The sequence below is a fragment of the Carassius carassius genome, chromosome 36 (assembly GCF_963082965.1).
Source record: "Carassius carassius chromosome 36, fCarCar2.1, whole genome shotgun sequence".
Classification (NCBI taxonomy): Eukaryota; Metazoa; Chordata; class Actinopteri; order Cypriniformes; family Cyprinidae; genus Carassius; species Carassius carassius.
The window spans coordinates 12740901-12885079 of NC_081790.1; the positions used below are offsets into that span (position 1 = coordinate 12740901).

Sequence of the window (144179 nt, forward strand, 5' to 3'; positions counted from 1 at the left end):
TAGCAATGCAACTAAATATTGTGTGTCTTCTGGTGAAAAAATCTTAAACCAGGTTTGCTGGCCTAGAAACTGGTCCAAGCTAAGCTGGTCTCCCAGTCTGACCAGCTGAAAGTGCACAAAACCCTTCTAAAACTGTCGACAGATCAGTTGTGGCCGGGCTGGGAGACTAGCAGATCAGCCTAGGCTGACTGAAGGTGTTTTTCAGCTGGGTTGACATCTTTTATAAATGGCGTTTCAGTTTCGCGGGGATGTCTTATGATGTTAAATAATAATCTTATAAATAATTAATGTTACACATTATGTACATGGGTACTTATTATTTAGATTTCCTTCTTCGAAGCACAACATCATTCATTCTGTACCCGCATCTGCTTTCTCCAATCATAACCGTTAGCATAAATGCATTTGAGGATGAACGAGAGTCCTGACCTGTTTTTATACAGTCTATGGTCCTGACAGAAAATATGCTCGCAATAGCTTGAACGTCATTGCCCCCATGCGATCAAACGCTGAATAACACGTATTTTTGTTTGTGGCGGTTTTATTTAGGATTACAATAAGGATTAATTTTATGATTTTAGTTTTCAATATAGTAATTTTATGATGTGATTTAGTCATTATTATTATTATAAATAGTTCTGTATAGCTTTATTTTTTATTTCAGTTTATGTTTTATCATTGCGTTATTTTATTTATTCGTGGATTGGTGTTAAATGGGACACTGACTAATGTGGGACACCTAAGCTTCAGTGCGTTTATCTCTTCTTTTACAACATTAAAGTGAACATGAACGGTGTTGAATTCAAGCAGGGGTGTCCAGTTATTGAAATCACAAAATTTTTCAGGAAATTATGGCATAAATGTGGCAATGAAATTAATCAAACAGGAAGTACCTCTTGTGAAGTTCACTCAAAGTTCAGTGACAAGGAAACCTAAGGTTAAGGATATATTTATTATACAGCATGTTTTGACTGGAGTCAATTATGTGTTATTCAAATGATAAAATGTGTATTAAGAAAGTTAAATGCCATACATGTATTTTTGTAAAATGTTTAGGCTTATAATGCACAAATATTGTTAGTTTTAAGATCCAGAATAGATTAGAGACTAGAGGACAATGGGTTCCTGGACCACGATGTGTCCATATTCCCCTTTAAGTTAAATTTTGGCAAAATTTCTTCTGATTTAATAAGGGAATATCTTGGTGGGGGGGGGGGGGGGGGGTAGTTATTGTTTTGGTTCTATTTGGAAATGACAAGTCAAAATTGCAAAAAGTGTCCCACATTACCCTTTTGGCAAATGTAAAAGGTTTTCTATAAATTTTAGTTATTTAAAATGAAACCAGGACATTTAACATGCAGAACATATCCATTATTTGTACAAACTTTCTGTTTAAAGCCTGTTTACCTAGAATCCTAAGATTCCATTACATTTTAAAATTATGGCAAGCCTAAATGCTTTTCATTTAATGCAGCCTTTTACTCGGAGGTTTGATGATTTATAAAGCCCCCCAGAACAATGATTTCATTTCCTGATAAATCAAAGCATCCTATATAATTTTTGTGGGAAAAAGTATTTATGCATGTGAAAAAGAATACAAAAAACCCTACAAATACATAAACATTCAGCCATGCATAATGATGAGCTTTAATAATGTTTCCATGTATTCCACCTCTAAGGCTTTATGTACAGCAAGTGCTTCTGTCTCATCTGTAAAAGTGCTGCAATGAGAAATATATGACACTTTTTATACATTTAAAAATTATGTGGAAACACAGTTCAACCAATAGCTATTAAAAAGAAGCTGCTTAACACTGCCAATAGCATAGACATTCATTGCACCGATTAACAACATTAAAATTAAGTGACATTCTGATAACACAATTCTTTTGCAGGCAAAACCTAAATCATCATGCAAACCCTGTGACCGTCCATCATGTTAAAGGGTTAATGGACAAACTTAAACAAAAGAGCAACATGCATTTGTAATGTTACACAGATGTAAAAGTTAAAATGCAGAAGAGACCAAAGAAAGCCTGAAATACTCACACTGAGGGCAAAACTTCAGTTATACATTAATTATCCTTAATAATACAATAGAGGCACCACTTGTGCAAAAGAAAACAAGACTGTTCTACTAACTGTTCTAAACGTCACTTATTGCTTTGGTGCTAGAACAGAAAAATGGAACATTCCATCTTTTTGTTTGTTTTGTTTACATCAACACTAATACATTAGTAAAACAATCATGTGCTCTGCATGGTAACATTCACAAAGCACACATTATCCTACCAGATTTGGCAAGTGAATATTTGATTTAAGCTCTGCCTCTGTGCAACATGAAGTCTACAGTATGCACTGTACGTATGTGATAGAAGAATGAGATTCAGAATATGAGAGTGACAATAATGGTTATGAAATTATGAATGAATAATCATCTGTAATTACAGCAAGCTGAAATCATTTCCATTTTATGGATTGTTCTGGGCCAATAATGTTATAAAAACACAGAAACGATTAATATTTTTACACACTAAAATTATACATTTGCATCTTCGTATGGTTACAGCATTGACGTATTTGAATATTTAAAAGTTGGCCTCATTTCCTTCCACTGTAGATGTCACTGTAAGCCAGATTTCTTTTTTTTAAGAATATTTTTGTCGCAATTAAATTATACCAAAAGTATTGTTGATTGAGCTTAACTTGTACTGAATCTTGAATATTCCTTTAAATGATTTACAATAATTAAACAAAGGTTATCTTTAATATAGCAGCTTTGAAAGTGTATGATAGCGTATACAAACAATGGCCACCTGTTTCTAAGTGTGCCTGGTATCAGCGCAGCCAACTGTGGTGGATGTGGGTAGAAACTCTCGTGCGCCTGAAGCTCAGTGTCTTTTACCCAATAAGCACCAACAGCTCGACCTACTGGTGGATAGGGAGCTTTGTCCTATCGGGAGAGATCTTTCTCCCATCCACATTCAGATAGCTGGAAATAACACAATCAGTGGGGCACTGTTGCCATGCACACATACAATCAACATGGTCTACAGCAGTGCTGGTGATCTTCAGTAACGTCTGGTCGGATGGGCTGAAGGAGACATTGGTGTGAGAATGTGTGAGAAAGAGACCGGCTGAGCAGTTGGCAGTAATGAGACATGGGTTTTAAGGATGAGAAGGTGAAAGGTCATGAGAGTTGAGATGAATGAGAAGCTACAGGTTGACCAGGTGAAGGTCAGTGGCGGTGAAGTGAGGACACAGTGCCATGTCAGGGTTCTTCAGCTGCTTTAGGACGCGCTTGTGGAACTTGTTGCGCACACGATTGAACTCCATGATGTCACATGGATCTTCCTCCATCCAGAACCTGTGGAACTCCTGCATCAGATAACCTAAGAAAAGTAAATAATAATTAATACATACAAAACAATAAATAAATAATAATAAACTGCATATATATGTGTTTTAATTGTAAATAATAATTTATAATTTATGTACAATATTTGTATAATTTAAAATCAATTATATTTTGATTATATAAATTTATATAAAGTTATTAATAAATAAAAATGTATGTATGCATACAAATACAGATAGATAGGAAATTCTTTATATAATATATGTATTTATTTTTAATATTATTTTTTTTACAATAGTTGTATAATTTAAACCAATCATTTGAATTGTATAAACTGTATAATTTGTCCACAGATGTGTAATAATAATTATAAGTAGTAGTAGTAGTAATAGTTAGTATTAGTAGTAGGAGTATCTAAAATATATATATATATATATATATAATTTTTTATTATTTTATTATTTTTATGTATTTATTTTAAATCTATATAATTTTCACAAAAATTACACATTTCATAAAACAAATATGACAATAACAACAATAATAATAAATTATTTTTATTATTGTTATCTGTCCCCTTTTAGAGAAATTAATTTTATGTAAATTATATAAAGATATTAATATCTAAAAAATATTTTATGTATACAGATAACCTGATAACTAGAAAATACTAAAATATTTTTAATTTTAGTATTTTTTACAATAACTTTATAATTTAAAACCAATAATTTAAATAACATAACTTGTATAATTTGTCAGAAAATATATAATGAAAACCATTATTATCATTATTATTATTATAATCTTTTACTGTAGCTTTATTAATAATTGTCCTTACATAATTTACATGAATATATAATTATATAATGTGTGTATTATTTAATAAATTGTCTAGAAGAGTTGTTTTCACAAAGACAACAATGGCAACATTCTACCACTCACAGAAGGTCTGTTGGAAGTGCACTAGACTTGGCATCTCTGGTGCCACATTGTACAGATGAGTCTTCAGAGCCCCGCTCACCAGCAGGGAATATGCCAGGTCAGTGATGTTTATGCCAACTATGGCGAAGGAGTATCTGCGCCACAAAAGATTTGGGTCAGCACAAAACACAATGTAAAAGAAATCCTTGTTTAGTGTAAATAAGCATTATTAAAAGCACTGCCAGTGTTTGTCTGTGTGATTCCATCTGTGTCTGTGTGCGCACATGTCAGCAGCGCAGTGATTGAACAGGCTTCGTGCTACACATCAGAGCTAATGCTTCCTGAAAGCTCATGACAAGCAGAAGTGCCTGATTAAAATCCTCACACAAAGCATCAGGGTTTAGGCGCTCGGCTACTAATAACTACTGCACACAGCACAATTATTTTTAACATTCACAGATTTAAGAAATGTTTTTTTTTTGGTTGCTTACTGACACAAAAGAAAAGAGTTTATGCAATAGCTTGCAATATTCTGGACTCACCCAATCGCTTTGTCAAATTTCTTCTTGTCCCACTCAGCTTTGCTCATCTTGCTGTGTGAAAACCCAAAATGTTAGAGTGTATCCACCCAGTCCTGAGCTAATAGTTCTTAAACAGTCAACTATAAACGATGACAATTACACACGTGAGATTCACTGGAGAAAAGAGAAAGCATTCACGGTTACAAACCAACGTTATAATGGAGCATTATGCCTTGTGTTTAGAGTGAGGTGAGGTTGGACATTTTGAGATTAAACAACAACAACATAATACAGCCATTAGATTGAAGCAAAATGATCAAATTAATTTCTTAATGAGAGAGAAAAGATTGAATACCTGGCTTCCACTTTGGAAACGTTCCTGCACATGACAGTGATGGGAATAAAAAAGAAGCAGGAACAGAAAAAAAAGAATGTGTGTGTGCATGATGTGCATGATGGTGACAGAGCATGCTGAAGGTAAGATCGACTGCACGGCATGAAAAAAATCACCTGTTAAAATAAACATGGTATGCACACACAGCATAAAACAATGCACTGATAAGAGCTTTCTAGGGAACTACACCTTAACTGACATCCTGTGGCAAGATCCTGGTGCTGTGTGTTTGCTAATGTGGGTTTAAGGCTTAAATGTGCCTTAAAGCCCATCAGATATTTTTTTTATATAAATAACTGAGTACATACACAGTAGGAACCACTCGAGAGGACTATCTGAAGGATCTGACCTGTGTTTGGGCTGCAGGGAGTCATGAAGAACTTGGAGAGCGGTGGCTTTGTCATGCTCTGCAAAATACCTGCAAATAAAAGAGGGAAAATTAGCCATTAAATTGTTCTTTTCAAAAACCTAGTGAGCTGCCTATGTAGACAGCATTTTGCTACCTGAGCAAATGCTATGGCACTACAACAAGCTAAATGAAAAATCTAAGGCAAACTAAATTATAAAAAAAATGCATTTATTTCACTCATTAGTAAAAAGAAGTGATAAAAACTAGTCTGAATTAATAAAAATATTTTACCTAATGTATGATATGTAGCCTTTTTAAATATGGTGTATTTACTGATAACTCATAAAACTATTTTAGTGTAATTTAAAAACTTATTTTTCAAATGCATGCTATGTACATGTATTTAATGTTTAATAGAATATGTTGTGGCTAGCTTAGCAAAATACTAACATCAAAATCTTTTGCTAACTGACAGAAACTAGTTCAGTGTAATTCAAAAACTTATCTTACCCAAAGTTGTTTTTATTGCTTAATAGAGTATGGAGTATTAGCAATATGCTAATGTAAAGTATATTGCTAAATAATAAATGCTAATTAATTTAAAAACTTATTTTAATCAATGTACAGTATGTTATGTTTTTATAGAGTATGGTGTTTTCAGCTTAGCAAAATGCTAATGTCAAGTCTATGGTATGGTCAAAGTCCTTTTAAGGCAAGTCATGTCACTTGGAGGCCATCTTTGAAACACCTCTTGGGCATGCAAGTGCAGCTCCTATCTCTTTGCATGGGGAAACATAAAATTCTCCAAAACCGTTCGCCAAGCTTAAAGGGATACTCCACCCCAAACTGAAAATGTTGTCATTAATCACTTGTGTTCTGAAGATGAATAGAGATTTTACAGGTTTGGAACGACATGGGAGTAAGTGATTAATGATAACATTTTCATTTTGGGGTAGAGTATCCCTTTAAATTAAACAACAGTCTCATAAATGTTTTTTTTCTTTTGCTCAAATAGCGATAAAAAAAAGGTATTCTTCAGGCTAGATCAGCCAGTGAGCATGCACAGTCCTGAGTGCACGTCTCAGAACACTGACTGTCTCTATAGCAACCGGGACTTCTGACGGCAGCTGCAGTGACACGCTGACTTTACAGATCAACGAATTACTCCGTAGGCGGGGCTTCGTTCAATAGAGCGGCCATATTGAGCGTTGCATTTTTCCCCATTCAAAAATAAATGAGTGACACGTCTTGGGTATTGCATAATCTTTGGTATGGTGTTTTAATAGCTTAGCAATATGCTAGTGTCAAAACCTATTGCTAACTGATAAAAACCAAGTCAGTGTAATTTAAGAATTATTCTACACAGTGTAATTAATCTATGTAGGCTATATAATGTTTAACCAATAATGGCATTGTGTCATTGGCTTTGCAACATGCTAATATCAAAATCTATTGCTATTATAATAGCACAAGCCAACAATATGTATTAGAGCATTTCAGATTGGTCTTTTATGAGTCTCCATTATGGTTAGGATGTTTCCAGAAGGCCTGTGTAGTAACTGTACAGCAAAGACATGCTATGAACAGAGATAAGATCTGGTATGATGTAGATAACAAAATTTCACTCAAGTACATATATTTAAATGACTATAACGATCTAATGTTTTTGTCCTGATTTCAGTTCAGCAGATTCTCTACTCACAGTAGGTTGTGCAATCCCAGGAGACCCATGCCCCTGAAATCAGTCTTGGGGTCGTTTCCTTGGAAACCAATCTCACACCATTGCTTTGAGATGCGTCCAGAGAGAGGAGAATCAGGACGGAGTTCCTTCCACAGCTGGTGAGTGAAAAGATATTTGAGAAAGACAGCACTATTAGAGACAATTCTGTTATGGCAGAGAGGCTGTGCTACATCGTGAATGGTAGCCACCTATATTTATTGGAAACAGTAATCAAAAGGCTGATAACCACTAATAGTAATTTACTGTTAATACCTTCATGAGCATCTCTTCATGTGCTTGGTTTTCACAATCATATGGCTCTCTACGCAGCTTCTCCACCTCCACTACCAGGTTTCGGTAACCCACGATCTGGTGTAGGCAAGCCTGGAGAGAGATGCCAAGCCTTGAAGAAGAAAAAGAAACACAGCATTTGTGCTCAAAAAGTAAGTTATCTGTAAATACATATACTGTATCAGGGAATGATGGGATCCTTACTGTGGGTTAGTGTCAAGGTTGATCTTTTTCCGGGACATTATATCATCGATAGTCTTCTCCACAGAATCTGGGTGAGCGTTGATGGCAGACTGCAAAAGCTATGGACGTATAGTAATTAATTATAATCTATTATTAGCTCATATAAAAATAACAGCATAATACAGTATGTAAAATATTTAGCCTTGTAGTTTGAGATGGACCTTAAATCAGCTTAAAATTGAAATTGAATTTTGATGCCTTTGCAAGCAACTGAAATAAACTTAAGTACTAAAATGAGTAAAACTAAATTGAGACTCAGGAGTAAAACAAATTAAATAAAGCTAAAGCTAAGCTAAATAAAAATGTGTAAAATATGCAAAAATGCCATCAAATGAAAACTGAAAATATATTATAAAATAAAAACTATTATAAGCAAAATATCAATAGATAATAGTAGTTAAATAATACTACAACCCGAATTCCGGAAAAGTTGGGACGTTTTTTAAATTTGAATAAAATGAAAACTAAAAGACTTTCAAATCACATGAGCCAATATTTTATTCACAATAGAACATAGATAACATAGCAAATGTTTAAACTGAGAAAGTTTACAATTTTATGCACAAAATGAGCTCATTTCAATGTTGATTTCTGCTACAGGTCTCAAAATAGTTGGGACGGGGCATGTTTACCATGGTGTAGCATCTCCTTTTCTTTTCAAAACAGTTTGAAGACGTCTGGGCATTGAGGCTATGAGTTGCTGGAGTTTTGCTGTTGGAATTTGGTCCCATTCTTGCGTTATATAGATTTCCAGCTGCTGAAGAGTTCGTGGTCGTCTTTGACGTATTTTTCGTTTAATGATGCGCCAAATGTTCTCTATAGGTGAAAGATCTGGACTGCAGGCAGGCCAGGTTAGCACCCGGACTCTTCTACGACGAAGCCATGCTGTTGTTATAGCTGCAGTATGTGGTTTTGACCCATGTGGTTTTGAAATAAACAAGGCCTTCCCTGAAATAGACGTTGTTTGGAGGGAAGCATATGTTGCTCTAAAACCTTTATATACATTTCAGCATTCACAGAGCCTTCCAAAACATGCAAGCTGCCCATACCGTATGCACTTATGCACCCCCATACCATCAGAGATGCTGGCTTTTGAACTGAACGCTGATAACATGCTGGAAGGTCTCCCTCCTCTGTAGCCCGGAGGACACGGCGTCCGTGATTTCCAACAAGAATGTCAAATTTGGACTCGTCTGACCATAAAACACTATTCCACTTTGAAATAGTCCATTTTAAATGAGCCTTGGCCCACAGGACACGACGGCGCTTCTGGACCATGTTCACATATGGCTTCCTTTTTGCATGATAGAGCTTTAGTTGGCATCTGCTGATGGCACGGCGGATTGTGTTTACCGACAGTGGTTTCTGAAAGTATTCCTGGGCCCATTTAGTAATGTCATTGACACAATCATGCCGATGAGTGATGCAGTGTCGTCTGAGAGCCCGAAGACCACGGGCATCCAATAAAGGTCTCCGGCCTTGTCCCTTACGCACAGAGATTTCTCCAGTTTCTCTGAATCTTTTGATGATGTTATGCACTGTAGATGATGAGATTTGCAAAGCCTTTGCAATTTGACGTTGAGGAACATTGTTTTTAAAGTTTTCCACAATTTTTTTACACAGTCTTTCACAGATTGGAGAGCCTCTGCCCATCTTTACTTCTGAGAGACTCTGATTCTCTAAGACAAAGCTTTTAAAGCTAATCATGTTACAGACCTGATATCAATTAACTTAATTAATCACTAGATGTTCTCCCAGCTGAATCTTTTCAAAACCGCTTGCTTTTTTAGCCATTTGTTTCCCCCGTGCCAACTTTTTTGAGACCTGTAGCAGGCATTAAATTTTAAATGAGCTAATTAAGTGGATAAAAGTGTAAAATTTCTCAGTTTAAACATTTGCTACGTTATCTATGTTCTATTGTGAATAAAATATTGGCTCATGTGATTTGAAATTCCTTTAGTTTTCATTTTATTAAAATTTAAAAAATGTCCCAACTTTTCCGGAATTCGGGTTGTAGTAAATCTACATAATATTACAAAACAAATACCATTTAATATTATTATCAAATATATAAATACATGTGATACAATAAATACATTAAAAAAAATACATTTAAATTAAATTTTACTTCATAAACCTCATGACTTACCTCATGTTTAGAGCATTTGAGTGATGATTCTGTGAAATGAAAAGAAACATAAAATAATATAATAATTTTCCCACATACAGCCAGGTTACAGATTTGCTGTAGATGTACTGCTAAAACTACTGATAGTATTTACCGATCTTGAGTGTCCTTCGAGCACCGGGTTTGTTATTGTAACAGATGCGTTGAAGCTCACATCGTCCAGTTAACTTCCTGATGACAAACTTCAGGCCCCGCCACAAACACTTACAGTACAGGAACACCAGTAACTGGGTCAGTACCCTAGAAGATTCAGAGAAATAAAGAGGCCTGAATAAAACGACACAAGTCCAATACTGATGATAGGCCTAATACACCTGTGTATTCTGTCCCAGAATAAAGCCTACTCACTGAGGTATTTTGAAAGCACATTATATTTGAGTCCTCTAAACCTGAAATGAATAACCATCAGATGTGTTTCCCATGAACACTGCTCGAGCTGTTCAAATGCACATTATTTTTCTCCGATAATGCTCTGATGTCTACAAAAGCTAGGCCTAATCCCCTTTGTAAAAATTTGAGACGGAGATAAGTGGGCCACGTGGATGAAATGGGTCACAGTTCTACAAAAATCTGCGTGATGAAAGCTAAACATAATTTTGAAAGTATTATTCTTTATTATTATTCTTCATGCATGTACCAAGCAGTATTTGTAAACCAAAGGACTTGCTGACATCTACTATGCATCTGTTTTCAACCAATGCATGGATTAATCCATCCATCTATATTATAAACTAATCTAATTGCAGGCTAATTCACTACAGAAAACGCATTGGACTAGGAATAAACCTGTTTGAATCCGGTTGCTGATTACGTTGAGAGTTACTGCTCACAGGATAGACTCGCCTCCTCATCGGCATGAAATGAATTTGCGGTCAAACCTGTGTTTTGTAAAAAAGGTTATTGTCTATCAAAGCTGTTGAACAGAAGTGACGTGTCCCGAAGGTAATTTCCTTTTAAAGGACTTTAATAAAAGCCAGTTATGATATTGCATTATAGGGGTCTCTACCTCTAAATGTCCAGGTGAAATACAAATCTATACGGGTACATTCGGAGCAACCTCTTATTAAGTTTAGTGCCTTTCAACATCATTTGTTGTAAACAATATAATTAAGAGTAGTGGCTGATAGAAAAGCACCTAAAGGAACTGTTTATTTAAAAAAAGTTATTTATCAGGTTTTTTTACATTTTCATAATCAGTATTTTTGCATTTATTTTATATAATAAAATAAATAATTAAAGATAATAACACCAATAAGTTTGTTTATTAATATTTCATAATCAGGTTATTTTAACAATAATACAAAATACTATAATTAAATAATAATAAACATTTGTGTATATATATATATATATATATATATATATATATATATATATATATAGACATACATACATAATACGTTATTATTGTGCAATAATGCATGTAATTTAAACTCATATTATTATTCTGATGACGATGATATTAATTATAATACCTAATAATAATAGGCTACCTGATAAGAATAGTTAATATGTATTTGGTTTCTGTTTTTGTTTCAACATCCATTACATAATTGGGCCATACTACAAAGCATACGATAAAAAAAAACATATAACGGTAAATTTAATGTCCATCTTTAAAAATGGAAAATGACAACGATGATATTTCAGCTTCTAAGCAATAAGAAGCGATCTATCCCCGTTAAGCACTAAGGAAGTAGGCTACTTACCTCAGAAAATGCTTCATCGCGATTGTCTGCTTTGCTACAACAGTATAACTCACATTCGCCAATGGTCTGACCACCTGCACAAAATAGAATTCAAAATGAAAACTACAGTGTATCTTTATTTAATCGTTGTATTTCACTGAACCGTCGTGGATACAAATAGCGACTATATGTCTCGAGGTCGTCAGTGTGGCGTTAGACGGATTAAGACGTCGCCGTGGACAGCTGCTTGAACAACCAACCCACGGTCTACACATCCACGTTCACATAATGTCTGGTGCGTTATTTCATGACAAATGAGCCGTTTATAATACATTCAGATAGCATGGGTTATATAATACTGGCAATCGGAGTCATTTACCGTCGAGACTATTTCATCTTGCAATAGGTCTTCCTCTATTCTGCACCACACATGGTCTTCTGAAAACAGCGTATCGAATAATACATCAGTGTATCTGATAAAAGATAAATAAATGACAAGAACATACGTTTCGAGATGTCTCTGGGAATGGGAATAGCCTGTCCTCCTCTCTCTGTAAAGCAGGTACCTGTTATTCCTCCATGATGAGCATGAGAATTAGGGAGGGCGGGCGCTTCTGAGCATCGCAATGCAGCGCTGCTGCGCCGCGCGGAAAAGTAAACCCCCAGAAGACCTCTCACTCCTCTACATACAGACACTCATAGATATTCAACAGAATTGTTTTTCCATAATTTGGAATTTACATGTACGTGTTTGCTCTTCTAGAAAAAAAATATAATAATATTTGAGAACCACTGCTCCAGTGGGACCACAGATAAAACCTATACACTTAACTATATAAATTATATTCTTGGAATTTTATAACTATTAGACGTATCCAAAAGTTTCTAACTTCATATTTTTTTTTAAAACTCTTCTGATCGCAGCTACTGGGCTGGCTGAGAGTCTAGGTGAAGCGTTTGTGAGTCTGTTCAAATCTGTTCTATAACCATGAATGTTAGAATGTAAAACCAGGTTAGCATATTTGACAGACACCACTATAATAGATTAATTATGAAGAATAAAACCACTTTAATTGTCACAAATAATGATTTTCAAATGTGGACACAAACAAAATAATTATATAAAAGCAGCTGCAATACTAATAATACATGTAACAAGTCGAACATATAAAAAGCTGAATACATCCGTCATTTCATCTAAAGTCATTTCAAAACTCAAATAAACAAAGAACACACAAGTGTTAAAGAATGTAACAAAGGTAAAGAATGTTAATATAAGTAATCATAACAGACGCAGCATCTCAATGAAATTGAGATGTTAGCACCTCTTAAAGCAATATGGTCCAGATCATTATAGTGCATGATGACAACTTTCTGCATTTTATTTTATGTATCTGAACTTCAGTCTCAGCAGATTTAAATAACATTTATATGCAAATTGGTTTAAATAAAAAAGAAAAAATAGACTCAAGGCACACTGATGTGGATTTAAAATCCATAAAAAAAACTGATTAAACACTGCCTTTGGCAAAAATATCGACCCTTCTAAAGTAAATCGGTAAAATTCAATACTGTACTCTACATTGGAGAGCTTTATATCTGAGAACAGAATCCGTTGCAATGTGCTCTGTGACTGGATCCTATACTGTCCTCATTCTCTTGTCCTTCCTTTTGCAGCCAGTCTCCTACAATGTCTGCATCTTGCTGGACATCCGCAGATGAAGCCAGATGATATGCCCTGTCATTAGTGGAATAAGACTGATCTGCTGGGTAGGTCGGTACGATGTTGAACATGATGAAACCAAGTGTGATCACCACAAAAGATACAATATACAGGGCGGAGAACTGGGGGAAAAAAGGACATTTTTTTTAATAAACTTTTACGAAACTGAAAAATCAATGTGAACAAGACATTAACAAAGTAAATATTTTGATTTTAATTTTAATTAATTAAAAGATTTATCATATAAAGCAAGTTTCCAAATATCATGAATCAGTGCTACCACTCAAAATGTCAACACCCCTGGCCATTTATCAAGAGGACTGTTTTGAAGATAGTGGAAAATGTTTTAATCGTTTCTTTTGTCCTGGCATTTTTATTGATTTGCTGAAAATGTAATATTTCCACTCACATTGTAGTGAAAAAGGAACATGCCACAGAAGAGACTGAAGAGGTCAGCAGTCAGCAGTGAGAGGTTCACAGCTGTGGCACTGGTCAGATTTACCACTACAGGCATGAAACTGTACAGCCCATACATGCACAGAGTATATGCAACAAAGAGCAGGCCTACAGAATAAACATACAGGTATTTAGAGTATTTATCAAATAAACAAGGGAACTGGAGTTACTCAAATTTCCATTAAACTTACCACATATATTTATTAGGGTTTCCATGTACCGTATTTTCTGGACTATAAGTCGCACTTTTTTTCATAGTTTGGCTCGTCCTGTGTTTGTCTTTTGTTTTTTTGTTTTTTTCAATGAAATACTCTTACCTGTATACTTGTAAGGGTAGTGAACTGGTATGCCTTCACAACTGAAGGCATACCATTTATTAGGGTTTCCATGTACCATATTTTCCGGACTATAAGTCGCACTTTTTTTCATAGTTTGGCTCGTCCTGCGACTTATAGTCAGGTGCGACTTATTTATCAAAATTAATTTGACATGAACCGAGAGAAATGAACCAAGAGAAAACATTACCGTCTACAGCCGCGAGAGGGCGCTCTATGCTGCCAGAGATGCTGCTCAGTGCTCCTGTAGTCTACCACTGAGCAGCATAGAGCGCCCTCTCGCGGCTGTAGACGGTAATGTTTTCTCTTGGTTCTAAATGAGTGCGACTTATATATGTTTTTTTTCCTCCTCATGGCGTATTTTTGGACTGATGCGACTTATACTCAGGTGCGACTTATAGTCCGAAAAATACGGTAAATGATGACTAGATCATTTTATTATAAGCAAATGTCAATGAAAAAGAAACATTTAACTAGAGTTACTCACATATTGTCCAGTTCCAGCTGATGACAGGTATAGTTCTGGATTCAAGTATAGCCCTTTAAAATATAAAGCATATATACATTTTAAAATGTAATTAATTCCTGTGATGATAAGGTTGAATTTTCAGCAGTCATTACTCCAGCTTAGTGTCACATGATCCTTCAGAAATCATTTTTATATGCCCATTTGTTGCTCAAGTCACATTTCCCTATTATTATCAGTGTTTAAAAAAAATGTGGTGCTAAACATTTTTGTAGATACCATAGTTTTTTTTCAGTTCAGATCATAAGACAATACTTTACTTGAAATAGAAATCTTTTGCAACAGTATAAAAGTCTTTACTGTTACAGTATATCAACTGAATGCATCCTTCCTGAATAAAAGTAGTAATTTCCTGTGCAAAAAGAAAATCCTAGTCACCACAAATGTTTGAATGGTAGTGTAAATAAAGACTTGCTTTTAAAAATGAGAGTCTCATGGTGGGGGCTTTTCACTTAGAAAATATAATGGTGGACATAAAACTTACATCTGCACACCACTGATGAGTGTCCCAAAGAGCCCCATCATGCCCAAAAACTCCACCCTGCTCAGGTTTTTCACTGTGTATTCCTGACAGACGTTAGACACTGCGTACAGAGCAGCACTGACCAGCACGAGTCCATCCCCCAACAACACATGATTACCTGCAGTGACAGACCCACAAAAAGCCCAAAACCACAGAGATCAACTATTTTTGTGCAAGTTGATGACGTTTCAAGCAACAAAAACACAGTCTATGATAAATTCTTAATGTAGCTTCTTTAGTTGTCTTCTTTTTATTTAATCGTATCTTTTGTAACAGGAGTAAAATACCCTTGGGTTTTGGCAAATGGTTCATGAGAAGCAAAACAAAAGAATATCTATTAAGCATAATCAAGGTGTAATTAGATTATGCCCCTTATTATAAAGTACTTACTTGAGCCTTGGTCTCTCCCTGCCAGCAGATCTGCTCCCACCATCGCACCGACTCCAAGCAAACACACAGCCACTGCTATAAAATGCAACGGTCTGTAGCGAGTTTTCAAGAAGATCCATGAGAGCACCATCAGAACCGGGATCACAAAGCAGTCCAGCAGCTACAACACGTAAGTTATTATATTAATTATTATTTTATTAATGTGTGTGTTTGTCTTTTGTTTTTGTTTTTTTGTTTTTTTTTTCAATTAAATACTCTTACCTGTATACTTGTAAGGGTAGTGAACTGGTATGCCTTCACAACTGTGTAGTTGGCTTCCACATCCGTGAGAGCCATCAGAAAATATTTCCACCACTTTGTTTTTAGAATTTGAACAATATTATTTTCACCTAAATTATATAAAATAAAAAAAATGTATAAAAATATAAGCCATATATTTTGTACTACTGTAGCTTGCATTTCTGGAAGAAAACTACCTAACCAGGTTTTTATGAGTAGGACATTTTAATTTTGCATGTTGAGGAGAATCAATAAATAAATATTTTAAGACTTTAATCCACAAGATAAGCCATGCAGGCATCCTGAGATAATTAAGTTCATTTAAAATCAGGAGTAATGATAAGCATGGTCATGGAAATTATATTCTGTCCTTTTAATCATCTGATAAAAGCAGTGAGTGATTCCATGCAGAGAAGGTGTGCTGCAAAGTACCTCTCCTGAAGGCTAAGACTAAAGTATAGGTGAGCAGAAGCAAGGTGTAATTGAGGAAGCTTTGCATCATTGGCGTCTCCACCCCGGCATCTACCAAATACTGACATGTAACTGCCGTCCCACATATCAGCATCGACAGGGCTTGACCCATTGCAATAGTTTTGCAGAGCTGCCTGTAGGAACAATTCTTAAGTTACCATCAAAACTTCAAAACATGAAACATTTTCAAACAGAAAGATCTTTAACAACATACATTACCATGTAAACACATCCTTAAACTTGAGATTCCCAGGACCACAAAGAAATCTCCGCCAGTGGCTGAGAGCTCCCAATCTTCCATGTTCAAAAGAGTTCTCTCCCACTTCACCATCCATATTTCACACAGAGACATCCAGAGAAAATCCAGAGCAAATGAAAAGAACTTTAGTGAAAGTGACAGGCTTTGATGTTGGAAAACATCTAGTGATTAATGGTGGAAATAATCTTAATCTTTTTAGGAATTTATGCACAATAATGCTGACCTCACGTGGGCCTCCTTAATTAAAAAACTAAATAAATCAAATGCCCTTGCTTAATGACACTTAAAGGATAATAAAATCAAAAGGAACTTAGCTCTATTTTTAATAATCACCAATGAAAGTGTATAATATTATAAAAAGAAAACAAATACTGACTCGATAAAGACATATAAAATACTCTATACACACACACATACACATACACACACACAACGACTTAAAATACTATAAATAAAGACTTTAGAGCCTGATATAAATTGTGGTAGCCTTTAAAAAATAAAATAGGTTCAAGTCTGAGTGAATAACATGTACGTTTATGAATAAAATGAGTGTTTTGTTTACATATTTAAACTAGTGTTTCGGTGACCAATGAATGCGGAACATCTATTGGTTGTAGTGCGGCAGTTCTCAGAGCACGTGGCGACCTGTCAGGAACTTTGGACAATGTAGGACACCTCAAACTGTTTCTTGATCGCAAAGATCAAAATAGGATAAACTCAGTGATAGTAAAGAATTAATAATTTAATTAATTTAGCGTTTCTGGCTAAAATCTGTGTAGCTTCGTAGCAAAAAGCTAACCTTTTTACATTCTTAAGAGTTAGCCATGCTGTTAGCAAGGCTTAAAAAAAAAAAAAAAAAACACAACGTCACGTGCTAAGTTAAAGAATAAAACCAAGCGTCTGTTAAATACCTTGATCCGTCATGTCCGTAGTTACCGAATTATCCGCTAAAATCCGGCCACAGTATCATCTTTCAATGAAAGCGAAGGATTCATACATGCATTCGGACAATTTAAAGCCCCGCCCGTTTTCAGCTACGGTCAGGCCAGACGCGTCTGGAAAATACACGGTCAAGGCAAGCCTCCCGCACTTTTTTACCCTTTCTTTTTTGCTGCGCGTCTAATCGCGCATTCACGGTATGGGTGCTGGGAGCAGTCAAAAGAAGCTGTCATAACTGCGTCATGAGAGTATTTCCCAGCAATTTAGTCCAATATATATAAAATAAGAGTCAGTTTCATATGTTAATGAGCATTGGTACGTTTGCACAATAATTCCTTCAAAAAATTTTTTTACATTTTTATGGGTGTTTGAAAATGGGTAATGGTGCAACTGGTAGAAAGCACTTTTTGCTGATATTTTCAATAGATTGCTGTTCACGGTGACCCAAAATATGTCTGCATAAAACATAATTTAACTCTAAAAAGACCATACATTTCAGGATTGTTTTATTTTTATTAATTGAATTGAATTAATGTTTGTGAATAAAAAAAGTGTACATGAACATTTGTATTGTACACTTATTAATATGCATATTTTATCAATGTTTTCAATTGATTCCTGTTCATAGTGACCCTAACTATACTGTATTTATTTTCAAGTCTTTTTACGGTATAGGTTTGGAGAGTATTAAAGCCAAATTGTGCATCCTTTTACTTGACATTATTACCAATTTTCAAACCCTCATAAACAACTTTTCTTTATAGGTTTGCACGTTCATTCAATTGATTCCCGTTCACAGTGTCCCAGACTATTACTGTATTCATTTTCATGTATTTTTACTGTATTATTTTGGAAAAGAATTACAAGCAAATTCACCCCAAGCATCTAAGTGCATAAGCACTTTTACATCGCATCCCATTTTCTAACCCTAATAAAACTCTTTCCTTTATAGGTTTGCTCGTATTTTCAGTTGATTCCTGTTCACAGTCACCATGACTATTACTGTAGTAATTTTCAAATAATAATTAATAAGTAATTAAGAGCACAAAAACAAGTTCTATTTGATGACATCTAAATTACGATACGGCCAAAGTAATTTAGCTCTTGCATCCAATTTAAATGACCTAGTTTGGAACATATACATATAAAATAAATAAATGTATAATATACATATTGCATGTATTTATATAAAATGTGATCAGTGTCTTATCTGGATTCTGGATCATTGTAAAATGCATCTTACAATTGTAATTGATCAGTTACAGGTAAGGAGAAACAAGAAATTGCAGCTTAGCAGACTTATTCAACAGACTGATGATTACGTTAAGCAAACACAGCAAAACAAATAATAGCTTTGCAGGCATAATCACCATAAATACAACAAGCTCTGGGCGATAAAAGCAAAGACATAAGACATTTAACTAAGGTTAGAAATTAGTAACCATGGACACAAACAAGGACTGCTCAAAGGGGTGATGAACATAATCAGTTCCTATGGTTAAGATTTTAACTTAATTAAATGTGACACTAACAATTAAGTGTATACATGGCGTCATGAGAGTATTTCCCAGCAATTTAGTCCAATATATATAAAAAAAGAGTCAGTTTCATATGTTAATAAGCATTGGTACGTTTGCACAATAATTCCTTCAAAAAACATTTTTAACATTTTTATGGGTGTTTGAAAATGGGTAATGGTGCAACTGGTAGAAAGCACTTCGTTTTTGTCACGTACGGTGATACAAGAAACAAGGGAGAGATCCAAATGCAGGTACGAGGTTTATTGAGGGGCAATCCAAAAGAGGTAAACAGTCCAGGTAGGGTCAAAACCAGAATATCCAATAACATACAAGAACATAAAGACAGAGCAGACTCAGGGAAGTATCACGCAAACGACATGCAGCAAGGACTCCGTGACAAAGACTCAGACAGACCAGGTATAAATACACAAAAGGATAATGGGGAAACAGGAGACAGGTGGGGAACAATCAATTAACTAAACAAGGAGGAAGGTGACCAAATAAGGAGACAGGAAGTGATAATATGATAAACACAGTGGAAAAGGAGGACACCTAGTGGAAACCCAGGGAACACAACCCAGACACTGTGACAGTACCCCCCCCCCCTCTACGGAGCGGCTCCCAGACGCTCCAAGACAGACACAAAACAGAGACCAGGAGGGAGGCGGACAGGTGGAGGCTCAGGGGGAGGGACGGAGGGCCAGGAAAAAAAAAACATGGGGAACAGGCACCAGAATGTAAACACAAAATAGGAAGACCAGGAGGGAGGAGGACCGGAGGAGGTTCAGGGGGAGGGACGGTGGGCCAGACTAACAGAAAGGAACAGGGACAGAAACTAACACAAAAACAAAAGGAAAAAACAACATGAAGCCCCCCAGGGCGGAGCAGAAGACCACCACACCCTTGTGGTCAAGGCCAGAGTCCTACAGGGTGGAGCGGAAGACCACCACAACCGTGTAGTCAGGGCAAGCGCCCCCCAGGGCGGAGCAGAAGACCACCGCGTCCGTGTGGTCAGAGCGGAAGCCCCCCAGGGTGGAGCAGAGGACCACCATGTCCGCGTGGTCAGAGCGGAAGCCCCCCAGGGCGGAGCAGAGGACCACCACGTCCTTGTGGTCGACGCCAGAGTCCCCCAGGGCGGAGCAGATGACCACCACGCCCCTGTGGTCGATGCCGGAGTCCAACAGGGCGGAGCAGAAGGCCACCCAGTGACTTGACCTGACTCAGAAAGGTCCACGATGACTAGCCTTGTCTCTGGAAAGTCCATGGTACCTAGCCCTGGCTCTGGAAGGTCATCAGTGACTGGCCCTGACTCTGGAAGGTCAGCGGTGAGCCATTTCCTCCTGAGGAACCGGGTCATTCAGCCCGCTGTTAAAGTAATCCTTTAAGGCCGCGTCATTATATCCCATGCCCTCAGCCAAGGACCAGAACACCTGTGCCATGGCCCCCACCTCATTGCCCTCTTGGCGGAGAGCGGTCAGCTTCAAATATTTCGCTCTCCGATCCATCATCCGGGCTGGGGAGCGGGAAACATCAACTGACATACCGCTGGATCTCGTGTGTGACGGAGTCCTTCTGTCACGTACGGTGATACAAGAAACAAGGGAGAGATTCAAATGCAGGTACGAGGTTTATTGAGGGGCAATCCAAAAGAGGTAAACAGTCCAGGCAGGGTCAAAACCAGAATATCCAGTAACATACAAGAACATAAAGACAGAGCAGACTCAGGGAAGTATCACGCAAACGACATACAACAAGGACTCCGTGACAAAGACTCAGATAGACCAGGTATAAATACACAAAAGGATAATGGGGAAACAGGAGACAGGTGGGGAACAATCAATTAACTAAACAAGGAGGAAGGTGACCAAATAAGGAGACAGGAAGTGATAATATGATAAACACTGTGGAAAAGGAGGACACCTAGTGGAAACCCAGGGAACACAACCCAGACACTGTGACAGTTTTTGGGAGTGATTTTGTCATTAATTTTCTCCAAAACTAAACAGTAAAATGACTTGAAATTGATACAGTAGTAGACATGTTGACTGTGAACTTGAATCAACTGGAAGAACAAACCTGTTAAGGAAAGCTTTTTACAAGTAAGTGCTTTTTATGAGAAAGTATGAGAATGCACATTGAGTTTTGGAGTGATATGCCTTTCATTTGTACAGAAGTTATACACTAGATTAACTTGAAAATTTATACAGTAATGGGGTCACTGTAAACAAGTATCAGTTTATAGGTGTGTATACACAAACACACACACACACACACACACTCTTCTTCGGTTGTCCATCGAAATCCGATGATGACGTCCACACCTATAACGGTGAGATATTTGATGGCTGAACAGTCCTATCCTGGACCCACAAGCTCTTTTTAAGGTGGGACATATGTATGTGATGGTGGTGGTGGTCACCGTGGCAGCTATAGCTGCATTTCTCCTGGCTCACTCTTGCTGTCTTCTAGTTGTCCTTTCCATCTCTAGTGTACGAACCCCATCTCCACATAGCTGTCGCCAGATGGTGCGGTCAGCAGCAACATCTTCCAGATCCTCAGGTCTGACCTTACACTTTCTCAAGGCGTTCTTCATCTGATCTTTACAGCGTTTCTTCGGACCCCCAGCTGAGTGACGACCATGATGTAACTGGCCATATAGTACTCTGCGGGGCAGCCGACATGGGGGCATCCTTATCACATGCCCGAACCACTGCAGTTGACGCTGGGTAATAATGGCCTCAATACTTCTGCAGTTAGTCTTTTTAAGTATTTCAGTATGAGGCACATGATTACGCCAGGTATCAAGTATCTAACCCTCTAGTATCTAACCCTCGCAGGAAACTTTGTGCATTTTTACTTTCTCAAAAAAACAAAAACTCATTCTGTATGGTTTATAAGCATTTTGAAAAATGGGGACATGGGTTATGTCCTCATAAGCCACCCTCTCCTTGTAATACCTGTGTCATACCCATGTCATTATACAGAGTTATGTCCTGATATGTCACAAAAACAAGAGCACGCGCACACATACACACACACACACACACACACACACACATATATATATATATATATATATATATATATATATAAACATTGATAAACACTGATAAATAGATAAACTATGTACATTAATAAATGTAAAATACAAATGTTAATGTACAAAAAAATTATGTATTCACAAACGTTAATTCAATGTTAAATCTTTTTTTTTTTATCCTGAAATTGTATTATTTATGTCATGATATAAAATAGCAATAAATAAATATATACATATATATGGTATATATATATATTTGGTCACCGTGAACAGCAATCTATTGAAAATATCAGCAAAAGTATAAAGGAAACGCAGTTATGACCGCTTCTTTACATCCATTTTGACCGCTCCCAGCACCCTTACCGTAAGAGCGCGATTAGACGCGCAGAAAAAAAGAGTGGCTCTGGCTTGACCGTGTAGCTTCAAGACGCGTCTGGCTTGGCTGCAGTCATTTACACAAACAACCAATGTACGTCCTCTTTATTATTGTGGCCAACGGCAGAGACGCATGCTGTTGACGACTACACGGAAGTTGTGTGCACTGAACAGTATTTGGTCACTTACAATTACATCGATGAGAAATTTAATTCATTATAAAGAATAAGAGTTTTTAAATTCCCATATTTAACAGCCGTCAAACTTATTTCTAGCAATGATTAATGAGAACTGAGATATCGAGACGAGTATTTCTGAAGCTTCAGTTGCTCTCGGCCTTCGGATTGTTTGTTTTGGGAAAGATCCTGTCGTGTCCTTGGACAGGGAACTGGTTATCACTATCCACACAGTAGTTATGATATATGTTACTCCTTAATATAATCTATCTGTGTGAGAACTAATTTCTCAACGACATGACATTTCGTATGCCACTGCTCGATTAAATGTGAATGTGTATTATTTATTAAATATGTGTCACACACACTGGCAGTACCTAATGACGTGATTATAAAAGCAAACCTGCATACATCAATCAAAAATTAATTTAGTATGCGCAGAATAACGTTAGAAATCTATGCAGATGCATTAATTGGCTGTTCCTTTCATTTAAATTGTGTATTATCATTCTTTCTTTTATTCCACCTTTCTTTCTATAAAATATAAATACACGTATGAATAAATAGCAGTACCAGTGCTGCTGATGCAGTCCGTCTCAATGCTCCCTAGCAACCAAACATCATCAAACATCGCGAGACTGCACGGGGACTGAAGAAACATGGCGACGTCTAATTTATTGAAGGTAGGAAAGAGGTCCCTGAATGTGAGAATATTTTGCATCGTTTGCGTCTTCCGTTATGTTATGACAGCGATGCCATGACCCTGTCTCTGTCCTGTAGTAATTGCATCGCTAAACATGACGTGGTGACTCAAAACCACATTGTTCGAATTGCTGATTGTATGTAACGTTAGTGGGGTTTTGTACTATTATTATAATGTTTAGGGATGATAACGTATTTAAGGATGCCTTTTCTCACAAAACTTACAGCTATCTATCACAAGGCTGCATATAAATAATGAGAAAATATAAATACATGCGTATTTTTTTTCCTGAACAAAGTTGCAACATTGCAGATTATTTAAATGCTACATTTATTCAGCCTGTGTATATTTATGTCAAGCCTGAAACTCACCTGATGCCTCTCGTTTCTAATCCCAACAGCTTTAATACTCTATATCTACATGTGTTAAATTGAAGTTTACCTTCTGTTACTGTTTTGTTGAATACTTGACAGGAAGTAAAATAATCAAAATTCTTTTTTTTATAAATGCATAAAGCCTATAATAATTTTAAAGAAATGTTTATTGTTCTTGTTCTACTTTCTCAGAATAAAGGCTCCCTGCAGTTTGAAGACAAATGGGATTTGATGCGGCCCATTGTTTTGAAGTTACTACGTCAGGAGTCAGTTACTAAGCAGCAGTGGTTCGATTTGTTCTCGTAAGTTGTCTTCGATGTGAGATAGTCTGAGGTGACAGAAAAATCAAGATGTCAAAGTATACTGGACTGTATTTATTTTTTTATTTTTTTATTAAACTGATGGCCCTGTTTGGGTCTGATGGTCAATAACATCAGTCATGACTAACAAGAAGTTTTAAACAATAGTTTAGATTGCTTAAACATTACACAACGAATACTGCCAGATTTAAGACTGTCTCTTAATACTATGTTTGATTTGCAGAGACGTTCATGCGGTGTGTTTATGGGATGACAAAGGCCCGGCAAAGATTCACCAGGCGCTGAAAGAAGACATCCTAGATTTCATCAAGCAAGCACAGGCAGTACGTACTGTATACCATTTTTGCACATACAATAATATCAAGTAAGTTCATTTTTTTCTGTCTTATTCCAGTAATCCCAAATTTTTCAATGCATATTGTTTCTATTCTTACTCTTTCTGATGTACTTCAGAGAGTACTCACTCATCAGGATGACACTGCTCTGCTTAAAGCTTACATTGTGGAGTGGAGGAAGTTCTTCACACAGTGTGATATTCTACCTAAGCCCTTCTGCAAGTTGGAAATCACTCTGCTGGGCAACCAGGGGAGCAATAAGAAGTCCAATATTGAAGACAGTATTGTTAGAAAGGTGGATTCTCTTTCTGCATTTTGACCGTATACTTCACATCAATTTATATTATACTGCCTTATCATTTAAATGCAAATATTATTGTAACAACTGATGCATAACATCATCAGTATACACATTTATCCTAATCATTTGTTGTTTTATTTTATAATTTTTTTTGCTTAAGCTTATGCTGGATACGTGGAACGAGTCTATATTCTGTAATATAAAGAACCGGCTCCAGGACAGTGCCATGAAACTGGTCCATGCTGAGAGATTAGGAGAAGCGTTCGACTCGCAGCTTGTCATTGGAGTGCGAGAGTCATATGGTAAAGCTCTCATAAAACTAAGCCACTCGGGTTCTGTCTAGATGGACCTCTCCTGATGGACGCTCCTGTCCTCTGTCTTACAGTGAACTTGTGTTCCAACGCTGATGACAAGCTCCAGATCTATAGAGAGAATTTTGAGAAGGCATATCAAGATTCCACTGAGAGGTTCTACAAGACACAAGCACCTTCCTATCTGCAACAGAACGGCGTTCAGAATTATATGAAATATGTGAGTTTGTTTTCAAACTGCTGTATTGCCAAAACTAGAAAAATATTATTGACACTAGTGCAAGTCATTACTACTGTAGTGTTAAAGCTGTCAAGTAAAAATTTGAATATAATAATTATTTATGAATTAACTTGTTATATATATTTTTTATTTAATAGTGCAGTTGTATTACAATGAAATTACAATTCTGTCTTAGAAACAATATTATTGTTATTAATTTATTATTGTATAATCACATTCAGTTAATTCCTTTCAGTTATAAAATTAGTAGTGCTGTCAAATGATTAATCGCATTCAAAATAAACTTTTTTATTTACATAATGTATGTGTGTGTACTATATATATTTATTATGCATATAAAAATACACAGTATATATTTTTTAAGTATTTACACGTATTTACATGTATATATATACAGTGACAGCACACACACACATATATTATGTAAACAAAAATTTTTATTTTGGATGCGATTAATTGCGATTAACCGTTTGACAGCACTGAAAATTAGTAAAGTATATTTACATACTGGTCAAGTTTTATGCGTATAATCTTGTGGCAGTTCTTTCCTGTAGAATCAAAAATGGTATGGAATAGCAATATTTTTCAAGGTATTATATTGAAGTTTAAAAATGAGTATCCCAACAAATATCATGACAAGACTTCAGATTTCTAACAAGCTTTTATGTGGATGAATGGTAAATCTCAGCACATATCTCGAAGTGTCACAGTATTTGAGAGTTGTTCATCCCAGGTGGCACTTTTGATTGACAGGCAGATGGCAAGTTAAGAGAAGAGGAGAAGCGAGCACTTCGATATCTGGAAACCAGACGTGAATGTAACTCCGTCCAGGCAGTGAGTGTTCCCTGCTCCGAAACAAGACCCTGTGGTGCCGCATTATTAAATAATGCTCAGTGTGTAGTTTGCATTTTTCTTTCTCACTTACTAACATTGGGTGCTCGGTTTGTGTCTTTTGCGTTCTTCAAGCTAATGGAGTGTTGTGTGAATGCGCTGGTGACGTCATTTAAAGAAACAATCCTGGCTGAGTGTCCGGGAATGATCAAGCGGAATGAGACAGAGAGTGAGTACGGCAGGAGCTCAGGCACCAAAGGCTCAGCGAGTTCAGGTTGGCAATAGGATACAGTTCCCATCTATATCTTGGCAAAACCTCCCCACCAATCCCACCATCTGTGTGCTTGTGTGCTGATCATTGAGTCCACCAACCCATTTCAGCTGTAAACAAACGCAACAGTATACAACTATCGTATGTAAAGGGAAGGAAATGCCAAATGTTTGCATCAGTAATACCTAGTTGAACTAATTTGTCTTTTTTGCTTTAGAGCTTCTTATATAGGATCATGATAACAGAATTTTTAATGTTACTTAAATGTGTTTGTTCTGCCATTGGTGTGTTACTGCAGAGCTGCACCTCATGTTCTCGCTGATGGACAAAGTGCCCAGTGGTATTGAGCCTATGCTGAAAAACCTGGAGGATCATATCATGAGCGCAGGTCTGGCTGATATGTTGGCCTCAGCGGAAACCATTACCACAGTGAGTTGAGACAGTAGCTGCTTTTTGTTATCAGACAGATGCATCATGGATATATGCGTGCAGTTTTTGAACGATCTAGATAATATATGATATGTTACTGACATTTGTTTTAATTTCGCAGGACTCTGAAAAATATGTTGAGCAGCTCCTAACATTGTTTAACCGCTTTAGTAAATTAGTTAAGGACGCATTCCAAGATGATCCACGTTTCCTAACAGCCAGGGATAAAGTAAGTCTCAAAAGAATTTATCCTTTAGTCCAAACCATTCACTGTAAAAGAAAAAATATATATATTTATAAATATGATTATATTTATTGTATAAAATATTATTGCAGTCTAATCATATAAACTACATAAATATAATGTACATTACCGTTCAAAAGGTGGGGGCAGTACGTTTTTTTTTATATTTTTAAAAGTTGTTTTTTAATTAAAAATGGATGCATTAAATTGATTAAAACGTACAGTTTTAATTGCAGTACACTTATAATGTTACAAAAGATTTCAGTTTTAAATAAATCATGTTCTTTTTAAATTTCTTTTAATCAAACAATCCTTAAGATATATGAACTGTTTTCAACACTGACATTAACAAATGTGTATTGAGCACCATCATTTCTGAAGGATCATGTGACACTGAAAACTGGAGTAATGGCTGCTGAAAATTCGGCTTTACAATCACAAGAATCAATTACATTTTAAAACATATTAAAATAGATAAGTAATTTATTTTAATAATATTTTATAGTATTACAGTATATGCAATATACTGTAAATGCACCCAAACTTTTTAACAATAATGTACCGTTAAAGTGGAGAAGTGGTCTCCATTTGTCCTTTCTTATTTTATTATTTTGTATTTGTGTTTACGCAGGCATACAAAGCAGTAGTGAATGACGCTACAATATTTAAACTAGAGCTCCCTTTAAAACAGAAAGGGTAAGGGGTCTTTATATATACATATTTATCTTCTAAAAAATAGTTTTTGTATCTTTTCGTTCTAAGAATATATTTTAAATATAGCCACACATGGTTTGGGTTCCATTATTTTTTCTTTGTTTGCAGTGTGAGTCTGAAAACACAACCAGAGTCAAAATGTCCAGAGCTGCTGGCCAACTACTGCGATATGCTCCTTAGAAAGACCCCACTGAGCAAGAAACTCACCTCAGAGGAAATAGAGGCCAAGCTGAAGGAAGTGGTGAGTGAGTGGGTGGAGTAACCAATAATTAGTTTTTTTATTGTGGCAGTGTTTTCGCAAATGTTACTCACACCTCTGTTTGCAGTTGTCGGATCAGATGCAGTGTTTTAGTTGTTTCTTTTTATGTACTGATTACAGCTCTTGGTTCTAAAGTATGTTCAGAACAAAGACGTCTTCATGAGGTACCACAAAGCGCACTTGACCCGCAGGCTAATTCTTGACATTTCTGCAGACAGTGAGATTGAAGAGAACATGGTGGAGTGGCTCAGGGTAAGAGGGCTTGAAAGCACGCTTATGATGGATGAAAGACTTTTTAGTCAATCTCTTTAAGTGACTTTTGTGTTTGTGTACAGGAGGTTGGGATGCCAGCCGATTATGTGAACAAGCTCGCCAGAATGTTCCAGGACATCAAAGTATCAGAAGATTTAAATCAGTCCTTTAAAGAAATGCACAAACACAACAAGCTTGCATTACCAGGTCAGATATGCCACTTATGAACTGATGCTTCTGAACTATTCTATTGTAACTTTGAACTAATTATTATTTATGTCTCGACACTACAGCTGACTCAGTCAATATAAAGATCTTGAATGCAGGAGCTTGGTCTCGGAGTTCAGAGAAAGTGTTTGTATCCCTGCCCACCGAACTAGAAGATCTCATTCCTGAAGTTGAGGAGTTTTACAAGAGAAATCACAGTGGCAGAAAATTACACTGGCACCATTTGATGTCCAATGGCATTGTGAGTAGCAGCTTTAGCCCTTTGTATAACAGCATGCTCGCTCTACTTCCTTGGAAAATAGGGGACACCCAAAAGCAGCCTCTTCCCATTGAGACTAATTTGTGTGCTTTGTACTGTCACCAGTAAAAAGCACTGAACCTTTGATGCTTGCAAGCTCTACTACTGTGAATTGTGTTGATGCAAACTTAAATGTCAGTATTGTTTCTGCTACACTGGAGATTCTGCCTTGACTTTGGCATTTTATAGGGGTTTGTTGTGTCAAGGGAACAGATTAAGATTGGTTTCATCTCCTCTCTCGCTAGATCACATTCAAGAATGAAGTTGGGCAGTATGATTTAGAAGTCACGACATTCCAGTTAGCTGTGCTGTTTGCCTGGAACCAAAGGCCCAGAGAGAGGATCAGCTTTGAGAATCTGAAACTGGCCACAGAGCTTCCAGACGCTGAGCTGCGCCGGACTCTCTGGGTAATGGAGTCTTTATTTTGCTGACATTTCCACAACTGTGTTTAAATAGGAAGGACATGATCATGTGGAATGCGAATGAAAGGATCTCATGTGACATTGACTTTAATAAATCCTTTGTTTTTGTTTGTTTTTTGTTTTAAACGTATAGTCTCTTATAGCTTTCCCCAAACTAAAGCGTCAAGTGCTGTCGTATGAACCTGTGGTGGGCTCTCCTAAAGACTTTGCAGAAGGCACTGTATTTTACATCAATCAAGAGTTTTCTTTAATGTAAGCACAATCATTACACACTAGCTGCATTTGATGAAAAATGATGAAGAATTTAAAGAAAACTTGTTAGTATAAAACATAAGTCATGGACATATTTTCATCACTTTCCATGCACTACTGTTCAAAAGTTAGGGGTTGGAATGATTTTTACAATTACTCAACAAGGATGTTTACGTTTGTTAAATATATAGTAAATGTGAAATATTTTTACAATTTAATGTTACTTTTTCTACTTCAGTGTATTTTAAAATGTAATTTATTACATTTAATTATCATGTGGTGGCAACGATTAATTTTTTATATCCATTAGTGTCACGTGATAATGATCAGAAATCATTCCATTATGCTGATTGTGTGCTTAAGAAACATTTTTTTTATGGCATTCCTAAAGTTTTTGGAAATTGATGTCATTTAGATCAATTGAAAGCATCTTTGTTTAAAATAATTTTAAGTTTCTTTAAAAAAAAATCTTATTAAACCCAAACTTTTGAGTAGGTAATCAAATCTGTATGCACACACAATTATCTATAAGTAAGTATTATAATACATATCACAGCAGATACATTGCTGGACTATTAGATTATATTATGAATTATTGCATGTTTTAACTAACCACAGTTTAAATTAAAAATCTCTTCTGCACAGAAAAAACTCAAAGGTCCAAAAAAGAGGGAAGATCAATTTGATTGGTCGATTACAACTCACCACAGAGAGAATGCGTGAAGAAGAAAATGTGGGCATAGTGCAACTTAGGATATTACGCACACAGGTAATGAAATCACATTCACATGGTCTTAATGATTGAAATATGTGTTTGTGTATTTAAATATATATCCCCATTTTTGATCAATGCTCAGGAAATTAAACTATAAATTAATTCAAAGTTTGAATTAGTAGTGATTTTATGAGGTGCATGATGGGATGCGTTTCAAACAGTGTTGAAGGAGTTCCCATGTAAGCTGGGCACCTGTTGGTTGCTTTTCCTTCACCATCTGGTCCAACTCATCCATTCTTATTTTTTTCTGTGAAATTGCTAGTTTTTTAAACATATTCATATGCAGGCATTTTAAATACAGTTAACATTTGTCTTCTATACTAAATTCAAACATTCAAGCATAAATGCTTATATCAAAACTATGAGAAACATTTCAGACCAAACATTTCCCTGATACTCTGATGTAAACATCAGTTGTCACCAAACTATTCTTCCTCACTCTGTACAGGAAGCTATCATTCAGATCATGAAGATGAGGAAGAGGATCAGCAACGCCCAGCTTCAGACGGAGCTGGTGGAGATCCTTAAGAACATGTTTCTGCCCCAGAAAAAGATGATCAAAGAGCAGATTGAGTGGCTAATAGAACACAAATACATCAAACGGGACGAGACAGACATTAACACATTTATCTACATGGCGTAGCCGACCACGCCCAGTGCACTCTGGGATGTTTTTGTTAGACACTAGGCCTCCTTTGGAGGATACCATATCTGATTTCAGCCCATTGCCCAGCCTGGCCTGCTGGGTGATTGACTAGATTTATCTCAAGGCACATCACGTTGAGAAATTGCTGACAAATCCCTGCCTTACTTCACAAATCTATGAAATTAATAAAACAAACTTTGGAAGAAATAGAAGAGTAAAAAAATGAGCAGAATCTGTGTGGCTAATTTATATATGTCTTGTGCTATCTTCTAATTATGTTTCACCGCCTTCAACGTCAACGCACCAGGTGAAAATATTGCTTTATGTCCTAAAAAAAAAAAAGGCTTAAAAAGCCATCCAGCTGTGTTCATTTTGAGTTCACTGCTGGCTTTTCAAATTAACCTAGCTCTAAACATCCAATGACACACATGCAAACAACACATTTCTTTATTGCCTTTAACGGTCAATAAAGACGGACCTTTAAACTTAAAGGTCAGGCCAGTGGTGTTTTTAACATCAAATTATCCTCATGATTCACGGCATTGTATGTTATTGCACAGAACTGCAGGCCTCAGGCGGTTTTTCCTCCTCAGTTGTTTTATCCATCAGCTCACAGTCTCTGCTTAGCGTGTCCCTATTTGTCTCCCTAGTGGCAAGTTAGCGATGTACACTGCCGCTGTCCATGGTGCTGATGCGATGGGCACTTGCTTCTGACTAATACTGGGAGAATAGTATTATATTGGGTCACACGCTAATGCTCTTGAATATTGCACTCATACTGACAAAAACGACAGAATGCATCATTTATTTATTGTTACAATCACAGTGTCACTGTCAGCGTGTGTGCGTGGGTATACATTGGTGTCTACCCCGCCGCACATGCTCAGACTAGGAGAACCCCTCCGCTCGTAGGCCCCTCCCAGACACGCGTGAGAGTGATCCGGAGCTCGGAGAAGAGCCTCAGTTGCACGGGACCGCAAGAACGTCGCTGGATCCCGGGAGGAACGGAGAGAGAAAGACGCTATCGTGGGACTGGAGTTGTGCTCAGGTACTAGCTTATTTCTCTGGCAGTGAGGCCGTGCGGGTCTGTTAAACAAGCGCTGTGTGTCATTTGATCGAATTTTACATGCGAGACTGTTATTATCCGAACAAACGAGATGAGCGCGCTGATTTATGTTGTTCGCCTTGCGTTTTAAGCGCGAGAGATAAAGCTTGCCACTTGACGGGACTCGTGCAGAGGCGATAAAATAATATTCCGATTGTATTAGATGTAGATTCGTAGCATAAATGGTCATGTATTTAAAGCTAGTGTGGTGACTGTAAGCCTACTGCATCTCTGCTGTGCATTTGGGCAAAGTACAAGTAGAGCCCAATTGTTCTTGAACACGAAAGGAAATCACTTTCCTTCGTATGACGTTAATTAGTTGTCCCCACGTTTCGCGTTTCTTATTAAAATAAGTTTGACCACCAGGCTGACAGGAGTGGACAGTCCCTCGGTCCTTTACGGGAACCTTACTAACGTTAACCTAGAACGCAACAATCATCTGATGACATGTTTTTGATAATTGTTAAATAATTCATCGGAAGGGAGACCCAGTATATCGCTGTGTAAAGCAATTTATGCAATTCAAGAAATATACCCCCAAATTATGCATACATTAGTTAATAACACATTATAAAATCCAGTCTGTACCCATGTTTCAGAACATGCTACCTGTGGTGCCTAGCTAGTCTAAGATTGATGGTTGACCAGACACCGTATTCTAAAGACAGCTTGACCACCTTAAACTGATCAATTTGTAGCTGGTTTGCTGCTAATCCAAGTTGCTTTACCAGAATGAAAATCAGGCTGGAAACCAGCTACCATCTAAAGATTGATTTTACAGGCTAGTTGACTTGATTTTACTACTCTGTCGAGTTCATTAAGTCTGTTCTAGCTTGTCTAAATTTGTCCAATCTGGTCAATAGCTGATTGACTAGACATTGACTGTGTGTCTTAAACTGGTATGAACAACTGGTAGGTGGTTTATTTATTTCTAAGTTGGTTTACCAGCTAATGACCATCTCTGACTTGCTAGAAACCAGCTATCATCTTAAGATTGATTTTCCATTCAACTTGACTAGTTTACTACTCTAACTAGTTCACTAGTTCTGTTATAGCTGGTCTAAGACGGTCTTTAGCTTGTTAACCAGTCAGCATGTTCTAAAAGCTAACTTGACCATCTTAAATTGGTGTGACCAGTTGCTAGCTGGTGTGTTTACCAGCTAATGACCATTTGAATTCAGTTTGTTAGATGGCTTACCAGCTAATGACAATCTTAGACTTGATGGAAACCAGCTACCATGTCTCAAAATAAAGCTACCATCTAAAGCTTGATTCTCCATCTGGGCTAAAGGACTTCACTAATCTAACCAGTTCTATTCTTAGCTTATTATCTGGATGACCAGCCACCATGTTTCATAAACCAGCTTGACCACCAAAAATGTATTGACTAACTAGTAGCTGATTTGTTAGTGGTCCAAGTTTGTTTACCATCGAATGGGGATCATCTAAGACTAGCTAGAATCCAGCCACCATCTTCTAGCATGAACAGTAAACATTATCAGTTTACTAATCAAGCTAGTCCACAATTGTTAATTGAAATGGGTGTTAATCAGTACAAAATTCGTAATAAGTGGACAATAAGTGATATGAGGTTGATGATGAGATGGTCCAATGAAGATTATTCTTTGTAAGACTAAAGAAAAGAAAGTGTTGAGATTACATTACCTGAAGTGTAATATAAAATATTATGTTATTGATAACCACGGTAGTCATGCGATCTGTAGACTGAATTTCAGCAGTAACCCATCCAAAACTGACTGCAGTACATTTTAAATTTAGCATATTTTGAAATAGTGATGGATGTTTTGAGTGTTCGTTGTAAGTCATAGAGTGTGACTGGTAATTCTAGGCATACCGTAAGGTTTTTGCGATGACTTACTACATGTATTCATGAGGTGGCTGCAGTGACGCAGCTGGGATACCCTGAAATGGTGATTGTCAGAAAGGGGAGGAGGTTTTCATCAAGCTCTTTGGTGCACTCTCTCTGCCTGCTTCCACTCTAGCACTCCTTCTACTAACACAGCACGAGTTTCTATAAATGTATGTGGGATTCATCAATCCGTGGGATTAATACAGTGCATTTTCTTCAGGAACTAAATTTTCTGGGTCTCACTCTTTTTTTTCACATTAAGCGTAATGCTTAATAGTGCTAATAATAATGCTTAAAACCACATCAGTCCACTAACGCGCTTGTAAACTTTCAAGAGCTAGCAGTATATAAGTTGGGTGTGAGAGAGATTCAAAAGACCTTTATCTGTCTGTCAACTGGCACATTACATTTGTCATTAGGCATTGCACATTTATAAAGCCTTATGAACAGATGCAAATGGTAATCACATAATATTCTTGCTGCTTCGATCCCTCTGTTCTACTCTTTGGTTTCCTGACATGTGAATTCCACTTGCCAGCCTCAGCACTTCCTACCTGCTTCCTCCCATCAGGAGGTAGAGGAGAGACCGTTTGCTTGTGTGGTGGTCTCACTGATGTCACGAATCAGTCACGAGTTGAGGCCAGGCACCATCTGCCATGCTGGCTGTCCATCTGCAGTGTTTTCATTTCCCCAGGTGCTCCAATCAAGTGTACTGCACAATCAACTTAAACGTGTTTTCAGTACCAAACCAGTCCATAGTCGTGTACAAACACATTCTCTCTGTTTTAAAAAGTGAGATGTAATAAAGCAGGGAAAATTACAGGCAAGTTAAGCTAAGTGAAATGCATTTGTGCAGTGATGTTGATTACCACAAAAATTTATTTCTGCTTTTATTGGGGAAAAACAAACAAAAACCTGGTTTAAAATGAGGTATACTTCCAATGAAAGTGAATGATGGCAAATTGTGAACTTTAAATTCCTCACTATAGTCTTGATTTGTAATTAAAACACCTGTAAAAATTATCATTTAAACAGCTTTACAGCTCAAATAATGTTTTAACAACAAATAATATAAATACTGTTATATAATGAATTATATATTTCACATTTATGCTTTTAAATCCTCCACAATTTGTCCCAGTTCACTTGCAGGTAAGTGTCTCACAATAACATAGAATTTAGCTTTTCTTTAAAAATGTTTTAAAAAAAAAAAATAAAAAATAAATTACTTTTTTGAGGTAATCAGGTTTTTTAAATTATTATTATTATTATTATTATTTATATACTATTGTAGTATGTAACTTTTTTTTTAGTAAGCAAGTTTTGGTTAAAAGTAACAACACTGTTGGTAAAAGCTTACAACCTTTCAAGCTTACATAACTTATATCCAATCCAGAATATTTTAACATGCATGCATAATATTGTTATTATTGTTATTAGAATCGCCAATAAGATGAGAAACAAGCTTCATCCCACATTTGATGACTTGATTATTGCTTGATCATTTAATGATGAAGCTGTTATTATGTAAGACTCCAGTCTTTACATGTTCTCTGCAGAGCTGGCCGTAGAATGACATATGCTAAAGTTTTCTGTCATTAGTGCAGAGAGAATGGACAGAAAGCTGAAGACATAATTAATCTTCCTGAAGCTCTGGGAGTGGAGATGAATAATTCACCGCAGCTCGGCTTGCTCAGCTCCCGAAACTAGCCTCTGAGAGAGCTGTGATTGACAGACTGCCCATGCATTTCAGACAACACATCGGAAAATCTGCAGAGAAATGGACAGAAAAGATCCTTTTCTGTAGATCTGGGCAGATATGGCGTGTTGGGAGTGGCGTCTCTGGGTAAGATGTTCTCAAGTTTCACTCATCTGAACTACTTTCAAACTCTTGAATAGCTCTTATAGACTCATTCGGTCAAAAAAAGGTATTCCCCAGTCAATGGAAAAGGGGTGCTTAACTGACACACTCATCCCAGTAGGCAGACTCTGAGCAGTCTCTAATACAACCCTGTAATGATACGTTCCGGTTCAACCTGGATTTGAAGCAAAGTGCCCCAGCAGCGCCAAGCCACAGTGACATAGTTGTTCTACAGGTACACTTCTTGCCAAGCAGAGTAAATGTGTGCTGTAGATTATCAGTACTAGACGGACTGGTTCATTTCCATATCTAAAAGAAAGCAGTTGTACTGCGATTGTATATCTTTTGTTTGTCTATTCTAATTGCGGTTTTAGACTCACTTTCTCATGGAGTCTGGCCAGGTGCACACTTTTGACTTTATTTGGTCCACTTTGCAGCTTACTCTGACCAGAAAATGCCCACTTAGAAAGGAAAAACAACATCTGAGCAATATGCAAAGTGACCAGCTAGAGATTTATTTTATTTGCCATTAGGGTATATGTTTTTTTTTTTTTAAGAATGTTCTCACTAAGGCTGTAGTTTGATTAAAAAAAAATGCAGTAAAAACTATAATATTGTGAAAAAGAATTGTTTTAATATAGTATAAATGTAATTTATTCTTGTGATGGCAAATCATAGCCATTCCTTTAGTCTTCAGTGTCACATGATCCTTTAGAAATCATTCTAATATACTGATTTAGTGAGAAATTGAATAATAATAACAAACAAAAAATGAGAAAATATTATATATATTATTAAAATATTATTTTTTAATAAGAGTGCATTACATTTTAAAATGCTCATAATCAGATTACAGTTACTTTTTATGGATTACATGATTACCTAACCCTCACAGGAATCTGTGCACCTTTTTACTTTCTCAAAAAAACTAATTCTGTATGGTTTATAAGCCTTTTGAAAAATGAGGACATGGGTTATGTCCTCATAAGTCACCCTCTCCTTGTAAAACCTGTGTCATATCCATGTCATTATAAAAAGTTGTGTCCTGATATGTCACAAAAACATGCACACACACACACACACACAAATATTCCTGTTGAATAAGCTGATGAGATCTTTACCTGAGCTGACAGTGTACTGTGTCTGCACTGCATCTGTTTCACATTGCCAAATCTCTCTCTCTCTCTCTCTCTCTCTCTCTCTCTCTCTCTCTCTCTCTCTCTCTCTCTCTCTCTCTCTCTCTCTCTCTCTCGTGTTGTCCCTATGTAGGCTGAAAGATGTTCTCCTCTGTGAAGGCCTATGAGGGGCAGCAGTACTCCACCCTCAAGAGGCAGTGTCTACTGAGTGGACGTCTGTTTGAGGACCCACTGTTCCCGGCCGTGGATGACTCCCTCTTCTACCTGGGTAACAGGATCGGCCGTGTGCACTGGAAAAGACCCGGGGTCAGTGCTCAGAACTAAAGTCTTATGGTTCTTCATTTAGCAGATGGCATAGAGAATGGGATATGCAGGTGGCCTGCATGGCTTGTGGTTCCCAGGAGGTTCTTAAACAGATTCCAGGTTGAAAAGATTTTGCTTTGTTAGAACAGAACCTTAAATAATATGTTCAGTTTCTTTTGATGTTTATCTATTTACATTTAAAGTTAAACCAGTTGTGTTTGTAAACGCTTTTCACAATACATTTTGTTTCACAGCAGCTTTACAGAAAATCATGATGTTAATGTTTAGAATATTTTAGTGTCTTCATCAAGAATGCATTAAACTGAACAAAAGTGACAGTAAAGACATAATGCTGAAAAATACAGTTTACACAAATATTAGTTTTTAACATTGATAATGACAAGAAATTATTTTTGAGCAGCAAAATCAGCATATCCAAATGATTTCTGAAGGATCATGTGACATTGAAGACAGGATATCAGAAGCTTTGATATCACAGGAATAAATTGCATTTTAAATATTATAAAATAGAAAACTGTTTAAAATATCTCATATTTCTGTTTTTACTATATTTTGATCAAATAAATGCAACCTTGGTCTACATAAAATACTTGATTCAAAAACATTAAACAATCTTCCAATCCCAAACGTTTGACTTGTAGTATACTGTATGTAAGACAAAAAAGTTGACAAATGTTCGTTAGTACTGCTTGAACATTGCTTAAATGACTAATCATTTCGGTAACACTTTAGTATAGGGACTAACTCACACTATTAATGTAACAATTAACCAGTTGCTTATTTGAATATATTGTTAACATATTGGCTGTTTATTAGCACATATTCTGTGTGACCATTTTCTACATCCCTAATCCTCCCCAAAACCTAAACGTAACAACCACCTTACTATTAATAAGCAGCAGATTAGGAGATTATTGAGGCAAACGTCATAGTTAATGGTTTGTTTATAGCGAGAATTGGACCTAAAAATAAATTGGACCTTTAAAAATAAAGTGTGACTATAATTACTTCTAAACGACCATGCATAAACAAATATAAGCCATAGTCTTTGTCTTATAGCCTAGATGCTCAGCAAATTTTAAAACGTACTATATGTACTATATGTACTATGAATAGGATACTGCTTATCATCAGTCAATATATACGTTGATCAGTAACATACAGTTGGTAATTCATCATCAGTCTAATCAATGATTATTGTTACTGTCAAGCCAAGGCAGAAGGAAAGGTCAGTCTGAAGCATTCATCCGTAATGGAGGTATGTCATCCATCACCGGATGACACGACACAGAAATTCCAAAACCAATTTATCGTTTTTGTTTGGTTTCTGACTTTGTTTTTCTAAAAGTCATTGGACAGGGTTTTCCGCATACATTTTTGACCATATAATGTCAATGTTATTTCACAAGGACACATTAGATTTGTAAGACCTCATTAGCTGAGGGGACATCAACAGGTTTCTTGAAGCACCATGATGGTTTCCTGCACTTCATTGCTCTTTTCTGAGTTAATGATACATTGCATCTTCCTAAAAACTATCTGTAACAATTCGAACCCCAGGGATGCTGTGAGATACTTTCCCCCTCTGTGTCCGTCTCACCCAGGGGCATATTAAGTGTCAAGCCTGTCCAAGTCAATTATCCCTTTCTCTCAGTCACTCACTCCTGGAATGATGCCCGACCCAGAATCTCATTCGCACACACTCGTTCAAACACACCAGTGAAGTGTTCCCATCCAGGTCGTCTGAATTGCACCCACAGCAGCTCCTGTCGTCATTAATTCAGGTTATAATTGAGGGGGACACTACAATTGGTTCTGTCTGTACTGCAGTTCAACACTGCAAAGCTAAAATCTCCACCTTCTTAATGCTCACAGGAGCAGCACGGGAAAGTTGGGAATATAGGGATCAAGTGCAGACAGTGCTAATACACATTCATTGTGTTGTAGTGATAATTAAGACTATAGAGACCGAATAATGATGCTCAGAATGTCTCTTCTATCTGATTTCATGCTTTTTTAGGTTGCTTAATGGGATTGTGAAGAATATTTTGGACTTTTAAGATTGTATGAGCTTGTTTTTATGTGTATAACTGAACTTACAGTCTATGATTTTTTTAATTCATTATCATCCTCTGGATTTTAACGTCAACATGAATCACTGCAGAACAAGATTTTCTTCCTTAGTATTCTTGACTTATTTTTTCTAGTACAAATATCTAAATACTATTGAATCAGGATCCATTTTCTTGAAAAGCAAAACGACTTAAGATATTAAGTCTTGTTCTCTGTAAAGTTCATAGAAATTTTGTAAGGTTTTTTGCTTAAAACAAGAAAAATATCTGCCAGTGGGGTAAGAAAAATAATCTTAAAGTCAAACGGAAAATAAGATTTATTTATTCATTTAGCCTTTTTGGCGGAAGTTTTTCTTAGTTTGAGCAAAAAGTAACAAAGTTTTGATATTTTTTTCAGTGAACAGGTCTTAATGTCTTAAGTCTTGCTTTTAAAGAAAATGTATCTTGATTTAAGTCCACATGTGCTTTGTGGATTTGGAGAAGGCATTCGACTGTGTCCCTCGCGGCGGCCTGTGGAGGGTGCTCCGGGAGTATGGGGTCCGGGGCCCTTTGCTAAGGGCTATCCGGTCCCTGTACGACCGGAGCAGGAGCTTGGTTCGTATTGCCAGCAGTAAGTCAGACTTGTTCCCGGTGCGTGTTGGACTCCGGCAGGGCTGCCCTTTGTCGCCGGTTCTGTTCATGATTTTTATGGACAGAATTTCTAGGCGCAGCCAGGGGCCGGAGGGGGTCAGGTTTGGTGACAACACGATTTCGTCTCTGCTCTTTGTGGATGATGTTGTCGTGTTGGCTTCATCAAGCCAGGACCTTCAGCATGCACTGGGACGGTTTGCAGCCGAGTGTGAAGCGGCTGGGATGAGAATCAGCACCTCCAAATCCGAGGCCATGGTCCTCAGTCGGAAAAGGGTGGCTTGCCCACTTCAGGTTGGTGGAGAGTTCCTGCCTCAAGTGGAGGAGTTTAAGTATCTTGGGGTCTTGTTCACGAGTGAGGGAAGGATGGAACGGGAGATTGACAGACGGATCGGTGCAGCTTCTGCAGTAATGCGGTCGATGTACCGGTCTGTCGTGGTGAAGAAAGAGCTGAGCCGCAAGGCGAAGCTCTCGATTTACCGGTCAATCTACGTTCCTACTCTCACCTATGGTCATGAGCTTTGGGTCATGACCGAAAGGACAAGATCCCAGATACAGGCGGCCGAAATGAGCTTTCTCCGCAGGGTGGCTGGGCGATCCCTTAGAGATAGGGTGAGAAGCTCAGTCACCCGGGAGGAGCTCAGAGTAGAGCCGCTGCTCCTCCACATCGAGAGGGGTCAGCTGAGGTGGCTCGGGCATCTGTTCCGGATGCCTCCTGGATGCCTTCCCAGGAAGGTGTTCCGGGCACGTCCCACTGGGAGGAGACCCCGGGGAAGACCTAGGACACGCTGGAGAGACTATGTCTCCCGGCTGGCCTGGGAACGCCTCGGTGTCCCCCCAGAAGAGCTGGAGGAAGTGTCTAGGGAGAGGGAATTCTGGGGTTCTCTGCTTAGACTGCTGCCCTCGCGACCCGGCCCCTGGATAAGCGGAAGAAGATGGATGGATGGATGGTATCTTGATTTAAGAAGTTTTAGATATTTGTAATGCAAAACAAGACAAACATACTAAGTAAAAAATAATTCTGCAGTGTAATGTGATGTACTGTTTTTCAGAGTTTATATGCTATTTAATACTGTCACCTTTAATAAATTAATGTTAGCAAACATCAAATTGCTGGGTCACACTTTATTTTAAGGTCCAATTCTCACTATTCACAAACCATTAACTATGACATTTGCCTCAATAAACTCCTAATTTGTTGCTTATTAATAATTAATAAGGTAGTTGATAAGTTTAGGTATTGAATATGATTAAAGATTAAATTTAATGATTAAATACGTAGAATATAGTCATACAGAATGTATGCTTTATAAGTACAAATAAACAGCCAATATATTAGGCATGCTAATAAGCAATTAGTTAATAGTGAGAATTGGTAAATATATCAAAGTCTTACCAATTATTGCATAAAATATACTACCATTCAAAAGTTTGGGTTCAGTAAAATTGTGTAATATTTTTGAAAGAATACTTATTTTACCACATGCAGTAAAATATGTGATATTGTGAAATAATGCAATAAAAAAAAATGTTTTCTATTTTAAATGTAATGTATTCCTTTAATGCAAAGCTGAATATCCAGCAGACATTACTCCAGTTTTAATGTGTTGATTTGCAGTTCAAGAAACATTTCTTATTACCAATGTTCAAAACATTTGTGTTGCCTGATATTTATGTGGGAACTATAATCATAATATTTTTTCAGGATTCTTTGATAGAATGTTCAAAAGAGTAGCATATTTTTAAAAATAAAAATCTGCTGTAATGTATTTGCTATCACATTTGATCAATGAAATGCATCTTTTATTAATAAGAGTATCTAAAAAATTATATTGACCTAAACGATAAAAATACTTCATAGCTATTTGACTAAACTAATACTCTGCATGGCCTACGTGTAATAAATTGGTTCCACAGAGGGGGTTGTTACATTTTGATAAAAGATTATAAAAAAATTGCATTATTTTTCTTTGGAAAAACATGCGCTGATGAATCAACAGAAACATGTATTAAGAAAGTAAATGGGGCCCATTTTGATTCATTGCTGACTTCAATATCAAGGAGGATCCTAATGAGTTGGCACATTGACATGTTGCTTGTTGTCCCTGAACTGTAAAAATGAAATGCTCCTGACTCCATCCATGTTTGACGGGAATGAAGACATTGCCACAAATCACTCTGACTGAGTGAATGCCATTATGGTGTTTAATGCAGTTCACCACAGCTGCTCCATATTTCTCTGTCTTTTCCCCTCTTGGGTCTTGGTCGTGCTTTTTTAACCACTTACCATCCCTCACTCCCACCCACTTCCTTCCATTTCTTGCCACCTCTGCTCTCCAAAGAGAAGAAAGACTTTGTTTTATGTGTTGAAGCTGGTGGAAAGTGTGATAGATGGTCATTTATCCAGTGGGCTCACTGGTGTCTGGACTGAGCTGAGTTTGTGTTCAATGATTCTGTGATTGGTCTGGTGGTCTGATCTGTCTTATCTGTCAAAGCTGGCCAAAATAGACTCATATTAGTCTGTGAACCCTCTATACATGAGATAATGTGCAAGAAACGCACACACATGGAATCTTCTAGCCCCAGGAGAGGGTTGCCCCCTTGGATGCCATTTTGGGCTGTGATTAAAAAGTGTGTGTGTTCGCAGAGGTGGCTGGAGTGCTGAGCTATAACACAATGACCTTGCTCTCTAATCAGTCAGCTCGCCCATCCTCTTAACACTCACACACCCACACACCCACACACACACACACACACACACACAATAGCCACCAACCCACAGACATAGCACTGAAAATTCTCCACTGAAGAGAGCATTCACACACAAACAATGTATTTTTTTTATCTCTGTCATCGTTTTTGTCTCAGCGTCCTTTGTTCCATGAGCGAACAGGGTAGACAATGGACTTGTGAAGGATGTTAAGATATTATGTCCACTTTCAGTCTTTCTAGCTGTGAAAGTAATCGCAAAAACCCCAGAGACAAAATGCTCTTCAAATAAAGGTTGATGTATTGCACGCTGGAGACAAATGGTGGTGTTTTTTCAGCCCCTGAGACAAGGGGAGCCTATTAAGGTTCTTTATAGTATAGTCTGATTGGAAGTAGTCTATGAGCTGCCTATGTGGGAATAATTTAAAGGCTTCATACACTGTTGGGGGAAAAAAACTCAGGATTTAGCTAAAAAAAACGGTAAGCATGATTAATCAGTCTAACTAAAATGTGTCATTTTTTTATCCAGTATTTGTGTATTTCATGTATTTTTATGCCTTTTATAAAGCCTGTGGTGGCGTTAACTTAGCAACATGCTAATGCCAGAGTGAACAGCTGTATTTGTATGTAAACAGACTAAATATGTCATATCTTGTTTTATGAGGTTTATTTTAGTTTGCATGTTGCCTTAGAAAATAGTAGAGAGCAAATCAGCTCATTTGCAGCTGTATATATTTGTGCTCATGCTTTTTGTTTATATGTCTCTTTCTTTATAGTTTTTTCAATCCCTCAAATGTACACACACATGACATCTGTTCAGACAAGTGTTTTATTGATTAATGTGAAGTCAGAGCACTTTTGAAGCTTTTAAATAGATTTGCTAGATTCGTTGCTGCTCACGTGTCAATCAGAAATCAGAATCCTAAAGAACTGTCAGAAATGAGAAGGCAGCAATGAATCACATTACCGTGGATTTGATATTTAATCTGATCAATGAAACCCAAAATGACCTGGCATTGCTCTTAGAGGGACGACGGTGCCTTCAGCCAACTCACCACACCGAACCAAATTTGTATTCCTGTCTGTTTGAGTCAAACTTTGACTGAATAACACTGTGTAATGAATCACAGAGTGGTAATATCAAAGGGTCTGATGGAAAATCAGTCATGCACTGTGATTGTATCAAGCTTTATGTGCAGATCACAAACAAAAACAGAGTTGCAGTGTCTCCATCTGGGTTTCATGGCTCTGGCATAGAGAAGTGTGTTTACCGTATGCTGTGTGTATGTGTGTTTCACCTCGTGAATTTGACATCATTGCACTCTGTTCTCACACACTGTGTGGGGGCATGATGAAATATCTCATCTCTAGTGGTTTGTGTGAGTTGTTGAAGGGGTGAGAGAAGCCCAGCGCTGAAAGAATGAAACGTGAGTGCAGAGCTGGATTTGTGCCGGATAGTGAGGAGAGTCCTCGCCTGTTGGGCCTTGGAAATGATTCCGGAGAGCACAATGTGAAAGACAAATGAGTGTTGTAAGAGAGAGTACATTTGGACTGTGAGAACATGTATTTTATACCTCCAGAGACTAGCCGTCCCAGGGGTGTCATGCTCATATGGTTTCTGGGGGGATCCTGGCTCAATTTGTACCTTAGATGAGATAAGACATGACCATGAAAAAAAGACTTTTTAACAACTTACAAATTCTCAAAATAAGTGAAATTAGACTAGCAGTTATGTCTGGATTAAAATGTAGATTTCATGTACATTCTTAATTTTGATTCTTTAAATCTGAGACCAAAATAAATTTTCATGTTTCTGAATTGCATGCAAAAAAAAAAAAAGTGTATACTGCAAAATAATGACAAGAAAACAAGTCTTTCTATTAAGCATACAGCATTACTAGTGTAGTCAAATCAATCTTATCAACAGTGGAACCAGTGTAGTCCGATTCATGACCAAATGAATCTGATGAACATTTAAGTGAATCAAAACCATACAGTGCAACAAGTGTAGTCTGATCATGGACAAATGATTCTTATGAACTGGTTCTTTTTGTAAATCAGATCTGTTATTGTATCTGTTATTAACACTTATAAAACACATAATCTACATCCCTAATCCTACCGAATACCTGAATTTAATAACTACCTTAATATTAATAAGCAGCCAATTAAGAGTTTATAGGGATAAAAGTCATAGTTAATGTTTTTTTTAATAGTGAGAACTGGCCCTTAAAATAAAGTGTGACCAGTGAGTCTTATGAACTAGTTAATTGTAGTGAATCAAAAAACCATACAGATGCTACCAGTGTATTCTGCTTCATGGACAAATGATTCTTAAGAAATACACTTTATTATTACTCCCAGTGATATATATTTTAGTATAGTAAAGCATGAGAAGTTATGTTATTTTTCCAGCCATGAGTTGTCATCATAAGAATCACCACTAAGCTTTTACAAGGCATTATGGGTTTGTTAGGTGCTTATTAAATTTATTTAATAAGTCTTTTTCCAGGGCTCATTTGTGGTGACTCCTCTGAGAGATTGTCAACACAGAAGCAAAATGAGCTATAGCCTGTGAGTCGCTACATTCCCCTCAGCTTCTGTCATTGTGCCCAGTGTATGTCGGCTGTTTAAATAGACCCCAACCTTTATGTTTAGATCATGCAAAATCTCTGGGCTCTGTGTCCCAGTGGCTGTGATGAGGTCGGTGTAGAGGTGTGCTAGATGCTGTCAGAGCAAAGGAGAGTCATTTGATTTATAACCGTTTTCAGAACTGTACTGCTTCATCTATATTCATAACTATTATTAAATTAATTAAAGAGCCTGTGCAATGCTTCTGTCTCCAACAGTTTTTCAAGTACTTTTTGTGTTTTTCTCTTCCTTTCATTAATGAGAATAAAGCTAAATGTACTAGGCCTATATGTTTTTGAACAAACTACTTAGTTTTTGGCCATGCTTGATGCAGTCTTTCTTAAAAGATACATTTGTGCATCTTTGCTATTAACACTGTGAATTTTATTTATTTTACTTCTCACTAATTACTCACTCTTATTCCTCTCTCTCTCTCTCTCTCTCTCTCTCTCTCTTTCTGTCTGTCTCTCCATCAGGAACTGTGTGATGATCCTCACTTGTTTGTGGATGGGATCAGTGCCCATGACCTGCACCAAGGGCAGCTGGGAAACTGCTGGTTTGTGGCGGCCTGCACCAGCCTGGCTTCCCGAGAGTCACTGTGGCAGAAAGTAAGTCAGTACAGCGTGTAAACATGCGTCTATGCTGCATATAATGTTCCCTATGAGCTTCAGTGTGACTGCCGCTCAGTTAGAATACCAGATACCAAAGTATTCAGGAAAAATCTAGAGATTTCTTTAAATGAGAATTTCAAATGCTTTCAGAATTGTTTTGAATGAAGTCCATCTTAATGTGCACTGATGTTCATTATAAAAGTGCAGTTGTGAGAAGATTTATACGCAAATCCCCAGCACTGATTAATCTGCGAGATAATGAGAGCATTGTAGAATTTGGAGGCCATTATTATTATGATCTTGTGACCTTGATAAAAAAAGAAAAATAAATGGCGTGGGACATCAATCAATATATCAATATCAATATTATTTTTGTATTATAATATAACTATATTTATGATATTATTATAATAATATAACAATGTTATATTGATAGATGATATACCAATATAACATTATTGTATGTTTTACTATATATTATTGTATCATATATTTCATTTAATTAATATTTGATTAACTGTACAAAATAAATCTGTATGTAATTTATTTTATTTTTATTTAGATCAACAACTAAAATTTGTTCATACTGTATATGTGACATAATTCATGTCATGTCAAACTAATAATGATTTAAATTAATTAACTAATTTACTTTTGAATATTATATTTTATCAAATACAATAATCATATTTAGATTTGGTTTAAAATGAATTGTGCCTTGATATTATTAATTATACTTGATCAAATATTGATTTATGTATTTTATAACATTTACATTTATTTACATTTTGTACATATTGTTCAGTGTTAGTTTTATTTTTTTTATCGTTGGTTCAAAATTCATAAATATATACAGTACTACATAATTCTGGTAACACTTTAATATAGAGACCAATTCTCACTATTAACTAGTTGCTTATTTGCATGCCTATTATTAACATATTGGCTGTTTATTAGTATTTATAAAAGAACATTCTGACCTTATTCTACCTAATCCAACCCAATACCTAAACTTAACAACTACTTTACTAATTATTAATAAGCAGCTAATTAGAAATTTATTGAGTCAAAAGTTGTAGTTAATGGTTTGTTAATAGTGAGAATTGGACCTTAAAATAAAGTGTCACCATAATTATAGTATATACAATTATAGAATAATGTATGGAATTACAGAGCTCATTAAATAATATAAAATATCACTTTATGGCTGAATGGTTTCCCCAATAAAAATTGGTTTTGCTCAGAAAGATAGTTGAGTTAGAAAAAATAGTTAAGTTTTCCTTACATTTATTACTTTTACTTGCAGATTCTTGCAGAGGTTTCCTATAAGACCTGCGCTGTGGGATTTAAACATGCATATTCTTGCATATTTTGTCAGAATATCTTTTTGTTACCTTATTTAAAGAGTGTGTTAAGCAGCAAGGAGGAGCAAAACAGTCTCTCTGAGCTCTATTAGCAGCTGTAAGAGGCAGCCTGCCATAGGATCTGTGTGCTCTATTAGGAACCATTACCTGATGATGGTTAAACAGGGGAGAGATCCACTCACCTGTGGCTTCATGAATGCACACACACACACATATACTGGTGTCCCAACTGGTGTAAACTATATTTCAGTTTCTTTTATATCTTTGTTGGTGGTAGACAGGTAAAGGGTTTTAATGGTTAATGATTTCTGAGCTGTTATTTAGCTTAAATGTTAAGCTTCGGTCCCCCCGCATCCTCCCCAGTGCGTGAAGTGTTTTCCCCTGCCTAGGGAAACATTTCCTCTCCCCTAGAAACACACATCATCATGAAGGGGTTGACTTATAGGGCTTTCCCATGTGACTCCTCTCCCTCGTCCTGTCATTTGTTTTCCTGACAGAGTCGGGCATTGATAAATGAAGGTGTGTGTGCAGCTATCTTTGTCCCGTGTCTTTGCAGCAACCTTTTATCACACCCAATCACATGCACCCAGCATGGATACATACTCAAGGGCAGTGGTTATCTCAAAATGACTTAAAATAAGACCAAGCAAGAATTCATATAAGCTAAAACAGCTAACAACCCTTTGAAGAACTAGGATTCCTACAGTTTAGAAAGACATGGATATATGATGTAGTCTGATTTTAAAAATGTGATTTCCAGACCTGGAAAGTGATGAAAATTTATAAAATGTTATTACTCTCCCATGGACATTTGTATATATATTTTTATTAATATACATTTTTGTGTTTATATCAAGCTCAAAAATATTTGATCAGGTAGAAATTGTGAGTAAAACTCCTTTTTTTAATCCAGAAAAAAACTGGAATAGTCATGGGCTTTGAATATTATCGTGGACAGTAAGAAGCCTTGGGGTCTAACAGATTGAGAACCACTGCTCAAGGGCATTGCCATTACACCCCAGTACATTAATTATTTAAAGAACTACAACCACTAAAAGCACAAGTTTTGCTTTATTCATGAATTATTTTGATCTTCTTGAATTATTAGTGCGATTTATCTTGAGTTAAAGTCTCATCACACAGCTAAACATGAACAATCAGACAGATAAAGCTTAAGATCTGGTCATAAAATCAAATTTTATAGGTCTTTAGGAAATTCATTTTAAACTACTTAGTCTGGGTTAAGTAGAATCAACAGAAAGCCGCCATATGCTTAAAGTTCTCTCACTTCTGGAACTCAATGGAGCACTCGATGTTCTCTGGACTCAAGCCGTCTTCAAAGGCGAACAGAAAATACATCACCTTGCGAACCTTGGCCAGCTCGGCTATCCTCTCACCGAATTCCTGAGCGTCAGCCTCGTAGCATTGGATGGGATCTTCATCTGCGCTTTTCCAGAAGAGGCCGGTCGGTTCAAGGAGCTGACGGGTCATGAGGTAGGTCAGGTCGGGCGTCCAGAGCTGGGAGGTGGCGATGATGTTGAGGCGGCCGGGTGTGGACATGCAGATGTTCCAGCGGGTGAAATCCAGGGTCTGTTCAGAGAAGTCCAGACGGTAGACATACTCGTTGGACTTCAGTAGACGCTCTCCGTCTGGGCGTTTCTGACCTCGCTGCTGCAGAGACTGCACTCGCAGACGCATCATCTCCGTCAGCTGTATATCTGGGTTGAACGTCAGCTCAAGAGACATGTTCCCAGTGAAGATGTTTTGAAAGCTGACAGCTTAGGGCTTCTTCTTTCTCTTGTCTGTCCGGATTAGGCTTGTTATCCGCCGTATGACCTCCTCCTCGCTTGGCTGATGTCTTCTGCGGTATGAGTGCCAGGGTGAGACTTGTGCTATGAAACCAACTTATTTCACAGTGGAGGTTTCTGTTTAGCTGTTTGTTGCTCTTGGTAACAGCAGTGCTGGGCTCTCCAAGAGGGAATTTGAGACATCTGTGTTTGCTACGTGTGTTTGTTTCAAATTCACTGTCGACAACTGAACAGAATTCACATGCAGTCAGCATCACAATGTGTACCTGAGCCCAGATAATGGACCTGCTTCTCTTGGAACAATTACCACAGAGGTGTACTTGAAATCTAATCTCTGTTCTGTCCCAGAGGACTCGCTCAGGATGAAAGAGGGTTGTTCTATACAGCATCCAAATCACCCTGGTGTTAATATTCAGGAAAATGCAGCTTTTTTTGATCGGCATCTGTCTGTATTTATGAACTTTTAAATTGATAAGCAATGTTATGAACCTGACTCAGAAAATTGTACACATTATTGGAAATGCATCTAGTTTAGTGCTCTTTAGTGTTTTTGTCTATATATTTTTTCTTTTGAAGAAAATATCCTGTAAATGTAGACAATATTTTGTCATGTCATTAATTTTAGTTCTTTGACTAAAATGACAAATGACAAGAAATAACATAAAAGTGGATTACTGTATGTGATAAAATATTATTTGTCAACAAAACTAATATGTGACCCAGGACCACAAAACCAGTCATAATGTTAAATTTCTTTTTTTAATTTAGATGTATAAATCATCTGAATAAATAGGCTTTCCATTGATGTATGGTTTGTTATGATAGGACAATATTTGGATGAGATACAATGATTTGAAAATTTGGATTCTGAGATTGCAAAAAATTAATTTCTTAGCAATGTATATTACAAATAAAAAATTGGGTTTTGATATATTTAACCAAGTAAATTTAGAAAATGTCTTCATGGAACATGATTTTTTTCTTAATATCCTAATGATTTTTTGCATTAAAAAAAATCTATAATTTTAATCCATACAGTATATTTTTCACTATTGCTACAAATGTACCCATGCTACTTAAGACTGGTGTTGTGGTCCAGGGTCACATAATTAGTTGTCAGTAATGTGAAAAAAAAAAATATTAATAATAATTCTAAACATTAGCACACAATTTTGTTCCTCAGTCCTTATCTTATTTTCCTATTTTTAGGTTATCCCAGACTGGAAGGAGCAGGAATGGGATCCAGAGAAGGCAGACTCTTATGCAGGAATATTCCACTTCCGCTTCTGGCGGTTTGGGGATTGGGTGGACGTGGTGATCGATGACCGTCTCCCCACAGTGGATAACCAGCTGGTGTACTGCCATTCAAATGATAGCAATGAGTTCTGGAGTGCCCTTGTGGAAAAAGCCTATGCCAAGTAAGCAGTTCAGGAAGCAGACAAATTCAAAAGGTCTATACAGAGATTAACATTGAAGTAGTGCGATAACATAGTGATGCTAGAAGTTCTTTCTCTCTACCAATCAAGAGTTTATGGCTGCTATGAGGCCCTGGATGGTGGAAACACAGCTGATGCCCTGGTGGACTTTACTGGCGGTGTGTCAGAACCAATGGACCTTCTGGAGGGCCAGTTTGCTCAGGATGAAGTCGCCAGAAACCAACTCTTTGAGAGAGTGCTCAAGGTCCATAATCGAGATGGCCTTATCAGCTGCTCTATCAGGGTGAGAAGGACACTCTTACTTCATTTCAGTATATTTTACTACAGTATACAGTATATATAATTTTTATATTTATTCATATGTTTATACACAACATAAACACATATAGTGTATATTACTGATGAGCATTTGTCTCACGTCTGTCAAGATTTGTATTCAGACACTCAACCATCTATTAATCCAGCCATCCATAATTTTTTTCTGCCTCCATTTATTTTCTTTCATAAGACTGTACCTTGCCAGACTCAAAGCAATCTTTGATTGTGTGTGACTTGATTATCAATGGTCTGTGAAACCTTTCATCCATAGTGGGAAAAAAAACGTCTCGGTTACGTATGGTAACCCTTGAAGAAGGGAACGGAGACGCCACGTCGGTGACCGACGAATATGGGATATTGCTTTGATAGACCAATCTACTTCGAGTGTAAACTAAACGAGCCAATGCACATTGGCATGCAATTATTGCATCCAGCTGCCGCTGATCACTGCATGAGTATAAGAAGGCAGCAGGTGCAATGCATTCCAGTTTTTCGCTGAGGAGCCGAGCCGGGGACCCCGCAGCTCAGCGGTGGTACAGCAACCATGGCGATGGGACGTGGCATCTCCGTTCCCTCCTTCAGGGAGCGGGGGTTACCATACGTAACCGAGACGTTCCCTTTCAGTCGGTCACTCTCGACGCCACGTCGGTGACCGACGAATATGGGATCCCTATCAAAGCACCATGGGTGCTGCCCCTTTCAGTGCCCTGTGCGAGCCGCCTGCGCCCCTATTAGGTGTAGGCCGGGGCTCAGAACAAGTAGCTTCACTCACCGTTGTCAAAGCACTACCTCACTGGGTGAGATTGGATAACACTGGGAAAACGTACCCGGTCCGCTTGGAACCGGGACGCTAGGGAAGCCCCATCCTTCCGGAAGGAGGTCTCGGAGGCAAATACACATATAGGATACATTTAGGAGTATACAGAAAAATTTGAGGTGATTAAAAACCCTCTTGGGAAGGCAGAAGTCTGCCGGGGAAACACGGGCTCTAAGGCTATACCGTGGACTATACACATACGAGTACCGCTTAGGTCTCAATATGGAACCCACCCCTCCATGGTTCTCACGGATACATCATGAAGGCCTGGTGCCGGACGTTCCGCCGCGTCCAGCTGCTTAGGGTGATGGAGGATCTCAACAGGGTCTACAGTACGGACACTCTGGAGCAGTTTAAGCAAGCCGACACTAACCGGGGCCTCTCAGTGCCACTACCCGTTTGAGGTGAGAACACAGGAGGATACCGGCTCTACACGAAGGCTATAGAACCTAGCGAACGTGTTAGGGGTCGCCCAGCCCGGAGCTCTACAAATATTTGTCAGCGAGGCACCACGAGCCAGCGCCCAGGAGGATGCAACACTTCTAGTTGAGTGAGCTCGCAACCTGAACGGGCAGGGCACATCCTGAGTCTGATAAGCCACGGTTATGGCATCCACAATCCAGTGGGCCATCCTCTGCTTAGAGACGGCACTCCCCTTCTGCCGGCCTCCGTAACAGACAAAGAGCTGGTCTGAGGTCCTGAAGCTTTGTGTCTGGTCTACGTAGCAATAGCAATAGCAGCAACCTGGACTTTGAGGGTGGAGGGAGACAGCCTTCGCTCCAGCCCTTGCTGCAGAAAGGACAGCACGACCGCAATCGGACATCTTCGGGGGTCTTCTCGGCGAGAAGAACACCACTCGACGAACAGGTTCCACTTCAAGGCATTAGCGTGTCTCATTAGACGGTGCTCTTGCCGAAGTGATGGTGTTCGCTACCTCTTGGGGTAGGTCACCTAGAACCTCCGCGTCCTGTCCAGGGACCAGACATGGAGTTTCCAAAGGTCTGGACGCGGGTGCCAAATGGTGCCCCATCTCTGAGTCAGTAGATCCTTCATCAGAGGAACTGGCAAAGGAGGGGCTGTAGCAAGGAGCACTAGTTCGGGGAACCAGGTCCGTGTGGGCCAATACGGCGCTACTAGCAAGACTTGCTCCTCGTCCTCCCGGACTTTGCACAGTGTCTGTGCGAGAAGGCTCACTGGGGGAAACGCATACTTGCGTAGGTCCCGCGGCCAGCTGTGTGCCTGTACGTCCGTGCCGAGAGTTCCCTCGGTAAAGGAGTAGAACAACTGGCAGTGAGAGGTCTCTGGAGAAGCAAACAGGTCTACCTGAGCGGCTCCGAACCGCCTCCAAATCAGCTGGACCGTCAGGGGATGGAGTCGCCATTCTCCCGGGAGCATTGCTCGAGACAGCTCGTCGGCTGTACGACTGAGCAGGCCTGGAATGTGAACGGCACGAAGTGACCTCAGAACCTTCTGACTCCAAAGGAGGAGGTGGCGGGCGAGTTGCGACATGCGACGAGAGCGCAGACCACCTTGTCAGTTGATGTATGCAACCGTCGCAGTATTGTCCATTCGGACCAGCACATGTAAACCAAAGCATGCCTGGTGATCTGCTCTAGGGGCACCCCTGCCCAGAGAAATGCAAGATCTGACCACGGAGTGAGGGTTTGGCGACAGGCCGGTGTAACTTGGACCCAGTGTGTGCCGCGCTTCCACGCCCACCTCGGGACTCTGCCATAAAGCCAGTGCTGGAGCGGTCTAATATGTAATAGGCCGAGCAGTGTAAGTGCCGCCGCGGCCGCCATATGCCCCGGGAGCCTCTGAAAGAGTTTCAGTGGGACCGCTGTCCTGCTCTTGAACGTACTCAAGCAGGCTAGCACCCGACCGTGCACGTTCCTCTGTGAGGCGTGCTGTCTGTTCGACCAAATCCAACTCCATATCGAGAAAAGAGATCCTCTGCCAGGGCGAGAGTTTGCTCTTTTCCCAGCTGACCTGAAGACCCTCAGGTGCCGGAGCACCACATCCCTGTGCTCGCACAACTGATCTCGAGACTGTGCTAGTATCAGCCATCGTCTAAGTAGTTGAGAATGCGAACACCCTGCTCTCTGAGAGGAACGAGAGCTGCAAACCAATCTTGGGGACAGACGCACCCGAAAATGCGTTACTGTGTCAACATTTTGAACGGTAGCCAATGGAGGGCCCGATTCAAAACTCACAGATCCAAGATCGGTCGTAACCCACCGCCTTTCTTGGGTACAAGGAAGTATGGGCTGTAAAACCCCGTCCTCATATCGGCTGGAGGGACCAGCTCTATCGCTTCCTTCGCCAGTAGGACTGAATTGAATTGAATTGAATTGAATTGAAATTTATTTGACAAGTTTATAAAATTGTACAAAATACAAGTATTCCATACACTTTAGAAAAAACTGTCGAGGATAAAAACACAATAAAGCCATTGGCTTGTTTCCATTGCGGCCCTCGATGTTAAGTATAAAGGTTATGTGTACGTGCAGAATAGACAGACCATACAGTATCTCCTAATCATAATTTATCACATCAATAAAAATCTACTTTTAAACTATATAGTAGAGATAATTCACCAAACATACAAATCACAACTGACACTAAACATCCCACTAAATGACACAATTTACAATAAAATCACCACAAAACACACTAACTACCCTCACCAAACAGCCATCTTTTTACCATTCTTTTAAAACTCAAAAAATCTTTTACTCCCTTTATTGAAACTGGTAATTTATTCCATGCTATAGCACTAGTATATAAAAAGGAATTTTTCCCTACCAAACTCTTAAATTTACATTGACAAATATTAAAATCCCTACCCCTAGTTTTATATGAATGCTGCTGACTCACCATATAAAAATAATTTTCTAAATACCTTGGAACCACATTATTGACAATCCTATGTGTCAGACCCATTTTTAAAAATATCACCCTTTTTTCCACCGTCAATATCCCCAACTCCTTAAAACTTTCACTATGTAATTGCGCCCTAGAATGCACCTTTAAAATTATCCGAACTAATCTATTTTGAGCCTTTTGCAATTTATTCTTCAAAACTTGGGAACAACCATTATACCAAAAGGAGGAAGCATAATCAAAATGAGGTTGAATCAAGGCACCTGCTAATAATTTTAAAGATTGAATGTCTAATAGACCGGCTTGCCTCGCTAAAAACTTAATTTTACCACATATTTTTATAAATGCCTTTCTAGCCATCAAATCACCCGTTAATTTATTATCTATTAAGCAGCCCAAATAGTTTACCACAGATTTTACCTCTATTGCCTTACCATTTAACTTAATTACGAAGGTATCATCCTTATTTAATTTCATTTTAGATGCAAACAGAATGGCCTCAGTCTTTCCTGCATGTAGGGATAGTTTATTATCTAAAAACTATTTAGACATCGCCTCTAGCTGAAAAGTCATCTTTTCTTCAATGACCCCCTTATCCTGATGAGATATTAAAACCGCTGCATCATCTGCGTACAGAACAAGTTCCTCTGAGCATGCTGCTTTAAGATCATTTATGTATAAAAGAAAAAATAAGGGACCTAAAATACTCCCTTGAGGAACTCCAGAGTTAATAAATAAAGGACTAGACAAAATACCTTTAATGTCTACCCTCTGGCATCTATCATCAAGGTAGGACTGAACCCACCTAAGAGAATTCTCATCAAAACCAACTGCCTTTAACTTGTACAGTAAAATTGTGTGGTCTACAGTATCGAATGCTTTCTGTAGGTCCAACATAACCATTCCACAGAATTTACCATTGTCAACCGCTTTCCTTATTTTATCAGACATATATAATATACAAGTCTCAGTTGAATGTAACTGTCTAAAACCAGACTGTAAATCATATAAAATATTGTTTTTACTAATATATTTTCCAATTTGGTCATAGACAACTCTTTCCAATATCTTAGACATTGCACCCAAAACAGAGACAGGCCTGTAATTAGCCATATTTAACTTACAACCTTTCTTATATAGTGGTATAACTCTAGCACTCTTAAACTCCTTTGGTATTACTCCTTGTTCAACTGATAAATTTAAGATATATGATACATATGGAGCAATTACTCTAGCGGAGTCCCTAAAAATTTTTGCAGGAATATTATCAATCCCAGAAGCTTTATTTGTTTTTATTTCATTTAAACATTTAAAAACCTCACTTTCAGTTACTGGTATCAACTTAAAAGAATCTTGAATAATTCCATGCTTCCCATAAAAAGATTTCACTTGTGTCTTGTTATAAACATCAGGCCTCTCTGGAAGTTGGTTATATAATTTTTTAGCTAATGATATGAAATAATGATTAAAAGTTTCAGCAACCTCCTTTGGATTAGAAATTAATACCTCCTCCACCTTTAGGTTGATATTTAGAGACTTTTCCTTAGAAGCATTTGAATAACTTAAATTCTTTAGCACACCCCATAGCTTTTTTGGCTCATGTCGATTTTCATTTATCTTATTTTTAAAATAATTTCTTTTTACTTCTCTTATCAAACCCCTAACTTCATTTCTTCTTAATTTATAAATCTCAAATCTCCTAACTTCCAAATCATTTTTTAACTTTTTAAAACTATCATTCCTTAATTTAATCCTCTGTAATATATCATCATTAATCCAAGGTTCTGATCGCTGTTTAATTCTTACATTTTTATACGGAGCTACCCTGTCTAGTACCTTACTAAATACTTCCTTAAAACCCACCCAAGCTTTATCAACATCTTTACAATTCAATACACAAGACCAATCAACTTTTCCCAGTAAGTCACAAAATAACTCTGGACAATAATATTTCATAGATCTCACGGATATTGTATTATGACCATACAATTTCGTCTTCTTCACTTTTCTATATATATATATTAAACAATGATCACTTATACAACAATCCATGACACCACTACAGCCTATTTTTTTGTGTCAGATACTAATATCACATCAATAACAGACTGAGTTTTTGGCGTAATTCTAGTTGGCACCGTAATAATTTGTTTCAAAGCAAAAAAATCTCAAAAATTTTTTAAAGACTTATACATTACAGAGTCACTTTTTAACATATCTGTATTTAAATCCCCACAAATTATAACTTCGGAATCATGGTGTTTCACACAATCATTTAAGACCCCCTCCAACAATTCATAAAAATCCCTCTGATCCGGAGGACGATAAAGAGACCCAACTAAAATGGACTTACACTTCGGTAATAAAATGTCCACCCACATGGCCTCAATAGAAGCACTGACCAAATCCATTCTATCATTAAACATCAAATCCGATCTGACAAATACACAAACACCACCACCTTTACGATTTCTATCTCTTCTTATCAAATTGTAATTTGCTATTTCAATTTCAGAATCCAGAATCGAACCGTCCATCCAAGTTTCACTACACCCTAGTACCGACAAATTAAACTGCGAACATAACAGTCTTATCTCAGAGATCTTTGGAAGTATGCTCCTAACATTTAAATGAGCAATAATTAGACCATTTGTGGTCTTCCTTAAGTCAATACCACAAGCAACATCCTCCCGAAATGAGCTAACTGGCTCATCCCGATGCTTGTGCTGCTTTAACAAAACCTGTTCACGCAGCTGGTGGTCCTCGTGCTCCGGGCCAACCAACCTGGAGCAGGTCTCAGTTCCAGCAACCTGATGAATCACCTCCTGCCGTGACACATCTCTAGAATCCTCATGCAGAGAAGTAAAATTATCCCAATGTTCAGCAATATAATTCCAACCCGCTGTAGCACCAGATCGTCGATCCTCCTGGCCGGACGCACTCAGCACATCCAAATAAGACTTCGAGTCGGCAAGGCTTCGCTGTTGATTATCTCTCGAGATGGGACCGGGAAATTGATGTATATCACCGGACAGAAGTAAACACAGGAATATAATAGTCCCCTTATATCTCCGATTTCTATGTTTCTATGTATAAACAATGTTTGAGCCGAAACCGAAAAACTTTTTTACGTTTCCACTTTCTTGCATCCAACATTTAAAATGCCCTTCAGTAGATTCCTTCTCACGATAAAATAAGATTAAAAAAACACTGACAAGTAGGAGAACTATTTGCACATAACATCTGCTTGCCGCCATCTTGCCTCTGCGATCTCTTCCCGCAAGACAGGGGCAACGGACGCTTTCACTGTAGTGAAGCGGACACCGCAGAGCTTGGGGGGATGCCGGGCGATCTGAATCGCATAGCCAAGGCTGATGGTTCGCAGAAGCCAGCAAGACAGGCTGGGTAGCGCTGACCAGGTGCTTAAAAACCGTACAAGCGGGACCAGCGGAACCACAGCCGTACCCGCAGTGGGGCAGCGAGGTGGAACACAGGGACCCAACTCGGGCGGCTTGTGAGCAGGCCGGAGTGTGATGCGAGTGTGGGTTGCAGGGCTCACCTGGTTCCACGGGTTGGCAGCGAACCGCCCGCTGCTGCCATCAGAACGAGTCCCAGATCGCGGCTGCGGCAACGGGACTCCGGCCCCCTGAAGGTAGCGGAGCCTGGTTCGCAGCTTCGAGATGGTCATATTCCCGCAGTGAGAACATGACTCATCCACGAAAGCCACCTCAGCGTGCTCGACACCCAGACACATGAGGCAGCGATCGTGACCACCACCCGTTGCCAGGTAACGACTGCACCCAGAAACACACGGGTGAAACGGCATCCTTATAAGGACGATCCGTCGTCTTTAAAAAAACGCACCCGTGAAGCTCTTTTAGATAAATTTGCTCTTTAAGAAATGCTCTTTTAGTGCAGAGGCGCACAGGGGAATTGGCTGCTTGCAACACGACAGGGTAGTGCTGCCTGAAGTGTGCAATCCACTTGACACAGGAACGACCGCCGCTGAAGCGCCGTCTCGCCAACACACGAAGCTTCCGAGAGCGTGCTGAACTCGTAGTTCACAGCAGACACAGTTGAGCAGAGCGATACTAATACTTGGCTCTGAAGCGAAAAGCTGGAATGCATTGCACCTGCTGCCTTCTTATACTCACGCAGTGATCAGCGGCAGCTGGATGCAATAATTGCATGCCAATGTGCATTGGCTCGTTTAGTTTACACTCGAAGTAGATTGGTCTATCGAAGCGATATCCCATATTCGTCGGTCACCGACGTGGCGTCGAGAGTGACCGACTGAAAGGGAACTATGTTTTTGAATATCTTTATAGCTGGAAGTTGTTTATCTTTACTAGAATATCAAATAAAATGCCTCTCAGTCCAGAGAGAACTCCATTGAGTGTTCAGCAATATTTAGAAATACATTTGAACAACAAGTAAGCAGGTAATCTGGGGTTAAAAACGGAAACAATTTTATCAAGTTTTACCACAATTTAAGAGATTTTGATCAAATGTTGAGGAGAAAATGTAACTGTTTGCATTGATTTATAAATGTTCTGTTAGATACTTAACAAAGTCCTTTCATGTCCAAGTTCAGTCACTCTCTGTCCATCCTTACAACTTAGTCTTGATTATGTCGACACAATTATTCATGTCACAGAGCCTACACGTCTATGCATATTGTCAGTTTCATTTGCACAGCAAGCCCTCTGCTCATTGGAGTGTGAATAAATGGGCGTGGCTTGTCTCCTACTGATTAACATCACCATATTTCACTGTACCATGAAATAACGGTCCATGTTTTCATAATCGATAATTCACAGAGAGTAAATGTGCTTGCATTCTAATCAGGGATAAAGATTATTATGCTTTTGAATAGACTTGAAATTGGTGTTCAGAAAACTAACTGAAATTTATCTTTGGTGTACAGGCAACCACAATAGAGGACATGGAGGCGAGACTGGACTGTGGGTTAGTGAAAGGTCATGCCTATGCGGTGACCGATGTCCGCAAGGTCCGTCTGGGACATGGCCTCCTGGCGTATTTCAAGTCAGAAAAGCTACACATGATTCGCATGAGGAACCCCTGGGGTGAAAAGGAGTGGAGTGGGCCGTGGAGCGATAGGTGAGACTTTCCCCTCTTGGACTGGAGGTAATACAGACTCAGCAGGGGTATACAATCCTGTGGATTTTAGTTCCAACACACTCACCTAGAAGTTTCTAATGAGTCTGAAGAGCTTGATTAGTTGGTTCAGGTGTGTTTAATTAGGGTTGGAGCTAAACTCTGCAGGATAGTGGCCATTCCATGGAACCAATAATCTAAATTAGAGAACTATGAATATGTAGATGTGTTCTTAAAGTATTGAAATATTAATTGAAAATTTAATGGGGTATTTCAGTAAACATATTAAATAATTTAAAAAATGTGCCTGTCAAAAGTTTTGGGAATAATTAGAAAGAAACTGAATTATTTTTAAAGGTTATATAACATACACAGTTTCACCTAATCTCATCTTAATCTTGAGTGCCTATAGAGTGGTACTGCATCCTTCATATATCCAAAAAGTCTTTAGTTTTATCATATTTATAAATGAAAAATACAGCTTTCCGATTCTTTCAGGAAAAAGCCAAGCTCCTGGAGGCGTGCAGTGGGCGGAGCTATAATACTGAGGTTTCGTGTTGTTTCCATTAACGTATATTCACTTATGTGCTGATTTCCAACAAAAGACAGAAATCTGATGCAATTGTACTACATGAATGGGGTCTTTTATCACTAGGATCGCTCCATGTTTCGACTTGGGCCTCGTTTATAAAACATTCATCACTGAAATGACGAGAACACACGAAGGCACTACACTCCGTTGCACGTACACATCCATTTGGAATCTGATTATATTTAGCAGGTGTAAACCGCAAAAAAATAAATAAATACAATTTCATTAAAGGGATAGTTCACCCAAAAATGAAAATTATGTCATTAATTACTCACCCTCATGTCGTTCCAAACACATAAGACCTTCATTCATCTTCAGAACACAGATTAAGTTATTTTTTATGAAATCAGAGAGCTTTCTGACCCTCCATAGACAGCAAGGGAACTACCATTTTAAGTTTCAGTTCCATTGAATTGACTTTATTCAACAGTTTCTCCCCTTCCAGATCAGTTTCCACCATCATTCACAAGAGTAACAATGAATGGTGGCGAGGACTGACACGGAAAAGAAAACAATTATTGAATTAAGTAAATGTTTTTTGTTTCTTTGCACACAAAAAGCATTCGCGTAGCTTCATAACATTACAATTGAAGCACCGAACTATTTTAATGATGTCCTTACTATCTTACTGGGCCTTGAACGTGGTAGTTGTGTTGCTGTCTATGCAGAGTCAGAGTCTCTCGGATTTCATTAAAAATATCTTAATTTGTGTTCCAAAGATGAATGAAGGTCTTATGGGTTTGAAACAACATGAGGGTGAGTGATTAATGACAGAATTTTCATTTTTGGGTGAACTGTACGATTTCGACCTGCACTTCCCAAAAGCACATTGTTTCTGCACCAACTGCCAACATGTTTTCTACAACAATGTCTGACATTTTTACATTTTAAGTGGCAACAAAAAAAAAAGTTAGAGCGGTCAGACTGAATCAGATTTTCAGAAATGTCATTTGAATCAGTGTTTGCAGAAACAAGGTTGTATTGTTGTGAAGTGCAGGTCGAGATAAAAATAACAATATACTATAAAGGTAAATCAGTAGCAAAACTCGAGAGGTTGAAGATCTGATTGTGAGAACTTGTCATATTAATATTTGTATTTGTAAGTTAAAATTTACACTCACAGCTCTGATGTGAAAAGCTGAATCTTTCAATTTGCACACACAGACAATGATCAAAACACTCGTGTTTTGAATTGGAAGTTGTAGATAAATAGTCACAAATGTGTAGAATGACATTCACACAAAGAAAATGACATACACACATTTTTACGACATATTTACTTTTGCACTTTACTTCAGTTTCGCTGCACAACGTCAAGTCGGCACTTACAACCTCTCAGATCTGGAAGTACAAGTTCAAATCCTAGCGCTCTGACTTTTGCTACTCTTTTTGCGGTATTCTGTTGCAGAACTCACTTGTGCACTTGTATATGCAGATGTGAGAGAGCAGAGCTGGGGGCGGGGCTTTGGTGTGAATGAAGACATTTTATTGGTCGATGCCCGACCAATGAACAACGCCAATTGTTTTCACTGAATAACCTTAGCTTTGACAGGATTTTAAGACACTGCATTCATTTTGCCATTCAGGTATTATCTAGTAGACAAATAATGCAACATATTTTATATGTATATCCCACTGCATATTGCAGAGTAAACTCGCTTTGATCTCACCGCCACGCGGTCACGTGGTTCATGGAGCTATCAATAGTACTAAACTACACATTTTGTCAATATGCTTGAAATGTACTAATAGGGACAGACTGCAGTTTCATTATATTTGCAGCGATTTCCAGTAATTTGTAACACTTAAAATGCATTGCTTATGCATGGTTAACTACGTTGAATAATGACTATGCCTTAAAATAGCATTTTATACTGGAAAATGGAACAGCATTATGTTCTCATACTCCTCCTTGGCAGTTAAATGTGACTAAACAATTAAGTGTAACTTTTAACCAATAAAATAACTGTACTACATGTTAACTCAGTCCTGTTTAGTTAATTTGAAGAGATCATGGTACTAAATAATATGCGCAAAAATTATGATCCATGAATGACCATTTGAAATATAACATTTTCTAATATGGTTATTATTTATACTACAATAACTGCAGTATTTAGGTTTAAATTCCTGTGCAAAGAGGCACGCTTTAAATTAGAGGCATTTGGTGGCCAGAAAGATTATATATATATGCAATTCCATTGCTTAAACATTAGATGGCCTTGTTGATGTTTAATAAATACATGTATTTAGCTCTACTAGTTGCTCAAAACAGTATTTCTGGTCATAAGTGCTTATTTTTTAGGTTTTGCTGTTTAATGTACATTTAGACATTATTAAACACTCGATTTTTATTAAAAAAATAATAATAGTAATGTTGCATTTAAAAAGGTTCATTACTGACAAGCAAATTGGGAATTTAACCCAAAGAAGAAGTTAAAATTATTTTTACAAAACATAAAAATAATAAAAACAGCATTATATTGCAACTCTGGTAGAGTGATATGCAGTGGGATATACATATAAAATATGTTGCATTATTTGTCTACTAGATAATACCTGAATGGCAAAATGAATGCAGTGTCTTAAAATCCTGTCAAAGCTAAGGATATTCAGTGAAAACAATTGGCATTGTTGATTGGTCGGGCATCGACCAATAAAATGTCTTCATTCGCACCAAAGCCCGGCCCAGCTCTGCTCTCTCACATCTGCATATACAAGTGCACAAGTGAGTTTTGCAACAGAATACCGCAAAAAGAGTAGCAAAAGTCAGAGCGCTAGGATTTGAACTTGTACTTCCAGATCTGAGAGGTTGTAAGTGCCGACTTGACGTTGTGCAGCGAAACTGAAGTAAAGTGCAAAAGTAAATATGTCGTAAACATGTGTGTATGTAATTTTCTTTGTGTGAATGTCATTCTACACATTTGTGACTATTAATCTACAACTTCCAATTTAAAAAACACGAGTGTTTTGATCATTGTCTGTGTGTGCAAATTGAAAGATTCAGCTTTTCACATCAGAGCTGTGAGTGTAAATTTTAACTTACAAATACAAATATTAATATGACAAGTTCTCACATTCAGATCTTCAACCTCTCGAGTTTAGCTACTGATTTACCTCCATAATATACTGCTAGTCAGCACAGTTTAGACTCCTCTTTAAATTTTGAGACTGGTGGAGATGGCACAGCATGGCACAGCATGCTACATCATAGCACAGCAACATCATTGACACAGAAAACAATGCAGATATTCCAGAAAACAAAAGAGGGACAAACCCAATCAGATCTGAACCATTGCTATACACAGTGTGGACAGCCTGTCATTAAGAATCTGATACACAGTAATCAGATTTGGACTGACAGTTTGAAATTAAGCCCTGGTTGCAAGCCAGACTTAAACCCAGATTTCCAAATGATCACCAAAATTCAACTTTTTGCAACACTCAATTCTTTATAATCTTTCCAAAACAGAGTGAAAGCACATACAGAAATGATTTGCCCTTTTGCCTTCTCTAGCTTCCTGCAGTGTAGCACTATACATCCTCAGAGACTAGAGAAAACCATTTCTCTCCTTCCTCTTGAGATGATTTCAGTATAAATAACACATAGCCAAAGTGTCTATTCTTATCGCTGACTGGTGTGAAATTGAGATATCAAGTCAGGCAGGCTGGTATAAAATAAGAAGCTGCTGTGATTGAAACGAAGAGGTCTGGGGGTGTTAAGACATCCACCTCCTTTCATTTAAATAACTGTGCTCTTGTTTGATGACACCTACCCTAAATATCCACCACTGCAGGGAGCAAACATAATATTAAAATGGGGCTGTGTAATTGCAGAGAGGAAAATCTTGACAATCCTTCTTATCAGTCTTTGTTTAAGTGCTGCAACAGACAGGGTTATATTGGCCTCTGAATTATTTACTGTCTAGCCAGAAGGCTCTTACTGAGGTGAAAGCAATCTTTCTTCATATTTCTGCTTGATGAATTATTTATTCTGGGCTTGATTAGAAATATTATACTTGGTGAAGTGCTCTATTTCTTTCACAAAATTCTAGGAAATCTTAGTTGATGGTTATGGACGCAGGCTGTTGTCAGTGAGTATAGTCGTGTGTGTCGTGTGTGAATGTTTATTTCTCTCAGTCTGGTGTACGATGAGTAATCACTGCTCTGTTTTGTAGCTCAGAAGAGTGGAAAAAAGTGAGCAAGAGTGAAAGAGAGAAACTGGGCGTCACTGTTCAGGATGATGGAGAGTTTTGGTGAGGCTCGCTGTACTCTTATCTTCTAGATTAATCTAGATCATAGTGTATTATCACAGATGGGTTCCAAAAGTCTAAGAATAGTGAAAATGCTTTTGTTTTGCATACAGTATATTATGTCTGTATGTGTGTGTGTGTGTCTGTATGTGTGTGTGTGTGTGTGTGTGTGTGTGTGTGTGTGTATATATATATATATATATATATATATATATATATATATATATATATATATATATATATATATGTATACAGTACAGACCAAAAGTTGGTAAACATTTACTATTTTTAATGTTTTTTGAAAGAAGTTTCTTCTGCTCATCAAGCCTGCATTTATTTGATCAAAAATACAGAAAAAAATGTAATATTGTTATATATTATTACAATTTAAAATAATTGTTTTTAAATTTATTATACTTTATTTAAATTATCATTTATTTCTGTGATGCAAAGCTGAATTTTTAGGATCATTATCACATGATCCTTTAGAAATTATTCTAATATGATGATTCATTATCAAAGTTGGAAACAGTTCTGCTGCTTAATATATTTTCAGAGCATGTGATACTTTTTTAGGATACTTTGATGAATAAAAAGTAAAAAAAAAAAGAAGCTATGTTTTTAAAATATAAATATTTTGTAATAACAATATACACTACTGGTCAGTAATTTGGGGTCAGTAATTTTTTCTTTCTTTCTTTTTTTTTTTAAATAAAATCAATACTTTTATTCAGCAAGGATAAAAAGTGATAGTAAAGAAAATTCATTATTAGAATATATATTATTATAAACTTTTTTTATTTTGAATAAATGCAGTTATTTTTAACCTTTTATTCATCAAATATCTTAGACAGCAGAACTGTTTCCAACACTCATAATAAATCAGAATATTAGAATGATTTCTAAATGATCATGTGATAGACTGGATGTTACATGTGACACTGAAGGCTGGAGTAATGATGCTGAAAATTCAGCTTTGCATCACAGGAATAAATTATTTTTTTAAAGTATATTCAAATAGAAATCTATTATTTTAAGTTGTAATAATATTTCACAATATTACTGTTTTTTTCTGTATTTTGGATCAAATAAATGCAGGCTTGATGAGCAGAAGAAACTTCTTTCAAAAACATTTAATATAGTAATGTTTCCAAACTTTTGGTCTGTACTGTATATATACACACACACACACACATAGTTGGTTTTTTTTTTTTTCATTATAATGAAAATAACTAATATATGCAATAAACTAAACTTTTTTTTTTAATTGCTTGGAGTATTGGTTAAAGCATAAACAATTTATATACAATTTATTAATCTAGGTAATTTATCAATATATTGTTTATTCATTATATACTATTATATTATATTATATTATATTATATTATATTATATTATATTATATTATATTATATTATATTATATTATATTATATTATATTATATTATATTATATTATATTATATTATATTATATTATATTATATTATATATTAAACACTTAGCAGTTGATTTGCAATTTGCATTAATCTAAAACATTAAAAAAAAATCATCAACATTAGTTACTCCATATGATGGACTAACAATGAACAATTATTTGCATTTATTAATCTAGGTTAATGTTAATTTATTTGTAAATCTATGTTAATGTCAATTAAGAAGCATACTATTGTAAATGAATGTTTGCATATGATACAGTCATGTTAATTAAAATATCTTGTAATGATAGTAATGTATTAGTATATATGGAAATATATATAAAGAAAGCTATTTTAAAACAGAAAATACTGTAAAGAATACTTCTCATTGGTAGTTCATGATATAATGCAATGACTGATGTTAACAAATTGAACAGTGTTGTAAAGTATTACTTTCAAGGGTTAAATCGTTAAAAAATAAAAATAAAAAGCAGATCAAGTGAACAAAAATAATTTAGAATATCTTAGTGTTTGTTGTTACCCTGTTTTGCTTCAAAACCTTTTTTTCTGTTTAAATCCTATTTATCCCAGATTTAAATCAGATTTTATCCTGAAATACCAATTTTTATACTATTGTACCCCAATGCATCTGATAAACACCTTAATTCACCATTTATCATTGACTTCTGTTGCCCAACTGGCTGTAAACTGCTTCACCAGGATGAACTTTGAGGATTTCTGTCACTACTTCACCGACCTGATCCTGTGTCGACTGATAAACACATCTTACTTGAGCATTCATAAGACCTGGGAAGAGGAGGTGATGAGGGGATCCTGGATCCACAGAGATGACCCACTCCGCAACCGCGCAGGAGGATGCATTAACCATAAAACCACATTTCTGCAAAACCCACAGGTCAGTGTGCCTGTGTGCATCTACCTTTTTAAAATGTTTTTCTTGTCCTGGAGGCATTTGAAGCTCTGGGTCTTTATTGGACTGAATTTAATGTATGTTTCTGCCCACAGTATGTTTTTGATGTGAGAAAAGTGGAAGATGAGGTGCTGATCTGCCTGCAGCAAAAGGAACGCAGAGCTACTCCAAAGGAGGGCAAAGGCGAGAACCTGGCCATTGGATTTGACATCCATAGGGTACAAAATGACATTCCAACACAATACAAACCTTAACATCTGCCTGCAGATAAAGCCAGTGATATAAGAACAAAAAACACTGTATGGTATCCTGTCAGTCAATGTTCCTGTCTTGATCAAGCAACTTTTCTAACACCAGGTGGAGTTGAACAGGAAATACAGAATGCACTCGGCTCAGCAGAAGGTCGCAGGGTCAATCTACATCAACTCTCGCTGCGTCTTTCTGAGGAAAGAGTTAAAGGAGGGTCGTTACGTCATCATCCCCACAACCTTTGACCCAGGACAAAAAGGAGAGTTCCTACTCCGAGTCTTCACTGATGTGCCTTCAGACTGCAAGTAAAGTAGCTTCCAAAAAAAAGTATAGACCACACTTGTTGCTTATTAGCATGCATATTGCTAGCATATTGGCTGATTATTCTTGCACATATTAATGTTTTATTCTACATGACTATATTCTAGATCCTGTAACCCTACCCCATACCTAAACATAACTTCTCAGTCACGTATGGTAACCCTCGTACTCTGATGGAAGGAACGGAGACAAGTTTTGTGTCAAGTGTCAAGAGTCACTCTTGGGAGCCCAAACATCTCTGACATCTTTGAGAAAAGGCCATTAAAATTGGGTGTGCAGAATTTGCATAGCTGGCCATGCCCTGGACATCTGGGTATAAATATAAATATAAATAAATATAAATACTTATGGAATGAAGGACACAACATTTCCGTTCCCTCCATCATCTTCACTCCCAGTGGGCTAGGTGATAGGTCGTTAGGTTCACATCCCCAATCCAGTAGGTGATCCTTTGTCTGGAGATAGCATTCGACTTCTGCTGTCCTCCACCCTCTTGACAGAAGTGAGTGCAGTCAGGAGGGCCGTCTTCATAAAGAGGGCACTTAACTCAACTGACTGAAGGGGCTCAAAAAGGTCTCTGTGTAAGGCCTGGAAGACCACAGTGAGATCACAAGAAGGAATGAGACATGGCCTAGGAAGGTTCAACCTCCAGGCGCCTCTGAGGAGCATGATAACTAGATTGTGCTTCCCCACGACCTGCCTGCCACGGTGACGTGGTTAGCCGCAATCACGACCAGTGTTTGGAATAACGGCGTTTAAAAGAACGGCGTTAGGTAACGACGTTATTTTTTCAGTAACGGGGTAATCTAACTAATTACTTTTCCTGTCGTTACAACGCCGTTAACGTTACTGAACGTTAAATGCGGTGCGTTACTATGCATTGATTTAATATGCAATCCGAACGCACCCCTGGCCCACACAGCGAGTGAGCAGGTGGGTTAATAACGCGATTATGATTGGCTAAGGCAGAGTCATGTGTTTCATGGTAGCCAATCAGAGCCAGTGTTTTTACACACACGCGCCAGCGGCGCCAAACACACACGCAACAGCTACACAGAGATTCGCAGCAGCAGGAGAAATGGCGAGTCAGGAGCAATCCGATGAATCCGATGAAAATGAAGTTGGCATTTTCAAGGTGGAGATATAAGCACTACTTTAAATTCATTGTAGTCAAAGGCAAGAACGTGCATGTAATGTGTGACACACGCATCTACAAAGCTAGTGGCCAAAAACACTTTTCTTATAAAGAGTGCAGGATAAAACTCTTGCTGTCTGTTGACGTGCAATAAATCTCTAAAGTTATGTACGAACACCTGTCTGTTCTACTTATTTCAACTGACTTGTGAAAACTGCTAAAAAAAAAAACAAATACTTTGACATATAGCAACTTTTTTTTTTTTTTTTTTTTACAGTAACGCAAATAGTTACTTCCCCTGGTAACGAGTTACTTTTATTATAGAGTAATTCAGTTACTAACTCAGTTACTTTTTGGAACAAGTAGTGAGTAACTATAACTAATTACTTTTTTAAAGTAACGTTCCCAACACTGATCATGACCACTTACACCTTAAGTGTAGAAACAGACAGTTGACTGTCCAGGTCTCCTTGGAGGCAGGAGAGCACAGTTCTAATGCCACATCTCAGAGGGTCTGTCCCCTAGGAAGAACACCAATTCACGAAATTAAACAGGTCCATCTGTGCCTGGCCGAAACGACTCCAACTCAGATGAACTCTCCCCTGAGCGAGACCTGTCGCAAGTGGAGATCCACTACACAATTGAGGTTGGCCAGGATGTGAGTGGCATGCAGAGACCTGAGTCTTGTCTGGCTCCAAAGTAAGAGATTACTGGCAATAGGAGTGAACATCACCCTGGTGGTTGATTTATGCAACTCTTGCTGTGTTGTCCATCCAGACCAACATGTGCTTGCCTTGGATCAAGGGTCAAAACCACCTCAAGGCCACTCCTGCACATAGAAAATAGATGTCCTCCCAAAAACTGAATGTATGGTGATACAATGGTGTGATGTTCACACGGTGTGAGCCGTGACGACATGCCCATCTTGGGACTCAGGTACGAAGCCAGTGCTGAAGCAGTCTCATATGCATCAGTCCCAGTGGCGTGAATGCAGCTAAGGACACCATATGCCCCAGGAGCCTCTGAAAGTTTTTAAGAAGGAATGCTGTTCTCTGCTTGAGTGCCGTCAAGCATTTCAGCTCCAACTGAGCACAAACCTGGCCTGCAGTCATCGTAATCGGGTCCAATTCTAAAACGAGAAAAGAGATGCTCTGCACTGGGGAGAGTTTGCTCTTTTCCCAGTTGACCCAAAGTCACAATCGGGATAGGTGGTCAAAGATCCCAGAGCTAACCCACACCGATGCAGGAAGTTGATGGCCTCCATTTGCTTCTTCACTGTGGAGAACTGCTGTGCAAATTCTTCCACGGTGTCGCCAAAGAGACCAACCGGTGAAATGGGGGAGTCAAGAAAGCATATACTTTCTCGGCTTCCCACATCTCAGCCAGGTTGAGCCATAGGTGGCGTTCCTGGACCACTAAAGTGGCATTCCTGCAGTACCTCTGGGTTGGGACCACCCTCATGCAGCTCTTTCAATGCTTTGGCCTGGTGGACTTGCAGGATGGCCATAGCATGCAGGGTGGACGCAGCTTGTCCAGAATGTGCTGATGGGAAGTGCCTCGCTAGCAGGGCACAAACCATCCACATGTGCTACCCAAACACTGAATACAATTGAAAAAAGGAAGCAAATTAGGATTAATTATTGATGGAAAAATGTCCTAATTAATAATGCATACTCTGTTTATGTGGTAAGTAAAATTTTAAGAACTGTAATGTAATAGGCAACTGTTAGCAATTGTTGTTTGTTATCCATGCCTTTCTGAATACTGATTCCCACTTCGGGCACACCCCCACCCCCTGAAAAATAACTGCATTTACTATGTACAGATTATTACAATGGTAATATGTATTGCGTCTATTAAAAAAATTCAGAAATTCAGAAGGTACTGTAAATACGCATTGCTGTCAGTTTTATTAGTTATTTATGAATAAATTTATGTATTACAAAATATGAAGCACTTTTTCTTCATCGTCGTCTTGTCTGATGCACTAAACCAAGCATTCTAACCATGACATTCATGAAATTCATATTTGCCATGACAGGAATGAATTAAAAAAAAATTAATAAAATCAAATAGAAACGTTATTTTAAATTGCAATATTTCACAAGAATACTGTTTTTATTGAATTTTTTGACCAAATAAATACATCCATGGTGAGCATAGGAGACTTCTTTCAAAAACTTAGGAAAATCTTAACAACCCCAAACTTTTAAACAATAATGCCTTCTTATAGTCTTTTCACAAATAATAGTCTTGTTTTGCTATGCAATTTTGCTTCTCAAATAAAAATATTTTTTATACTAGATACTTTCTGATTAAGAACATATTGTGTACAGTGTGTTTGTTGTCAAGTCAATATAAATTGTCGTTTTTAAGTTTTTCATCTAATGTTACTATTAAATTTATATATTTTAGATTTATTTTTGGTTTAAAATCAACAAAATAGATTTTTAGTTGTTTTAGATTAAAATTTTGTTAACATGAACAACACTGGTACCTTGCTGATATCATTCCTGCATGTGTTTCCTTAGAGAATTAACTCTGGACGAGCCTCCACAGACATGCTGGACTGGGATGTGCGGTTACCCTCAGCTGGTCACCCAGGTGCATGTGTTAAGTGCCGAAGGCCTGCAGGGCCAAGATGCCAATGGAGGTATGTCTAGTATTTCTATATACAGTATAACAGATATATTGCAGTGTGTTTTTAGAGGGACAAAATCCAATAGCTGAAGATCAGCACTTTTTTATTTACCTTGATAAAGGTTTCATTTATAATTTATCCTTGTAAAAAATATATTCTTCCTTCTGGATGTGATTATACTTATAACAATGTGCAGTTGATTTCTCCTCATGGGCCCTGAAATCAGGGCTCTATAATCTGCAGTCATATGCATTTTTAAAAGGTAGTTAACACAAAAATGCATTTATTTTTATTTATTTTTTTGTCATCATTCAGTGCAGTAAATGACTTTTGGTGAATTATTCCTTTAAGCCATTATAGATTCAGACACATATGCTGCTTAATAAGTCTGGAGTTTTTACATACAGAAATCTCTTTTGGCCACACACAGAGCTACAGTGCTTGATCTCCCACAAGACACTCTGACTTCTGCACTTGAGGTACTGACTTTTAGCTGCTGTTTAGCATCTAAATGTATCTCCCTCCCCTTATAGAAATGTGATCAGATTAATCTGAATTCTGAAATGTCTCAAAATCGGCCACACTGTATCTTGCTCATTTGTAGGACTGAACAGTAAAAGTCTAGAATTCATTATTATTATTTTTTAAAATACATATTTTTGGTGTGACTAGCTTTACTTAATGCTCCAGTGTCTTTAATTCTCTAGTGTCATTTTGTTTCCTTTGTTACACCTCAGAACTCTGGTTTTAGATTTGTGTTTGTTAATGACACTTTCTTACCAAAGTAAACTATGATAAAGCATACAAATCACAAATAACGAAACATGCAAAGACAGTCTACCCAGATAAAATCCACAACAATTCCAGAGATATGACAGTGAGTCTCTTATAACATGTTAAGTGAAAGAATGAATGAATGCAGGGAGTTATATGGAGGTTAGTTTTTTTTTTTTTTTTTTTTATGATGATGATGAATGAAAGGTTAGAGTTGAGTTTGTTTGGTTGTTCTGAGAAAACTGGTGTTTTCTCCACCTGAGTACAGTCGTGGCCAAAAGATTTGAGAATTACATAAATATTGGAAATTGGAAAAGTTGCTGCTTAAGTTTTTATAATAGCAATTTGCATATACTCCAGAATGTTATGAAGAGTGATCAGATGAATTGCATAGTCCTTCTTTGCCATGAAAATTAACTTAATCCCAAAAAAACCTTTCCACTGCATTTCATTGCTGTCATTAAAGGACCTGCTGAGATCATTTCAGTAATCGTCTTGTTAACTCAGGTGAGAATGTTGATGAGCACAAGGCGGCTGGAGATCATTATGTCAGGCTGATTGGGTTAGAATGGCAGACTTGACATGTTAAAAGGAGGGTGATGCTTGAAATCATTGTTCTTCCATTGTTAACCATGGTGACCTGCAAAGAAACGCGTGCAGCGTGCATAAAAATGGCTTCACAGGCAAGGATATTGTGGCTACTAAGATTGCACCTAAATCAACAATTTATAGGATCATCAAGAACTTCAAGGAAAGAGGTTCAATTCTTGTAAAGAAGGCTTCAGGGCGACCAAGAAAGTCCAGCAAGCGCCAGGATCGTCTCCTAAAGAGGATTCAGCTGCGGGATCGGAGTGCCACCAGTGCAGAGCTTGCTCAGGAATGGCAGCAGGCAGGTGTGAGCGCATCTGCACGCACAGTGAGGCCAAGACTTTTGGAAGATGGCCTGGTGTCAAGAAGGGCAGCAAAGAAGCCACTTCTCTTCAAAAAAAACATCAGGGACAGATTGATCTTCTGCAGAAAGTATAATGAATGGACTGCTGAGGACTGGGGCAAAGTCATATTCTCCGATGAAGCCCCTTTCCGATTGTTTGGGGCATCTGAAAAAAGGCTTGTCCGGAGAAGAAAAGGTGAGCGCTACCATCAGTCCTGTGTCATGCCAACAGTAAAGCATCCTGACACCATTCATGTGTGGGGTTGCTTCTCATCCAAGGGAGTGGGCTCACTCACAATTCTGCCCAAAAACACAGCCATGAATAAAGAATGGTACCAAAACAGCCTCCAACAGCAACTTCTTCCAACAATCCAACAACAGTTTGGTGAAGAACAATGGATTTTCCAGCACGATGGAGCACTGTGCCATAAGGCAAAAGTGATAACTAAGTGGCTCGGGGACCAGAATGTTGAAATTTTGGGTCCATGGCCTGGAAACTCCCCAGATCTTAATCCCATTGAGAACTTGTGGTCAATCCTCAAGAGGCGGGTGGACAAACAAAAACCCACTAATTCTGACAAACTCCAAGAAGTGATTATGAAATAAAGGGTTGCTATCAGTCAGGATTTGGCCCAGAAGTTGATTGAGAGCATGCCCAGTCGAATTGCAGAGGTCCTGAAAAAGAAGGGCCAACACTGCAAATACTGACTCTTTTCATAAATGTCATGTAATTGTCGATAAAAGCCTTTGAAACGTATGAAGTGCTTGTAATTATATTTCAGTACATCACAGAAACAACTGAAACAAAGATCTAAAAGCAGTTTGGACGCAAACTTTTTGAAAACTAATATTTATGTAATTCTCAAAACTTTTGGCCACGACTGTAGTTACTTAGCTACAGTGGTAAACAGGTAGTATTCACAGTGGTGATGTAAACATACAGTAATGATGGGAGAACAGGGGGAAACTGAGCTATTTTTTATTCCACTTTGACAGTTTTTAGTGCATTTGCATTGTTTTTGTTTTTTTATGTGCACTACAAAAATAATTTTTGTAATGTATCATCTGTAGAACAAGACATTTATTCTAGATTTGTTTTCAGTGAATATATATCAAATATAAATATATATATACACTACTCTTCTGTAAGAGGTCTGTAAGTCTGTAAGACTTTTTTATTCAGCAAGGTTGCATTATTGATTAAAAGTAATTATGGCAGTAATTATATTTATAATGTTACAAAAGATTTAATTTAACTGCTGTTTTTATTTTTAGTAATGCCTGCCTGCTGAAAATTCATTTTTAGTAATATGTAACAATATTACTGTTTTACAGTGTTTTTGGTCAAATAAATGCAGACTTGGTTAACATAAGAATAAAGAATAACACTTAAATCAAACAGAAATATCTTGTTAAAAGTTGTTTAAATATTTTTTTATTAGATAACAAAATGACTGATTCCGGAAGTATTTTTGCAGTGTGTCATTGGTAGAGATAGCATATCCATGCTTTGAACGCTGTGATATAAAGTGTGATATAATGTGTTGCTGGCTCATGTCTTTTTTCTTTAGCCTCTGACCCATATGTGATCATCACCTGTGAGGGGGAGAAGGTTCGCTCCCCTGTGCACAAAGACACACGCTGCCCCAGTTTTGACGTTAAAGGAATATTCTACCGGAAAAAGCCAAAGGAAGGCATTCACATCGAGGTGAGTTGGAAGTATGTAATTACATCTCTTCCTCTTTCAGTCTTTTCCACAAACTGCTACAGATCTCCTTCCCTGTACTGGTATGTACACTGATCTGTTCCTCTCACCTTATTTCTGTTTATCTTCTCTATTTCTCCTGCTTAACCCTCCTGACTGCTCCATGATGAACTCAGATCTACAATAAGAATGTGATTGTTGACACCTTCCTGGGTCAGGTGACCCTCTTTAGTGACCCTAACGACCGCCAAGAGCAGCACACGGTCTACCTTAAAGACAAGGGTAGTCGTCAAGACAACAACCTTCCAGGAACACTGACTGTTCGCCTGATCACCTGCACCACTTTAAACAACATCTGATCATGCATCCTTCCACTTCACTCTCTCAGCTTGTGTTCCTCGTTCACCCACAATGCCTTTAGCCCTCATCATTTTCTACAGATTTTTTTTAAATTAACTGTTAGTTCAAAATGTAACTCTGTCACCATATCATGTAATTTCAAACCTTTTGCTGTTATTTTTTCAGTGGAGCAAAGAGGCATACGTTTAATAAATCTTATTGACCACATCGATAATGCCCTTAAAGGTATAGTTCACCCAAAAATGAACATTCTGTCATCATTTACTGAAGCTGATTATACCTGGGGCTACTTTTTGAGCAATTTTGCCTGGCAACTTTTTTTGAGCAATGTTACTCGGGTTCTTTCCCACTGAGAATGGGTTAACAACTTTCTATCTGGATATCTTAGATTGGTTGTGGGCCTTGTGTCTCTCCTGGTTGCCCGCTGATGGGAACATTGTTCAAAAAGTTGCCCCATGTATCATCAGCCTAATCCTCAAGTTGTATGAGGATAATGTAGCCTAATCCTCAAACCCGTATGAGGTACTTTTCTTCTGTTTAACACAAAAGAAGATATTCTGAAGAATGTTCACAACCAAAGAGTTGACGGTAACCATTGACTTCCATAGTATTTTTTCCATGGTATGGAAGTCAGTGGCTACCATTGACTGTTTGGTTAACAACATTCTTCAGAATATCTTCTTTTGAGTTCAACAGATGAAAGAAGTTTGTACAGATTTGGAAAAACTTGAGGGTGTGTAATCGGTGAACTATACCTTTAAAAGCATAATTAAAATAGTCAATATGGTATTTTTTAAATCTTTTGAAGCCATGTGAGGCATAGACCTTAGTCAGAGTAGCACTACATTAAATCTTTGACATGAATGAAAGAATGAAAGGTTGTGAGGGATAGAGGTACAGTGTGTTACTGTTGTTTAACATACCGATGACAAAACGTCTTTCTCAAAATATTTCAGTAGACAAAAACTCCATAAAACTGTTTTAGGCTTGTGAAGATGATTATGAACATGTATACATGCCATTGTATAGACTATGTACCTCACAGCCTCATTTTCATCCATGTTAAATTCAGTATGGTGTCTAGTCTGACTAATGTCTATAGAATGAAATGTAAGTCATTATTCAGTGATAATCTTCCACTCCAGTGAGCTTTTATCTTGAGAACTACTGTGACTGAATTGAATCAGCGAGTTGAACTTGTTCAGTTTAATATATGAACAAATCGTTCATCTTTTGAACCTGTTCTTTTTAGTGAACCGTTTAATCTGATTCACAAATCAGTTCTTGAGTTCTAACTGAATGACTACAGATCCATGAATCATTCATTCACCTTCCCATGGTTCTCGATTTAACGGTTCAATGGAGTGGAAGATTATAGGTGAATAACGAAATGATTTCAATTTCGCTCGATATGGCTATCGTTTCAATTCAGAAGATATCAAATAAGTTATATGGACCACTTTATGATGTTTGGAGCTTGACAGACTGTTGTATGAAAAAATAGCTGCATTAAGCTTCCAAAATTATTCTTTCATGTTCCAAGTGTGCAACATGACGATGAGTAAATCATGACACATTTTTAATTTTTGGATAAACTATTATTTTAATTCCACCCAGTCGTGATCTGATAATGTAATAAAGGGCTATGCATTGTGTTTGCATGAGCAGTTGAAGTGGTCTAAGGTAGAAGTAGGTCCTTTAGGAGTACTAGTCACATGATCAACCACGTCCCGTCTGCCAGAGAACTGAATGCAGCCCAGACCTGAGAAATTATTCAAATTCGATTTTTACCTTGTCTGTCTTCCTATCCCTTCTCTCCTCCACACATTCAGTCAGCACATATTCAGTCAGTGTCAACATGTGTGTCCGTTCTCAGTGACATGGAGGTCCACCTGATTACAGAGACCTTGACTTTAGCAAGACCTGATCAGCTCTCATTTAGCTGAAAGATTTCAGTGACCTGTGGGCCGCAGCGGGCTCCTCTTTGGATTCTCCGGGTCGTGTCGCTTAGCAACAGGAGTCTGGAATAGAGCCTGCTGGAGCGTGAAGACTCCAGTGGACTCACAATACCAAAAGCCCACCCGGACTATCTGCCATGCCATTCTTTGCCTGAATACATTGATGGGCATTATAAAAATGCCTGGAAGTTTGTGTGTGTGTGTGTGTGTGTGTGTGTGTGTGTGTGTTTGGGTGACCAGATAGTCCTATATCTCGACAAAATTATAAGATGAAATTTTTATTAATATTAGCTTTAGTTAAAAGGCTGTTATTATTAGAAACAAGCAGCACTATTTTGGTTTTTAGTCATATTTTCAAGTAGCATTTAGCCTCATTTTAATTTCAGTTTAAGTAATTTTGTTATTTGCTTTTTCATTTTTTATCTTATCATTTGAATATATTTCTGTTTATGTTCTAGTTCAATTTGAACGTTTTATTTCAATTAATAACAAAGCAACATTTTTCATTTTCTCTCAAATTCTTTAGTTAAAAAAAAATAAATAAATAAAGATGACAAATTAGAAGTATATGCTAGTATTTTATTGGCTGCCACTTTTACAAGTCATTGTAAAACATGAAATGGAGAAATCTTAAGCTAAAAATATTTAAAGTTTTAGAGTTAACGTTTAAGTTTGAATCATTGTAGTGTGACCAAAAGGTCAAATATATCCAAGCCTTTTTATATAACAGTGTTTATTAAATTTACATCTGTTTTTAGACCTCTTTGAGTTAAAAACAAGTATCAAATCAGGCCAAATTGTGCTTATACTGTATTCACGAACATGTATCCCTATATTGTTTTTGTAGTTGTCTGGTCACCCTAGTGTGTATGAGTGTGTGTGATCCACACTCAAAGTAACCTAAGGACCATTAAAGGTTATGCATGTTTAAATAAAGGGAAAACTCTTTCAGCGCTAGAGGTGCTCAAAGGATGAAGAGCAGGCCTTTGGACCCACAAATATCTCTGGGTTTACCTAACTCTTGCTCTGAGGAACGCGAGACTGCCGAGAAACAAGGATTTGTCTGTGTCTTAATGACTTTCTAGTCAGATTCCTGCCAAACAGCATGTGCCATTGTTTGAGATACGCAACAACTGCTGCACGATTGCATCAACAGATATTCTTAAGAGAAGATCCCTCATTTTTTTTCTCTCAACTTCTCTTGACGATGAAGAACTACACTTTAACTACAGACACATGGTGACTATCTTCACCAGCTCTGTGTCCTTTCCAATGGCTAGTTGTGCTGTTCCACAAGAGACTGCTACAGAACACTTTGTGCGTCTGAATTATTATTTTTGTTAGCTTGTGAAAGGTTTCTTTAATAATCTGTCTGAAACAAATGTGAAGGCCAAATTGTAAAGGCCTTTTTAACATTTTGTGTCAAAAATGTAGCATAAGAATCTCAAACATTAGGTTATAATAACTAATGTTTTTAAAGTTTGTAATGTTTATAAAGTTGAGCCACTGATCCAAATGAGTATTGACACTCAAACCTAGTTGAGCAAGAACAGATTAGGAAGTAGGAAGAAGAGCAACATAAAGAGGCCACGCAGTGTTATATACCGGATTTGTACAAATGTGTGCCAATCAGAGTAACAATGTTGGATGTAAAGACCACGCTCAAACCCCATGAATTAGCCTTTGGCAAAATGTAGTACATCGGAGACAGACTGATTTTATTCAAGGATAAATGAAGCTTTTTCTTTAGCTCCATTTCATTTCAGTTTTTATAAAACCAGGTTCAATTGGAAATCCACAGCAATGGTCGTTGTTTTACATCATGTGTACCTCCACAGGCCAGATTATGATGGGTAAACGGGATTTATCATGAAAAATTTATTGTCTTTAAATAGATTTTACTTCTCTCCATTTTGATCTTTAAGGCTGACTGATTCAGATAATAGAAAGTAATTTGGACTGAGAAGAGAGGTGTTATATTGATAGTATAAATTCAAACAGCAGAGAATTCAAATGAAGTATAAGACAGCAATTTTGCTCAAATGTGTTTTTTTTTCTCATATATTTATTCCCTTGAAGTCTAACACTGTGGCTCTATCAAAACATTGCTCTGTTTGTTTGAGCAATCTGACCAGCAACACTGGCTTAACCAATGGGGCGAGTGTGGGGCGGGGCTGTCTATTTATCTGACCAATAGCAGATTAGGGTCTTATTCTGGAATTTGTGCAATTCTTTTAAGTAATGTGTGCAGAAATTACACACCTTATACCTTTTAATCTGACTAAACAAACTAAAATATGTCTCTTTAGCTGTTAAAGAAAACAAAGCTTTCATTCTTCGTTCTCTTTGTTTCATACAAAGCTTCAATTTATAGATTTTGTTGTTGTTGTTGTTGGTTTTTTTTTGGATGAGAGTGCTGTGAAAGATGCCAGTGTGCCAGTACAGTTGGAGCCATATGCATTGCCTGTGAATGTTTTATTTTTTTGCCAAATAACATTAGTGGCCAATGGCATATAATAAGAACTGTTGAAGTTTAAAAACCTTTTAATGTAAAAAATGTTCGAAATTTAATGTATTTTTTTTCTCTTCTTCTAATGTATTTTGATTGTTCACGTTTTCTTTAATTATTATTGACACAAGTTTAATTTTCTTCGGCCCCAGCCATATGACAGAACAACAGCGTTTAAATTAGAAGGTCCTGGTTCACTCAGATTGTAGTGCATGCTTCAGATCAAATAGAGGAACCTTTGCCATGTCGTGTCAAGTTGATCTTGATGCTGATTCCATGTGCAAGTGTAATTTTACAATGCATGTGGGTTTGTGTTTGTTTAAAAACAGGATTTATACGCAGTATGAATTTATACGGTAACTTATACACTGTTTGCGCAGCTAATGCAAAGTATGTACAATATGAAGGAAACATAAACATATTAGCAGAGATTGTCTAGTTTCACTCTCTTGCATAATTTCTTCATAATTTGAACATGTATTATGTCTGTAGAGACTTTTAACTACTTGTAATCACGAGGCAAGTTCGAGTCACTGGCATTTTTTTTCATGTGAATGACGTTCCCGAGTGTCTCTGCTGGCCGTTATTTGCTCTCTGTGATGTTACTGGCTCTTTGGCCTTGACTGCTGCATGTACTTTGGCTGAGTGAACCTCTTTTCTTCAACACACGTCCTCACCAGTCCTATCATGCCATGTTGGACTTTCTCTAGGCATCTTGATAGAGTACAGCCTTAATAACCAGTGAATGCTTGTGGAGCGAGTGAATCCTATCGCTCTTTGTCATTTTTTGACATGGGTCAAACATCCAGAGAATGAGCTTGTGATACTCTTGTATTTTTTCTGCTGATGTTGAACCTGAAACTGATGTATGTATACATAAACAGAAATATAGAAAATATCTTGCATGGTATAATTCTATGAAATGTAGCTGATATTATCTTTATAACAAGTATCTTTTATCAGCATTTTATACTCTTTTGTTTACTGTTTTATATCTAGCCATTGAATCTTGTGTTCTAAAAAACAGACAGAAAGACACATACATATATCTTTACTGATTGTAGGTTTTCTGTATCTTATCTCTGTTTAAATGTGTTTTATTTTGTGTTTAAGTCTCTCCTGGGTTACACTGTGGTTATTTGATATACTTAATTGAAGTACTTATTTTTTCGTTTTGTATTTTGTCAACTTGTGGCATGACTTTGAAATAAAAGATAAAAAATAGTAATGCAGTATTTCCTTGAGTTGTTCCACGCATCGGGATGTTTGATGTGAAACATTTTCCCCAACTCACCAATGCTCCACTATTCTAGTTACCTTGGTCAAATTACATAATATTTTATTAATTTATGTAGTGTTTTATTTGTAGTGTTTGTGTTTTTTTTAATTAAAATAACCATAACTCTGTTTAATTATTTTAACTTTTTTGCTTTGCTTTTGTTTTGTTTTGTTTTGCTTTGTTTTTTGCTTTGCTTTGCTTTGCTTTGACATTGCAACATAAAGACGAGTAATGAATGTTTTTATGTATTGAGTCCAAGAAATCAATGATGTGTGAAAAAAGTGATAAGATTATTTCAAATTTAATTCAAAGTTCAAATTTAACCTCCTAATTTTACTTCAGATTCTTTTAAAATGTTTCGGATGTTATTTCTATTTCATTAGAATAATATCAGAAAAAAATTGAAATACTACTTTAATATTAAATATTTTTTTTCCAAACTATTGAAATAGCCTTGACTATGAGGCATTTTACCGCATTATTTACTGTATCACTTTGACTGGTTATTTATGGAGGTTGTATACTTTGGATTCAAGCCATAGTCATTTAAATTTGACATTCATTGAATCAGACACACCCAGCATCCATTTATAGATACAAAAGCTTGACCTTTTCATGTTCAGTTTGCAGAAGAGCTTGAGGCATGAAAGAGTAAGCGGAAACTTTAGATGAAGTGACCAGCAGATCTGTGTGTCAAGCCCTTCCCTCCCCCACAGTGACCGCCCGCTGCTAACCCCGCCTCCCTCTAAGCTGGGTCAGGAGTGCCATTGAAGGCGACGCTGAATGCTGCCACTGCTCTCCTGCTGCATTACCCAGCATCCCACAGCAATAGGTAGCCCACAGTAGGAAATACATAAGAGGACAACTGCAATGACATAGAAAGAGTGTACTTTATCGTCTGACATAATTTGCACCTGTTGATCACCTGACAGCAGACCATCTCTTGAACCTGGACTTGTGGACATAGAGGTGCAGAGATAAAAGAAGGAGAAGAAGAAGAAGAAGGGAAAGCAGGGTGCAAGACAAACACTTGAGTCACTGTGAGGTGAGTAAGTGTTCATACTCAGGGCTTAGCCGTCCAGCACCTCATACTCTTTTGAGGCTTTACAGAAAGCTACTTACTGCTGACTCTTTTCTGCTCTGCCGTGCTCAGTACCAGGCCTCAGGAGAAACCATTTATACCTTGCTATAACATAACATAATAATTTAACATCTTTTTCTTAGTGTTTTTGTCTTTTTTTCCCAGTAAAAATATCTAAACATCTTTCAAATTAGATTAATTTACCGCAGAAGTGAAATTGAGTAATAATTATAAGACGTGAGACACAGAGTAAGACACAGAGGATGTGACTGTGTTAATCTGCCTCTGGCACTCACTGAGGTGCTGGATTAGGCAGTTAAGAGTTTAGAGGGGCACAAGATTTAAGACATTTAGTGAGTCTTGGCCCAGGGCGCTTATGAAACAAGCCAAATAAACATTTGACCTATAAGTCTAGAAAAGCATGAACAATAGGAAACACGTTCATTGGTTATTCAACATTTCACTGTTAAGTTATTCAGTGATTTCAGGAGCATTAATTAGAGTATTAATTCTAAGCATCCTATGTCCACGATGTTCTTTGTAACAGTCACAAGTGCATTGTGGAATGTAATTATTAGCAGAGTGCTCCTCAAAGTTTCTGGCATTAAACTGATCCCAAAAAGTGTGAGATTAGATTTAGTTAGGCGAGAAAAGCCAGACAATTTAAGATCTATAATCTCTTTTTATGCTCTAGAACAATATAGCGATAACAAAATTTTGCTTGTAAAACTTTAACAATTAGTATCCTCAGTTCCCAAACAATAAAACATTGTAATTAAAAGGAAAGTTGATGTGACACAGTTCTAAACGTGCCTCTGTTCCTTTTGTGGGGTGCGTTGCATCCATCACAATCTAAATTTGTTCATATTTACAAAATACATTTACGCTGGTCAGTGAAAACTTTGGAAGTCTTTTCTTTGTACTTTTGCCAATCAAATAAAAGATAAAGAGAATGAACAAATCACAGATTCTTGATTTAATTGCATTTTAGAAAATGTCCCAACGTCTCTGGAATTGGGGTTGTAGTTTAATTACTTAAAAGTGTGGATACCCTGGATCCCTTGACCAAAACTCAATAGGATTTTTCCATTGGCTTTTCATTCCACTTTTGTTACCAACAAAAGTTTATGATTCTCACACGTTTTGTTCAGCATGATAATCGTCACAAATACATTTCTTCTCAGACTTTTATGAGTTTTGTGGCCAAAATACAGTCTTCAGTTGTCCAGTCTCCAAGAGCTAAACGTAGGATATAAACGATTCACAAAATAAACATATATATATAAACCTGTTAGGTTTTGATTATCATGTCTATCATGATAAATTCATGTGTTTTGAAGCCATATCATTTTAAACTTCTGATATAGGGTTTTCTGACTGCACACATCTGAAGCACGTGCACAGAAAGAGACTGTCACTCTTCATGTGAGAACTAAACTAAGTTCTCTTTCATGTCTTATTGCGCCTAAACTGTCAAATACACACATTTATGTGAAAAACGCATAAGTTACAGAAACACAGTGGGTTATGTCTGTAAATGTAAACATCTGGGAAAGAAATTAGATCTGTGTATTAAGTGACAGAAGCATAATATACTGTCTATGTTGTTAATATAATATAATAAAATAAAAACAGAAAATAACTCACTGCTCTGGACTGAATAACATCTATAGCTTTAATAAGAAGAGATTTCTTACTTGAATGTGGATTTTAAATGCTTAAGCGTGAAGATAAACATTGTGGATTGTGTGTGGCTCACACAGGACGGGATCTATGCTAATACTGCAGTGTCCATCAACAGTTGTGGGTGGGGCTTTTATGGATGACATCACATTTTACGGATTCTTAGAATGGCTTGTTCTCAGACACTGCTTATGATTTATGGGGATTAAAAAAGGAGCATGTGGATTTTAGCGTTATAGGGTGGTTGTGTGCTAAAATGCAGAACTGTATATAAGCAGCTAGAAATGGACACATGATTTGTGAAATCATTTCTCAGAGTATCCTGTGTGCATTTCAGTTTAGAAGACAATGCTGTGAGCAGGTCTGTGTTTGTGATGTGACACACCGACATACTGTAAGTCCTCAATGTTTGAAAACTCAAATTAGCAAAACCCAAGTGCAACTCCTGACATATCTGTACCAAAACATTAATTCATTTAGGCATTGTACCACTTCTCTGATTTTGATATTTCATTAACAAATATTCTTATTGAGTGTGCCATGAGGACAGAACATGAGGAAACACATGCCTCAGTCTCACTCCCCAAACTACATTCTCACATCTTACCTGATAATAGTGACATGGACATCATATTCTAAAAATAGATCTGTGAGGCAGCAAAACCAGGTATTGTTTATGATGTCTGCTCATGACGCAGGTGAAGTACTGTAGTAATCAGTTATGCAGTGTTGAAAGACAAAGTTACGCATAAGGAAATGGTTCAGCTGGAATATTCAAATTATAGTTTGCTTAGTGACGAGCTTATCCAGAGGAATCTGTGTAAGCTAAAGACTCCCGCTGCTCACCTGACCTGCTCTGGGCCACGTGGGTGCTGCTCCACTTAACCCTGTGGAGTCTGGAGCATTGAATCAGTTATTTTATTATGTAATATATCTGCCATGTTGATGTGTCGACTCAGTACAATATAACTGTTTCTTATGTGAGCTAAAAATGGGGTCAAATAGAACAGGTTGAAAATCTGAGAACAAAACCTCTTATTTCAAGTTATTTCAAATTAATATTTAACTGTAACGAACCTGGTTTGTAGCCTTCTGTCCATTCGCCACCAGAATTTGCCTGTGCTTTACATTGACTCTTGCACCACTTAGACTGTAACATCACAGATCACCCTGGAGTACAGTTCCCACAATACATCTCACTGATTGCACGCACATCTGAGTCCAATCACACACTCTACAAAAGGCTCTCTCTCTTGCTCATCCGGGCAGAGTGTTGTTATCATTTAGGGTTCGAGAGCGTTAGCTACTTTGCAGAGCCTTTTGCCTGTCTGAGTTTCATTCTGTGTCTTAGCCAACCATTCTAGTTCTCTGCCTTAGAACTTAGCTCCTAGTCTTAGTTCAAATCCTAGTCATTTCGTGTCTTAGCTTTAGTTTAATCATTCTAGTTTCATCCCGTGCCTCAGCCTTCTGCCTTGGTTTACCTCTCTTGTCTTGCCCCTGTTGGACATTGTCTACCCCTTGCTTGATCATCGCCTGGATACGGATGACCCCATTGGACTACCCTATTGGATATTGTTCGCAGATCGCAGATCCGTGCCCGCCTATGCATCACTCTTCGTCTTGTCTCCTCTGTTCCTGTTTGCTGCTGTCTGATCTTAGTCTGTCTTACCATGTGGTCTAATAAAGCTTTGCATTTGGATTTGTACATTTCCTGTTCTGTCGACTCCGTAGCGGTAACAAAGCTAAACATACATTACATATATTTGTTTTTAGTTTTTTTTTTTACAGGCCAACGTAGTTCTATTAACATGAACAATTAACAAACATACCAAAAACCAAGCAAACTTAAATAAACAAAGTGTTTTTATACAGTAGTGGCCAAAATTAGAACACTAGTATTTTCACCAGCTAAAAATTGTTTAGTTCTTAGTAGTTTGTAGCTGTAGTTTGTCAGTAGGAAATATCAGTATATATATGTGTGTGTGTGTGTGTGTGTGTGTGTGTGTGTGTGTGTGTGTGTGTGTGTGTGTGTGTGTGTGTGTGTGTGTGTGTGTGTGTGCACGTTTTTGTGACATATTAGGACACAACTTTGTATAATGACATGGGTATGACACAGGTATTACAAGGGTGACTTATGAGGACATAACCCATGTCCCCATTTTTCGAAAATTTTTAAACCATACAGAATGAGTTTTTTTGAGAAAGTAAAAATGCACAAAGTTTCCTGTGAGGGTTAGGGTTGGGTGTAGGGTTGGTGTAGGGCAAAAGAATATACAGTTTGTACTGTATAAAAACCATCATGCCTATGGGATGTCCCCAATTTTCACAAAAACAAACGTGTGTGTGTGTGTGTATATATATATATATATATATATATATATATATATATATATATATATATATATATATATATATATATAATTTTATTTTTTTTTTATTACAGTAAGTAACTTGCAATGGAAGTGAATATGGCCAATTTTTCTATAATTTAAGCTTATCTATTTTTAAAGCACTTCAATTAAGCCTTCTGTTCAAATGTGTGTCTTATTAGCATTTGTTTGCAGTAATTTTAAGTACTTGGGGATCATGGTATTGCATTGTGATGGCAACAGGGTTGTATAATATAAATTTACACAAAGGGTTAGTAAGTGATTTCTTTTTTTTTACACAAAATTCAAATGAAAACTCACATTGTTTACATCTTGTGGTTATGATGTTGAAATAGTAAGTATTCACTTCCACTGTGTTTTACTGTAAAACCCATATCTTTTCTTCTTTAAAGAAAAGGAGGTATTCAGACAGTACATGGTATTTTATTTTTGTGATAATCAGCATTATGCCACAAGCGCTGTGGACTAAGCTAAACTTGAACTGAACCCAGAATGTGGAATATATTTCTTTAATGCAAGTTCTTTCATTCGTTGATCAAAAGAGGGCTCGAAGATCAGCAGTGGCTTGAAGATTCTGAGGATTGAGATCTGATTATTCTTAGCGATCAGACCTTAGACTGCATTTGAAAAACATTCAAAGGTGCACAGAACCTTGCCAACACAGGGAAGGACTACAGAGTTATTCTTGAACATTGGCACTTAATCACGGTGGTGGAAAGCTTAGACTCGAGACTCTGTGGGTTTGACAGGGCAAATTGTCCCTTTGACCTACTCGGCAGGCCAATTAGCAGAATGCACAGGCTCATCTAAGCTGTCTATCTGCACTCCTGACAGCTCTTTCAGTGATGTTATAATGGTGACAGTTATTTCATTGCCTCTCAATCATAGAAACGTTTGATCCATAAGCTTCTTCTTGGCATTGTAAGTGACTAATTCCAGACCACAGTCTATTAGCCTTTAAATCAGTGAAGGAAGCTCACTGTCTTGTGGGTTTCATGGACTGTGCTTCATGCTGGTTGTAATGACATGTAGTATGTAAGGATTTAAGGAAGCTCCCCCTGAATAATGCTATTATTGGATCTGCTTCCACAGCTGTGTAATTATCCTCAGTAGCACATGGTGTTAATACATACATCAAGTATATTCGCTATCAGGAAGTTGCTTTAAGCAACTACAAGAGGTATGTTATTTAAAAGGCATTCTGAATTAAATCCTGTAGTACTGATAATGTTTTTCTAACTACCATGGTGTGGACAGTCTAGGTCTTATCTTAAAACTAACTTGATTATTTCCTATAATACAGAATTTAATCAGGGTGTCATTTAGCACTTTAGGATGTATGTATAGTTCATTACCGTTCCAGTGTTGAGGATAAGATTATTTATTGTTATGTATTTTTGTTTAAAGTAATTAATGTTTTTATACAGCAAGGATGCATGTACAGTAATAGATTAAAAGTGACAGTACCAACTCTGGCATTGTTAGAATTTTTTTTCTGTTCTTTTGAATTTTTAATTTGGTAAAAAAATCTTGACAAAGCTTGAAATAGTTTCATGAGCAGCAATTCAGCATATTAGAATGATTTCTGCAAGATTATGTAACACTGAAGACTGGAATAATCGCTGCTGAACTCGCTGCTGAACTCATAAATTTCATTTTTAAATATATTAAGTTAGAAAATATATTAAGAACAGAAAATTATGTTTTTTTTAATAAATAGAAAATATACTAAATAAATTATTTTACATTGTAATATTTCACAATATAACTCTTTTTACTGTATTTTTGATCAAATAAATACAGCCTTAGAGAACATTAGAGACCTCTTTAGAAAACAAAAATCTTACTGAACTCAAACTTTTGGATGGTAGTGTATGTACAGTAGAGAAGAAACAAATCTTACGAGAGATATGTTGTTTACAGAGAAGTAGGATACAAATATCAATAAGCTATTGTTGGTTATTTAAATGTATCAAATGAAACATAGCTTTTATTCATTTATTTGTTCATTTGTTTATTTTTTTATTTGCAAAAAGGTTTATGGCTTATTTAAAATGCCAAATACTAAATATAAACCTGAACTGCCATTACTAACAATGTTTTTCTTATAATTATTATTATTATTAATGTCTCTGTTGTTATCAAACATGATTTCACAGATGGAAATAGTAATGAACAATGCATCATCGATTTAAAATATTTGAATGTTTACTAATACACAAGTGTCATGCCAGAAGCAGCAGTGATGAATTTTATGGGCTTAGGAAACAGATTAATGTACTGTATGCCTGCACTGACCTATTCCTGGTGTTTAATGAATTGTTCCTCTATATTTTAGCACATGGAACAGCTGACCTTTATGTACTTTATGCTTGGTCTATTCTGTCTCTGGCAGTGTCTACTTTGTAGTTTGACCCACATTGTTAATAAAATTAGCTCTTCTGTGCTCTGCAAAGTTAAAGATGTTTTTGGTCTTTAATATTTGGGGGATCAGTAGATCCTTTCTGGTAAAGCTATATTGTGAAAATGTAATTTTAAATATGCCCCAACAGGGTCATTTTAATATTTATGATGCATTGAGAATCTCTGAACAGATGCTAGAAAATGTGTCTTCAGAGTATACTTCTGCTATTCTGATATAGGCTCACAGGTTCTTGCTTTTATTAAAAAGATCTTAATATCTTTTTTAATAATTGATCGCAAAGTCCTAGGGTGTGGAACGTGCTGTCACATAAAGTCTGTTTCTTTTCTATGGATATATTTATTAATTTCTTACACCATAGTAGGTTTTTTTTTTACATTTGCTTTGATCTTTTTAACTCAATCTAACTTTAATTAATTTTTATATCTTTTATTTATTTATTTTTATCTCCTGTTTTTATCCTTTATAGGTCCCTCACATAGTGACTTCTAATGTCAAAACTCTAAACCAGAAACATGGTCATTCTGCAACAGGTAAGGTTCTTATGCTCTTGTTCAATGTTCAACTTCTTTACTTTTTTACCGCAAAATTTAAAATCTATCATTTATGTGTTCCAAACCTGTTGGAGTTCCTTTCTTTCTTTCTTTCTTTCTTTCTTTCTTTTTTGTCGAGCACACAAGAAGATATTTTGAAGAATGTTGGTCACCAAACTGCTGACAGTAGCCACTGAATACCATAATATGGAAAATAATAATATGGAATCAATGGCTACATCAGCTGTTTGGATACCAACATTTTTAGAAAAATTAAAAGAAACTCATACAGCTTTGGAACACGTGAAGGGTGAGTAAATGATGACAGAATTTTCATTTTTGGGTGAATAATCCCTTTAAATTGTTGTTTTTGCAATCATTTGTGAAATTTTTCCAATTTGCAATGACAAAGATTTGGTTTTTGATGGGTTGTTCCATAGGGGGACTATGTCTGGTTGGACCACAGAACAGGTCGTGAGTTTGACGTCCCTGTAGGCGCCGTGGTCAAATTCTGTGACTCGGGTCATATCCAGGTCTTAGATGATGAAGGAAAGGTGGGCCTTTCAGTGTGTACTACTCTTAATAGTGCCCAACATGTGAGAAAAAAAAACAGTTAGTGAACTATAAATGTTCTTTATCTACTTATTACTAAAAGTCTGTGTTTTCCCCTTATAGGAGCACCGGATATCTCTTCAGAATGCTACAAACATCAAACCTATGCACCCAACCTCCATTCATGGGGTGGAGGACATGATCCGTCTCGGGGACTTGAATGAAGCTGGTATCCTCAGAAATCTCCTGATCCGTTACAACGACAGGGTCATATATGTAAGCGTGACCTTTAACATTTTCTGCCTGCGTCACCGTCACCGTCAAGCCCTCCAAGGTGTATATAACTTTGTTCTTTCTGACGAATAAAATCAGAGTTATATAAAAAAATGTCCTGGCTCTTTTAATATTTATTATGGTAGTGAATGGCTGTTGAGATTTTGAAATCCAACAAGAGGCATCCATCCATCCATGATAAAAAGTATTTCAAACAGCTCTGGGAGATTAGTAAAGATTTGGTATTAAAAATATATATTAAAACTTCATAAACTAATACATTTTAGTTTATGTTACATCTAACCCACCAGAGCCATGTGAAGTATTTTATTTTATTTTTTTTGATGGATGGATGCCGTTTTTTGAGCTATAAAATCTCGACCCCTGTTCACTGCCATGATAAAGCTAGGAAGAGCCAGGACATTTTTTATATAACTCCTGTTGTATTCGTCTGAAATAATATACACTCAGGATGTCTTGAGGGTGAGTAAATCATGGGGTAATTTTCATCTTTGGGTGAACTATCCCTTTAACATCCCACATTGCATCAAATTAGACCACACAGACTGTACCATAATGTTAGCCAATAGTCAGATTTGTATTTAGGGCTTATTTGGTCAACTTCAAAGTGATGTTTTTCTCACTGTATATCCTCTTTCAAGAAGAATTACATCAGATTATTAAAGTAAAAATGCTGACTTTAAATTGCAGATGGCATTGGCTTGTTTCTGCTTAGTATTATATCTAGAAATCTAGATTGTCATTAGAACATTGACATTGATTTATGACTGTACAATGTATGGAGACCAAAACATTTTACATTCGTTGTAGCACTTGCTGAATATGAAATCAGGGCATGTGTTTTCATTCCGTAAAAAGATTGAACAAATGATTTGTTTTGGTCTCTTAGATGGTATAGCTTTTTTGCTCATTGTTTTTGTTTCAGGCTGCAGAAAATGTGCTTCGTGAAATGTGACCTTTTATTTTGTTTCACCAATGAATCCCCAATTGTAACTTTGTCATAGGCTGTGTATTTGTCAATTACTTGGCATAGGAAAAATGTCCTATTGTAGGGTCATTGCTCTTTTCTTGAGGTACACTACTATTAGGATCCATTTGGATGAAAATGTGTTCAAGCTGCTCAGATTTATTTACTTTTTTATCTAACTAGAATGTTTTTTCAGTCTTCTTTTTTGATGGTATGAAGCACATCATTGTAGTAAATTGATGGGTCTGATTGACTGATAAAAAGCACCAGTTGTCACCCACAACGCCTAAACTGTGCTTTGTCCAAATTTGTATTTTGATTGTATTAAAAATATATGTTTCAGTGATGATATTCAGCAGAGCAAAAGACCTGAAACATGGAAATTCTGTCATGGCATCAGTTTGACAGTTTGAAAGAGGAACAGCAAAAACTATGATGTTACACGATGATAACAGCATGTTGTGCAAATGTCATAGATGTTTATGCAGTGTAAAAAAAATCAATACAGTTAATATTTAAACTTACTTATAATACTTGTATCTGCATATTGAGGGAAGTATTTTAACTCCTTCCCTTCCAGTGTCAGCTACTGCCAGCATTTTTGATCATTTTTAGAAAAAAAATAATAAATAAATGATTGTCCCCAGAATATTTTGTTATATGAATATCTGAACATGCATTGGGTCAGAACCAAGAGAGCCTCTGCTTTTAAACAAAATTAAATGTTTTATTCTAGCTTCATACATTGTTTTTAATCAACACTTGAATGTGGGCAAGTTTCATGAAAAAAGTAACATTTGAAACAAAAAGCTTTTTGTAAAAGATTACTTCTGGATCAGATTCAGAATGATAATCTAATCTTATATTAAGTAGATCATAAAGTTACCTTTATGTAATTATATATGATCAGAAATGACTCGTGGGAGTCAATTGTGACTTCAGTAATGACAGTAATGAATGATTCACTGACTGAGCGAGTCTGATTCAAACATTTTGATTATCAGTGGCTGAAATCATAACAGACCAACCGTCTCTCGCTAAACGGTGAACTCTTGGCAAAATGCTCTCGATCAATTTAAGATTTCCTTTTATCCCAAACAAGCTGTTTGACTATAAGCATATAGAAATGTGAGCATACATGTTCTGACATGGATACAGACTTATTTTTCACTTTTGTGACCACATGAGAGTTATTAATAGAAACAAAAGCACACGCAGACAAATATTCAAATATTGCAATTGCGAATACACAATGGTGTATCACAAGGACTCATAACAGAACAAACACATAAGGTCCATTAGTTTGTTGATCAGATATCAGGGGTTGCTGTGTGTTCGTGCACCACCTCAGGAGATGAGGTCACTTGTGTTTGCACATGCAAATTTCCCCCGACTGTCACCAGTGGATTTTAAATTATTGCAAATGTTCTTTGTTTTGTTTTTTTCCCAATCTGGAGCCCTGTAACCACTCAATTATGTGTTTATAATAACGTATTTCAGACGTACACAGGGTCAATCCTGATAGCGGTGAATCCGTACCAGCTCCTGCCCATCTACACACCTGATCAGATCCGCCTCTACACAAACAAGAAGCTAGGAGAGATGCCACCACACGTCTTTGGCATTGCAGACAACTGCTACTTCAGTATGCAAAGAAACAACAAGGACCAATGCTGCATCATCAGGTAAATCACAGCCTGTAAAGGTTTAGGGGAAGTTTAAGTCTTCTTTATTTTTACCACAATGTAATTCACTGGTTAGTGCCTATAACTGTGTTGACTATGTGCGTGTTCAGCGGTGAGTCTGGAGCTGGGAAGACGGAGAGCACCAAACTCATCTTACAGTTCCTGGCAGCTATCAGCGGCCAGCACTCCTGGATTGAGCAGCAGGTTCTGGAGGCCAACCCTATTTTAGAAGGTCAGATCATCATTAACCTAATGACCTTACCTGTCTGACACTGATCTAGTGATTGCCAGCGGTAGCTTCTGTGCTAAGTCACAACACGGCCCTAGGATCTGCTCTATTAGTAAAGGAGCGTTCGCACTGAATGCGATGTACGTAGAGTGACAAGGCAACTGGACATCATCAATTTTTAAAGGGAGTAGGTGATTTCTATGATTTTAAGTGGCTTGTGACCTCCAGCAATTTAAATTGGGCTTAACGCTTCTTGTTTCTGTACCTTATCAGAACATATGGATTCATGCCCAGCTTCTCACATGCATAAGCGTCATGAGCAAGCTTCAGGCTTTGTGCCAGAGCTCAGGCTGTTTGTTTACCAAAATGTGTTGATAAACTAACACTTGTGTCATTTTTTAATTACACTGTACTTTGAAAGGATGGTGGAATGCCAATCAGGAGAGAATTGAATATTCCTGTAAAATAAATAGGATAAAACTTTTGTAATTTGAATTTTATTTTAAGAAAGTAGGAATGAAAATACATTTGAATACAGTTCAGTCGTTTTTTAATCCAATAATAAAATAATATTAATTAATCAAATTAATAATATATAATTTTTCATTTTCATTTTTCTGAATTAGTTGTCATACATCAGTTATTATTCATACAGTAGCATGCCCAAAAGCATTACATTATATTAATAAATGATGTTTGAAATTTAAAATGAAAGAAATATATGTAAAATTAATATACACATGCATATATGGGCCATTCTACAAAATTGGTCCAAAGTCAAAGTTGGAAAGGTCTTGAAAAAAAAAAAGTATTTTTCCAAAAAAAATTGTATGTATGCAAATTGTATAATATCCAAGCATTGTACACATTGCTATTAATTGTGCCATTAATTCTCATATTGTATTTTCAGGAAGTCCTCTCCCCAAATTTATCACTACTAAAACAGTAATAATAATTAAATTAAAAGATTTTGTAAATATATATATTTTTATATTTTACAGAATTTTTTTCAGAGGTAAATCAATAACAATTGCATTTTTAACAATATTTCAATTGTAATTTATGAGATTTGTTGTATTTTTAATACTTTAAAAACTTAAGGCAAAAAGTTGATCATGCTGATTTCAAAGTTAAGGATTCATTAGTCTGAATATACACCGAACCAAAAACATCATCACAAAAATCATAACATGTTAGCTGATAATTCAGTATACATTATTTTTGACAAAACATCATCCCATGTTTCAGTAGTGATATACAGTAGTGCTCATAAATTTACATGCCCCTTGCAGAATATGCAAAATGTTAATAATTTTAACAAAATAATAGGGATCATGAAAATTGCATGTTATTGTTATTGTTCCAAATAAGCTATTTCAGATAACACATTTATATATTCTCCACAAGACAAAATAATAACGTACTTGGTTACTTAACGTAACCTCGGTTCTCTCTAGAAGAGCGAACGAGTACTGCGTCTTAGCTAAGATGCTACGGGAAAAGTCTCTTTTCACGAAATACTGAAGCAAAAAATTATCCTTAATTTTGTATTTTTGTAAAGCGCATTTGCAGCAGTACACAGCCATAGGCGAGACGGCTCATTCGCTCATTGGCTTGTTCTGCGGCAACTGCACAGCCTATCGAGCGCAGGCTGATGCAACAGGCTTCGCGCCCTTCTTGCCACTTCCCGCCGAAACGGGTGTGGCCCAACCTATAAAAGGAGCTCGAAAAGGCTGACTCACCTGATTTATTTAATCGCCGAAGCGAACCAGAGTGAATCGTGCGCACGGCAGAGAACGCAGTACTCGTTCGCTCTTCTAGAGAGAACCGAGGTTACGTTAAGTAACCGAGTAAAACGCCGTGCGCGCAGGGATCACACACCAATAAACCTGAAGCAACGCCCAGGATTTACAGTGCACCGTCACCTGAGGGACTCACAGAGAGTCCAGGACAGAAAAGGGGGAAAGCCCTCCGTCCCATATCTAGCAGCATCCGTAGATGCGGCAATATGACATCACACAGCCGAGGCAAAGCCTGACCAATGTGGCAATGCGGGTCTTACGCAATACTGCCCATATAACAGTCGGCAGCGCATAGCGCTCATGAACTCAGAATTCCCCTCAGGGCCCTGATTCGACTATACCGACAGCAGCCTTGCTTGCAAGGCGGGAACCTCCAGGTTATAGAACCTGATAAATGTAGACGGCGAGGCCCAACCTGCCGCCATACATATATCCTGCAAGGAGGTCCCAGTAGACCACGCCCACGACGAGGCGACGCCTCTTGTGGGGTGTGCTCTGACGCCCAACGGGCACTGAAGGCCCCTGGAAGCGTAAGCTAACGCTATGGCGTCAACTATCCATCTGGATAGAGTCTGTCTCGAAACAGCCATTCCCTTGGAACGTCCACCGAACGAGACAAACAGCTGCTCCGTCTGTCGAAAGGCAGCAGAGCGAGACACATAAGTTCTTAAAACCCTGACAGGGCAAAGAAAACTCGAGTCTCCATCCTCTCCTTACACCGGCAGGGCAGACAGGGCAATAACCTGAGCCCGAAATGTCGTGTTGAGGGATTCCGGCACATAACCGTGCCTAGGTTTGAGTATGACCCTTGAGTCATTAGGCCCAAACTCCAAGCACAACTGGCTCACCGAGAGCGCGTGCAAATCACCCACACGCTTCACCGAAGCGAGAGCCAACAAGAATACTGTCTTGAACGACAGATGCTGAAGGCTAACCGATTGGATAGGCTCAAAAGGGGGACCCTTCATGGCCTCCAAAACCACCGCGAGGTCCCACATAGGGACTGACGGAGGTCTGGGAGGATTCAGCCTCCTAGCTCCTCTGAGGAACCGGATGACCAAATCATTCCTTCCGATTGACTGACCGAGCGCTGTTTCAGAAAACGCTGCGATGGCCGCCACATAAACTTTGAGCGTGGATGGGGCTCTGCCCTTATCCAACAGCTCCTGTAGGAAGGAGAGAACCTCCGTCACCTCACAACTAAGGGGTGAATATCCTCGAGCTGTGCACCAGCTGGAGAAGACCGACCACTTCGAGGCATACAGACGTCGTGTCGACGGAGCTCTAGACGGAGCTCCAGACGGTTCCGGAATCCGCTGGAAGAGACGCTTTTACGGCACCTCAGCGCAGCGGAGAATGCAGGCTCAGAGAAAAGGCCAGGCGAGTCCTCAGAGTCACCATGGCAACAGCTCGCAGTGAGGGCATCCGCCGTCAGCGAGCGCGAGCGCTGCATGATCTTCACCCAGGCAGGAGACACAGATGACGTACCGGTCTCCCTCGCTGAGTGGGGCTCTGACGAATGATCTTAAAAAAGACGCGAGCTCTTTTACGAGTGTGTGTCGCAGGGCGAACACACACACACATAAAGAACAGTTGGATATAACAGAATTGAAAGGATATAGGCGCCGGACAGCGCAGCAGGAACGGCAGTGGAAGGCGGCGAAAGCCAGCAGCTTCGGAATGGCTCGTCCCGCTGATATGCTTCTCAGACGGCGCTTGCTTCCTCCGTGATCCAGCGATGCGTGAGCTTCGCTGAAGAGATGAAAAATCAGGTGAGTCAGCCTTTTCGAGCTCCTTTTATAGGTTGGGTCGCGAAGCGCCCTTATTGGTCTGATGTTGCATCAGCCTGCGCTCGATAGGCTGTGCAGTTGCCGCAGAACAAGCTAATGAGCGAGCGAGCCGTCTCGCCTATGGCTGTGTACTGCTGCAAATGCGCTTTACAAAAATACAAAATTAAGGATAATTTTTTGCTTCAGTATTTCGTGAAAAGAGACTTTTCCCGTAGCGTCTTAGCTAAGACGCAGTACGAGAGAGCTCTCGTAAGAAAACTGAATTTATACAAATGACCCAGTTCAAAAGTTTACATACTATTGAATCTTAGTACTGTGTGTTTCCTGGAGGATCCACGGCTGTTTTTCTATTTTGTAAAAATGTTGTTCATGAGTCCCTTGTTGGTCCTGAGCAGTTCAACTGCCTGCTGTTTCTTCAGAAAATTCACCCAGCTCCAAACATTTTAAATTGGATGATCATGGTAAATTGTACTCATTTTGTTATCTGGGAAACATTTAAGTATTTATGTAGCTTCTTAAGTACTGTACAGTACCAAATTTTAAAAAATGTATCCGTTATTATTTTGTCTTGTGGAGTATATATATAAACATCTAAACAGCTTATTCAGGAGAGTACTAACTAAAAATAACATGCGATTTTCATGATCCCTCTTATTTAGTTAAAATTATTAACATATTTGCATATTCTTTAAGGGGTATGTAATCTTATGAGCACATATATATACAGTATATATGCAAGAAAAGTATATTAATATGTAAATTCAAAGTGTTCATATATAGAAGGAGAAAATAGAAAATGTTTTCTGCAGTGTATTCTCAATTCAAGCTCATGATTTAAAAAAGAAAGAAAAAAGAGCCTTGAATTTACAAATTTGTTCAACCATGTATGAAAGTCAGCAGGGCTTTGTAAATACTTTGCTTCTCTTCTGTGTCTTCAATAAATTTCTAAAACCGTGGGATGGAGATCTGTTCCTTTGTTTGCCGTGTTACCGCAGCATTTGGTAATGCCAAGACCATACGCAATGACAACTCCAGTCGGTTTGGAAAATACGTAGACATTCACTTCAACAGACGAGGAGCTATCGAGGGGGCAAAGATCGAGCAGTACCTGCTGGAGAAGTCTAGAGTTTGCAGACAGGTGAAAGAGGATTGACAGAACAAGTCTATATATCATGCTATGGTGATGTCAGTGATGTGATTATATTTAAATGTCTTTGCAGGCAGCCGATGAGAGGAACTACCATGTATTTTACTGTATGCTGGCAGGCATGAGGCCTGATCAGAAGACTAAATTAGGCCTGGGCCTGGCCACAGACTACAGTTATCTTACTATGGTGAGGGCCTGTTTTTATCAGACCACTAATGCACTTTTATATATTTTCTTTTCCCTTATGAAAGAATTTCAATATATCTTTCCATAGGAATAGTTCACCCAACAATGAAAATTCTTGTGTAGTTCCAAACCTGAATGACTTACTTTCTTCTGTGGAACACAAAATGTAGTCATACTGAAGAATAAAAAATTAAAATAAATGGGTCTGTCTTTCTCAAAACTTTCTCAAATAAATTCAAAAAATGGTGTAAGTTGTATATACGTGGCCCATATGAATTGTGTACTGTATTCCAAGTCTTCTGAAATCATATTGACTGCTTTATGATACTTTTATTGTGCTTTTAGTCATTTTGAAACAAGAATAGGTCATACAGGTTTGAAAGAGTAAATGATAGCAGATTTCTGAGTGAACTGTTCCATTAATATAACAAGAAAACATATCTTACTTGTTGATATCTGTCTAGTTGCAGTAGAGGAAACAAGAGAGTGTGTAAAAGGCTTGCGTGTGCATGTCCGCTCTATCTTTCTGTCTTGGCCCGTCATCCAGGGAAACTGTACAGTGTGTGAGGGGAGGAATGATATGAAGGAGTACTCCAGCATTCTGTCAGCCATGAAGGTCCTGATGTTTACTGACAATGAAAACTGGGAGATCTCCAAACTGCTGGCTGCCATCCTGCATATGGGCAACCTGCGCTTTGAAGGTGGATAGTGTCAATGGAAGATGTTATTATTAATAATTGTTCACCCACAGAGGGGACAGCAAAATTGCATGTCTGTGTTGCCCCAACAGCTCAAACACTGCAGAACCTGGATACCTGTGTGGTGGTTCGCTCACCTGACCTGGCCAAAGCAGCCATGCTGCTGGAGGTGAGGTTCATGTGAATGCACGAGAGAGTTTTAAAGTCGCATGAATGGCCATCTGAAAACTATTTTTTTATTTCCATTCTGTGATATTTGTTTGAGTGAAACATATGGATTTCCATCTCAGATTGGAAAAAAATAAATAAAGAGGTAACTGCAACTATATTCCTCGTAATATGCGATTTCATATCTCACAAAGTGAGTCTTCCTTGATTTAGTGACATATCTCACATATCTGTGTCTTCCTATACAATTTTAGTTATTGTAATAGCGATTTTATATCACAAAATGCGACTGTTGCAAATTATTGTGTCTGTATTAAACAATTTGACTTTGGATCACACAACTGATATTTTTTTTATCATAATTTTGACTTTATATCGCACATTGTGACTTTATATCTCGCAATAACAAAATTTTTCTTGTAATTATTTATATTTCACAATTAGGACCTTATATCTCACAGTGTACATTTACATCTCATTATGTGACTTTCGTGTGATAAACTTTATCTAGCTTCCATAGAAACAAGATATTCAAGACTTTATTTTAAGCTGTAAAATTAAATGAATGGTGAAAAGTGGGCCTTCATTAGTAGATGATGAAAAATTATGCTCAAATAGCATTTGATTAGTTAACATTAACCAGTAGACCACACAACCTAGGTAAGGTCAAGTAATGTTCGCTGAATATTTTCCACTGAAGGATTGTGTAGAATAACGAATATGAATAAAGTAAAAGGTCATTGCTCTGCACTAACTCTGTACACGTCTTTTAGCTTTGGTTTAATCACATTTTTGCATCCAGTTATTGCCATCTCAGCTGCTGTTACTTGAAGGGGTTTGTTTCTGCTGTCTTGTTCAGATTCATCTCTCTCATTAGCTCTGTGGTACTGCGTTATCTGTGTAGTTGAGGGAGGGGAGTTTGAGATAAATGTAGTCATTAGAGAGCATCAGACTTTCATTCTAATGTTATTATCGTACAGCGTGACGAGTCTGTTCAGACTTCCTGCCGGCAGCACTCTGCTGTCAGTCTTCAGGATTTCTACGTCTTTCTGCATATTTCCACTGTCCACAATCTTTCTTCTGTTTTCAGTTTGATTTAAATGGCTGCAGCTCAATGCCATCTTAAAATCATTTTCTTTGCTTACGTCTGCCCCCTGGTGGTACGATGAAATACATCACAAGCGTAATCAGAAGGGATATTTGAGAATCAGTACACTTTACAGTCCACCATATTTTAATTACACTGTAAAAAAAATAATAATTATAATAATAAATAAATAAAAACTGCTTGTAAAATGTCTATTTATCTTAAAAGTCCTGTAGATTGTCAATTCTGACTTACTATTACGAATACTATTACGAATAAATGGAATTTAAAAATTACATATTTATATTAATATTTAAGTCTTGTGGGCTCAAATAGCTTTTGCATGGACAGATGTAAGAACATAAAATAATGTTATAATTTATGCATTAGTCAAACACTTTCAATATAAAAAATATACATATTTGGTAACATTTAATTGCATTCTAAAATATTATTAGAGGCAATAATGCATTATAATTATTTATAAAGTGCATTTTAATATATTTTAATATATTATATCTTGTCATAAATAATTATAACCAAATTTAAAATATAGTAGTTTAACAATGAATTGATAAGTGTTATAATGTATTAACTGTGGTTACAATTATTCATGAGATTGTACATTATAAGGTGTGTCACAATGCATTATTAATGCATTAAAACTACTTGTATAATGAATTATACATAAGGGCTTTAAGTAAAGTGTTACCAGGATTTTTTATTTATTTTTTTATTTTTAATTTTTTTTAACAAGGTCATTATAATGAGCTGAATTCGACCCTATTAATCAAATTTGATAATACATACAGTACAGACCAAAAGTTTGGACACACCTTCTCATTCAAAGAGTTTTCTTTATTTTCATGACTATGAAAATTGTAGATTCACACTGAAACTATGAATTAACACATGTGGAATTATATATGGAATTATATACATAACAAAAAAGTGTGAAACAACTGAAAATATGTCATATTCTAGGTTCTTCAAAGTAGCCACCTTTTGCGCTGATTACTGCTTTGCACACTCTTGGCATTCTCTTGATGAGCTTCAAGAGGTAGTCACCTGAAATGGTCTTCCAACAGTCTTGAAGGAGTTCCCCGAGAGATGCTTAGCACTTGTTGGCCCTTTTGCCTTCAGTCTGCGGTCCAGCTCACCCCTAAACCATCTCGATTGGGTTCAGGTCCGGTGACTGTGGAGGCCAGGTCATCTGGCGCAGCACCCCATCACTCTCCTTCTTTGTCAAATAGCCCTTGATGCCTTCAGTGTGACTCTACAATTTTCATAGTCATGAAAATAAAGAAAACTATTTGAATGAGAAGGTGTGTCCAAACTTTTGGTCTATACTGTAAATCAATAAATTAACCAATTTTAATAATTTTTCTTATCTATACTGTGCCAAAGAAAAATCTTATTTCGGAGCATTAAGTTTAACAGTGTATTACTATATTTAAAAAAATATATATATTAATGTTATATAAATATGAAGAAACATTAAAAAAAAAAATTACATAGCCTTCATATCATAATATATTTACCTTTGACCATTTATTGAATTGGTCGGGTGTCAATGAACTAGTCTGGTTCTTTCTGCAGGCAGACCCTCAGGATGTCATGACATGTCTGACCACACGTACACTGATCACCAGGGGTGAAAGTGTGTCCACCCCTCTCAGCGTGGAGCAGGGGCTGGATGTCCGTGATGCCTTTGTCAAGGTGAGATTGTTCCTAATCAATATAAGGACCAGTTTTGATTTTCAGTTTGTCACAGAAGTCATCAATATTCACTAAGTGGGCGATTTCTGTCTCCATCAGGGAATCTATGGCAGGTTATTTGTGTGGATAGTGGATAAAATCAATGCCGCCATCTACAGGGCTCCTTCCACAGAAACCAAGACTGTTCGCAGGTCTATAGGCCTGCTCGACATCTTCGGCTTTGAGAATTTCACTATTAACAGGTGAGTACTAGTAAATAGAAAATTGTAGATTGTTTTAGTTTCTTCAAACAGAACCGGTCTACCTCAGGCCGTGCACCTAAAAGGCATTTTTTGATCAAACTGGTACTAATCTTATTTATTCCTGCTGTAGTTTTGAGCAACTGTGCATCAACTTTGCAAACGAGAACCTGCAGCAATTCTTCGTTCGCCATGTTTTCAAGCTAGAGCAGGAGGAGTACAACCTGGAAGATATCAACTGGCAGCACATCGAGTTCACTGACAACCAGGATGCCTTGGATATGATTGCCATCAAACCTATGAATATAATTTCCCTTATTGATGAGGAGAGCAAGTTCCCTAAGGTAAAGTTTGAGGTTGTTGATGCACCACAGAAAAGCTGGTTCATCATTTTTATTTATCAGTTGAGCAGTGGATATCTAGCCATGACTGTGTGCTGTGTTTCTGGTCATGCTGTGTTTCGTAGGGAACAGATGCTACCATGCTGAATAAGCTGAACTCCCAGCACAAACTTAATACCAACTACATCCCTCCTAAGCACAGTCACGAGACCCAGTTTGGCATTCAGCACTTTGCTGGAGTGGTGCACTATGAAACTAAAGGTACACATTACTGAATTAAACAGTTAATGATAATAGTAATAATACTACTACTACATTTGTTTGTATAGCTCTTTACAACAAAAGTAAAATGTAAAAACACTTTTGTGTATAATTTCAGTTTCTAATCTAAAATATACACAATCATAGATACATTAAATAGATCAAGAGTGAAAGTATTTTATGTTCATCAAAGAGTTCTAAAAAATGATCCGTTTCAACAATGATATTAAGCAGCACTGTTTTCAACATTGATTTTTAATAAGTTTCTTGAGCATCAAATCAACATATGGAGTAATGTCTGCTGAAAATTCAGCTATCATAGGAATACATTTTTTAAATTGGAATCATATTTGACAATATTATTGTTTTTTAATTTTTTTGCTCAAATAAATACCGCCATGGTAAAGAATAAGAGGTGTCTTTGAAAAATATTAAATATTAAATTATCTTACAAACCCTAAACTTCTGAACAGTAGTGCAATCAATGTATATAATATTATTATACAATATAATTTACTAAATAGCTGCTTAATGAGCAAGAAAGAATAGCATACAATCAGTCAGTCATTGTTGCATCATAAAGCCCTATCTGGATGACACGCTCTTTTGGCATCAATTTTGCAATAATAACCATCTAGCTGTACTTTTAGCCCATATTGATAATAATAAAAATGTTCATACAATAAGAATGACAATATTTATGTCTACATTGAAAATTTAACAAATCTCCATCTGGTTCATTGTTCAGGTTTCCTGGAGAAAAACCGGGACAGCCTCCACAGTGACATCATCCAACTCGTGTACTCATCCAAAAACAAGTTCATCAAGCAGATCTTCCAAGCTGATGTTGCTATGGTGATGCCCTTTTCCAATACTGAATCCATATTTGCTCAGCATTAATATTCTCACAATATATTCTCATATATCAGCGAGGCCGCAGATCTCTGAGGGCCAAATCCTGGCCATGCAGGTTTATGTTAGGGTTGCATATTAAAAGCAAAGCCGTGTGCTAGAATAATTGCCCTTGGAAAAACACACAGTGAACGAGAGAAGTGAAAGCTACAAATGTGAGAACTTGAGCCTGAGTCTTTAACATGACTCTGTGTGACAGTGTCAGCACAGTCTGACTAACCCTGCTGCTGTAACTCTCTCTCTCTCTCTCTCTCTCTCTCTCTCTCTCTCTCTCTCTCTCTCTCTGTTGTGATGTCAGTCCTGATCTTTTGTGGCTGATTCTCAACAGACTTGGCTCAATTCTGCCTCTGTCTCTCTCTCTCATTCTCTCTTCTATCCTCACTCTGTCCCTCAATCTTATTTTTGGCCTCAGTTTCTTTGTGGCTATGTGGAGCCCACTGCATCCCTTCAAAAGGTAATCAACGGCGTGGTTTGTGTCCCTCTCAGACTCCTATTGAACTACATTTTCTCAGTAGGCCCTTACTAAAACTCATTCCTGTGGTTTTCTTCTCCTTTGGAAATGGGTTCTGTTGAAGCAGTCGGTAAGGGCACGCTGACAGAATAATTTAATAGCTCTAACAGCGGCATTATTCTCCAGATGAATTGAGGAAAAAAACATTAGTCATCACATACAGATTCTGTTTCAAGTTAGATGCGGCCTGTTCTCATTGGTGTTTTTCAGCATTATTTTGAGGTTTTTTTTTTCTTTACAAGAGAGAAATTCCATTTACTCTTTTTCCTGGCACTGAGTGAAGTTCGAGGAAGGGAGAAACTACTCGATTTGCTTTACAATGCCTTCTTGAAGCATTTGCATGTGAAGTGTATGAAATAACAGCAAGAGAGAGGTAGACAGAGAAGGAAACAAGCAACCAATGAAGATCCCGAAGAATTGTGTTGAGAGAGGGAGAGAGTATGAAAAAATGACATTTATTAAAGGCAGGAAAGAAAGAAGAAAAGATTGGACCAAAGAAGGGCCACACAGAAAGGTGAAGTGGCGTCTTTGTGATGTGTGCAGTATGGGTATTTGATTGCTTTTGTGATGTGTATTTTTGTGTGATGTTAATTAAAGTATTTCTGTGTTTTCAGGGAATGGACACAAGGAAGCGTTCCCCAACTCTGAGCAGTCAGTTTAAGCGCTCACTCGAGCTGCTCATGAGGACGCTGAGTGTGTGTCAGCCTTTCTTTGTGCGTTGTATTAAACCCAATGAGCTCAAAAAGCCCATGGTGAGTAAAACAGTGTCTCTGTGTGGGTTTGAAGATAAGATGCAGATCATTTAAACATTTAATTAGGGCTCAACAATGAAGATGATGTGAAGGCCCACGGCCAATCTTTCTTTCGTTGTTTGTTTTGTTTGTTTCTTTCTTTCCTTATTTACCACAGCACTACATAGGACAAATGGAACAGAGAATGGGTTGATTGATTGATTGATTGATTGATTGATTTAGATTAGAAAAAAAAAAAAATTTATTCTTCTTTCATTATTTTTGTCTTGTTTTCCAATCAAATTATCAACAAAAGATTAAAACAAGTTACATTTGATATCAAAAAACTGATATCAAGGTCTCCTTACTGAACAAATATACTTAAATATATTTGAAATACATTGATTTTGTGCCAAGTATACTACAAATACATTTACATGTTTATGTGCTTAATAAAAATACCCTGCAATTGTACTTAAAGTGGTATATTTGAAGCCTGCTAAATTGGAACAACAAATTTTGCACTTTAATTGTGCTGAGGTAGTGCTAAAGTCCACCTGAAGATTTACTGGAGTGTATTTGTTTGTGTTAAACTATTGCAACAGCTACACTTTAAATATCTTGCATTTAAAGACATATTATTCAAATATCATACAATCCTCATCAATAGTGACATTAAAAGGTTTACTATTAAGTAAACTAAATGTGCATTGTGCAAAAAAGAAATAGCCTACTCCAAGATTAATAATAGTTTTATATTAGCAAGTTTCGATGCGTCAAAGAATATGATAATAGGTTTAAAGTACTTAGTATGAAATAAATGGTTTAAATAAATTATAGCATAGTTTGTTTATTTTTTCACTAGGGTTTTTTGCAGAGAATATAGTTTTTTCTAGTTACATTTTGTTAGATATATGCTTAAAAATCTTAATTGTTACAAAAAAGATAATTTGATATATATTGTATAAATCAATAATATTTTCTTAACAGGAGATATAATCCTAATTTTCTAGACAATTTTTTTTACTGAGCCCTGAATACCAGCTCTCATTCTCTTCTCTGCAGATGTTTGATAGAGGACTGTGTGTCAGACAGTTACGCTACTCAGGAATGATGGAAACTATCCGAATACGCAGAGCTGGATATCCCATACGCTACACATTCGCTGAGTTTGTGGACCGTTATCGGGTTCTTATGCCTGGGGTCAAACCTGCCTACAAACAGGCGAGTCTAAAGCATTACTGTGTTAATGCAGTCAACAGATGTGACATGCAGGTCTGAAGTATGTTGTTTGCTTGACAGCTCTTATCAAAGCTTTTTTTTCTGTGCAATCTCTTAGAATTGACAATTGCTGACAGTTTGCTGCTAGGAGGTAGCTCTGAATCTGTGTCTTCTTACAGGAAGATCTGCGAGGGACCTGTAAGCGCATTTTTGTGTCAGTTCTGCAGAGAAATGATGACTGGCAGATAGGAAAGACAAAAATCTTTCTAAAGGTTTGCCACAAATAAAAAAAAATTCCGGAGATTTGGCTTTGTTTTATATTTGTGACAAATTGTATACTTGGCCTATACTTGCTGTAGGATCATCATGACATTCAGTTGGAAATTGAAAGAGATAAAGCCATCACTGACAAGGTCATTCTCATCCAGAAGACTATGAGAGGTCAGAAAGTAAGGTATGAGAAAAAGAAAAGCTGACCAAAAAAAAATTTAAAACAACATCTTTTCAATTGATCATCTTTGTTGTCTAGAACTAGCTTCCTAAGGGTTAGAAAGGCTGTGACATTAATCCAGCGAATATGGAGAGGCTACATCTCTAGAAAGCACTACGCTGTGGTGGGTTGGCATGCTCTCAATGAAACTTGAGCAGAAATAACATGCACTGAGGTTCTGTCTGATTATAATGATGCTTTCATTTCAGATGTGTGTAGGTTTCTTGAGGCTCCAGGCTTTGTACAGGTCACGGAAGTTGTACCTGGCGTACCAAGCATCCAGGACACGCATCACTCTGCTCCAGGCCTGGTGTCGTGGCTTCCTGGTGCGGCAGACGTTCTCAAATCGCTTCAATGCTGTCCTGACAGTCCAGGCTTATGCACGAGGAATGATAGCACGTAGACTATGCAAGCATTTCAGACTGGAGGTAAATCTATCTATCTATCTATCTATCTATCTATCTATCTATCTATCTATCTATCTATCTATCTATCTATCTATCTATCTATCTATCTATCTATCTATCTATCTATCTGTGTATGTCCGTCTGTCTGTCTGTCTGTCTGTCTATCTATCTACCCATCCATCTATGCACCCATCCATCCATCAAACCAATCCATCCATTTATCTACCAGTCTGTCCATCTGTTCATCCATCTATCAGTCCATCTGTCCATCCAATCATCTATCCATCTGTCCATTCATCTGTCCATTCATCCATCCATCCATCCACCCATTAATCCATCCATCCATCAACCTATCCATCCGTTCATCCAGCTATCCATCCATCCATCCATCCATCTATCGATCCATCCATCCATCCACCAACCTGTCTGGTCATCCGTCCATCTGTTCATCTGTTCATCCATCAATTCCTTCATCCATCCATCCACCCATCCATCCATCCGTCCATCTATTCATCTGTTCATCTATCCATTCCATCCGATCACCCACCCATCCATCCATCTGTCAGTCCATCCACCCAGCCATTCACCAGTCTGTCCATCCTTCCATCTATCCAACCATCTATCCATCCATTCATTAATCCATTGATCCATCTACCCACCCATCTGTTCATCCATCCATCCATCCATCCATTTGTATATTCATCCATCCGTCCATCCATCCTTCAGGCAAGCAGATACTTGTTAAGATAACTGTGTTGTAATGAAGTTTGTTCTCTCTCTGTTTAGAGGGAGCGACGATTAGAAGCAAAGCGGCAGCGGCTTGCTGAAGAGGAGCATCTGAGAAACCAGATGACGGCACGTAGGGCTCGAGCAGAAGCAGAGAGGAAGCACCAGGAGCGTCTGGCCCAGCTCGACCAAGAGCAGAAGGAGAAAGAGCAGGCAGAGCGGGATGAGACACGAAGGAAAAAGGAGCTTCTGGAGCAGATGGAGAGAGAAAAACAGGAGCCAGTCAGCGACTCTGACATAGTTGACCAGATGTTCGGATTCCTGGGCAGTGCCAACTCTCTTCCCAACCTGGATGGCGAAGCACCAGAAGGGTTTACGGTATGGGACTTTATGACTATTATTCTCTGTAATGTACTTTGCCTGGCTTTCACTTTATCTTAGTTTGATTTTGTTTGGATGTGACAGGATCTCGAGAATGTTCCAAGACAGTTTGAGGAAGTCATTGATGAACCTCTTCCACTTCCTGATGATGAAGAGGTAGACCTATCAGAGTATAAGTTTGCAAAGTTTGCTGCAACCTACTTCCAGGGAAATGCCACACATACGTATATACGGCGGCCACTGAAACAACCTCTGCTGTTTCACGAGGATGAAGGAGATCAGCTAGTATGCTTTTTTTTCTTTAAAAGTATTATTTATACTAATAATATAGATTATTAGATGTGTTATTGTTTACTGTTTAACATTTACGCTGCTTTGCCCATATCATATTAAGGTTTTTTTTATGTCTGTAGGCTGCTCTGGCTGTGTGGATCACTGTTTTGAGGTTTATGGGAGATCTCCCTGAACCCAAATATCATATCAGCATTAATAACGGCAGTGAGAAGATTCCAGTTATGACTAAAATCTATGAGACATTGGGGAAGAGGACCTACAAAAGAGAACTTCAGGCCCTGCAGGTGGATGACGAGGTGAGACAAGTTAGGTGGTGGGCAAAAGCTAAAGTTAAATTAAAACTTATTGTAAAGTGTTATTGCTATGACATCTAAGAAAGTTTCTTTATTGTTTCCAGAGTTCCACTACTGACATCCAGAAGAGGAACAGCGTACGGCATAAGCTGGTGTCCCTCACGTTAAAGAAAAAATCAAAGATCACAGAGGAGGTCTGTAACAGTTGTGCTATTTAATATTTTTGTGAAAACCATGATACTGTACTGTTTTCAGAATCCTTTGATCGGTAGAAAGTTCAAATAATAATATGTATTTAAAATAAAATATTTAGTAATATTATAAATCAGTGTAATTTATCTTTGTTGAATAAATGTAAACTATTCCTGCCTCTATTAGGTGACCAGACGGCTGACCGACAGCGATTACAGTCTGCAGGAAAACGGCATGCTGGAAGACCGGCCCACCTCCAATTTAGAAAAGCTCCACTTTATCATTGGCAATAGCATATTACGCCCTGCTCTCAGGTCAGGACATGGCAAATGCATAATAGCTGGTATACCAGAGCTGTTGAATGTGCCTTTCATCTGAATTATATTGCATCTGGGTTTGTTTCCTCCGACAGAGATGAGATCTACTGTCAAATCTGTAAACAGCTGAGCCAGAATACATCCAAAAGCAGCCATGCCCGCGGCTGGATCCTGCTGTCCCTCTGTGTGGGCTGCTTTGCTCCTTCCGAAAATTTTGTCAAAGTAACATTTTTTTTATATTTTTTCTTTTTGGGCTAGTCAACAGGAAATAAGATTGCGTGCATTTTTAATGATCCTAAATCAGAAAAAAATCATATGTATCATTCAAATCTGGCCTTACTATTTTTCACCATTTAATTTCTTTATCTACAATTTCTCTAGTTTCTCCGGACATTCATTAACAGCAGCCCTCCTGGTTATGCGCATTATTGTGAGGAGAGACTGAGAAGAACATTTGCGAATAAGACAAGAACCCAGCCTCCTTCTTGGCTTGAGCTGCAGGTATTTTAGGACCCACAGAAGCCATTAGATTTCACTTTTGGGAAAACTCATTGGAAAATGTGAATTAATTGGCTGGATCTCTTTTTCTTTCCTCCTCCAGGCCACTAAATCTAAGAAACCCATCATGTTGCCTGTGACCTTCATGGACGGCACTACAAAGACCCTGCTCACTGACTCGGCCACCACAGCCGAAGAGCTATGCAATGCTCTGTCAGACAAAATTGCCTTGAAGGATCGCTTTGGCTTCTCTTTATACATTGCTCTTTTTGATAAGGTATGTCAATACATATATTTTAAGATATTTTAAAATTGTATTTATTCCTGAGATGCTAAAGCTGAGTTTATTGTAAGTTTTCAGTCAATATGCAGAAATTGAATAAGATTATCAGACACTAAATAGTCAATTAAGTTACAGATGAATCCTTACAGCTACAAAAGTTATTGATTTCCTTTTTTTCTTTTGTTCTTTGATTTACAGGCATGGCAGCGGTTGGGTTATTAGCTTATTTGGCTGCTATTACTTTAGGAGCTGCTGCTGCTGAACATGATGCAAATCTGTCACGCATGCTTGTAGTTTAATTTGCGCTTTAATATGAAATACAGACTACAGTACGCGCCACCGTATTTGTGCATGCAGTTGAAGAGTGTACAGTACAACAACTGACAGGAAAATTTGTTTTTACTGACGTATGCCCTGACAAAATCTCATCTGTTCGCAGTTCACTTTTAACTGTTATAAATAAATAAAAAATACAATCCAATACTTTTGATCAGTGTGTATCCTTATTTTTTCATCCAGTTTAAGACCCTCATAATGTGCATCCTCCTCAGGTTTCATCGCTGGGCAGTGGGAAGGATCATGTGATGGATGCTGTGTCGCAGTGTGAGCAATATGCTAAAGAGCAAGGCGCTCAGGAGCGCAACGCCCCCTGGAGGCTGTTCTTCAGGAAGGAAATCTTCACACCCTGGCACAACCCTGCTGAGGACAGCATGGCCACTAACCTCATCTACCAGCAAATTGTGCGTGGGGTCAAATTCGGGGAGTACCGTTGTGATAGGGTGAGAGCTGCTGTTAACATATTTCACATTGCCTTATAAAAAATTGCTGACTTGCATTGACTAGGTGTGCACATGTGCTGTATTATTTTAGGAGGAGGACCTGGCTGAGCTGGCCTCTCAACAGTACTATGTGGACTATGGGTCAGAAGTCATACCAGACCGTCTTCTGAGTCTTATTCCATCCTACATACCAGACAGAGAAATGACTCCCTCCAAGACAGTGGAAAAATGGGCACAAATGATCCTAGAAACTCACATAAAGGTACACATTTATCATTTTAATACATACATTTTTTGTTGAGTTACTAGTATTTTATTTAACATAAAATTATAATTGTATATTATTATTGTATCATTTTTAATATACATATATTTAGTGCTGTCAATCGATTAAACAATTAACAAATGAATAAGATAAAAAAGTACTTATTAATCGCACGTTTTTCTGAAATTAATTGGAATTAATCACAGCTTTTTAATGACTGAAGGCGAGTATCACTGATACCAATACTACTGATGTCTCTAGGAAATTGTTCTTTTTTTTATTTAACCATTGACTATGTAATGTTGACTATACTTACATAACAGTATAATTGAGAGCTATCAATTGTAACATTTATTAGACTTAAAAAAATAACTTCTAATTTATTTGAACTTCAAACAATCTTCACATAAATCCATTATAATAAATTCAATTTACCTATGCCCTTCAGCATGTAGGCAAAATACAGTAATTTAATAAGATTATCAAACACTAAATATTAAATTAAATATAGATGAATCCTTAAAGCTACAAAAGTTATTGATTTCCTTTTTTTCTTTTGTTCTTTGATTTACAGGCATGGCAGCGGTTGGGTTATTAGCTTATTTGGGTGCTATTACTTTAAGAGCTGCTGCTGCTGAATGTGATGCAATTCTGTCACGCATGCTTGTAGTTTAATTCGTGCTTTAATATGAAATGAAACAGACTACAGTACTTGCTACCGTATTTTTGCATGCAGTTGAAGAGTGTAGAGTATAACAACTGACAGGACAGGAACATTTGTTTTTACTGACATGTGCCCTGACAAAATCTTATCTGACCGCAGTTCACTATTGCTCTACTGAAGATCTTCGTCACCTCGTATTATTCCTGCGCTCATTTAAGTAGCGCCTTTTGCTGAGGTGAATGAAGTGTGCATCTAAAAAGTTTACCATTCGATGTGGTTGTAAAGATTTTAATTAGTGGTGGGCCGTTATCGGCGTTATCGTGCTGCGTTAACCTGAGACTCTTATCGGGCGATAAAAAAAATATCGCCGTTAATCTATTCTCAAAGTTGGGTTGAGAGCTGGGTCTATACTAAGCAAGCTATGATGACTTTCACCTTGATTTTTTTAGCGCGGATGTATACCTAGAATCTGTAGGGGGCGAGAATGAGTCTTTAACCACTTCAGCTGTTATTTAGATTTTTTGAGAATTAGGCATATGCAATATTGGACCCACCGGTGGGTCCCCAGAGTTGATGTGGTTAAACCTACTGTGAAATTACCACATCAAACGTGACGTGCTAACACGGTGCGCCCGCAGAGAGAGAGCCGCGTATCACGGACAGCGACACTGAACAGAGCTCTCTTCTGCGAAGTTCTCCTCGAAGTCCCTCCTGCACTTGAATGAACAAAAACAAATTGCACTTTGAATAAACAAAAAGATGTAAAAGAGCCCAATTCAGCACCGCAGTGTTCTGTTGTTCAGGGCTCAATCAGAGAAAGGCATCTCAGAACACCGAATCTGCTTCTTTTTGCTCTTGTGCCGACAAATACTTACAAAATATGTCAAAATACCCGCCTTAGAAAGTATGCTCGAAAAAACTGTCAGTTATTTCTTAAGTGAAAGTAAACAGTTGAGGAAAAAAATGGGATTTGTATTATATTGGATGCGTTCATCGTCTCTTAAAGTGACCGCGCCTAATTTAGCTACTGGCTGCTGTAATGTTAATCCAAGAAAACGAAAGAAAATCACTCACTGCTCTTGACTGAATTACTTTGTAGTTTTAAGAATTAATGCACAGTCAAACCAAAAATTATTCAGACACCAGATATAATTTTTGATATATTTGACTAGTAGGTACAGGACACTGTGACATATTATACCCAAAGAATCTTCATACAGTGAACTACTAGTGAAATTGATAAAAAATTGTATATCAAAAATTATTCAGCACCTTATCAAGCACCATGTATTGCTTATGTGTTTTTTTTTTCTTTTATCTGAATTGCTAATGCAACCTTTTCACACCACAGTCTGAACAAAATTAAGCATTGCTTGGTAATTGATCAACAAAGTATTGATGTCATAAAAACAGTTGTCTGTAGATTTGGTTGATAGAAATGTATGTAATGGATTACAATCAAAGTTATGACATTTTTGTTGACAAATTTGTTCTGACACAGTTTAACTCTAAGTTCTTGTCATATTTTAGAACCATTTTACAAGCGACAGCAAATAAACTGTAATAATGTGAGAAATGTTGAAGGTGTCTGAATAAATTTTGGTTTGATTATATATTTCATTTTTACATTGAAGACTATCCAGTGCTATTTTACATTTAATTATTCAGTTTCTGTACCTCGACACCTACAAACTTAAAAAAAAAAAAAACTTAAACATTGTGTAAATAGCACAAATAAATAATAACGAACGAACATACAAATTAAACAATTTCAGGGCCCATTGGTACAACCTTCACTGGGGCCCCGCTGACCCCACTACGGCCCTGGGTGCAGAAGCAGCACGGACTCATACTCATTGTGCTTTCACACAGGACGCGTTTGCAGTCCGCTACTCGGTACGTAAATGATCGATCACCTGGAACGCACTGACGGACCGCAACCGTGTGAACGCTGGAATCCGTTAACATGGGTGCGTAAAAAAATACGAAACGCACACGCACTGCAGACGGATTATGTGTGAAACAGGCGTAAGGTTGTTTGCACCTTGTACAATGTGGAATTCGTTTACAGCTTTCTCAAGCAGTTTGTGATGCATTTTGGAAACAGGAGATGAGCCCCTGGTCTAATGCACCACCTGGCTTGAGAAACCCATTCTAAAAGACTTACTTTTATTAATTATTTTATTAGGGTATCACACATATTCTGAATGTTTTCGGCAGAATTCAAATGAGCCATTTTAATCTAGATTAATCTAGATTAATTCCAAGATTACAGTGAGATTAATCTAGATTAAAAATATTAATCTATGCCCACCACTAATTTTAATGCCTCTACATAAACACAATTCTTGTCAAGAAAAAAGAGACAGAAGCAGCAGTTGTGAGTGGGGTGGCCAACACTAGCTCCACCCCTGCCTTAACTGCGTTAAATATTTTTAATGCTGTTAATCTGGAAAAATGTATCTCCTGCGTTAAAACGCTAATTTTGACAGCACTAATTATATTATATTATATTATGTGCATTTTGGTTGTTCTAAAATGTATTAATTCAAGTTAAAATGTTTCAAAATAAGTAAAACCCATCATACTGACATTGAAATAATATGCCATTTTAAAGTTAGAGTTAATGACAATAAGTAACTTTTGGTCGTTTTTAAGTTTGTAATAGCATATTTAGAATAGGCATAAAATGTCAAGAATTAGACCATGAGAAACACACCAATCTGAATATTAGTTGATTGTCCAATGTCAGTGATGGCAGAAAATGTTAAAAATTTTAGGCACAAATGTCACCATTTTCTGAGAATGGCTTCACATTTACATGATAAAACAGCACATATAACAGAAAAAAAAATCTATTATTAACCTTTTCATTATAACCAAACGTTCAGTCACAGGACATATCTATGCCATGTCTTCATTACTGTGTCTGACTGACCCAGCGGTATGTTCTCAAGGACGGCAGTCTCATTATCTTAGAGCAGTACCTGAATCTCCACCTAGTGCTAATATGATCTCACAGCTATGATTAACTCTCTAATCTAAGTGTGTGCCGGGGGCGACCTTCACACCGTCTACCACCATCACCTACAGTCTGCTGTAAAAGAATGTAATCACAGGCCCCTGAATATCTGAGACAGTTCTTTTGGCCCCACTATCATGGGTTTGTTGTTTAGGTCAGCAATCTGCACTAGCTCGTAGCGGATGATGGAGTCAGCAGGTTGAAATTTGATTGACGGTTCCTGTGGGAACATTAATCACATGTTCCTTCTCTCAAGGGTGAAGGCTGTTTTAATTACCTTTCTGCCTTTCATAGGTTAAAGGGATGGACATGAATGTTTAATAATGCTGGAGATCAATTTTATGGATTGTGGTAATGCATGAGTTTGTTACGTTTTATGCTTATAACCAGGTGATGAGAGGAAAGGTAATTGTCTCTGAGGTAATCAGGGATACTGTGTCACTATGAAACTAAGATATTGACGATTGCATTTCCACAGGGAATCTACACACAGAAGAAGCTTGATTCACAGAGAGTGAAGGAGGAGGTGGTGGATTTCGCTCGATTTAAGTGGCCTTTGCTTTTTTCTCGCTTCTATGAAGCCTTCAAATTCTCAGGTAAGACTTACAGAGAATAGTTCACCCCAAAAATAAAAATTAAATCAGTGAATGGGTCAGAATTCTTGAACAATCATTCAGACCAGTTTTCTGAACCGGGTTTCATTGAAAAGATCTGATTCGTTTGCAAATAAATGCTGCTACTTCACTCATAAACTCTCAACTCTCAAGACTCCAAAAAGAAATGGGCAGATTATATTATATTATATTATATTATATTATATTACATTACATTACATTACATTACATTACATTATAAATAACATTTTCATTAGCATTTTTTTACAACCAGCATTTATTCAAATTGAAATAATAATTAAATTTTGGGTTAGAAAATATTTTAAGGTTGTTATTTTGAATTGGGAATAATATTTTAACAATTAGCCCGTGGGATTTTTGGTTGGTAATCTGAGATGATGGTTCTTCCGATGTCTGGTGATTACAGCCCTCGTACATTGGGTTTGAGGTCGGAAAATGCAGAAAAATTATTTTGATGTAAAATGTAAAAATCCTGACATTTTGATCCACACCATTTCCTGAGAATGTGTTCATCATTAATTACATAATGTAAAAACAAAAAACCAAGCTAAGTATTGCTGGGTGAACTATTCTGTTAAGATATTTTGTAAATCATAAAAGTAATTTGTAAGACATATTGATCTGATTGGGTATGATAAAGCTCAACTTTCAGGCTGCTGTTTCTGTTCATTTGCAGGGCCTAGTCTCCCAAAGAATGATGTTATAGTGGCAGTGAACTGGACTGGAGTCTACTTTGTGGATGAGCAGGAGCAGGTCCTTCTAGACCTTTCTTTCCCTGAGATCACTGCAGTCTCAAGCAGCAGGTGCAGTAGTACATCCATCCAAACCCACTTCATATGCTGTAAGTGTTCTTTATATGGTAACTTTGCTAGTTTTGGTCAATCTAATGCATTTATCCAGAGGTGGAAAGCTGCAGGGACAGAGCTTCACTCTGGCCACCATTAAAGGAGATGAGTACACCTTCACATCCAACAATGCCGAAGACATCCGTGACCTAGTTGTCACCTTCCTAGAGGGCCTGCGTTCCAGGTCAAAGTTTGTGGTGGCCCTGGTGGACAGCCATTACCCTGGTGAGCACATGTGGACAGTAGTTCAGTTTAAAAGTGCAAAGGGAACAAAGGATATAATGATTATATTTGATCCTTGCTTAAGCAGACTTTGGGTCAGGACTAGAAGGTCCAGCGTAATCAATAAAACATCTAAAAGATGAACAGAAACGCTTATGTTTCTCTTTGTTTTTGCAGCTGGACATGACTCTTCGTTCCTGAGATACTCAAAGGGAGATCTGATCTTTCTGGATGAGCACACTGGAGAGCAGGTCCTGAATTCAGGCTGGGCTCACGGGGTCAATGATAGAACCAAAAAAAGAGGAGACTTCCCTGCAGACAACGTCTATGTGCTACCCACCATCATCAGGCCACAATATGATATTGTAGTGAGTGTGTTTTCAAACAGTACATTCATTGTATAGCCTTCTCTCCGAAAATAGAGCGCTTAGAGGGAAAACGTTTATGTCCTCCAAAATGGGTCATAGTAGTACCTTAAAGGGGAAGTCATGGACTAGTGGTTAGAAAGTTTGACTCCTACTCCTAGGGTTGTGGGTTCGAGTCTCGGGCCGGCAATACCACGACTTGGGTGCCCTCGAGCAAGGCACCGAACCCCCAACTGTTCCCCGGGTGCCGCAGTATAAATGGCTGCCCACTGCTCCGGGTATGTGTTCACGGTGTGTTTGTGCACTTTGGATGGGTTAAATGCAGAGCACGTAATTCTGAGTATGGGTCACCATAATTGGCTGTATGTCACTTTCACTTCACTTAAGAGTACATATTGATACTCTAAAGTGCTTGTTATGCACAAAATTGTCCCTTTAAGGGTTACAAGCTGTTGTATCCCCAAAGGTAAAATCTTTGCACATTTTATTCTAACAATGTATTATTGTATTCACCTTGAAAAAGTATCTGTTCATGGTCAAAACACAAGCATTTGCACCAAAATATGCCACTCAAGAAACACCTGAGATATTGAATAGTCACTTTAACTTTCTACTTTCTGTTTCTTACAGTCATTGATTAGCATGTCCTCAGACCAGCGTAAGGACTCCATCAGTTTGTCCAATCAGAATCAGCTGGACAGTGGAGAGAAGGATCAGCCGTACACTCTAGAGGAGTTCTCCTACGATCACTTCAGGTGTTTGAACCTTCTTCAGGACCTTTCCTCCCTTTGTTGTGTCTGTATGAAAACTACTGTCTTAAAGTTGAGAAATATATATTCCTAGACAGGAGGAGGGCCTTAGTCAGACACCAACCAATCAGCTTCAACATCTGGCCAATAACAATCAATGAGTAATTAAACCTAAACCTAACCCTAGCTGCACCATATGTTATATATATGTATATATATGTCTATATATACATATATGTCTATATATATATATATATATATATATATATATATATATATATATATATATATATATGTCTTTGTGCCAGGCACCACACATATCATTGTATTCTATCACTGTACACATTAATTTAATCACTTCCCTGGATTCATTACATTTTCTGGTATCTTTCCATCCTCTAGACCGCCTTCCAAGAGCACACTGAGTCGTGTGATCATCAGTAAAGGCAGAGGGAAGGATAAACTGTGGTGTTGCACCAAAGAACCTATCAAACAGCCTTTGCTGAAGAAAGTCCTCATTCATGAAGAGCTGTCCCAGGATGCCTGCCAGGCCTTCACTGATATCCTCTACAGCTTGCATTCTGACAGTTAATAGTGTTAACTTTATATCTGCGGTTCCCTTCATTTTGACCCTTGACTCTCTTGTACCTATCATGAAGTACATGGGCGACTACCCCTCGAAGAGAAGCCGCTCGGTCAATGAGCTCACTGATCAGATCTTTGAGGGAGCTTTAAAGGCTGAACCTCTGAAGGATGAAATCTTCTGTCAGATCATCAAGCAACTGACCGAGAATCACGTGAAGTGGGTTTTTCCCAGTTACTGATACAGTATATATTCTATTCTGTTATGTTGATTTATTTATTTTAGGATTATTTTAAGTAAAAGTAACAATTTTTTTTTGTATAATATTACTATATGACTTATACTATAATATTAAGTTATATAAATAAATTACAAATATATATTTTTATTATACAGAATATATTATTTTATATTATAAAATTATATATAAAACAAATTATGTATAGAACAGCTATTTTTGTTATTATTATTGTTATTATTTATTATTTTTTACTTACTGTTAATTTTATACAATTGTAAGATGTTAATATAAATTTTTTTAAATATGTTTCTTTGTAGAAAAAGGTATTTTTTGCATGATTTGGTTTTAAATTTGATCTTTAATATAGATGCAAATGTTTAAAAAAATTATGATTCTGCATGACAATGTTTGCTCACAGGTTACAAACAGACAACAAATGAAACCTATTATTGTGAAAACACCCTTAAATCTATATCAGTCTGTCCCCTAGTGGTCAGCTTGCAACTGACCAGAACTGCTTTAACTTTCACAACATTAAACTCATTGTTGACTAATAAGTCGGCTGACAGCTGTTCTGTGTTTTCAGATACAGCGAGGACAAGGGCTGGGAGCTTCTCTGGCTCTGCACTGGGCTTTTTCCTCCCAGTAACATGTTGCTTCCTCATGTGCAAAAGTTCCTGCAGTCCAAGAAACATCATCCAGTCGCCCCAGACTGCATGCAGAGAGTGCAGAAAGCCTTGCGGTAACTCTAACAGCACATCCTAACATGTATCTCCAATGCTGCATGGAATTCCCTAAAACATTCCCTTTTTCCTCACGGACAGAAATGGATCCAGAAAGTATCCTCCTCACCTTGTAGAAGTGGAGGCCATTCAACACAAAACTACCCAGATCTTTCACAAAGTGTACTTCCCTGATGACACTGATGAGGTGAGTGTTACCTGTATTGTATGTTGTATCCAGCCTCCTGTGGGGGTAATATTCTCTTTCTCTCTCATGCCTGGCTGTGTTTATTTATGCATGAGGAAGCGGAGAGAACGCCCCGTTGTGCTCTGACCTCATTTGCATCCTCAGTTAAACATAAAGTTATGTGGCGCTTCTGGAGAAAATAGCAGAAGAGAGATGAAGCATGAATAGACTCGAGACTCCAGAGATTCATTTCCTTTTCGGTTTAAATATAGCTAAAATCTGGCCTTTTTTGGATATTTAAAATAATACGTACAAATAGGGTAGACGACAGTATAGCAGTAGAGCAACCACCAAATACATAGTCCAGCTATGTATATATAAATCAATGAATTGTAGATGGGATTAAATTATATTTATTTTTCACAGAAATGTATTTGATCATGTCTGTGGTATAAAAAAGCAAATATAAACAAAGATTTGTTAAATTGTTATGGCAATATAATTAGTAAAGAAAACACTTGATACATTTACAACAGTTTTATTTTGGTGTCAATGATAGTTTAGATTAAAACGTTTTACATTTTGTTAGTTTTAGTAATTTTGTTTTTGATTTGTATGCCTATATAGTAAATAATGTATATTAATAAATTTTACATAATATTTAGTTTTTATTAGTTTAGGACTTAAACTAAACTAATAAAGTTTTAAAGTTAAAAGACACTTATAAAGTTTTTTTATATATCTAATTTATTTCAATAATTTCAATTTTTTTGTTCATTAAAATGTTGTTTTACTTGATTTCCACGAAAAGGTCTCAGGCTTTTTGCCCCTACAATGTGTATACATGCTAAAATGAAGTCCCCCCATAACTAGCAACTGATTGGCATTTATTTTATTTATTTTTTAATATCACTTATTTTATTCATTATTTATTCTTTGATAGGCTTTTGAAGTTGAATCGAGCACAAAAGCCAAAGATTTCTGTCTGAACATCACTGGCAGAATGATGCTCCAGTCTTCTGAAGGCTTCAGCTTGTTTGTCAAAATATCTGACAAGGTGAGGCTACGGAGATGTCAAATGTCTGTTCAGATTTGATAAAGGTGTTCTGTGTGAGTTTATGACACACAAAAAATCTCAAAGGTGATTTTACGTTAAAGGACTACATGTCCTGTAGTCAGTTATTTGTCCGTGTGTGTATTTTAAAGTAAGGCATCTTATTTGACATATTGGGTTAAATGTTTCAGGTGATCAGTGTGCCAGAAGGAGATTTCTTCTTTGACTTTGTTCGACATCTGACAGACTGGATCAAAAAAGCCAGAGCTGTGAAAGATGGTGATTATGTGTATTGCTTATTAAAATGATCAGTACATTGAGTTTAAACATGAGGGTTCTTAATGATTCTGTTGGTTCTGTAGGCACAGTGCCTTCACTGACATACCAAGTGTTTTTCATGAAGAAACTGTGGAGCAACACCATTCCAGGCAAAGATCCCATGGCTGACTCCATTTTTCATTACTTCCAGGTAGAAAACTATCTCTTTGTTTGTACTCAAGACTTTTTTTAAACACTTTGTGTGATCCTCTAGCTACTTCCATTTTCCTAAACTTTCTTCAGGAGCTCCCAAAGTATCTGCGTGGCTACCACAAGTGCTCTCTTGAAGAGGCGTTCCAGCTGGCTGCGCTCATTTACAGAGTGAGGTTTGAGGAAGACAAATCACAGTTTCATAACTTCACCAAGATGCTGAAGGAGCTGCTTCCTCAGGACATGATGCACCAGCTGTCGCCCGACGACTGGAAACGGGTGAGTGAGCAACACTAGTCCTGCTTCTTCCATTCATTCATGAGAAGTTCATGTTATGTGTCTTTGTTTCTTCTCAGTCTATTGTTACGTACTTCAATAAACATGCAGGGATATCTCGAGAGGAAGCAAAATTGATGTTTCTGGAAATCATTTACAAGTGGTCTACTTTTGGATCTGCCTTTTTCGAAGTCAAGGCAAGTTGTTCAAAATATGATGCATGTGATGTTGAATTACTAAATGCCACATTTTTTTCAACCAACTAAATGGCATTGTCCTCGGTTCAAGAATTTGATTGAAGTTACATGGTTTGATGATTTTTGATTTTCTCCCACAGCAATCCTCAGATCCAAATTTCCCAGAAGTCCTCTTGATAGCGATCAACAAGCATGGTGTTACTCTCATAAACCCAAAAACTAAGGTAGGTTTACACACTGGCCAGAACAATGTAATTTATATAAATATCTAAACTACAAACTTTACTTTGTGCGCTACTGTTCAAGTTTGTGCTTTGCAGGATTTTCAAATGTTTTTTTGGAAAAAAGTCTCTTGCATTTGTTTGATCAAAAATACATTAAAATCTGTAATATTATGAAATATGAATTCTATTTCAATACATTTTAAAATGTCATTTATTCCTGTGATGGCAAAGCTGAATTTCCATCAGCCTGATTTGGTCCTCAAGAAACATTTCTTATGATAATGTCACTTAATGTTTTTGTGGAAACTGTGATACATTTTTCAAGTTCAAAATACAGTATTCATTTGATTTAATTTTTTTGTATCTTTACTATCACTTTTTTACGTGTCTTTGCTGAAAAAATGTATATTTTTACTAGAAAAAAGTAACCCCAAAACTTTTAAAAGGCATTGTGTTTTATTTGAGCATTTTAGCATTCATATTTAAATGCTGATGTCTTACCTTGTAGTAACATAAATAAAGACTACAGCGAAGTAGCCAGTTTACGTCCTAAATGTCAGGAGAAAGCAGGCTGGATTCAGATGCGGGTAAACTCAAGGCTTTATTCGAAACAGAGGAGAAGAGTCACGGTTCACAGGTTACACTCGCAGTGACAGGATGAGTAGCAGATGAGTCACGTTTCACAGGTTTCACTCGCAGTGACAGGATGAGTAGCAGATGAGTCACGTTTCATTTGCAGTGACAGGATGACTAGCAGATGAGTCACGTTTCACAGAAGTACGTATAACCGCCGGACCGGAGGGATGAACAGCTGGAAGCTACTAGGAGCTCAAGGCTTGTAAGAACAAGGGCAGAGGAATCAACTAAACACACTGGAGCCTGAGGACAAGACACGACAAGGTGAGTTCAAAGAGCTGCTAGATGATCGGAGCTATTGGTATGAATAACAACAGTCTGACAATAGACAGAGAAACACAGGGACTAATAAAGGGGAAAAAATTAGAAGGACATAGAGAACAGGTGGCGAGCAATTAAGGTTAACAACGGGGAAACAAGGGAGGCAGGGAAAAAACAAACAGGCAGATGCGGTGAGCTGTCAAACCATCCCAACACACACACACCCACACCAAAAAGACAGGTGATTAGCCCCGAGACCCGACAGTACCCCCCCTCCCAGGAGCGTCACCTGGCGCTCTAGGAAGGGGCCTACCTCGATGCCGCCGGAAGTCCTCAATCAACGAGCGGTCCAGAATGTCCCGGGACGGCACCCAACACCTCTCCTCTGGACCATAACCCCCTCAGTCCACAAGATACTGAAACCCCCTGCCGCGGCGCCGCTCATCGAGTAATCTCTTAACCGTATAGGTAGGAGATCCATCCACAAGACGAGGGGGTGGGGGGGTGGGGCGACTGCAAGCAGGATTAAGGGGGGAAGAGAACACAGGCTTGACCCTGGAAACATGAAACACCGGGTGAACCCGACCAAGAGTAGGAGGGAGCTTGAGCCTGATCGCCACCGGACTAACCACCTTGGTGATGCGGAAAGGCCCAATGAATCTGGGTGCCAGCTTACGAGAAGGCGCCCGGAGAGGCAGATCCTTGGTAGAGAGCCAAACCCGTTGACCACACACATAGGTAGGAGGAGAGGAACGGCGACGATCAGCTGCAGCCTTGGTTCTGTCAGAGGTTTGGACCAAAATCCTCCTGACTCTCTCCCAGGTGTGACGGCAGCGCTGGACGAAAGCCAGGGCGGATGGAACCGCTGCGTCGGGTTCCTGTGATTGGAACAGAGGTGGATTATAACCAACAGCACACTCAAAAGGGGACATACCTGATGCGGCCGCAGGAAGGGTGTTATGGGCGTATTCTGCCCAGGAGAGCTGCTGACACCAGGAACTCGGATTGTTGGATGCTAGACAGCGGAGCATTCTTCCTAGATCCTGGTTGGCCCGCTCACACTGCCCATTGGTCTGAGGATAAAAACCAGATGACAGACTAGCAGAGGCCCCAATCTGTCTACAAAATTCCCTCCAGAACCGGGAGACGAACTGGGGACCCCTATCTGAAACAACATCCACCGGTAACCCGTGGAGACGGAAGACGTGATCCACCACCAGTTGGGCGGTCTCCCGGGCGGAGGGTAGCTTGGGCAGGGGAATAAAATGAACCGCTTTGGAAAAGCGATCCACCACCGTGAGAACTACAGTGTTTCCCTTCGAAGGAGGAAGCCCAGAGACGAAATCAAGGGCAATGTGTGACCAAGGACGGGAAGGGATAGGGAGAGGATGCAGTAGACCATCAGGAGGGCGATTGACAGGCTTACTTTGGGCACATGTGGGGCAGGCCAACACAAACTGTCTAACATCCGCGGCCATAGTAGGCCACCAAAAACGCTGTCGGATGGCAGACAACGTTCTCCGAATACCTGGATGGCAGACTAACCTGGATGAGTGACCCCACTCAAGGACCTCAGAGCGCAGCGCAGCCGGCACTGGCAACCTGCCCGTCGGACACTCTCCCGGCACCTGCACCCCTCGACCGGCCTCCTCAACTCGCTGCTCGATACCCCACGAAAGAGCCCCAACCACCACCCCCTCAGGAAGGATGGCCTCGGCCGCAAACTCCCCTCCCGGAGCACCGAACAGGCGAGAGAGGGCATCAGGCTTGGTGTTCTTTGATCCCGGCCGGTACGAGAGGGTGAAGTTGAATCTGGCAAAGAAGAGCGCCCAGCGGGCCTGACGCGAGCTCAGCCTCTTGGCCGAACGGATGTATTCAAGGTTCTTGTGATCCGTCCAGACCAAGAAGGGCTGCGCTGACCCCTCCAACCAATGACGCCACTCACCCAAGGCCAATCGTACCGCCAGCAGCTCTCTGTTGCCGATGTCATAGTTACGTTCTGCAGGGCTGAGACGACGAGAGAAGAATGCACAAGGATGAACCTTCCCATCATGGAGGGAAAGCTGAGATAAAACTGCGCCAACCCCAACGTCCGAAGCACCAACCTCGACAATGAACTGGGCCTCCGGATCTGGAACCATCTGAACAGGTGCAGAGACAAAACGGGACTTTAAAATGTCAAAGGCTACCTGCGCTTCCCGGTTCCACCTGAAGGACACCTTAGTGGAGGTTAAGGCTGTCAGCGGTGCAGCGATCTGACCAAAATTCCAGATATAACGCCGGTAGAAGTTGGCAAAACCCAGGAAACGCTGCAGAGCCTTCCGGGAGTCAGGGACCGGCCACTGGGCAACAGCTTCAATCTTAGCGGGATCAGGCTTGATCCCCTCCGTAGAAATAATATGGCCAAGGAACGTAACAGACTCAGCGTGGAATTCGCACTTCTCCGCCTTGACAAACAACTGGTTCTCTAGTAACCGCTGGAGAACCCGTCTGACATGCTGGGTGTGTAATTGGAGAGAAGAAGAAAAAATCAAAATATCATCCAAATACACAAAGACAAATTGATTAATCATGTCACCCAACACGCTGTTGACGAGTCCCTGGAAAACGGCTGGAGCATTGGTCAGACCAAACGGAAGAACCAAGTACTCGTAGTGTCCCGAAGGGGTGTTAAATGCCGTTTTCCACTCATCCCCCTCCCAAAAGCTCCCAGTGGTAGGCGTTGCGCAGGTCTAACTTGGTGAAGACCCGAGCTCCCTGTAATAATTCAAAAGCAGAAGACATTAAAGGTAGGGGGTACCTGTTCTTGATAGTAATGTCATTCAAACCTCTGTAATCAATACAAGGCCGCAGGGAGCCGTCCTTCTTCTGAACAAATAAAAACCCTGCACCAGCGGGAGAGGAGGAATGGCGGATGAGCCCAGCCTGAAGTGACTCACGTATGTACTTGTCCATGGCCTCTCTCTCAGGACCTGAAAGGGAATATAAACGACCCTTAGGCGGAGAAGAGCCCGGGAGGAGATCAATGGCACAGTCGTAAGGGCGATGCGGAGGTAGCGAGGTGGCCCGGGCCCTACTGAAGACCGCCCGAAGATCATGGTACTCTGCCGGAACACCAGTCAGGTCAGAGGGATCCTCCTGAGGAACACAAGACACAGAGACAGGACAAAAAGCAGCACCCAAACATGACACGTGACAAGACTGACTCCAGGCTAAAACAGAATTACTAACCCAATCAATGTGGGGATTGTGCTTGTGCAACCATGGGTGTCCCAGAATTAAAGGAGCCTTAGGGGAATCAATAATAAACAGTTCAATCCGCTCATGATGACTGCCAGCAATATGGAGGTCTATCTTAGGAGTGACGTGGGTGATGGTGGTAAGGGGACGGCCAGCTAATGACCATGCTGAAATGGGACTAACTAAAGGAACAAGCGGGATTCTCCAACGTTGAGCAGAGGCAGCATCAAGGAAGTTCCCCTCAGCCCCTGAGTCCACAAGGGCGAGTCCAGTGTGTAAACGACTCTGGAAGGAGAGTTGGAACGGCAGCTGAGTGCGTGCTGCAGGAGAGCTTGAGCTGAGAACCGTGCCCACCAGGACTCTCCGCCTCACTGGTGGGCCCTGGCTTTTAACGGACACTGAAGGGCGAAGTGGCCTCCCTTGCCGCAGTATAGACACGCCCCCGACGACAGACGCTCCTGCTTCTGCCGTGGTGTAAGCCGTAGACGACCCAACTGCATGGGCTCCTCCTCCGAGGGCTGTTGGCCGGCTGAACTGGCAGAGGAGGACTCTAGGTGGCGCCACGGGGCGGGTGTTTGCCGTTGTTGGCGGCGCCGGCTAAGACGACCCTCAATGCGGAGCGCGAGACTAATGAGCCTATCCAATTCCCGCGGGAGCTCTATGGCCGCGAGTTCATCCGAAATGGCGAAATCCAACCCCTCAAGAAAACGAGCGCGCAGCGCGCTCTCATTCCAGCCGCATGCCGCAGCTAAAGTCTGGAACTGGATAGCATAGTCAGTGACGGAGCTCCTCCCCTGAGACAGTCGTGATAACTGGGCCGCCGCCTCGTCACCCTGAGCAGAGCGATCAAACAATTTGGCCATCTCTAGACTGAAATCCGCGAAGGTGGCACAACAGGGAGCCCGCGATCTCCATACGGCGATTCCCCATTCGCGGGCACGGCCCGAGAGGAGTGTAAGGACATAAGCCACCTTGGTCTCTTCATTTGCGTAACGCCGGGGCTGCAGAGAAAACACCAGCGAGCATTGGGAGAGAAACGCTTGACAGGCGTTAGGATCGCCATCGTAGACCGGCGGATTGTTGGCATGGGGTTCGGACTCGTGTGACATACTGGTGTGAGGAACGGGCCCCCGGCTCGTTGCCTCTCGCTGAAGATCGTCCACCCGTGTGAGGAGTTCGGAGACTCGGGCACTGAGAACGTCCACATCCTGCGCGGTGGTGTTGAGCTGGGTGGCATGCTGCCCTAACAACACTCCCTGTTGAACGAGAGCCGAGCGAAGCGGATCAGATCCCGCTGAATCCATAATCTGGTCAGACTGTTCTGTCAGGAGAAAGCAGGCTGGATTCAGATGCGGGTAAACTCAAGTCTTTATTCGAAACAGAGGAGAAGAGTCACGGTTCACAGGTTACACTCGCAGTGACAGGATGAGTAGCAGATGAGTCACGTTTCACAGGTTTCACTCGCAGTGACAGGATGAGTAGCAGATGAGTCACGTTTCACTCGCAGTGACAGGATGACTAGCAGATGAGTCACGTTTCACAGAAGTACGTATAACCGCCGGACCGGAGGGATGAACAGCTGGAAGCTACTAGGAGCTCAAGGCTTGTAAGAACAAGGGCAGAGGAATCAACTAAACACACTGGAGCCTGAGGACAAGACACGACAAGGTGAGTTCAAAGAGCTGCTAGATGATCGGAGCTATTGGTATGAATAATAACAGTCTGACAATAGACAGAGAAACACAGGGAATAATAAAGGGGAAAAAATTAGAAGGACATAGAGAACAGGTGGCGAGCAATTAAGGTTAACAACGGGGAAACAAGGGAGGCGGGGAAAACACAAACAGGCAGACGCGGTGAGCTGTCAAACCATCCCAACACACACACACCCACACCAAAAAGACAGGTGATTAGCCCCGAGACCCGACACTAAACTTTTATTAGATCCTTATTTAAAAATCTTTGAATTATGTTTGAATGGCACTTGCTCTTCTGTCCACAGGACATATTGGGCACACACCCCTTCACCAAAATCTCTAACTGGAGTAGTGGACATACCTATTTCCACATTACCATTGGTAACCTGGTTAGAGGGAATAAACTGCTATGTGAGACTTCACTGGTGAGTCAAACATTACATAAAATACTGTGGAGGTACCATAGGACAGTGATGTTATCAGATTGTAATACCATGGTGCTTTGGTTACAGTAATGCACCAGCTATTCCTTTACAAAAGGTATCTGATCAACTGACTTTATTTATTTATTATTCTCAGGGATACAAGATGGATGATCTTCTCACGTCTTACATCAGTCAGATGTTGACGTCCATGACCAAGCAGCGCAGTTCACGTGTAAATAACAAGTAACATGCAAGGCTTATAATAGTGCACTGTTTATTTATAAGCTCTCAGACTCAGTTCTCACTTTAACCTATATCCATCATTTTGATACATAAAGACAAACTAAATCTGCTTTTAGTGTTGTACTTTTCATACTGGAGCCTTAATTGTAAATTGGGAGTTTAATTTATTTTGTAGCATTTCTGTCAGAACATGTTTAATTGACAATCAAAAAAACATGTTGCCTTTAAGTTTTAGGCCCTCATATGGTTTTACTCTGATACTAAATTTTTATTGTATTAAGTCAGATTAAGTTGGCTATTTGTGAATGATTTTCTCATCTAATTTTGCCAATTACATGCATCGTAAGGATTTCGAATGTTGCAGAATTAGGTTTTGCCCTTTAGCTTAAAGACAAGATTCTCCTCCTGGTAATAACCTCTAGGTCATTTTTTGACCTCTACGTGTCTACTTATTGAAGTTGATGTCAGTGACAACAAAATTTAATTCAGTCTAAAAAGATATTCTTTACATTTTTCTCAATAGCATTTCTTAATTACCTCTGTAAATGCTTGACCAGGTGATGCGTATTAAAATGTATTTTATGAATTAAAAGATCAGTTATCATTTCTACACAAGATATTTGGGATAAATCTTTTGGCGTTGTCCTATTTATATTCTTTTTTTTATGTGTGTGTGTATTTGTATTTTATAATTCTGCTCATTTCAATTTTCTTGTGTTCAAAGCTGCTGTTTTTAAATAAAACAATAATATGAGATAGCTTGGTTATTTTATATATATTAGTTGTGGGCCGTTATCGGCGTTAAAGGGTTAGTTCACCCAGATAGCAAAATGATGTAATTAATAACTTACCCTCATGTTGTTCCAAACCCGCAAGACGTTTATCTTTGGAACACAGTTTAAGATATTTTAGATTTAGTCCGAGAGCTCTCAGTCCCTCCATTGAAACTGTGTGTACGGTCTACTGTCCATGTCCAGAAAGGTAAGAAAAACATCATCAAAGTAGTCCATGTGACATCCGAGGGTTTGTTAGAATTTTTTGAAGCATCGAAAATACATTTTGGTCCAAAAATAGCAAAAACTACGACTTTATTCAGCATTGTCTTCTCTTCCGTGTCTGTTGTGTGAGAGAGTTCAAAACAAAGCAGTCTGGATATCCGGTTCGCGAACGAATCATTCAGTTCACCTAATCGAACTGAATCATTTTAAACGGTTCGCGTCTCCAATACGCATTAATCCACAAATGACTTAAGCTGTTAACTTTTTTAATGTGGCTGACACTCCCTCGGAGTTCAAACAAACCAATATCCCGGAGTAATGCATGCACTCAAACAGTACACTGACTGAACTGCTGCTTTATTCCAAACTTCATTCCATAATAATACATATCCGTTTATAATGGATGGATTACATATCCGTAATGGATGTTGTAATGGATGTTGAGTCTGGATATGTGTCTGAGCTGAAGGTCATCCACTGGTGCTTGTTCGGCTGTCGTCTGCTGTACCTCTCTGAGTTCTGGAGGCAACCACTATACCTAGGTAAAAACACAACAGACATGTATAATATAAAATTTATAACAAACTTCATAAAGACCACAATCCACACTAGAGATGAACTCTTTAAACTTGATTTAAGAAAGGGCTCCTCGATTGTTTTATCTATCAGAGTAAACCCCAAAATGTAAAAGTGTAATGTCACACCTAACTGGAGTAAATGGATGATTCATTTTGAATGACATCCAGGGTGCACGATATCCAGGCATCTCTATAAGGGTGACCCTTAGGTGGCCGATACAGATCGAAGATCACTAGTTTCCCATGTTGAGCAGCCAGATCCAGGAAGTCCCTCAGTCTGCACACAGATTGATTCTGAGCTTGCAAACGCTCATCTGGGCTCAGAGATGAAGCTGTTCCAAAGGGGTCTTGCTAAGTGGTAAAAAAAATTATAATTACAAAATTACAAATTTTTCAGGAGTACAAAAAGCATTCTGCATGCAGACTTACAGAGAAGAACCAGGATCCAGCATTGAGACTCTCTCCAAGTAAACATGGCAGGTGAGGTGTGTGTCCAGTTTGGGAACATGTCTTTTACATTAGTTGTCCTGCGAAGGTTATTTTCGTGCATCTTAACTGCAGCAAGAGAGAACAAAATGTTATAAAGGATTTTTTTTTACAGAATATAGATTAATTATTAATACAATAGGCTTTCTTTGGAGTTAAAGAAGTGACCTAATAGTGACATCGGTCTCCAGACCATCGGCTCCAGCTGCCAATGCATTCTCAAAAGACATGCAGGTGTTTTCAGGGGCAAGCGTAGAGAAGATACAACAAAGGATTTGCTTTTTTTTCAGTCTGTACATGGTACATTGCATGTCTGCTAAATCCTTTAGTGCCACAGTGTTGATATAATTGTTTGAGAAATATTGGACTACAAGAATGTTCACGAACTGGTAAATTTAGAGATTTTGTGTGACTTTACCAGTTTGCATCTGTAGAGTTCATTTACAATACAAACATTTAAAGGCTGTTTTCTTAACATTAGTTTTTCTCTTGCATTGAGCCATAAGTCCCCACTTCAGCAGCAATTTTACATAAACCAGATTTTTATCATTTTACTTCTGTGTATACAGAGGGGTTTGTTCCTATATAATTTTTTATAATTGTATGTAAATGAGTGCACATTTTACAGGGTAATTCATAATTTTCATCTTTAAACATAACATTTCCAAAAACTTGTAATAAATGTTTTCAATTCTTAATGCAATCAATTAAACGGAGAAGTATGGTAATATCTTTGTTTTTTTTAACCTATTCATCTGGGGTATCTTGCTTAAACTAGAAAAGAAGAAGGTATATTAATACAGAAAAAAACTTTTAATATTCAAAGGTTTGTGCTTGAACCTAAAAAGCCTAAGAAGAATAATGAAGTGTACTATTGGTGCTCCCCTGTGTCCAATTAAAGAAGGAGCTGATCCCAGACTGCTCCTCTCTTTAATGCAGGGGAGTATATGCCCAGAGGAACCAGGTAGAGAGTCACTAGAACAGTTATATACAGCACCATGATGGCCAGCCGTCTCACTGACACAGACACACGCAGAGAATTCACTGTAAGAATATGCATTTCAGTCACATAAGATGCATAAGGGTGGTGCAAAGTCAATTAAAAAGTATATTTCCTTTTGGATATTGGAAATATACTAAAAAAAAACTCATCCTTACCTCTCTGGTCCGTCTCATGTTTAAGGCCTGAGATCGGTCGGTTCATCCATTACAAAGTTTTCTTCCAAGATGATTCCCACTGTAGATGGGTTAGATGTGGACTTGCTTGATCAATGCTGAGGATTCTTACCAGAGTCTGTCTTATCAGTTGCATCCTAACAGAGGAAGAAACAGATCGATAAAGACATTATCAAGTCAGTTAGATATTTCTGTTGTCAAATGCTTGAGATCATATGCTGTGTTCACCCCGTGTTCTACTTAGAGCTGTTCATGTCCTTGGACCGGGAACTGTGCGTTTTTATGGAAACACTATTGACGCCTAAATTAATCTGCAGCAATCAGGAACTTTCACGTGATACAAGTAGAAACTCACAGAAAATTCCTAGATTACAGATGGTAATTATGAGTTCTACAAGGACATGAATTATTTTTCCAAGTTGGAATCTTGTAACTATGGCAAATACAACATGGGATATGGCAAGCCGAATTGACTTTTATTCATTCGCAGGATATGTATTCTTGATATCAACAATTCAATTTTCACTAGTTAAAATGTTAATTCTTGATATCAACAATTCAATTTCCACTAGTAACAATTATAATTTTTGATATCAACAATTCAATTTTCACTAGTAACAATGTTAATTCTTGATATCAACAATTCAATTTCCACTAGTAACAATGTTAATTCTTGATATCAGGAATTATATTTCAACTAGTAACAATGTTAATTCTTGATATCAATTATTTTTAACCTGGGAATGCCAATAGGCAAGCCAAATTAACTTTTATTAATTCGCAGGATATGTATTCTTGATATCAACAATTCAATTTTCACTAGTCAAAATGTTCATTCTTGATATCAGGAATTAGATTTCTACTAGTAACAACTGCTATTTTTGATATCAACAATTCAATTTCCACTAGTAACAATGTTAATTCTTGATATCAACAATTCAATTTTCACTAGTAACAATTATAATTTTTGATATCAACAATTCAATTTTCACTAGTAACAATGTTAATTCTTGATATCAACAATTACATTTCCACTAGTAACAATGTTAATTCTTGATATCAGGAATTATATTTCAACTAGTAACAATGTTAATTCTTGATATCAATTATTTTTAACCTGGGAATGCCAATAGGCAAGCCAAATTAACTTTTATTAATTCGCAGGATATGTATTCTTGATATCAACAATTCAATTTTCACTAGTCAAAATGTTCATTCTTGATATCAGGAATTAGATTTCTACTAGTAACAACTGCTATTTTTGATATCAACAATTCAATTTCCACTAGTAACAATGTTAATTCTTGATATCAACAATTCAATTTTCACTAGTAACAAATGTTAATTCTTGATATCAACAATTCAATTTTCACTAGTAACAATGTTAATTCTTGATATCAGTAATTGTATTTTCACTAGTTAAATGTCACCATATGGCTTCCATTCAAATTTAATTGTTGATATCAAGAATTGCTTTCTTACTAGTTGAAATTCCAATTTCACATATCAGAAATACAATTCTTACTAGTAAAGACCTTTATTTTTGATATCAGTAATCACATGGTTACTAGTACTGACGTCAATTCTTGATATCAACAATTTAATTCTTGATATCAACAATTTAATTCTTGATATCAACAATTTAATTGTCACTAGTGACAATGTTCATTTCTGATATCATGAATGTGATTGTTACTAGTAAGAAAGCCATTTTAGATATCAGAAATTATATTGATATCAGAAATTAATTTTCAGATATCAAAAATAACAATTGTAACATGTTGAAATACATTTACTGATATCAAGAATTAACATTTCAACTAGTAACAACTAAATTGGTGATATCAAGAATTCACATTTTTACTAGTAACAAAGTAATTATTGATATCAACAAAGGCAGTTGATATCTGAAATTGTCCTTACAACTAGTGAAAATAGAATTACTGATATCTTAAATAACATTTTAACTACTAAAAATACGTTTACAGATATGTAGAAATGCCATTTTTACATGTAAGAATAGCTATGGTAATGAGATCATGAATATAAATGAGATTTTCGATACTCCTCCTTTTTCAGCATTGGCCAAAGATGGCAGAAGAACATCCATGTGCAGAAACGGCTCCTCCTTTATTTAGTCAGTGAAACTTGAAAATTATATTATGGCTGGATTCATTTAAAAACATTTTGTTAATTGTAAAAAATAAATAAATAAAAATAAATTTATGCTGTTTCTTTTTATTGGCCAACAAGTCATTCACATAATTAAAGGAAAGTGAACAATGCATTTATTTAGTTTAAAAAATAACTTCATGTCGCTTTTTCAGGTGTTTATTTTTGGTTTTATTATACACTTTCTTCTAATACATCAAATAAAAAATACAACTAAAGGAAAAAAAAATATAACAGATAATAATGCAGATAATAATATTTTTTTTTTTGGAATATCGTTGGCTACATGAATGAGTCGTGTCCTTAAAGGAATTATTTTTAAATAACATGTTGTCCGGTTCTTGAAGCATCGGTGGGCAAGAGGAATGGTAAATAAATGTAAATGTTACACTGTTATACAAGCTGCATACTCACGAGGCCTACTTTACATTGTAGCAAAGAGCCGTTTCTTCAGTATTGTCATATGAAAGGTATAACAAAATTTAGACAGAACGTGAGGAGCGTACTCAGAGCCAGCCAGTCCAACTGTCAGTTCAATATGTACTGTATCGCCTTTCATAAAGAGAACTACTTATTTATAATTATCAACAATCTGTACAGGTGTTCCAATGACAGCTTGAAGATGTTAACTTTTTTAAGGTGACTGACACTCACTCTGAGTCAGAATAAACCAATATCCCGGAGTAATTCATTTACTCAAACAGTACACTGACTGAACTGCTGTGTAGACCGAACTGAAGATGAACACCGAGCCGAGCCAGATGACGAACGAACACGCCCCCTTCTGGAGCAGTTCTCGTTCTCGAGTCAAGAGCCGGTTGCATCGGTGTTCGGATCACCAGTACACTGAACTGAGAATCGTTTCTGTCGGACGCGTCCGATTTGAGAACCGATGAACTGATGCTACTGCGCATGCGTGTAAAGTATTTCGGAAAGTGTGATAAAAGATCTATACACATTTTTATTATTATTATTATTAATTTATTTTTTTAAGATGAATGTTTCTAATCTGTATATTGTAGGTTATGAATAGGCCAGAGGGGGTTTCAGGGAAGTTGGACAATAATTAAGAACTCTAAAGACTCTATGTTTAATAGGAATAAGGGATGATTTATGAAATATGTGTACTGTATTTATAGTTAATGATGACACATTCACAAATTGAGTTTGTAGTAAACAGAACATGAACACGAGTAGAGCCGCTGATTATACTGAACTGCAGCACGTGCCGGTTAGAGTGATTCTCGTTCTCGAGTCAAGAACCGGTTGCATCGGTTTTCAGATCATCAGTACACTGAACCAAAACCGTTTCTTTCGGACGTGTCCGTTTTGAGAACAGAGGAGCTGATGATACTGCGCATGCGTGATTCAGCGTGAAGCCAACTGACTCACAGCACGTCTGAACCGAACTGATTCTTTTGGTGATTGATTCCGAACTGATTCTGTGCTAATATTATGAGCGCGGGTAAACCGAGGGCTTGAATGAAGGTGCAATCTGGCGGAACATAAGTTCATTTAATAACAAATACATCGCAATGGTTTATGTATAGTGGTTTCTGCGCTGATGACATGACACCTAATTTATTTCCTTTTATATCTTCAAGACTTATATCCTCATATGCACATTATTGCTGTTGCTGTATTTGGGTGCGTTGTTGCATAACTTACTTAAAAACTTTTCAAGATTATGAGGTTTTTAACTCACTACAGTTATGATTTCTGACTTTATATATTAGAATGTTTGATAGTCGTGCCGCCATTGCGTCATCGACTATGACGTCATCACATAGAGCGTAAAAGAACCAGTAAACCAGTTTTTTCAACCGGTTTACTTAATTGAACCGTCCAAAAGAATCGGTTCGCGGAAAAGAGTCGAATTTTTCATCACTAAGCGACAGTAATACACAGACCCGATTAAACACGGTACAATTCACAATGACGGTGAGAGAAAAAAAAATGTTTTATTAAAAAAAATCGTTCTGAATAATTCATACATGACAAACAGCTGAAAACAATAATAAATACAAAAACAACTGTATAAATAAAAGCGGAAAAAGATTAGAAACATTCACTTCAGCACCACACTCTATTTAGCACAACACCGCCCGCTATTGGGTGAACTAGAATGTCGTAACAAATTCCTAGTACACATATTCCACATATTCCACATAGCCATTTCTCTCTAAATTGCTTTCGATATATACTCGAAAAAGTGTCTTAAATAAGTGTTAAGTAATATAACGTCATAAGTCTGGTTGCTAATTTTAATCGATGTATTTCTAATGTATGCAATGCACACTGATGCTATTTAATTTGAAATTAAATGCCATCCAAACCTTAACTTTCCGGAGCTCCTACAACTAGACCTAACCTTACACAATATCCACGTTATTTTTCACTTTTCGATCATTTCGTTGAGTTTTATTGAAAATACATAACTTTCCGATGTGATACGGGACGTGAAAAGGATAAAGAAAGAGCTGCAAAAGGCGGAATCGAACTCGGGTCCGTCGCGACAAAACGCAGCCTGCTGGCGTATTACCACCTGCGCCCCAAAAATCGATGGTACCATCACGTCTTTTTGCATCCTTTATAAACACTACCATACGTTTGTAGGCGGAGTTAAGTAGTCCCTTTCAAAATAAAAACAAAATAATTATTAAAAATAGCCTACAGGAGCGTTTTATTTTCATGAGAGGGCAATCGAATGTGCCCGTTCTCTTTTTTGCGCTGTATCTTGTCGTTTATCCGCCATAAACATTCATAAAGGGTTGCACTCGTCATTAAATTATGCACATATCCAAAAAGGAGTTCATTGCTATGCACATATCCAAAAAGGAATTCATGATAACTAAAATAACAATTTTTACTAGTGAAAATGTAATTTTAACATGTAACAATTAAGTTAAAGATATCAAGAATTATGTGTATTACTAGTTGTAATTTCATTTTTGATATGATAAACGCATTTCTGCATTTCTGATGACGTCATTTTTGATATCAAGAATACGTGTCGTTACTAGTGAAAATGTAATTGTTGATATCAAGAATGAAATTGTTGATATCAAGAATTGACGTCGGTACTAGTAGCCGTGTGATTACTGATATCAAAAATAAAGGTCTTTACCAGTAAGAATTGTATTTCTGATATGTGAAATCGGAATTTCAACTAGTAAGAAAGCAATTCTTGATATCAACAATTAAATTTGAATGGAAGCCTATGGTGACATTTAACTAGTGAAAATACAATTCCTGATATCAAGAATTAACATTGTTACTAGTGAAAATGTAATTGTTGATATCAAGAATTAACATTGTTACTAGTGAAAATTGAATTGTTGATATCAAGAATTAACATTGTTACTAGTGAAAATTGAATTGTTGATATCAAGAATTAACATTGTTACTAGTGAAAATTGAATTGTTGATATCAAGAATTAACATTGTTACTAGTGACAATTAAATTGTTGATATCAATATTCTTTTTATTGGCCACCAAGTCCTTCGCATAATTCAAAGGAAAAATGAACAAGGCATTCATTTAGTTTTAAAAGTAACTTCATTTCGTTTTTTCAGGCGTTTATTTTTGGTTTTATTACACTTTCTTCTAATACATCAAATAAAAAATAAAAAACAACCAAAACGAAAAACATAAAAGGGAATAATGCATCATACAACATTTTACTGGACTTTTTTTTTTTTTTTTTATATCGCTGGCTACCTGAATGAGTCAAGTCCTAATATGCATTATTTTTATATAACATGTTGTTGATAAAGTCTATTGAACCTCTTTTTCATGTCTGTCTCAGCCATTTAAATGTTAACCCTCTTGGGCTTGGATTTCACATGTTGCCACTGGAGTCCTCTTCCAGATCTTAGAGACCTTGTGCTCTTCCACCTTCCGTTTGAGGATGCCCATGCTTGACCAATCCATCACCTTTCACCTCAGCTTCTTTAGCAACGCAGTGGTCATCTTGAAGGTGTGTTTGGGCTCGTTATCATGTTGGAAGACTTTCCTGCGGCCCAGTCTCCGAAGGGAGGGGATCATGCTCTGCTTCAGTATTTCACAGTACCTGTTGGCATTCATGGTTCCCTCAGTGAACTGTATCTCCTCAGTGCCGGCAGCAGTCATGCAGCCCCAGACCATGACACTTCCACCACCATGCTTGATTGAAGGCAAGACACATTGTCTTTGTACTCCTCACCTGGTTGCCACCACACGCTTGACACCATCTGAAGGGAATACGTTTATCTTGGTCTCATCAGACCACAGGACATGGTTCCAGTAATCTATGTCCTTAGTCTGCTTGTCTTCAGCAAACTGTTTGCAGGCTTTCTTGTGCATCATCTTCAGAAGAGGCTTCCTTCTGGGACGACAGCCCTGCAGACCAATCTGATGCAGTCTGAGCACTGACAGGCTGACCCCCCACCCCTTCAACCTCTGCAGCAATGCTGGCAGCACTCATAAGTCTATTTCCCAAACACAACATCTGGATATGATGCTGAGCACGTGAACTCAACTTCTTTGGTTGACCATGGCGAGGCCTGTTCTGAGTGAAACCTATCCTGTTAAACCACCATGCTACAGCTCAGTTTCAGTGTCTTGGCGATGTTCTTATAGCCTACGTCATCTTTATGTAGACCAACAATTCTTTTTTTCAGATCCTCAGAGAGTTCTTTGCCATGAGGTGCCGTGTTGAACTTCCAGTGACCAGTATGAGAGAGTGAGAGCTATAATACCAGATTAACACACCTGCTCCCCATTCACACCTGAGACCTTGTAACACTAATGAGTCACATGACACCGGGGAGAGAAAATGGCTAATGGGCCCAATTTGAAAATTTTCACTTGGGGTGTACTCACTTTTGTGGCCAGCGCTTTAGACATTAATGGGTATGTGTTGAGTTATTTTGAGGGGACAGTAAATTTACACTGTTATACAAGCTGTACACTCACTACTTTAAATTGTAGCAAAGTGTCATTTCTTCACTGTTGTCACATGAAAAGGTATAATAAAACGTTTACAAAAATGTGAGGGGTGTACTCACTTCTGTGAGATACTGTATATTTAATTAAGTTTGTTTTATTGGGGTAAATTATCTACAAGCATTTAACATATTTCTATGCACACCAATAATATTAAACTACTGTCGCTACACTACATACACATTTATTGCATTTATTTTCAATTCAGCCAGAAACCTAGGAGTTATGATGGATCATCAGTCAAGCTTCACAGACCACATTGCTACAATGAGCCGGCCCTGCAGATTTGCCTTATATAACATTAGGAAGATTAGACCCTTCCAGTCAGAGCAAGCCACACAACTTCTTGTCCAAGCTCTCGTACTCTCCAGACTGGACTATTGTAATGTCCTCCTGGCTCTTCCTGCATGTACTATCAAGCCTCTGCTGATCCAGAATGCAGCAGCAAGGGTTGTCTTCAATGAGTCAAAAAAAGCTCACGTTACTCCTGTCCCCATCAGGTTACACTGGCTACCAGTAGCTGCTCGCATCAAATTCAAGATACTGATGCTTGCCTACAAGAAGACCACTGGCACGACACCAACATACCAAGACTCACTGGTTAAATCTTATGTGCCCTCCAGAAGTTTGCGCTCTGCAAGTGAACGACGCCTTTTGGTGCCATCCCAAAGAAGTTCAAAATCAATCTCACGGACCTTTTCCTGGACTGTGCCCAGCTGGTGGAATGACCTCCCAATCTCAATTCGTACAGCTGAATCTTTACTCATTTTCATGAAACATCTTAAGACTCATCTTTTTCGCCAGCACTTAACCAACTAATGCTAGCACTTTTCTTTCTTTTCATATTTAATAAAAAAAAAAAAACTGTACTGTACTAGACTAACTGAGACTTGTCATGGCACTTGTATACTGATTTTGTTCTTTTGTTGATCTGACTGCTTCTATTGTTATTGTATAAAAGCGTCTGCTAAATAATTGAATGTAAATGTAAATAAAACTGGAAAAGGCTTAGAAGGATCCTTAAAATAGCATATTTTATTAGCAATAGATTCTATTTACACTTTTTAATAAATATGAGTACTTTCTTACAGTAATAGTTTGATGCTGCTCGTGCTACTTAATGCAAGTAGTGACCAATATGTGCACCTCATTATTGTTGTAGGCCACATTATAAATAATAATAACAATAATAACATATTGAGTGTAAATTATAATTTTTATTTACAAATGATTAAATGGACACCGCCCCTACAACTACCCCTAGCATTACACAATATCCACGTTATTTTCCACTTTTCGATAATTTTGTAGAGTTTTATTGAAAATATATGCCTTTCGAGGTGATAGGGGACGTGAAAAGGGTGAAGAAAAAGCTCGGCAGAAGGCGGAATCGAACCCGGGTCTGTCGCCTCCAAAAAACAATTGCTTTATGCTCTACCATCTGCGCCACAATAATCGACAATTTACTACGGTCTTTTTGTAGTTTTGACAAACACTACCACACGTTGGTAGGCGGAGTTAAATAGTCTCTGTCAAAATAAAATAAAAATAATTATTAAAAATAACCTACAGGAGCGTTTTATTTTCATGAGAGGGCAATCGAATATTCTCTTTTGGGCTCTTTATTTTGTCGTCTATCAGCAATAAACATTCATAAAGGGTTGCACTCGTTATTAAATTATGCACATATCCAAAAAGGAGTTCATTGATATGCACATATCCAAAAAGGAATTCATGATATCTAAAATAACAATTTTTACTAGTGAAAATGTAATTTTAACATGTAACAATTAAGTTAAAGATATCAAGAATTATGTGTATTACTAGTTGTAATTTCATTTTTGATATGATAAACGCATTTCTGCATTTCTGATGACGTCATTTTTGATATCAAGAATACGTGTCCTTACTAGTGAAAATGTAATTGTTGATATCAACAATTCAATTCTTGATATCAACAATTCAATTGTTGATATCAACAATTCAATTGTTGATATCAAGAATCGACGTCAGTACTAGTAACCATGTGATTACTGATATCAAAAATAAAGATCTTTACTAGTAAGAATTGTATTTCTGATATGTGAAATCGGAATTTCAACTAGTAAGAAAGCAATTCTTGATATCAACAATTAAATTTGAATGGAAGCCTATGGTGACATTTAACTAGTGAAAATACAATTCCTGATATCAAGAATTAACATTGTTACTAGTGAAAATTTAATTGTTGATATCAAAAATAGCATTTGTTACTAGTAGAAATCTAATTCCTGATATCAAAAATTAACATTGTTACTAGTGGAAATTGAATTATTGATATCAAGAATTAACATTTTTACTAGTGGAAATTGAATTGTTGATATCAAAAATATCAAGTATTACTAGTAGAAATCTAGTTCCTGATATCAAGAATCAACATTTTAACTAGTGAAAATCGAATTGTTGATATCAAGAATTAACATTGTTACTAGTGACAATAAAATTGTTGATATCAATAATTAAATTGTTGATATCAATAATTAAATTGTTGATATCAAGAATTAAATTGTTGATATCAAGAATCGACGTCTGTACTAGTAACCACGTGGGAGATCATGAATATTAATGAGATTTTCCGACACCCCTTGTTCTAGCGTCAGCATTGGCCAAAGATGCAAAGGAGGCCAGAAACGGCTCCTCCTTTATTTATTTGTTTTGTTGTTTTGAAACTTGAAAATTATATTACGGCTGGTTCATTTTTGTAAATCGATGCTGTTTCTTTTTATTGGCCACCAAGTCCTTCGGATAATTAAAAGGGAAAATGAACAAGGCATTCGTTTAGTTTTAAAAATAACTTCATGTCGTTTGTTCAGGGTTTTATTTTTGGTTTTATTACACTTTCTTCTTATAGCCTACATCAAATTAAAAAAAATACAACCAAAAGGAAAAATATAACAGGTAATAATGCATCATACAAACATTTTACTGGACTTTATGATTATTATTATTATTATTGTTTGTAATATCGTTGGCTACATGAATGAGTCGTGTCCTAATAGGAATTATTTTTATATAACGTGTTGTCCGGTTCTTGAAGCATCGGTGGACAAGAGGACTGGTAAATAAATTTACACTGTTATACAAGCTGTTCACTTGTAGCAAAGTGTCATTTCTTCTGTAGATACTGTATATTTAATCAAGTTTGTTTTATTGGGGTAAATGATCTACAAGCATTTAACATATTTCTATGCACACTAATAATATTAAACTACTGTTGCTACACTACGGTTATACACATTTATTGCATTTATTTTCAATAAATAAATCCTTATAATGTTGCTCCCTCTAGTGGATAAACGTAATATCACAGATAGTTTAGAATTTGATTTTGGCAGGCCTATTTGAATACAATGAATTATATTTACACTAAGTGAAAATAGCATATTTTATTAGCAATAGATTGTATTTACCCTATTTAATAATATGAGTATTTTCTTACAGTAATATTAGTTTGATGCTGTTTGTGCTACTTATTGCAAGTAGTGACCAATATGTGCACCTCATTATAAAACAGTATAGGCTACAATAATAACATATTGAGAGTAAATTACAATTGTTATTTACAAATGATTAAATGGACACCACCCCTACAACTAGCCCTTGCCTTACATAATATCCACATTATTTTCCACTTTTCGATAATTTCGTAGAGTTTTATTGAAAATATATGCCTTTCGAGGTGATAGGGGACGTGAAAAGGGTGAAGAAAAAGCTCGGCAGAAGGCGGAATCGAACCCGGGTCTGTCGCCTCCAAAAGCAATTGCTCTGTGCTCTATCATCTGCGCCACAGAACACAACATAACACTAATTTCTTTTTATGTTCTTGTTTAACGCTACCAGACGTTAATAGGCGGAATTAGGTTGTGCCAAAATAAAAATAAAAATAATTATTAAAAATAGCCTACAGTAGCATTTTATTTTCACGAGAGGGCAATCGAATGTGCCCATTCTCTGTTGGACTCTTTACCTTGTCATCTATCCTCCATAAACATTCATAAAGGGTTGGACTCGTCATTAAATTATGCACATATCCAAAAAGGGGTTCATTGATATGCACATATCCAAAAAGGAATTAATGATATCTTAAATGACAATTTTTACTAGTGAAAATGCAATTTTAACATGTAAGAATTAAGTTACTGATATTAAGAATTAAGTGTATTACTAGTTGTAATTTCATTTTTGATATGATAAACTTACTTCTGCCAGTGATGACGTCATTGTTCATATCAAGAATACCTGATGTTACTAGTGGAAATGTAATTGTTGATATCAAGAATTCAATTATTGATATCAACAATTAAATTGTTGTTATCAAGAATTAAATTTTTGATATCAACAATTCACATGTTTAAATGTTAAAACGGCGCCAAAACTATTAAAGATATCAAAATGCATTTGTTACTAGTTACAATTCTAAATTCACATATCAGCTTTGTATTTCTTACTAGTAGAAATATAATTTTTGATATCAACAATGACATTTTTACTAGTAAAAATGTGAATTCTTGATATCAACAATTTAGTTGTTACTAGTTGAAATTTTAATTCTTGATATCAAAAATGTAATTGTTACTAGTGACACTGTTCATTTCTGATATCTGAAAATGTATTTCTGATATCAACAATTGGGAGGGTAATTTTTGATATCTAAAATGGCTTTCTTACTAGTAACAATTATATTCATGATATCAGAAATGAACATTGTTACTAGTGACAATTAAATTGTTGATATCAAGAATTAAATTGTTGATATCAAGAATTAAACTGTTGATATCAAGAATTGACGTCGGTACTAGTAGCCGTGTGATTACTGATATCAAAAATAAAGATCTTTACTAGTAAGAATTGTATTTCTGATATGTGAAATCGGAATTTCAACTAGTAAGAAAGCAATTCTTGATATCAACAATTAAATTTGAATGTAAGCCTATGGTGACATTTAACTAGTGAAAATACAATTCCTGATATCAAGAATTAACATTGTTACTAGTGAAAATTGAATTGTTGATATCAAAAATAGCAATTGTTACTAGTAGAAATCTAATTACTGATATCAAAAATTAACATTCTTACTAGTGGAAATGTAATTGTTGATATCAAAAATTCTAATTGTTACTAGTGGAAATGTAATTGTTGATATCAAGAATAGATATCCTGCGAATGAATAAAAGTTAACTTGGCTTGCCATAGAAATGTTAATTCTTGATATCAGTAAATGTATTTCAACATGTTACAATTGTTATTTTTGATATCTGAAAAATAATTTCTGATATCAATATAATTTCTGATATCTAAAATGGCTTTCTTACTAGTAAGAATCACATTCATGATATCAGAAATGAACATTGTCACTAGTGACAATTAAATTGTTGATATCAAGAATTAAATTGTTGATATCAAGAATTAAATTGTTGATATCAAGAATTGACGTCGGTACTAGTAACCATGTGATTACTGATATCAAAAATAAATTTCTTTACTAGTAAGAATTGTATTTCTGATATGTGAAATTGGAATTTCAACTAGTAAGAAAGCAATTCTTGATATCAACCATTAAATTTGAATGGGAGCCATATGGTGACATTTAACTAGTGAAAATACAATTCCTGATATCAAGAATTAACATTGTTACTAGTGGAAATTGAATTGTTGATATCAAAAATAGCAGTTGTTACTAGTAGAAATCTAATTCCTGATATCAAGAATGAACATTTTGACTAGTTGATATCAAGAATACATATCCTGCGAATTAATAAAAGTTAATTTGGCTTGCCTATTGGCATTCCAAGGTTAAAAATAATTGATATCAAGAATTAACATTGTTACTAGTTGAAGTATAATTCCTGATATCAAGAATTAACATTGTTACTAGTGGAAATGTAATTGTTGATATCAAGAATTAACATTGTTACTAGTGGAAATTGAATTGTTGATATCAAAAATTATAATTGTTACTAGTGGAAATTGAATTGTTGATATCAAGAATTAACATTTTAACTAGTGAAAATTTAATTGTTGATATCAAGAATACATATCCTGCGAATGAATAAAAGTTAATTTGGCTTGCCCAGTGTTGGGAAGGTTACTTTGAAAATGTAATAGGTTACAGATTACAAGTACCCTGTTTAAAATGTAATAGTAGTGTAACTTTTTCAATTACTTTATTAAAGTAATGTAACTAATTACTTTTGAGTACTTTTTGATTACTTTTTTAAATTTGTGAAAATTAAAGAATAATAAATAAAAGTATATACATCAACTTAAATAGTTATCTAATAAGCTTGTGACGTATTCTTTGTACTAAACTCCTGAAACATTGGTGTTTTTTTTTAACTGCTGTCTCTTTGTATATGATTATAGTTTTCTCAAAATAAGTAAAATGCACATGATGTGACACAGAGCAGTTCTAGAAATTATGTTTATGTGCTAGTGTACTCCTATATTGGGGCGGCAGAGGTTGAAAACACTGCGAGCTTCAGTAGGCCTATTGTAAATGAAACCATGTCTTTGCCATTAATTTACAGGAGGGAAGGACTGGGAAAAAAATTCAGACTGGAAAATTCAAACTCATACAA

General features: G+C 37.6%; 6 protein-coding genes across 12 annotated transcripts; 3 read left to right on the forward strand and 3 right to left on the reverse strand.

Moving 5' to 3' along the window:
- Positions 1-1619: 1619 nt before the first annotated feature.
- LOC132117194 (ELMO domain-containing protein 1-like) lies at positions 1620-12332 on the reverse strand. Of its 2 annotated transcripts, XM_059526303.1 has the most exons (12): positions 12180-12332; positions 11695-11768; positions 10080-10225; positions 9947-9975; positions 7759-7856; positions 7537-7666; positions 7246-7379; positions 5544-5612; positions 5156-5179; positions 4822-4872; positions 4301-4434; positions 1620-3392 (listed from the first exon to the last, which is right to left on the reverse strand). In XM_059526303.1, exons 2-12 carry the CDS (start codon positions 11709-11711, stop codon positions 3217-3219), a joined length of 1008 nt encoding a protein of 335 aa, XP_059382286.1. In that variant the 5' UTR covers positions 11712-11768; positions 12180-12332; the 3' UTR covers positions 1620-3216. The 2 variants fall into 2 exon arrangements, with proteins under 2 accessions (XP_059382286.1, XP_059382287.1); XM_059526304.1 differs by lacking the exon at positions 5156-5179.
- A 386-nt stretch (positions 12333-12718) lies between these two features.
- On the reverse strand, positions 12719-17719 carry LOC132117195 (solute carrier family 35 member F2-like). Of its 2 annotated transcripts, XM_059526305.1 has the most exons (9): positions 17547-17719; positions 16596-16698; positions 16338-16510; positions 15888-16015; positions 15627-15786; positions 15198-15354; positions 14675-14727; positions 13806-13960; positions 12719-13518 (listed from the first exon to the last, which is right to left on the reverse strand). In XM_059526305.1, the coding sequence occupies exons 1-9, from the start codon at positions 17557-17559 to the stop codon at positions 13267-13269; spliced, it is 1194 nt and encodes a 397-aa protein (XP_059382288.1). In that variant the 5' UTR covers positions 17560-17719; the 3' UTR covers positions 12719-13266. The 2 variants fall into 2 exon arrangements, with proteins under 2 accessions (XP_059382288.1, XP_059382289.1); XM_059526306.1 differs by lacking the exon at positions 17547-17719 and having other exon boundaries at positions 16596-16711.
- A 5573-nt stretch (positions 17720-23292) lies between these two features.
- Positions 23293-31111, forward strand: LOC132116705 (cullin-5-like). 2 transcript variants are annotated; one of them, XM_059525573.1, is made up of 19 exons: positions 23293-23368; positions 23955-24064; positions 24306-24405; positions 24536-24712; positions 24879-25020; positions 25104-25249; positions 26024-26104; positions 26237-26375; positions 26671-26801; positions 26923-27030; positions 27677-27741; positions 27868-28000; positions 28139-28270; positions 28354-28477; positions 28564-28739; positions 29042-29203; positions 29352-29470; positions 30116-30239; positions 30694-31111. In XM_059525573.1, exons 1-19 carry the CDS (start codon positions 23345-23347, stop codon positions 30886-30888), a joined length of 2388 nt encoding a protein of 795 aa, XP_059381556.1. In that variant the 5' UTR covers positions 23293-23344; the 3' UTR covers positions 30889-31111. The 2 variants fall into 2 exon arrangements, with proteins under 2 accessions (XP_059381556.1, XP_059381557.1); XM_059525574.1 differs by having other exon boundaries at positions 26237-26330.
- Positions 31112-31809: 698 nt separating this feature from the next.
- capn5b (calpain 5b) lies at positions 31810-75189 on the forward strand. Of its 2 annotated transcripts, none has more exons than XM_059526307.1 (13): positions 31810-31939; positions 36997-37169; positions 45703-45834; positions 50219-50427; positions 50536-50728; positions 59391-59584; positions 64352-64429; positions 66563-66758; positions 66869-66991; positions 67131-67327; positions 71010-71131; positions 74396-74532; positions 74706-75189. In XM_059526307.1, the coding sequence occupies exons 2-13, from the start codon at positions 37005-37007 to the stop codon at positions 74886-74888; spliced, it is 1929 nt and encodes a 642-aa protein (XP_059382290.1). In that variant the 5' UTR covers positions 31810-31939; positions 36997-37004; the 3' UTR covers positions 74889-75189. The 2 variants fall into 2 exon arrangements, with proteins under 2 accessions (XP_059382290.1, XP_059382291.1); XM_059526308.1 differs by having other exon boundaries at positions 74396-74543; positions 74706-74873.
- Positions 48222-49123, reverse strand: ompb (olfactory marker protein b). Its single transcript, XM_059525575.1, has one exon. The coding sequence runs from the start codon at positions 48945-48947 to the stop codon at positions 48486-48488; it is 462 nt and encodes a 153-aa protein (XP_059381558.1). The 5' UTR covers positions 48948-49123; the 3' UTR covers positions 48222-48485.
- A 13489-nt stretch (positions 75190-88678) lies between the features above and the next one.
- LOC132117198 (unconventional myosin-VIIa-like) lies at positions 88679-127230 on the forward strand. 3 transcript variants are annotated; one of them, XM_059526309.1, is made up of 47 exons: positions 88679-88744; positions 89185-89298; positions 89420-89572; positions 92058-92242; positions 92353-92474; positions 97059-97201; positions 97284-97397; positions 97944-98097; positions 98187-98263; positions 100949-101068; positions 101168-101310; positions 101441-101651; positions 101774-101909; positions 102658-102764; positions 103947-104084; positions 105129-105291; positions 105468-105556; positions 105644-105738; positions 105814-105898; positions 105984-106202; positions 106968-107285; positions 107373-107573; positions 107702-107878; positions 107980-108069; positions 108254-108381; positions 108480-108606; positions 108766-108885; positions 108986-109159; positions 109717-109944; positions 110036-110206; positions 114374-114491; positions 115207-115333; positions 115431-115600; positions 115775-115965; positions 116593-116717; positions 117114-117271; positions 117360-117513; positions 118122-118277; positions 118360-118465; positions 119388-119501; positions 119690-119777; positions 119861-119967; positions 120060-120245; positions 120323-120439; positions 120580-120663; positions 126803-126922; positions 127077-127230. In XM_059526309.1, the coding sequence occupies exons 1-47, from the start codon at positions 88727-88729 to the stop codon at positions 127167-127169; spliced, it is 6534 nt and encodes a 2177-aa protein (XP_059382292.1). In that variant the 5' UTR covers positions 88679-88726; the 3' UTR covers positions 127170-127230. The 3 variants fall into 3 exon arrangements, with proteins under 3 accessions (XP_059382292.1, XP_059382293.1, XP_059382294.1); XM_059526310.1 differs by having other exon boundaries at positions 108001-108069; XM_059526311.1 differs by lacking the exons at positions 120323-120439; positions 120580-120663; positions 126803-126922; positions 127077-127230 and having other exon boundaries at positions 119902-119967; positions 120060-120196.
- Positions 127231-144179: the final 16949 nt, after the last annotated feature.

Bases quoted from the DNA above. Each gene is read 5' to 3' on its own strand.
- LOC132117194 (XM_059526303.1), bottom strand. The intron at 5,180-5,543 runs GTCAGATCCTTC...TGTCATGTGCAG, and splicing joins TCCCTGCAGCCCAAACACAG to GAACGTTTCCAAAGTGGAAG. The intron at 3,393-4,300 runs GTGAGTGGTAGA...TACTTTTCTTAG, and splicing joins GCACTTCCAACAGACCTTCT to GTTATCTGATGCAGGAGTTC.
- ompb (XM_059525575.1), bottom strand. From the start codon at position 48,947: ATGTCTCTTGAGCTGACGTTCAACCCAGATATACAGCTGACGGAGATG.
- LOC132116705 (XM_059525573.1), top strand. From the start codon at position 23,345: ATGGCGACGTCTAATTTATTGAAG. The intron at 24,713-24,878 runs GTGGATTCTCTT...TTTTTGCTTAAG, and splicing joins AAGACAGTATTGTTAGAAAG to CTTATGCTGGATACGTGGAA. The intron at 27,031-27,676 runs GTAAGTCTCAAA...GTGTTTACGCAG, and splicing joins TCCTAACAGCCAGGGATAAA to GCATACAAAGCAGTAGTGAA.
- capn5b (XM_059526307.1), top strand. From the start codon at position 37,005: ATGTTCTCCTCTGTGAAGGCCTATGAGGGGCAGCAGTACTCCACCCTC. The intron at 45,835-50,218 runs GTAAGTCAGTAC...TCCTATTTTTAG, and splicing joins GAGAGTCACTGTGGCAGAAA to GTTATCCCAGACTGGAAGGA. The intron at 67,328-71,009 runs GTAAAGTAGCTT...GTGTTTCCTTAG, and splicing joins GATGTGCCTTCAGACTGCAA to AGAATTAACTCTGGACGAGC.
- LOC132117195 (XM_059526305.1), bottom strand. The intron at 16,511-16,595 runs GTAATGTATGTT...TTGTTCCTACAG, and splicing joins TTTAAGGATGTGTTTACATG to GCAGCTCTGCAAAACTATTG. The intron at 14,728-15,197 runs GTAAGTTTTATG...TATATTTTAAAG, and splicing joins CTCATCAGTGGTGTGCAGAT to GGCTATACTTGAATCCAGAA.
- LOC132117198 (XM_059526309.1), top strand. The intron at 101,910-102,657 runs GTACACATTACT...TTCATTGTTCAG, and splicing joins GGTGCACTATGAAACTAAAG to GTTTCCTGGAGAAAAACCGG. The intron at 118,278-118,359 runs GTAACTCTAACA...CCTCACGGACAG, and splicing joins AGAGTGCAGAAAGCCTTGCG to AAATGGATCCAGAAAGTATC.